This window comes from Pinus tabuliformis, chromosome 4_2, assembly GCF_031772625.1.
Source record: "Pinus tabuliformis cultivar Carrire ecotype Pingquan chromosome 4_2, CPIR1, whole genome shotgun sequence".
In the NCBI taxonomy this organism is placed as follows: Eukaryota; Viridiplantae; Streptophyta; class Pinopsida; order Pinales; family Pinaceae; genus Pinus; species Pinus tabuliformis.
In genome coordinates this window covers 1,141,488,608-1,141,632,786 of record NC_142304.1, presented here as the reverse complement: position 1 = coordinate 1,141,632,786, position 144,179 = coordinate 1,141,488,608, and the positions used below count along the sequence as shown (strand labels likewise).

At 37.1% G+C, this 144,179-nt stretch overlaps 1 protein-coding gene across 1 annotated transcript; it reads right to left on the bottom strand.

Annotated features, from left to right (window-relative positions):
• Positions 1-69,759: 69,759 nt before the first annotated feature.
• On the bottom strand, positions 69,760-111,003 carry LOC149173701 (signal recognition particle receptor alpha subunit family protein). Its single transcript, XM_089424705.1, is given in 11 exon segments — positions 69,760-70,222; positions 70,522-70,605; positions 70,761-70,886; positions 71,082-71,201; positions 71,314-71,421; positions 71,521-71,673; positions 71,815-71,910; positions 72,011-72,095; positions 109,109-109,622; positions 109,625-110,100; positions 110,848-111,003. Coding segments are annotated over 10 exon segments (1,854 nt in total). The 5' UTR covers positions 110,067-110,100; positions 110,848-111,003; the 3' UTR covers positions 69,760-70,096.
• Positions 111,004-144,179: the final 33,176 nt, after the last annotated feature.

Sequence of the window (144,179 nt, the reverse complement as noted above, 5' to 3'; positions counted from 1 at the left end):
TCAAGAGGAGCGTGACAAGGAGATTGCTGAGATAAGAGAATAATTTAATAAATTAAATACGATGATAGAAGAAGACCAAAGACAAGGTTGGGTATTGAGGAAAAAGACAGTGATGTTGGAAATAATACTGAGAGGGGGGGTGAATCAGTATTATCAAACTAATAATTTTTCATTTCCATAATCAGATTCATATACACTACTTTAGTTAAGGGAACTCGTGTGTACACGCAACTGTGTTTAGAGCAACTAGCGTATATCCAACAAACTTATGATTCAGTTAATTAATCATATATTGTTCTTTAATCAGTGCATTAGAACCATATAAATAGCAACCAGGTGCAGTGAAACAAAACAGATCATCACACATAAGAAAAACACATGAACACCAAGATATAAGTTAGAAACCAAATGTGGGTGAAAACCACCTACTGCAATCGTCTCTGTCTTCTTTTAATAATAAGAGAATTCTATTTACAATTTTTGTACTGGTGCAGTCTTATACCAGTACGCAGGCTTCTACTAGCAAAGGCTACAACCTTCTCTCATTCTCCAGCTTCTACTGGAAGGGAGCTACAACCCCCTAGCTCTTGTACTAGTTAATATGTTTACTAGTACGTAGGTGCCAGCCTATAGAAGGCAACAACCTTCTCTTTTCTTCCAGGGACCTCGTTTCATAAATTTTCATATTGGATCCATCAAAAACATTATTCAATCATCAAATATATCTGCATCAACCAATCTCCTATTGAACCAACCACAACCGAATCAATCAATCACTCTGATCATTCAGAATGTTGTCACCAGAGGATAGTAACTAGAACCCAAGCAATAACCTAGAACATTGCAACAGCAAACAACAACAACTTAAACATAGATTATAAGGTATACGCTACTTTCTTGTGCCGAACTTGTGTGTATACGCGCTTTCCTCAAATCCAACCAGCATATACATATGTAAATGTTAATTCATAATTCTGCAACTATACCAGACTTCAATTATACCCAGATCATATCATTTATAGAATATTATATGCATCAGTATTTAGATCTATAATATTCATGAGAAAAAACACATAATGATAGTTCACTTTACGCCTTAAGATCCTGATCCATCATTAGATCTTATTCTCCATCAACTGCTAAGGTTCCTCCTTGGTTCAGATCCAGCAATGCACCATAACCCAATAACCTGCATACTAGATCTCACTTTTCATTATATATTCAATGCTTGAGTATCTTGGCCTAATGATCTTCTCCTCCTTTTATAGTTTTAGGCCTTTCTCAATACCATGGACCAAAACCACTTAGGACCAATACCTTGGATCAAATGCCTAGGGTCAATACCTCGGATCAAATACCATGGACCAATACCATGCACCAAATACTTCAGACCAAAACTTAGTTTTCCAAGGTATACGCGCTTTCATTTCTGTGAAAGTGTGTGTGTATGTTATACGCTCCTTTTGTTCTATTAACCCCCGTGTATACGCAGCTTGGTCAATGGTGAACCTATGTATACCTTTCTTTCTTCAATCTGTGAGTCTGATCTATGACTCTGTGTTGTTAACCTGTAGTACTGTGATCTGTCATCTGAATGAGTTGCTTTCTGAACTGATTCCTTGAAGCTGCCTTGCATTTCATCACATCTGTAAACACTACTATCATGCATTCTGTCACATCTGATATCTCTTCTGTATTTCATCTAGTTACCATATACAAGTGAGTTGTTCTACTATAAGTGGGTTTCCATCAAGTACAACACATACATCATAATGCCAACAATCTTCCCCTTTGGACTTGATGGCAACAATAACCACACCAAGTCACTCTCCCCCTTTGACATCAAGGGCAAAGGGTCATGCTCCCCTTGAGTGCATGCTGAAATTTCTGATATGCTGAAGTGTGATGATTGAGCTCTCATGATCAATTCCATGCTCCCCCTGAGCATAAGGAAAGTCTGTAAAAAGATGTTCTAAAAGAAGAACATGACTCTATACATACATCACAAATGACCTTCCTATCACCAAAGACTCATACATACATCCATCTCATGCATAGTGGGGTTACAAAATTGGTCTTTTCATGACCTTTTCATTAAAAGATGTGTATGACTTATATAACAGAGACCAACTATCTAAAACAAGACCATGATGGTCATCAGCAAGTAGCATCTGTCAATCAGCATCTAGACCAGCAACCTGTATATATCCATCATTAGTTCCCAAACTATCATCAACCATGTTCTCCCCCTGAACCTGTTCCACCTGTTTACTGTCAGATATGATCATTGCATATGTCAGTAAGAGATATAAAAGCATCATCATCAATCAGATATACATCAAGTTATCAACAACTTTATGAGAACCAACATTTTCACATGTCATCTATAACCATCATAGAGCAGATAATTCATTGGACCATATCAAACCCCTTCTCCTGAGTCTGGCCCACTTCTTTTCCTCAAACTAGCCTATACACGACTATACCTGCAGAAACCAATGTATATACGCGACTGCACTTCATGAAACTCGCGTATAACCACCTTTCTCTGAAAACATGGATTTTAACAGCAGGATGATGCAACAACTACTCCCAGCTTCTGTCTGAGATATTCAAATGTCTCTATGGGCATTGATTTAGTGAATATATCAGCAACCTGTTCTTTGGAGGGAACATATTCCAATCACCTTTTGTTCAAGCACTTGTTCATGTAGAAGATGATATTTGATGGGTATGTGCTTGGTCTTGGAGTGCATGACTAGATTCTTTGAAACAGTGATGGCACTTGGATTATCACATAGAATGGAGATGGGTGGAGTACATGTGATCTAAATGTCTTGCAATGTTTGCATCATCCAAAGTAGTTGTGTGCAACAAGATGCAACAACCACATATTCTGCTTCAGCTGTAGATAATGCAATCGAACTTTGTTTCTTGTTGAACCAAGACACTAACCTAGAACCCATATAGAATACACCACCACTAGTGCTTTTTTTGTCATCAACACTTCCTACCCAATCTGCATTTGTATATGCATCAAGTGTAAGATTTGTATCTCTAGGATACCATAACCTAAAGTTTTGTGTTCCTTGGAGATATTTGAAAATCCTTTTGACTGCCTGAAGGTGTGTTTCCTTAGGATTTACTTGGAATCTTCCAACTATTCCCACTGCATGCATGATGTCTGGTTGGGTACCTGTTAGATAAAGCAGACTTCCAATCATGGATCTGTAAGTTGGTTGATGTACTGCTGCTGATTCATCATTTGAGCTAAGACTGCATCCTGTTACCATTGGGGTGCATACTGGTTTAGAATCTTCCATGCCATACTTTTTCAGGATTTGCTTGAGATATTTGGTTTGTGAGAGAAAAATACCATCTTTATTTTGCTGAACTTGTAGACCAAGAAAGTAGGTAAGCTCACCAAGCAAGGATATTTCAAATTCTTGCTGCATTACTAAAGAAAATTTTTGACTCATGGATTCTTCATTGCTGCCAAAAATGATATCATCAACATACACAACAATTATTAGCAATTTATCAGTGTCCATCTTTGTATATAGATTGCTATCTGCTGACCCCTTTGAAAAACCCTGTTGGTGGAGATATTTGTCAAGACGGTAATACCATGCCCTTGGAGCCTGTTTTAGACCATAGAAGGATTTGCTGAAATTTCATACAAGCTTTGCATCATTTCCAAGAATGAATCCTTCTGGTTGTTCAATATAGACTTCTTCTTCTAAATCTCCATTAAGAAAGGCAGATTTCACATCCATTTGGTATACTTTGAATTTCTGAAAACTAGAAAGAGCAAGAAACATTCTGATGGCTTCAAGTCTAGCAACAGGTGCAAAAGTTTCTTCAAAATCTACACCTTTTTGTTGAGCATATCCTTTACAAACAAGTCTGGCCTTGTTTCTAATAACTTCTCCATTTTCATTCAACTTGTTTTTGAATATCCATTTAGTTCCTATGATATTCTTATCATGAGGTCTAGGAACTAATTCCCAAGTATTATTCTTTTCAATTTGCTCAAGTTCTTCATTCATGGCCTTGACCCAACATTCATCTCTGCATGATTCATTTACATTTTTAGGTTCAGTGGAAGATAATAATGCTAGATAGCTTGAAGCTTTGGCAATGGTTCTTCTAGTCTGCACACCTGCCCCTTTTTCTCCTAATATTTGAGTTTCTGGATGATTTTTTTGAACATACCTGGACGGAGTCTTTTCTTCTATCGTTATCTCTTCTTCTGGTGCTTAAATGGTTTCTTCTTTAGAATCAGTGTGATTTGATGTGGGAAAATGATCCTCATCTTGTTCATTGTCATAATCTTTGGTTTTTATCTGTTTTGGATTTTTGCATGTTTCATCAACCACAACATCAATACTTTCAATAATTTTCCCAAGTCTTTTGTTGTAACATTTATATCCTTTACTTCGGGAAGAGTAGCCAAGAATAATACCTTCATCTGCTCTGGGTTCAAACTTACCAAGTTTTTCATCAATCCTTTTGATGTAACATTTGCTTCCAAAAACTTTGAAGTATTTTACAGTAGGAGTCTTACCATACCAAAGTTCATGTGGAGTTTGAGTGTTGTTTACCCGAACATTTGCTTGATTGAGAATAGTGACAGCAGCGAATGTAGCTTCACCCCAGAAGGTTGTAGGAGTTCCAGATTCATCTAGCATAACACGAGCCATTTGTTGAACAGTTTTGTTCATCCTTTCTACCACTCCATTTTGTTGAGGAGTCCTTGCGATGGAGAACTGCCTTTTTATTCCATGTTGTTCACAAAAGTCAAAGAATTCGTCTGAGGTAAATTCCCCTCCTCGATCAGATCTGAGGCATTGATTTTATGATAAGATTCATTTTCAACCAAAGCTTTGAAGGCTTTGAACTTTTCAAATGCTTCATCTTTATGCTTTAGAAGACCTATCCAACACATTCTAGAAAAATCATCAACGAACAATATAAAGTATTCTTCTACACGAGGTGACTTTTTCCTTGATGTACAACATAAATCAGTATGAACAAGTTCAAGAGGCTTACTAGCTGACCCTTCCTTTTCGATGAATTGAGATTTGGTTTGCTTACTGAATTGACATGATTTGCATATAGTATTTTTAGGAATGTTGATATTTGGAAGATCACGAACAGCCTGGAATCTGCATGCTTTTCTTATTTGAGAAAAGCTTAGATGTCCCAATCTTCTGTGCCATAGCCAGTTTTCATCATTTTTGCTTAGATAGCACTGTTGTTGTCCTCCCTTGAGTATGTATAGGTTGTTTGGAGTTCTTGTCCCTTTAATCATGATTTCTCCTATATCAAGCTCACGAACAACACATCCATTTGATCGAAACACTACTTCATTTCCTTGATCACACATTTGACTCACACTCAACAGATTATGCTTTAAGCCATCAACATACATAACATTCCCAGCTTTAACTTTTTCTTTCAAGAAAACAGAGCCTTTACCTTTTATGACAGCAGGAGTGTCATTTCCAAATGAGACACTCTTTTCCTTTTCTAAGGCATTATATGAGTGTAGTTTTTCTTTGTCACTTGTCATGTGCTTTGAGCATCCACTGTCGATGTACCACTGGTTTTCTTGTCCTTCTGCATACAAGGCTATACCACATATTTCTGTTTGCGGTTCTTTCTTTCTCCATATTTTTGGATTTAATGGAGTTTTCTCTTTTTGAGCTATTTTCCGAAATTTACTCCTACATTCAAATTCTTCATGGCCAAAGTTGTTACAGATTGAGCATTCTGTTTCATTTTTCAAGAAGAGAAAAGTTATTGTAGGAACTTTTCTTGATCCCTGTCACATTCCTTTGATTTCGTGCTTCTCTAGTCATGATAGTTTTGTAAGCAAAACATTCAGCAGCTTTGTGTCCAAAATTATGACATGAGAAACATTGACCATTAAAGAAGTTCCTGTGATTATCGAATCTACTGACCTGTTGATTGTAGTTGAAGTTCCTCCTACTGACCTGTTGATTGATATTCTTTGAAGAAAATTGAGTATGATTTACCTAAGGTTGATTGTGGCTTTTGTTTATTCTTGAAGCAAATTGAGCCTGATTCACCTGGTGATCTGCTTCATGCCTTTGCTGACGATTGTTGAATTGTTCAATGCTCTTTGCTGCGTCACGATAGCTTTTAGTGGAGGTTGACGGCTTCTGTGATTGAGATGTTCTTCAGTGTATCCAAGACCTATCTTTATCAGAGGAGAGCGTTATACTTTGACAATTTCATTTAAGGTTTCTGATCCTTTAGCAAATCTAAGATTGAGAGCTTTTGTTTTCTCAAGATCCTTTCTTAGACCCACAATTTCACATTCTAGCTTTTCATTGTGTTTTTCTCTTTCAGCAAGTTGGAATGTCAAGGTATCTATAATCATATTCTTTTCTTCTAAACAGATTTTGAGTTTAGAGATTTCTTCATAAAGGTCATCTTCATCTAAAGCATCCAAAAAATCATCATCTTCATAAGCCATCAGAAGACAATAGTCATTACTATTTTCATCTTCATCACTATTTGATAAACCATTGCTATCTTCATGAGTATAGTAGCTCTTTTTACTTACACTCTATTTTCTATTCCATTTTGTAGTTTCCTTCCCTTTATCATATTTGTCTTTATGAGGACATTTGGCAGCATAATGACCGACTCTACCACAAGCAAAACATTTGAAAGGTAGTTTACCTCTAAATCTACCAAAACCCGGTTGAAGATTCTTGACAAAGTTCGCTTCCTCTTCTTCTTCTGAAAGATGTCCTGATTCATTGAGTTATTCTTTTCCTTTTGTTGAAGCTTTAAATGTGGCTTCTCTCATATCTGATGGACCTCCTTTTCTCATTTCAAAGGCAGTTAAGATTCCGTGAAGCTGTGTCATAGTAATAGTCTGTAGATCCTGCTTTTCTTCTATGGCGGATACTTTTGATTCAAATTTAGCAGATAAGGATCTTAAAACTTTTTCAAATAAGTTAACTTCCTTTATCTCTTCACCCAAATTCTTCATGAAATTAACAATCTCATCTATAAGTAAGAAGTAACTAGCTACACTTTCATCATTGTGCATCTTGAGAGTTTCATATCAAATTCTGAGAGTTTGCAGTTTAGCACGTTTTACCTAAGAGTCTCCTTCGTAGCTTAGAATGATTTTGTCCCATATTTCTTTGGCTGATTTGAGCTGCATAACTTTGACAAACTCTGATTGTGACAGACTTCCCAATAATGTATTGACAGCCTTGGCATTGGTTTCATATTGCTTTTTACCTGCTGCATCTGTAGGAATTGCTGATGGAAATGTATATCCTCCTTCCACGATTTCCCAGACATCTGTTCCAAGAGATTGAAGATAGGTTGTGGTTCTTACCTTCCAATAAACAAAGTTTCTCCCATCAAAGATTGGCGGTCTAATGGATCCCCCGCTTTCTTGATTACTCATGATGATGGATCTTCCTTCAAGCGATCAAGCTTCTTCTGAAGGACCTGCTTTGATACCAATTGTTGGAAATAATACTAAGAGGGGGGTTGAATCAGTATTATCAAACTAATAATTTTTCATTTCCATAATCAGATTCATATACGCTACTTTAGTTAAGGGAACTCGTGTGTACACGCAACTGTGTTTAGAGCAACTAGCATATATCCAGCAAACTTATGATTCAGTTAATTCATCATATATTGTTCTTTAATCAGTGCATCAGAACCATATAAACAGTAACTAGGTGCAGTAAAACAGAACTGATCATCACACATAAGAAACACACATGAACACCAAGATATAAGGTGGAAACCCAATGTGGGTGAAAACCACCTACTGCAATCATCTCTGTCTTCTTTTAATAATAAGAGAATTCTATTTACAATGTTTGTACTGGTGCAGTTTTATACCAGTACACAGGCTTCTACCTACAGAAGGCTACAACCTTCTCTCATTCTCCATGTTCTACTGGAAGGGAGCTACAACCCCGTAGCTCTTGTACTAGCTGATATGTTTACTAGTACGTAGGTGCCGGCCTACAGAAGGCAACAACCTTCTATTTTATTCCAGGGACCTCGTTTCATAAATTTTCAGACTGGATCCATCAACAACATCATTCAATCATCATATATATCTGCATCAATCATTCTCCTATTGAACCAACCATAACCGAATCAATCAATCACTCTGATCATTCAGAATGCTATCACCAGAGGATAGTAACCAGAACCCAAGCAATAACCCAGAACACTGCAACAGTAAACAACAGCAACTAAAACATAGATTATAAGGTATATGCTACTTTCTTGTGCCTAACCTGCGTGTATATGTGCTTTCCTCAAAGACAACCAGCGTATACATCTGTAAATGTTAATTCATAATTCTACAGTTATACCAGACTTCAATTATACCCAGATCATATCATTTACAGAATAATATATGCGTCAGTATTCAGATCTAGAATATTCATGAGCAAAAACACATAATGATAGTTCACTTTACGCCTTAAGATCCTGATCCATCATTAGATCTTATTCTCCATCAACTGCTAAGGTTCCTCCTTGGTTCAGATCCAGCAATGCACCATAACCCAATAACCTGCATACTAGATCTCACTCTTCATTAGATATTCAATGCTTGAGTGTCTTGGCCTAATGATCTTCTCCTCCTTTTATAGTTTTAGGCCTTTCTCAATACCATGGACCAAAACCACATAGGACCAATACCTAAGATCAAATACCTAGGTTCAATACCTCAGATCAAAACCATGGACCAATATTATGGATCAAAATACCATGGACCAAATACTTCGGACCAAAACTTAGTTTTCCAAGGTATACACGCTTTCCTTTCTGTGAAAGTGCATGTGTACGTTATACGCTCCTTTTGTTCTGTTAACCCGCGTGTATACACAGCTTGGTCAATGGTGAACCTACGTATACCTTTCTTTCTTCATTCTGTGAGTTTGATCTGTAACTCTGTGTTGTTAACCTGTAGTACTGTGATCTGTCATTTGAATGAGTTGCTTTCTGAACTGATTCCTTGAAGCTACCCTGCATTTCATCACATCTATAAACACTACTGTCATGCATTCTGTCACATCTGATATCTCTTCTGTAGTTCATCTAGTTACCATATACAAGTGAGTTGTTCTGCTATAAGTGGGTTGCCATCAAGTACAACACATACATAATAACACCAACAAGTGAAGTGGCCTAAATTACAGGAAAAGCTACAGCAGAGGCAAGTGAAGTGGCTGGAGAAAAAACTCAGAGAAGCAAAGTTAGAAATGAGAATTTCTATTTGTAGACTAGAACAGGGTGATCCAAAATGGATCTAGAATAGACTTCTAAGTCTAAAATGTTCCTCACAGAGAAAAATGAAAGTCTAGGGTTGCTCCTAGAAATAGTCCCATTGCATAGATCTTTTCATTCTGAATCTGATGCAATTTGAATGGGCTAAAATGGACTTTGGATGAAGAAGTTATCACAGGAAGAAGATTGCCTTTGTCCTTTGAAAAAGGAGGCATTTCTTCTAAAAATGGCATAAAAGGCTCCTTAAGGAAATCGCATTGCAAATGTGCAAAAGGGTGGACTTAAGGCAAAGGTGGAATGACTCCCCCGCCTGTGAGCTCCGACTTATCGCATCGAAGATAGCCCCGCATGTGATATCGAGACCCCAGGCATTGCAATATGTCGATTGCGACTTGCAATTGGAGCCGATAGCGATGATCGGAGATATCGGCAGATCGGCATCAGCGTGGTCCATGGCATATGGAAAGACCCTCGGGGCCATTGCGATTACGATTTGCGATACAGCAACGGGGCCGATAGCGAAACACCGATATTGGATATCGGTGATCCCCAATATAAAGGGCCATTGGCATCGCGACATGCGATAAGAAATAAGGGCCAGACCCGATGGGATTATGGACACGATTCTATAAATTTTGAGTTCCGATATAAAAGTGTTTCCAGGCTTTTTTTGTGTATTCGCGCATTTCCGTTATAAAACCAGAATACGAAGGAAATTACCCGAAGCGATAAATCCAGACCCGAAAGGTTTATAGATGCAGCTTTATGTTATTTGAGTTCCATGGAAAGTGAGATTTCGGGCGGGCCTCAGGCGGTAAGTGGTATTGGATGGGCTCCGCCCAATCCCATACACTGGCAGACACGTGGCACAGTGTAGGAGAGAGAAAACCGCCTTTTCAAGTGGGTAATATCTGCGCACATAAACCACCCGAAATGGTTGTCAGTCGTTGGATCGGAGATCACGCAAATAAATGATGGGCTTGTGACAACCATAAAAGGGTGGACCTGGTAGGGATTATGAGCGTGATTTCATATAATTTGAAGTAGGGGATTTTGCACCCGATGGTGTATTTCCAGTAAATCTTTGTGTATTGGAATTTTGTTCCATTTTCAGGTTTTCCCCTGAAGGAAGGCCCCGATTCCTTTGTAACTACCCCTGATCATTGTGCCACGCTGCAAGCGGGCGTTTTGTACCAGTGATGCGTTTGTAACACACAGAGCCACAGAGCCAAAAGCCAGAGGGCTAACTGAAGAGATAGAGAAATGATTACACGCGGAGAAATGGATAGGAAGCTGTAGAGCTGGAAGGATGCCTCACAAAATCCAGAGAGCATGATTGAGAGGCAACGCAGAGAGTTTTGGAGTCACTTGGAGGTCAAGTGAACCAAAGAGCTCAATTGACAACAACGGAAAGTTGCTGAAGGTCGCTGGAAGGTTGCTGAGAGTCACTTAGAGGTCAAGAAAACTACAAAGGCACGGAGAGGCCAAAAGAACCTCAGAGCAGAGGAGCCAGAGCCAAAGCCGAAGAGCCAGAGCGAGAGACAAGAACCAGAGCCAAAGCCAAGAGCCAGAACCAAGAGCCAAAGCTAGAGCCAAAGCCGAGAGCCGGAGCCAGAGCTAGAGCCAGAGCCAGAGCCAGAAAGCCTGAGAGCTTCAGAGCTAGGGATAAGATGGTGTTCTAAGCCCATTGTTTCTGTATAATCAAATGGAGTTGAGCGTGGAGATTGTAAAAGAAATTATGCCATAATCCCAGAGAGCCTAGTCGATTTGACTAGAGCTCAAGGAGACGTAGCCCAAGAGTTTTGGGTGAACTCCATATTAATATTTCTGTTATGTGTGTTTGTTTATTTGTTGCATTATTTACTGTCACATGTATTTAAATATCAGCATAAGAAACAAAAATTAAATCACTTAAATGTTAAAGGCAAACATAAGCATACACCCATTTCAAGCATTATTAATACCACAATTGGTTAATCACAAGATCTTGGGAATATATATAAGCTTTGGAATTGGGAGAGATTCTTTTAAGTTAGACGTGCCCCATTTTCAGATTAGGTGGTATCAAAGCTTAAAAGTGATTAACCCCACCTTCAAAGAAGGTTATATCAAAACTATTTATACCATGAAGCAGGTGGTATCATGATGCAAGTGGTATCAGATCAGAATGCTTGATTGACATAGCAAAGATTTCTTGTCTGAAAGGTGTTTGGGCAGTCAAGGATTGATTGTCTGATTGATTGTATGCTTTTTGCAGACTGACTATTGTTTGAGTTTGCAGAGGTGAAGGGGAAGCTATTTATAGCTTAGACCAGGAGAGGACGAGAATGAAGAAGGGCTGAAGGAATTCTTCTTATACCAAAGGACCTCAAAGAAATACTTCAAGCACAAGAGGTTTATTGCAAAAGGTTGCTTGAATAAGCTCTTTGTTAGCCTTCTTTGAAGTTCTTTTGTTCATTTTGATAATGACAACTTCTACAAGTGAGTCCTCAAATTCCTCCTTCATCACAAGATTCTTTGATGGAGACATGAGGCAAGACTTGTTCATCATGATGGACAAGGTGAGATAAATGTATGAGGATGGAAGGAAGAGCAGCATACTTAGAGAGCAGTTGAATTTTGTGGAGGAAGAGAAGCAGTTGCTTTCTGACAAATTGCAAGAAATGGAGAGACAACTTCGTATTGCAAATATGAACCTGAAAAGGATGCATGAGTTGGAGACACAACTCTTTGTTTCCAAAGAAACCTTAGTCAAGTATCAGCTTGAAGAACAGGTAAACAATTCATGTTTGTCTTCAAAATCTTCTAAGAATGCTTATATTGGTTCTTTTGAAAAACATACCAGAGGCATAGGTTCCAAGTTAATGTCCAAGATGGGCTATGAAGGAAAAGGCTTAGGAAAACATGCACAAGGTATTGTTAAGCCAATAATAATTGAGGAAAGGCCTAAGTATTTGGGTCTTGGCTATGGAAAAGCTTATGGAGAAGGTTCCAAGGCTACCATGAAGACCATTGAAACAACTCCAAGAAGGAGTTTCATTTTAGGTCTTCTACCTGAAGATTGTGAATATTGTATTCTTGGGGAATGCAATGGTGTGAAGCATACCTTGCAGAAAGAAGGTGTATATCAGCATACACTTGAACCAGAGAGTTGTGGAAACTCTGGCAGCCTTGAAGAGATTGATGATTTTCCAAAGGGAGTCACTTCTTCATTCAATTCACCTCCTCATGAAGGCAATAAAGGTGAAAGAGAAAGGTATAGATCTGGTTCTAATCATGTTCCTTTTGATTTTTTAAAGCATGATAAATTTCCATATAAGTGTGGGAAAAGAATTGCATGTTCCTTTTGTGGTTTGGATAACCATAATGTTTCTAGATGTTGGAAGAGAATGGCCACATACAGGAAACTTTTGAAGGAAAGGAAGCAAGAAGCCAAAGGCCCACTCGACAAGGCAAATCATGCTGTCAAGATGATGCACATGTGTTGCACTTACTGCCATAAGCAAGGACACATTGCTGAAAATTGTTGGACTCTGAATCCAACAATGCTTCCACAAAATTTGAAGAAGGTGGAAAGAGAAAATGGCAGGAATGGAAAGGACGATTCCATGATTGATGTGTTTCAGGATGATTCACATGTTGATGCTAATGTGCAGACAAAGGTAGCACATCTGAAATGGATTGGTAAGAAATAGTTAGAGTTATTATCATATTAAAGATTGCATGTCTTTTGATTTGATGCATCTATTTGCATTTCTTTGTTAATGGAATGCAAGTTGCGGGTTTTTACCAAGAAGGTGAATGGAAAAGTTGAGTAGGAGACTCACTTTATTACTGCAACATTATGTTCATTTCAGCTTTGAAAGTACAGTGTGTTTAAGTGAAAGTTGAAGGATGAAATGCATGCATGAGAACAATGTGCATGAACACAGGGATGTTGATGATTTCCTTGTATTTGAACATGTATGTGTAATTAACTTGAAGGGTTAATTGCTTTGTTTTTAAACATCCATGTAATGCAATATTGACTTGAGAAAAGTTGATTTGGTCTCCAAGATGGAGATAATGATGAAGTGTTTCATCTTTGTAAAAGCATGTAGAAAATATGTAAAGACATGCTTGACTTGAAGGGTCATTTGTTTTAAAGGCATTTTTTGTGGGCTTGTTATCTAGTCCATCATTTGTATGCAGATGTAAGACATGGAGGTGTTCACAAGATGTGAAAATCTGTTTCTTTTGTTGAAGCAGGAGTTTAGGTCATCCAGTTGTTGTTTGTATGTCTGTTGTTGTTAATAGTTGTTATTGATAGCATGTCAAACAGGTACAAATGAAAGTTTTTATGAAGCAGATGTAACTTCACATTGGTTTGGGCCACCTTGGATCAATGATCAAGGAAGAGAAGTTCAAACTACCTTCTGTAACCTTCTCAGCAGGAGTTCTGCAGGAAGTCAAGGAGGAAGACAGTTCTTCCGAGGAGGACCAGCACATCCTGGAAGGAGAGTGGTCAAAGGCTTTGGTTCAGAGGAACTATGCAAGGCAAGTGTATGGAGGCTGAAAGAAGAGGGTGTTGTTACTCTCATTTACTGTTTAGATCAGTATATCAGTCTTTTGGAGACCAAAAATTCTTTTAGTGGGAAGGTGTGATCCAAAATGGATCTAGAATAGACTTCTAAGTCTAAAATGTTCCTCATAGAGGAAAATGAAAGTCCAGGGCTGCTCCTAGAAATGGTCCCATTGCATAGATCTTTTCATTCTGAATCTAATGCAATTTGAATAGGCTAAAATGGATTTCGGATGAAGAAGTTATCACAGAAAGAAGATTGCCTTTGTCCTTTGAAAAAGGAGGCATTTCTTCTAAAAATGGCATAAAAGGATCCTTAAGGAAATCGAATCGCAAATGTGCAAAGGGGTGGACTTAAGCCAAAGGCGGAAGGACTCCCCCGACTGCGACCTCCGACTTATCGCATCGGAGATAGGCCTGCTTGTGATATCGAGACCCCAAGCACTGCGATATCCTTTTTGAGACTTGTGATTGGAGTCGATAGCAATGATCGAAGATATTGACAATCGGTGGATCGATGGATCGGTGTCGGCGTGGTCCATGGCATATGGAAAGACCCCCAGGGACGTTGCAATTGTGATTTGCGATATAGCAACGGGGCCGATAGCGATACGCCGATATTGGCGATCGGTGATCGGTGATCCCTGATATAAAGGTCCATTGGCAGCGCGACATGCAATAAGTGATAAGGGCCAGATCCGATGGGATTATGGACATGATTCTATAAATTTTGAGTTCCAATATAAAAGTGTTTTCAGGCTTTTTCTTTGTATTAGCACATTTCCGTTATAAAACCGAAATACAAAGGAAATGATCCCAAGCGATAAAGTCAGACCCGAAATGTTTATAGATGCGGCTTTGTATTATTTGAATTCTATGGAAAGAAGGATTTCGGGTGGGCCTCAGGCGGTAAGTGGTTTTGGACGGGCTCTGCCCGCTCCCATACACTGGCCGACACGTGGCACGATGCAAGAGAGAGAAAACCGCCTTTTTGGCCAAGTAATCTCTGTGCACATAAACCACCTGAAATGTCTATCAGTCGTTGGATTGAAGATCACGCAGATCAACGGTGGGCTTGCAACAGCCATAAAAGCGTGGACCTGATAGGGATTATGAGTGTGATTTCATAGAATTTGAAGTTTGACATTTTGTGCCCGACAGTGTTGTTGACATGGTGAATTTTTGCTATGCAAACAAGGGGAACTAACCCGATCGCAAGCCCCAATTATACCTACTTTCGTTTGGGATGGCTAGTTCCGACGGGTTTTAAAGGACCCTGTAAACCGTTAAATGCATTGATAGATTGCTTCTAGGAGGAAGACTTCAATTAAATCCTATCTACACTACTTCTACTTTCCTATACTAAACTTAACTATTCTAGTCTATCCTGCAGGAGCATAATAAAAGAAATTAAACACCATAAATAAATTCCAAGTCCAAAAGAATCAATTACTGAATTCATAGATGAAAAAGGTTGTATTAGAGCTTGATTACAATCAGATTACTCATAAAAGAATACACATTCCTTTTCTGCACAAATAAACCTGCGACTGGTGTTTAATATGGTTTTGAATCAGTGATTGCTCATAAGTTAACCAAGCAATTGAATCATATTCAAATACACAAGACTAATCATGAACAGTATGCCATCAATATGCACAAACACAAATCACATTTATATTTATGCCAACGGTAACACTCTGCTTCAAAACACATAAAATCAAAGGCAAAATACATCTGAAACTACAGGCTCCTTCTTGAACCAAACAATCCTCTTTATTCACAATAAATCAAAATTGTTCTTATCCAAACGAAAAGCCCCTTCTCATCTTCAGGGGTAATACTTATGCAAAATCCCATGACTCTCGGTCTTCCCTGCCTCTTCATCTCCCCCATTGTTTTCGATATACAAATCAAGTATACAGAGATAGGATGGTTAGCGTAATCACTGACACGTAGAAAGAATATCTGCTGGAGTGCTTCATTTCCTGAGGAAGTGAACAGATGTTGATAAAAAGGGTGATTGTGTGTCGCCTCCCCATGATGAAAATCGGGACAACTTTGCTTTCGGAATGCACAGGCAACGCATGGGATTTCGACCTAGAATGCCTAAGGTCGGATCTTTAAACACAACGCTTCTGCATACATGACTCTTCGAATCCACTCCTACGTACTTTACTTCTCGCCTGCAGAGATAGTTATCATTAGCTTCATGATTGTGAACAATATAACAGAAATGTTCAAACAAAACATAAATGTTGCCTTCATTAACTTTTATAAAACTACGGGAAACAAGTGTGAAAGAAAAGGATTTATGCACAAAACACATGTAACACATAATTTTCCCACTTAATCCATAGGCCAGGCACAGTTTTCGAGGGCTTCACTTAATCGCAATTGGGTATCGGCCCCTCTATGGGTCGCAGTACCCGTGCCTTCCACTTCCCCGATGTGCGATTACACTATCGGGACTCCACAAGCGTGCCTTTTACACTAAAAACCCACTCCCTTTGTTATATCGGGAATTTTGGAAAACACGGGAATACAAAGAAAATCCCGCTCCAATCACTTAGGTCGGACCTCAAATTTTATGTATTTGGGCCTATAAATATTGTCGGGTCTGACATATCACATATCGCAATATGCACAATCCTGGGACTCTGTCGATTGCGATATGCGACGGGGCTTCGGACCCGAAAATATATATATCATATTTGATAAGCTCGGCGGGTCCACCATATCGCCACACACATTGTGTATAAGGCCCGGGCTCCGCTGATATGCGATATGTGATTGGGGAACCGGACCCGATAATGTATATGATACGATTAGTGATGTCGTCGGGTCTGAAGGCCAATGGTGCACCATATATATATATATATATATATATATATATATATATATATCTATATATATATATACATATATATATATAGATATATACATATATATATATACATATATATATATATACATATACATATATATATATATACATATATATATATATATATACATATATACATATATATATATGTATATATATATATGTATATATATATATATATATATGTATATATATATATATATATATATATATATATATATGTATATATATATATATATATATATATATAAACCCCAGGACCCCACCGATAGCGACATGCGATATAGCTTCCGGACTCGAAAATATATGAATTTGGGTTGATACTACCATCGGGTCTGGAAGGTAACGGTGAACCTTGAGTCTTAGCGTTAATTGCGATAGGCGGGAAAGGGTTTTACGCATGTTTTTGAGCATTTCCACTATAAGGAGCTATGATGGGAATAATGATGCAATGGGAGGTTTTGTGAGTTAAATAAATCCGATGAACATATGAATGAAGGGCTTAAACAAGGTTATATGCGAGGGATTTATTAAGGGGCTTAAACCATTTGTGAATGGAAGATTTGACTCTCCAGAGAGCTAAATCCCTCAGGTAAAACAGATCATTCGGAGAGATGCAAGATTAACTTCTAGGGGACCCATCCAAAATTGTTGCCAAGGCAAGTTTTGATAGGGTGGTGGTTGTGGCCACAACAAATGGCGAACCGTTGGGCGAACCAGTTATCTTTGTTTCCAAATAAACCTCAGATCGATAAAGCATCAGGGTGTTAAGATAAACTTGAAATGAAAACTATACAAATGAAAGGCATGGGTTCCACTTCACATTAATTGCTTCAGGTGGGATGAAGACAAATAGCTTCTACTTACTGATAGGGTTTTGACAGGCATTCTCCAATGGCAGTATTATGGGGTTTATTGACCTTCCTTTACCTGTTTTCCACTTTCAAAAATCCTTTTGGGGTCATCACTGGTCTGTCCATACCTGTTTAGGTGTGTACCTCAGCTCTTTATTGCTCATCAAACTTGATGTAGGCATGTTTATCTTGCACTTTATATGAGAATTTTAGTGCTATATTTTCATTGATTGAATGGGGCGCAGTCATGGATCATGCCATATTTTTAAACTGCTTAAGAAAGGTTGGGCTTGCTGTGTCAACCGGTACTCTGAGCCCAGCAACAGTCCTTACTCTAACCAGCTTCCCAAACAACCTATCCTTCCAAATTAGCACAAGGACTTGACATTTCATTTTCTTCTAGATAAGTCCTTCTAGTTTCAGGCACAAGGACTAGAGCACAATTGGATTTTCCACAGGGTATATGACAGTGAGCTTAGCCCATGAAAGGAGGTTTACTTGTGGATAACAGGTATTGGACAATTTAGTGTGGTGGATGGAGCCAATGGAGAATGACTGCAAACCCTACAGCTAAGTATAGGCTAGGTCTGAGTGGGATTTATTCAAAATGCAGTGTCCCTCCATGCCAATCCAGCTGTAGTTACACATTTTTGTTTTATAAAGATGCCCCTGCATGCTCCAGATATCCAGGTTATCAACAGATCTTACCTAGTTCTCAACAGATGCCAATGAGCGGCTTTGGTTTGAACTCCACAGCTGATTTTCAAGTTCTCACGAATTGATTGAAAATTTGTTTGATTTGCAAGGTAATGATGGGTTTAGAAACAGCAGAATCATCAGCAGGTTAATGAGGGAGGGAAAGGTTGAATGTGGTGAATGAGGGAAAATCTGAGAGGTAAAACGAGGCTGGAGGACTGAAATCAGTTGGCTGAGAAAGGACTGTGATTCAAAGCAGCAACAAAATAAACTTTGCAGAAAACAAAAGGAAAATACAGAAATACAATTAAACTAACAGCAAAATCACATGAATTCTAACCTACTCAAAAGGTAACCACCATGCAGTGGCTACTACAAGTATCTCTTCAGATGCTGGCCATTAACACGGAGTTTTTCAGTCTCTCCCTGTAACATTTTCAATCTTTAAGTTCCTTGACCAATTTTTTCAACAACTTGGAATGGACCCAGCCATAAGTGTTGGAATTTCGTGTGTTTGCCTTTTGCCTCACTCAGCTTGTCCCATTTCAGGACTAGCTCCCTACTTGGAAATCTTTATCTCTTGCTAGATTATGATCAAACCATTTTTTTACAATCATTTGGTGATTTTTGAGTTTAATTCTGGCTCTATCTCTTAATTCCTCCAGCCTCATCAGTTGGTTGATCCTTTCTTAAAGCAAGGCTGAAGGGGTTCCTCTTGAAGCTTGGGAGAGCTGTAAGGAGGGAAGGGTAACGTTTGGAGGCAAGATGGCTTCCTTTCCATAGACGAGGAAGTATGGGGAGTTTCCTAAGGCCACTTTGGGGGTGACTCTATCGGCCCAGAGGGCATTTTTTAGGGCGTTGTGCCAGTTCCTCTGGTTTTCAGCCACAGACTTGCGGATTATGCGGATAAGGTTTTTATTTGAAGACTCTGAAACTCCGTTTCCCTGGGGGTAATAGTTTGTTGCATACCTTATGTGGATTGATTTATCAATGGAAAACTTAGTCAATTTCAGTGATGAAAAGTAAGAAGCATTATCAATTATGAGAGCATCAGGGATGTCATACCTGTTGATAATGAATTTCTCAATGAATGATATTACCTCATCTTCATTCACCTTCCGAAGCGAGATGGCTTCGGTCCATCTGGTGAAGTAATCAGTCGCTGTGAGTATATACTTATGCTGCTATGAAGAGTTTGGAGTGATCTCGCCTATGACGTCTAGGGCCCACTACTGGAACAGTCGATAAATCATAATAGGCCTGAGGGGAACAACAGGCTTTCTTTCTCGTCCTATGGCGGTTTGACACACCTTGCATTTGCGAGCGCAGGTATGCGAGTCTCTAAACATTGTGGGCCAATAATACCCAGCCCTTAATATTTTGTCAGCAGTGGTCTCTCCACCGTACTGACCACCTGCTGGCCATCATGCATTTCTTTCAATACATGGCCGGCATCATCCTTCTCCAAACACCTCAACCAGATTCCATCATTATTTTTTTTGTATAAGACGTTGTTGGCCAAATAATATTGATTGGATTTCAATCTGAGTGCTCTCCTATGTGATGCATCCATGTGTTCAAGACACGATCCCTGCACTAGATAGAAGTGTATGTTATAGTACCACGACTCAGGGTCCAAAAGGGCTTCCGACGTCTCTCGCTCATACATCAGTGCTTCGTTAATCCATAAGGGCTCTTCCCTGAGTTCCATTTGTGCATATTGCATGCTCAGCGTTCCTAATTCTTCGGACGCCCCTTTTTTGTCTACCAAGGCTTCTGTCGCTAGCCTGCAAAGTCCCTGCCCTTGAACTATCTGTGTCGGCTTTACCTCAAGGTCGAACTCTTGAAGGGCGGTTATCTAGTTCCCTCTTTGTTCACCCATTTCTTTCTGCACGAAGAGGGCTCTTACAACAGGATGGGGAACGATGACTTTGGTCTTGGCCTTTAGTAAATAAGGGTAGAAATGTTTTATGGCCTTGAAAACTGCATAGCCCTGTTTCTCCACGTCTAGGTAGTTGAGTTCTGCCCCTTGGAGATTAGAGCTCATATAAGCAATAGGGACTTCGTTGCCTTTGTTGTTTTTCTAAGTGAGTATTATGACATATGAAACATCAGAAGCAAAATTGTACAAGAAGATCTCCTTGCTGAAATTGGGGCTGACCAATGCTGGAGCTTTAGCGATGGCTTCCTTGATTCAACGAAATGCTTCCTTGTCTTCATCGCTCCATTTATACACAACGTCTTTCTTCATCATCAGCTGCATGGGGTGCACTATTTTTGTGAAGCCTGAGACAAATTTTCTAACGAAATTAATCCTCCCGAAGAAAGATTGCATGGCTTTTTTATTGGCAGGGGGTTGTATTCTCATGATGGTCTCTATTCTTTCAGGATCAATAACAATCCCTTCTTTAGAGAGGATATGACCCAGTAGTTTCCCCTCTATGACTGCAAAGATGCTCTTCTTGGGATTCAATGAAATTCCATACCTTCGGCATCTTTCGAAAATCTGTCTCAGGTGATAAATATGATCCCTTCTGTGATATGAATACACAGTGATGTCATCCATGTAAACCACTATTGATCTGTTCATCAACCCTCGGAAAGCTATGTCCATAGCTCTCTGGAATGTGGCGCCCGCGTTAATGAGCCCAAAAGGCATTTTACGATATGCGTAGGTGCCCTATTTGGTGTTGAAGGTTGTCTTAAGCTGATCCCCATGAGATACCAATACTTGATTATATCCTGAAAACCCATCTAATAGGGACAACATTTTAGACTGAGAAACACACTGAAGGATGTGTTCCATAAAAGGGATAGGATAGTTATACTTTTCACATTCTTTGTTTAGGTTTCTGAAATCAATACACAGCATGATGTCTCCACTTTTCTTTCTCACTGTCATGAGATTGGCTACCCAGCGGGTGTGTCTGACCGGGAAGATGATTTTAGCATCCAGCATCTTGTTTAGTTCTTTCTTCACCAATGGTTCTAGGCTTGGATGCATCTTACACAACTTTTGTTGGTAGGTCCTGGCCTCCTTTTCCAAAGGGATTACATGCTGCATAACACTAGTATCGAAGGTCTTTAGGTCTTCATATGTCCACGCAAAGACGTCCTTGTAGTCTTTAAATATCTTGACAAATGCAGCCTTTTGTTGTGGAGAGCACCCAAGGCCCAGATTGACATTTTTTGGGTCTTCTTTGGTCCCAAGGTTGACTGATTCATACTTCATGGGTGAGCTATGCATTTTGTAGTTAGTCGGCTTCTTGAATTTATCATGCAATTCATACAAGTGCTCCATCTTAACAACTGACTTGGGAATCACATTGGGCTAACCTTTTTCCTCACCTTCCCTCTCATTCATAAGCTTGTCATGCTCCTTTTTGTCAATGACTGCATTCTTGAATGTCTTCTCGTAGTGCAAGAACTCAAGGATTTTCTCGTCATCTTCGAACACCTGCAAATTCGAGATGTTATCAGGCACGAATGGTCTGAAAATCAATTCAACAGAACATTTATTTTTCTTCAATCTAAAATCAGGAAAAAGCTTAGCAGCCATATTAGCCATCAGATCAGCATCTTGGTTTTTCCCTTGAGGTATGTATGTGATATTAAAAGAGTCAAAAATGTCAATTAATTCCCATACCTCATGCTGGTACCTTACTAGGTGTGGTGAATTGCAATGTATCATTTTCCTTACCTGATCCGCGATTATCTGTGAGTCACCAAAAACTTTAATATTTTTTACATTCATATCAATGGCTTTCTTCAGGCCTTCATATTCTGTTGTATTGTTGGTGCATGCAAACTCCAACTGGCTGGCCATCAAATGTTGGTTCCCTTGTGGGTCAATGAGAATACTCCCAGCACTGCACCTTCAAGGCAGTTAGAGCCATCAAAATAGAGTGTCCAGAATATAGAATCTAATGTTACATAAATTGAACTGCTATCTAAGAAATTAGTCCTATCATCTACTATAATACAGGACAGTTCATCATTTGGATTATGGGATGGAATTTCCAACTGTGTGTATGTCAAAGTTTCTTCAACTGTTTCTACATGGAATTCTCCAAAACAGGTTTTTGTGGCACAAACATTGAAACTATAATTCCCAAGGATGGAGTTGGTAAACATTACAAGCTCATTGGGACCAATTAGTTCCGTTACCACATACTTCATGTATCTTTCTTGATCAACTCTCAGCATATCACCTTTTCCCTTCTGAGGCAAAAAGAGATGGGACCAATCAATTGAGCAATACCCATTGAGTTTTGTTGACCAATCCCTACTAAGCAACATTCCATAGGCCTCAGGTATATCGACTACCACTATATTAATGACTTGTGTGTACTGTGGTTTAGCAGCCATCCGAATCAACACATCTTTCAATTCTCCAAGTACTTTCACATTCGTCTTGTGTAATTGAATAATCCAAGTCCCAGTTTTCTCAGGTATTGCATGTAGTGTTTTAGCAACACCATAAGGCATCACAGTGGACGAGGCACCGGAATCTACTAGGCAATTGTGTACGTTCATGTTGAGGATTTCAAATGTGATAAGGAAAGGTGGGGTCATGGATTTTGATTTTCTCCCTATCACGGTTGCACTGACATCTTGGGGTTTTCTGTTATGAACTTAAAATCATAACAAATTAAATAAAATATTAAAATATTAGAAGTATTATTTAAATAAATAAATTATTAATTATAATCAGTTAATTAGAAAATAATTCGTTAAATAAAGATACATTAGTCCCAAGGGACATGTACTCTCTGATTAGGTGTGGCCAGTCAACTCCTATTTAGGGAGCATCGCCACAACCCTATATTCATCAATTCAATTTTTATCATATATATATATATATATATATATATATATTACATTCAGAATCTTATCTGAATCTTATTATCAGTTACAGCAAATTAAATATTGCTAATAGTGGTATCAAAGCCAGCATCAGACTGGTGACACCCACAGGTTCTGCTGGCCATCAGGCCCTACGGGTTTTCCATAAACAACAGCTATGTGTGGCTATGCGTGTGTCTGCTTAGTGTCATGGCTGGAGTGTGTGGTCACGGGCCTTGCGGCTAAACAGCAGCCAGTCGCAGGTTTTTCAATACATAGCTACGTCGAGCCGTAGCACAAACCCACGGACAACTTAACACCACAACTAACCACGCTACAGTGTCGGAGGTTGGTACGATGAACCATCGGCGAAAGTCTGCGTCGTGGTGATCTTGCGGTGACCTGCGGCTGCCGTCGTGGTGATCTCTGTGGAGATATCCGCACTAAGGCTCAACCATCAGACCAAGTATGTGATCGTTCAGTCAACAAGTGATCGTTCAGTCAGTAACGTGACTGTTTGGCAAGGGGACGTGACTGTCCAACGGAATAATCCATCCAGTTAATTAAATAAATTCTAATATACGCATATGTATATAAAATATACATATATTTAATTAAATTATATATAATTAAAACTATATATAATTTGTAAAATATACATATATTTAATTAGATTATATATATTTAAAACTATATATAATTAAAAATTACATATATGTAAGTAACATTAATTAATTAAACATATATATTTTAACTAATTAATTAAAAAAAAAATTGGGTCTTCAAAAAAAAAATCGGAACAAAATGACGAACGACAACAATGACATTATGAATAAGATCCAAGAGGACATCAGTAAGCTATGCAAATCACATAAAACAATTCATTAAATTCAAATGGGATGGACGGAAATATCAGTTGTTCAGTTTTCAGGCACCACCAACACAAGTCATCTCTGCTCAACAAATGAAGAAGCTTATTCGCAATGAGGCACCAGCATTTGTTGCGCAATTTCAGCACTTGGAATTATTATCAACAGAAGAGACTCATCAAACATCAGAGATTTCACCCTTGATCCAGAGATACGAGAAGGTTTTCCAAGATCTACCAATGAAGTTACCCCTAGAAAGGCAAATTGAACACATTATCGAAGTCAAAGCCGACTCAACTCTAGTTAATGTCAAGTCATACCGTTATCCCCATCACCACAAGACAGAAATAGAGCGCTTAATTCAAGACCTACTGAAGCATGGAATCATTACGAAGAGTAGAAGTCCATACGCTACACCCATAGTATTGGTCAGGAAGAAGGACAGATCTTTCTGATTAGTATAGATTACAGAGGCTTAAATAAAATCACTATTAAGCATAAGTTTCTGATTCATTTCATTGATGAAATGTTAGATGAATTACATGATTCAGAATATTTTTCTAAGTTAGATCTAAGATCAAGATACTACCAAATACGAGTAAGGTTAGAAGACATCGAAAAGACAACATTCAGGACTCATGAAGGGCATTATGAGTTCAAGGTCATGCCATCTGGATTAACAAATGCACCAACCACCTTCCAAGCCACCATGAATGAGTTCTTTCATCCTTACCTTAGGAAGTTCGTATTAGTTTTCTTCGATGATATTTTAGTGTATAGTAAGATGTGGAAAGAACATATCAAACATCTAGAATAAGTGTTGTCTATTTTGGAAAAGAACTAGTTTTATGCCAAGCTATCAAAATGTACGTTTGGGCAGAAGGAAGTTGAATACCTAGGTCATATTATATCAAGGGAAGGAGTCCAAGTGGATCCCAACAAAATCAAGGCAATCAGAGAGTGGCCGAAACCCAAGAACATATCTAAGCTAAGGGGATTTTTGGGTTTAACAAGGTATTATAGAAGATTTATAAAAAACTACGCACACCTGACAGCACCCCTGACGAATTTGTTAAAGAAAATTGCTTTTAAATGGGATGACCAAATAGAAAAGTGTTTTGAGAAATTAAAGGAAGTGATGTCAACCACATCAGTACTAGAATCTCCTGATTTCTCCAAACCGTTCGTGGTCGAATGTGATGCTTCTGGGTTCGGAATTGGAGCTGTACTGATGTAGGACAACCACCTTATAGCATTTGAGAGCAAGAAACTTAACAAACAAGAAGGCTTAAAATCAACATACCAAAAGGAGATTCTCACCATCATACACGCTTTGACGAAATGGCGCCAATATTTGCTTGGAAGTAAATTCTCAATCCGAACCGACCACAATAGTCTTCAATACTTACTTCAACAAAAGACATTATCAAAAAAACAACAGAAGTAGATGGAGAAGTTGTTAGCTTTCGATTTAGAAATATTACACAAGAAGGGAAAGGAGAATGTCGTAATTGATGCACTCTCACGTAAGGATGATGATCACGCAACATGTGCCACCATAATAGTCGTTCTGGAATGGTTGGATGAAATACGAGCCGAATATGCCAAGGATAAGGATTGTGACTCCATGATCAACAATATCAGTCAATATACCAACTTCGAGTGGAAAAATGACATCTTATGGTACAAGGGGAGAATTTATCTAACACATGCATCCATTTAAGGTAAAAGTACTAAAGGAGTCTCACAATTCACCGGCAGCTGGACATGTCAGATTCTACAAGACTTACTACAACGTTCGACAGTCATTCTATTGGAAGGGTATGAGCAAGGAAATTTAGAAATATGTTTCGGAATGTGATATTTGTCAAAGAAACAAGAGCAAAAATGTTCCAACTCCAGGGTTGCTACATCCACTACACCTTCCAAATAAAAAGTGGTAGGAGATTTCGATGGATTTTATTGAAGGACTACCTGCATCTGACAGAAAGGATAAAATATTTGTGGTAGTCAACAGGCTCACTAATTATGCCCACATTAATGGCTATTAAAAAGACTGACACAACCAAACAAATTGTTGATGTGTTTTTTAAAAACATTTACAAACTACACGGGTTTCCTAAGGTCATAGTCAGCAACAGAGATGTAAGGTTTAAAGGGAAATTTTGGAAGGATTTCTATCATCAAGAAGAAATATCACTTAATATGAGTTCATCCTATCACCCCCAAACTGATGGGCAAACCGAAATCGTTAATAAATGCTTGGAAACATATCTTCGTTGTTTCGTTACAGATAAACAAAACCGGTGGACACAATGGCTACACCTGGCCGAATGGTGGTATAATACTGCATACCACACGTCAGCTAAGATGACACCCTTCCAAGCCATATATGGTTACGAACCACCCCAAGTGGAAAGACTTTGCATTCCTTGATTCTAGGGTACCAGCTGTTAAAGACCACTTAGGAGAAAGTCAAAGAATCATCAACTTACTAAAAGAAAATCTAACCATGGCCCGTAATAGAATAAAACAACAAGCCGACCAACACCGTTCTGAAAGAGAGTTCGAGGAGGGATACTGGGTATTTGTTATACTGCAACCTTATAAGCAACTATCACTAAAACAACAAGGGAAGAATAAATTGTCACCTAAATATTATGGACCATACCAAATAATTAAAAAGATAAGTAGTGTAGCTTATGGGTTAAAGTTACCAGAAAAATTCCGAATCCATAATACCTTTCACGTATCAAGTCTCAGAAAAGTATTAGGGAAAAATCAAACAGCATAGATAGAAATACCGGAGACCAATGAAGAAGGAAGAATAATCCTTGAACCTGAGGGTATACTTGCTACCCGAGAAAAAGTTTTACGATCTAAGACAATAAAGGAATACCTCATCAAGTGGAAGAGGTTACCAGAGGAAGATTTGTCTTGGGAATCAGAACGTTTCATGCATCAACACCCAGGCCTACCTTTGCTTTGAGGACAAAACATCCTAAGGGGAAGGAAATGTTATGAACTTAAAATCATAACAAATTAAGTAAAATATTAAAATATTAAAAGTATTATTTAAATAAATAAATTATTAATTATAATCAGTTAATTAGCAAATAATTAGTTAAATAAAGAGACATTAGTCCCAAGGGACATGTCTCTCTGATTAGGTGTGGCCATCCAACTCCTATTTAAGGAGCACCGCCATAGACTTGTATTCATCAATTCAATTTTTATCAAATATATATATATAAATATTACATTCTCAATCTTATCTGAATCTTATTATCAATTACAGCAAATTAAATATTGCTAACATTTTTGATTCATTTTGGACAGAGTGGTTTCCATATCTGATGGAATTTGGGCTGCAATGGAGGTGTTGACAGGTTTGGACACTGACTTCTTGGTTTGGCTGCTTGGGACGGTGGGAGTTTTTGCATTTCTCTCATTCATAGCTTTCAAGAGAAATATCTTTGCTGCGTTAATTTCATCAAATCAATGTATGTGATATTAGCCCTAGATTTCGTAAGATCATCCACAATGTTGTAGTCAATGTTATAAACAGGATAGGGAAGAGTAAACATACCGGTTTTTCCATTCGTAGGTGGGGGTTTACTATCTTGAGTAGCCTTTGTTGCAGTGCGAGATGCATTTTCTTTCTCTGGATGGTTTGCAATAGGGGTATTCTTGGATTGACCGGTGGGTCTACTCTTCTCAACAGGAACTTTGGGAGTAGATGTCTTCACGGGGTGGACATATTTGTTGGTCTAATCTATAGGCTTCATCACACCTGCAAGTGGCCCTTTGCTTCGTGTGTGGATTTCATTAGTATGGATTTCTGCCATATTGTCTCCTTGGTCATCATCGTTCTCATTTGTATAAAAATGCCACAGTACGTTGATTTGGGATTCTGCTTCCAAGGGCTCTTCTATTGGTATTCTTCCTCATCTTCTTGTTTTGGCTCTATCTCCACTATATGTTCTTCTCAATTGAGGAGCGATCTGATAAGAGCCAGCTCTTCTGTGTTTAAATTCCCTTCATTGGGTGGAGCAGGCAGTGCAAGTGGACCATGACTGCCTTCTGTCTTCTTACGATAGAAAGGTTTGAAGGGTTTTTTGTAGTTATACTCTCCTCCACTCCTACTCGTATTCTCTCCAGAATTCCTTTTCATATCGATGACTGTGTTTGTCAGCTTCTTAATGATCCGATGCAAACCTTCTACATCTGTGGTATCCTTTTCCTTGGTTTCAGCCCCTTTGTTATCACTCCCATTATTCTTCTTGGATGCTTGAGAGGCTTTCTTTTCTCCGGTTGTAGGGTGGCATGCTGTGAGACTAAGCATTTCATTCTCGACCTTTACTGCTTCATCGATAGCACCTTGTAAGTTTTGTACGTTACTCCTTTTGACCCATATTGCAGTAGGGACATGGAGGGCAGTGATGTAGAATTCCATAAGCACCTCTTCTGTAGGTCTGGCAATGGCTAGGATTCTATTGAATAAGGTGTTGAACCGGATATTAAAATCCTTAACCTTTTCTTTGGTTTCCATTTTCAAACGGGATAGCTCCAGGACTAAGGTAGCAGGGATTTTTTCATCGCCATACTTGTCTAAAAATAACTGTTGAAAGGCAGCCCATGAGGTGATCAATCCGGTTCTCAAGCTAAAGTACCATGTGGAAGCTGCACCAGTCAGGGTAAAAGGGAATAGGCGACAGACTATATCCTCATCAGCTACCCCCAGCATGCGCACGACCAGGAAGAACGAATTGATATGGTTTTCAGCGGTGTCTCCTCGCTCAGGGTCGAATTTTGGCAGTACATTTTCTGCATTCTTGGGTAAGGGATGCTACTGCCCAGGTATTGCCATGGCATCCTGAGTGAGCCAAGGAGGCAGTGCTCTTGGAGGAGGTGGGAGTTGGTTTCTACTCAGTGGAGGAATATTAGCCATATCAAGGATAGGGATGTTCTAGTTGAGGGCTTCTCCATTAGGATTTTCTAAATCAGGCTAGGGATTGCCTTCAGACAGGGAATCCTCAGGGATTTCTTCCCAAGGAGAGTTGATACTCTGCAAAGAATCAAGCACAATATCTTCAAGAGAAGGGGCTGCAGACGTTTCTTCGTTTATGTGATAGACCCTTGGCTTTCTTTTTGCTATTGGAGATAATGACTAAAAGATAGGGAGCTGTGATAGGGAACGAGCGTAAGCCCGAGTAAGTCTTCTGACTAATTGTTCCTAAGTGACAGGATACTCCCACAGTGTCTCTTCTTCGAAATGAGGCTTTTACGAATGAGAGGAGGGGTCTTTTTGACCTTCACAATCCATGTATTAATCTTCTTGGATCCATGCATGGCACTTACAGATGAAATCTTGAAAAGGTGTGGATTGCGGTTCAAGCCCTCCTTCTAGTGCCAATTTGTTGACATGGCGAATTTTCGCTATGCCAATAAGGGGAACTAACCCGATCGCAAGCCCCAATTAGACCTACTTTCATTTGGGATGGCTAGTTCCGACTGGTTTTAAAGGACCCCGTAAACCATTAAATGCGTTGATAGATTTCTTCTGAGAGGAAGACTTTAATTAAATCAACAAAATAAAACAGCTAACCTCTATGTATTAAATCCTATCTACACTACTTCTACTTTCCTATGCTAAAATTAACTATTCTAGTCTATCCTGCAGGAGCATAATAAAAGAAATTAAACACCATAAATAAATTCCAAGTCCAAAAGAATCAATTACTGAGTTCATAGATGAACAAGGTTGTATTAGAGCTTGATTGCAATCAGATTACTCATACAGGAATACACATTCCTTTTCTGCACAAATAAACCTGCAACTGGTGTTTAATATGGTTTTGAATCAGTGATCGCTCATAAGTTAACCAAGCAATTGAATCATATTCAAATAAACAAGACTAATCATGAACAGTATGCCATCAATATGCACAAACACAAATCACATTTATATTTATGCCAGCGGCAACACTCTGCTTCAAAACACATAAAAGCAAAGGCAAAATAAATCAGAAACTACAGGCTCCTTCTTGAACCAAACAGTCCTCTTTATTCACAATAAATCAAAATTGTTCTTATCCAAATGAAAATCCCCTTCTCATCTTTGGGGGTAATACTTATGCAAAATCCCATGACTCTCGGTCTTCCCTGCCTCTTCATCTCCCCCACTGTTTTCGATATACAAATCGAGTATACAGAGATAGGATCGTCAGCGTAATTGCTGACATGTAGAAAGCATATTTTGGAGCGCTTCATTTCCTGAGGAAGTGAACAGATGTTGATAAAATGGGCGACTATGTGTCGCCTCCCCATGATGAAAACCGGACAACTTTGCTTTCGGAATGCACAGGAACGCATTGGATTCTGACCTGGAATGCCTAAAGTCAGATCTTTAAACACAATGCTTCTGCATACATGACTCTTCGAATCCACTCCTACGTACTTTACTTCTCACCTACAGAGATAGTTATCATTAGCTTCATGATTGTGAACAATATAACAGAAATGTTCAAACAAAACATAAACATTGCCTTCATTAACTTTTATAAAACTACGGGAAACAAGTGTGAAAGAAAAGGATTTACGCACAAAACACACGTAACACACAATTTTCCCGCTTAATCCATAGGCTTGGCACGGTTTTTGAGGGCTTCACTTAATCACAATCGAGTATCGGCCCCTCTGCGGGTCACAGTACCCATGCCTTCCACTTCCCCGATGTGCGATTACACTATCGGGACTCCACAAGCGCGCCTTTTACACTAAAAACCCGCTCCCTTTGTTATATCGGGAATTTTGGAAAACACGGGAATACAAAGAAAATCCCGCTCCAATCACTTAGGCCGGACCTCAAATTTTATGTATTGAGGCCTATAAATATCGTCGGGTCCGGCATATCGCATATCGCAATATGCACAAGCCTGGGACTCTGCCAATTGAGATATGCGACAAGGCTTCGGACCCGAAAATATATATATCATATTTGATAAGCTCAGCGGATCCGCCATATCACCGCACAGATTGTGTATAAGGCCTGGGCTCTGCCGATATGCGATATGCAATTGGGGAACTGGACCTGATAATGTATATAATGTGGTTAGTGATGTCGTTAGGTTCGAAGGCCAGTGGCGCACCATATATATATATATATATATATATATATATATATATATATATATATATATATATATATATATATATATATATATATATAAACCCCGGGACCCCGCCGATAGCGACATGCGATAAAGCTTCCAGACCCGGAAATATATGAATTTGGGTTGACACTACCATTGGGTCCGAAGGTAACGGTGAACCTTGAGTCTTAGCGTTAATTTCGACAAGCAGAAAATGGTTTTACGCATGTTTTGAGCATTTCCGCTATAAGGAGCTATGACGGGAATAATGATGCGATGGGAGGTTTTGTGAGTTAAATAAATGCCAATGAACATATGAATGAAGGGCTTAAACAACGTTATATGTGAGGGATTTATTAAGGGGCTTAAACCATTTGTGAATGGAAGATTTGACTCTCCAGAGAGCTAAATCCCTCAGGTAAAACAGATCATTTGGAGAGATGCAAGATTAACTTCTAGGGGACCCATCCAAAATTGTTGCCAAGGCAAGTTTTGAGAGGGTGGTTGTTGTGGCCACAACAAGTGTATTTCGGTAAATATCTGTGTATTGGAATTTTGTTCCATTTTCGGGTTTTCGCCTAAAGGAAGGCCCTGATTCCTTTGTAACCGTCCCTGATCATTGTGCCACGCTGCAAGCGGGCGTTTTGTACAAATGATGTGTTTGTAACGCGCAGAGCCATAGAGCTAGAAGCCAGAGGGCCAGCTGAAGAGACAGAGGAATTATTACACACGGACAAACGGACAGGAATCCGTAGAGTCGAAAGGATGCCTCACAAAAGCCAGAGAGCACAATTGAGAGGCAGTGCAGAGAGTTTTGGAGTCACTTGGAGGTCGAGTTAATCAGAGAACTCAATTGAAAACATTGGAAAGTTGTTGAAGGTCGTTGGAAGGTTGTTGAGAGTCACTTGGATGTCAAGCGAACTACAGAGGCACGTAGAGGTCGAGAGAAGCTCAGAGCCGAAGAGCCAGAGCCAAAGCCAAAGAGTCAGAGCCAGAGCCAAGAGCCAGAGCCAGAGCCAAGAGCTAGAGCCAAGAGCCAGAGCCAGAGCCAGAACCGAGAGCCAGAGCCAGAGCCAGAGTGAGAGCTAGAAAGCCTGAGAGCTTCAGAGCGAGGGATAAGATGGTTCTAAGCCCATTGTTTTTGTGTAATCCAATGGAGTTGAACGTGGAGCTTGTAAAAGAACTTATGCCATAATCCCAGAGAGCCTAGTCGAGCTTACTAGAGCTCAAGGAGACATAGCCCAAGAGTTTTGGGTGAACTCCATATTAATATTGTTGTTATGTGTGTTTGTTTATTTGCTGCATTATTTACTGTCACATGTATTTAAATATCAACATAAGAAACAAAACTTAAAGCACTTAACAGTTAAAGGCAAACATAAGCATACACTCATTTCAAGCATTATTAATTCTGCAATTGGTTAATCATGAGATCTTGGGAATATATATAAGCTTTGGAAGTGGGAGAGGTTCTTATAAGTTAGACAAGAAGCCTTTAGTGCCCCATTTTCAGATCACAGGTTGAATTCCTGAGTGAAAATAAATATTGGAGATCTGTGAAAAAACTTATAAATTAAAGTGAGAATTCAAGACAACAAGAAGTTTACTTTGCTAAGCAAGGAAATATTAACAATTTTCTGAACTGTTGGACAAGTTCGGATCATCAAGAGGATATCAAGCCTTATATGTTTAAGTCTAATAGTTTTGGTGTGTTTGCAGGATTTGCAAAAGGTAATGGACAGTCTTGTGAAACTGTCACAAGGATGGATAAAGTTCTTGAGGAGAAGTATGATGAATAATGCCTCTTAGAGGAGGAAGTTACTAATTTGTTACAGTAGAAAAAACTCATAGATTTTGGTGAAAGAAAATTATTTGAAGATGTTGTAAAACAAAGACAATTTCTTGTGGAGAAAGAAGATGAGGTTCAGCTTGAAGAGCTGATATGGGAAAAATAAGTTGAGGTTGTTAAGCCTCACATTTTTTAAAAAACTAACAATTGGTTGATGAATGCAAGGATTGTAAATTTCAAAGGAGTACAGTTTTCGAATACTGTTACACAGCATGGAACTAATACATCATTGTTTTCTGAAAGCATAAGGAAAGAACAGAAATTTACTTCTGTTATGGAGATGACTGAAACAAAATTGTCTATGGACAAAAATCAAATTGAGCAACAGCCCCTGAACAATAGTAATCATGTAAAAGATGAAGCTAGAAATGAAGAGCGTTATGAGGAAATGCATATTAAATCTGAAGAAGAGATTAAAATTCTATAAGAACCTAATAGCAGAAAACTAGAGGCTGCAATTATAGTTCCTGAGGATGAAAACATGTCTCTAGTAGTCATGAAGACAGAAGAATGTTTTGAAAGCAATAGCTTGTTTACAGATTCACTGAATAGCATGAATGAGTATGATTCTATGATCAAAGAGATTGGGCAGAAATTGTTTGGAGATGAGGTAGAAATTCAAAAGCGTCAAGAGGGTAAGGATGTAAGGGTTGCAGCAAGAATCAAACAAATCCAAGGTAAAGGTAACCTACAACAAGTAAAAGGTAAATTTTAAAGAGAGATCATGATAGCTGAAACATTAATAGGAGATCATCATTTCGATGTAATGATAGACAATGAATGGGAGAACAAGGTAAAACTACTGGAGAATTTCCTAAAAGCACCAAAAGAAAGGAAAGAGTCTGGCGAAGATTGCAAAGAACATATAACAGAGGAAAGAGTTCAATACTATGAACTAGAGCAGGGAGACATTCTTGGAACAAATGATGTGGAGGAAAGACTAGCTGACAGTCTCGAAAATTCTTTGGAGGATCTGAATCGGCATACTAATGTGCTGACAGAGGTGAAAAAATCAGCATACTGAAATGTTTCCAGAGGAAGAAGAGGCACAAAGGCCTTATATTTTTAATTTTGAAAATTGTTTTATGATTACAGGTTTTAGTGTAGATATTGGAGAAAATTTGTTGCAGGAAAATAGCCAAATGGACAAGGGAGAGGAAGATTCTATGGAATTATTTAATCCATGGAATAAAGATATTAAATTTTTGGAAAGAATGTTGGAGAGACAAGATTTGATTTAGGAAGAGGAAGCCATGGAAGAAGAAGAAAAATCGCAATTTCAACATTGGGAAGCAAGAGAGAATGAAGATGAAATACAATTCTTTGAGCAATGGATTAAAGAGGGGAGTTATGTTGGCATTGATAAGTAGCATAGTGATGAGATAGCCGAAAGGAATTGTATAGAAGAAAAAAAGTTAAAGAACAATTTACTTTTTCAAAGTAAATTGGCAGACAAGGAGCAGCGATTAGATATTGCAGAGGGAGATATCTTCAAAGATATGCAGGAAGTTTGGGAGGCAGCAATATATAGAGTAGTAACTACAACAATATCTACAGCAGTGATCGGAGTAATTTCAAGAGAAATAACAGGAGTTGAAATGGGAAAAGTTGGAGGAGGTAATCAGCAATTTGAATATATGCAGAATGTGGAGATGCAGCAGCTAGTGGATAGTAGCAGAAAGCTTCAGCAAGAAGAAAGAAGAAATAAATGGCAGAGTATGTACCATCCCAATGATATGCTGGGCATAGAGATTGAAGAACTGAGGAAATTAATGATGAAACAGTCCAAAAGAAGAAGACTGATAGTAGAAGGGATGATCAATCAGAATTTGAAGCTGATTGAAGAGAAGAAGATGAAACAGAGGATAGTAGACATACAAAAACAACGAGGGAGCAAAGCTTATGGAAATTTACAAACTAAAGTTTGGGATCCTGGTGGAGTGATACATAAAAGCTTATGAACAGGAGGTCATAAAAAAATTTCACCTTGGGAGTCTGATGCAGGAGCATCCAGCTTAGGGAAAAATCATTGTATTTAATAAAATAGGGGGTCTTGTGTTTAAAGGGAGTTGGTTCCCAAAATGATTAAATTAATGTAATTTTTTTGTTTTTGAATCATTGATAGGATTTCTAAATGTTCTCGAATATAGGAGAATATGAGGAATTAGTGAGGATTGAGAGATTTTGGAATATTATAAATAATTAGATTAGGAAATGGTTTCATGATTTTTAGGATTAGAGAGAATCCTTAGGAAATTAATTGAGTCAAAAATAGATTTAGGAGATATTTAGGATTTTGTTGAGAAAACTATGGATCCAAACCAGAAATTGTTCCAAAAACTTTTTGTAAGCCTAAAAGGAATGAGGGACAGAGAATTAGAAAAAGGGAGGACTAAATTGGGTCTAAAGAAGAGTAGACAGAACACGAGATGTTCTGAACTTCTGTAAATATTGTTTATGAATGAAAGGAGGGTTTGATTGTGTTCAGAATTGTTCCTGTGTGTTACCATAATTGAATGAGACCGGCCTCTGTTTAAATGAATTTTTGTACATGATTTCTAATTGAATGAAGAATTTTTTTCTGAAGGATAAAAGCCTTAGTTTCGGGATTAACTGGTGTGATAAATGATTTGTTTTATGAAAAAAATATGCATGATAAAATCCTGTAGTGGAGTTAGCATATGACGGATTCCTCGGTAGAGATTTGATTGTCAAAACTCTGATTAAAGGTGGATCAGAGTTGATTTATGATACAATTCATCATTGATCACAGATAGGATCAATGATGATCTAGTTGAAATGAGGTTGAAAGGGAATTCAACATAGTCTTTTTGTATTTGTCTGAATACATTGAGATCATTTGTTCGAGTTGTTGGCATTATGACACAGGTTTGGCACTATGACACAGGTGTTATCCTTGATGGAAACTCACTCAAATGATATATCACAGTTCAGGGTCTTAGAATGAAGGAAAACGAGATATATGCAGGTTCCTCTTAACCAAGTCACGTATACACGCGGGATCGCCGATCAAAAGGCGTGTATGTGTATGCATGCACTTTCATACAAGGAAAAGCGCGTACATGTTGGAAAACTTGTTTTTAGTCCATGGTATTTGGTCCTTGGTATTTGGACCTATGGTTTTGGACCATGGTTTCTCGTCCGAAGTGTTGAACCCAAGGTATTGGGTCCCAAGTATTGGTTCTAAGTGGTTTTGGACCATGGTATTAAGTAAGGCCTAAGACTATAAAAGGGAAAGGAGATCATTAGGCAAAGGCACTTAAGGATTGAATATCTTATGAAGAGCAAGATCTAGAATACTGGTCATTGGGTTATGGTGCATAGCTGGATCTAAATCAAGGAGGAACCTAAGCGCAAGGAGAAGGATAAGTTCTATTGATGGGTCAAGATCTTAAGGCTTGAAGAGAAGTATCTTTGTGTGATTTTGATCTGTTATATTTGGTGCATGACTTGATCTATAAATCTGATGATCTGGGTATAACTGATGTCTGAATATTTGAAAAAGGTCAATTATCTTTTATAGATTTGTACGCAGGTTCAGCATAGCAAAGGCGTGTATACACACTAGTTCGGTAATTCAAAATAGCATATACACAGGTTTGTCTTAATACAGCAGCGTATGCACGCAAGTTCCACATATTGAAGTAGCGTATGTCTCATAAAATATGTTTTAGCTACTTCCTTTTATTGCTGCAATGTTCTGGGTTCAGGATTGGTTTCTGGTTACTGTTACTATATTCTGGTTACAACATTCAGAGAAGTGATTGTTTGATTCAGTTTTGTTTGGTGAAAAGGAGACTGGGTTGATGCAGATACATTTGATGTTTGATTGATGATGGATCTAGTATGAAAATTTATGAAACGTGGTCCTTGGAAGAAAAGAAAAGGTTGTAGCCTATTGTAGGTCAGCACCTACGTATTAGTACATCAGCTAGTACAAGAGCTAAGGGGGTTGTAGCTCCCTTCCAGGAGAAGCTGGAGAAAGAGAGAAGGTTGTAGCCTTCTGCAGGTAGAAGCCTGCGTACTGGTATAAGACTGCGCCAATACAGAAATATTGTAAAAAGAAGTTTCTTATTAAAATAAGATAGAGACGAATTGCAGCAGGTGGTTTTCACCCACATTGGGTTTCCACCTTATATCATGGTGTTCATGTGTGCTTTTCATGTGTGATGATCTGTTATGTTTTACTGCACTTGTTTACTGTTCATATGGTTAATGAAGTTCTGATGCATTGATTAAAGATCAACATATAATGGATTAACTTAATCATAAGTTTACTGGATATACGCTAGTTGCATTAAACACAGTTGCATGTACATGCGGGTTCCCTTAACTGAAGTAGCATATATGAATCTAAGTATGGAAATGAAAAATTTAGTGATTTGCTAATACTGATTCACCCCCATTTCATGTTTTCAATCATATTAGTATCATTAGTATCAGAGCAGGTCCTTCGGAAGAAGCTTGACTGCTTGAAGGAAGATCTATCATCGTGAGCAACTACGAAAAGGAGGCATCCATCAAGCCACCAATATTTGATGGGAGCAACTTTGTCCATTGGAAGGTAAGAACCACAACCTATCTTCAATCTCTTGGTACAGAAGTTTGGGATATCGTGGAAGCAGGATACACATTTCCATCAACAACTCCTACAGATACGGCTGGTAAAAAGCAGTATGAAACAAATGCAAAGGCCGTCAATACTCTATTGGGGAGTCTATCTCAATTGAAATTCATCGAGGTTATGCAGCTCAAAACTGCCAAAGAAATATGGGACAAGATCATTCTAAGCTATGAAGGTGACGATCAGGTAAAATGTGCAAAACTACAAGCTCTCAAAATTCAATATGAAACTCTCAGAATGCATAATGATGAAAGTGTGGCTAATTATTTCTTATGTATAGATGAGATTGTTAATCGCATGAAAAATTTGGGTGAAGAGATAAAATAAGTTACTTTAGTTGAAAAGGTTCTAAGATCCTTGTCTTCTAAGTTTGAATCAAAAGTTTCTAACATAGAATAAATCAGAATCTTCAAAGTATTACTATGTCACAACTGCACAGAATCCTAGCTGCTTTCGAAATGAAAAAAGGGGGACCATAAGATAGGAGAGAAGCCACATTCAAAGCTTCAGGAAAAGGAGAATACAATGAGTCAGGGCATACGTCAGAAGGAGAGCAAGAATCAAACTTTGTCAAGAACCTTCAAAGGGGTTCTGGAAGATTCAGAGGTAAGCTACCGTTCAAATGCTTTGCTTGTGGAAGAGTCGGTCACTATGCAGCCAAATGTCCTCATAAAGATAAGCTTGATAAAGGTAAGGAACCAATTAAATGGAACAGAAAACAGAGCGTAAGTAAGAATAGTTATTATACACATGAAGACAGTGATGGACTTTCAAATAGTGATGAAGATGAACATGGTAATGATTATAGACTCTTGATGGCATTTGAAGATGATGATTTCTTGGATGTTATAGATGAAGATTATCTCTATGAAGAAATTTCTAAACTTAAAATCTGTTTAGAAGAAAATAGTATGATCATAGATACTCTGACATTCCAACTTGCTGAAAGGGAAAAACACAATGAAAAGTTAGAATGTGAAATTGTGGGACTTAGAAAAGATATTGAGAAAACAAAAGCTCTTAATCTTAGATTTTCTAAAGGATCTTAAACTTTAGATGATATTATCAAAGTGCAGTGTTCTCCTCTAATCAAGACAGGTCTTGGATATACTGAAGAAGCATCTCAAGCACAGAAGCCATCCACCTCCAAAAGTTATCTTGATGTAGCAAGGAGAAGTGAACAGGTTGACGATCATCAGCAAAGGCATAAAACAGATCACCAGGTAAATCAGGGTCAAGGATGAACAAAAGCTACAACCAACCGCAGCATTCTCAATTTGCCTCAAGAATAAATCACCTGGTCAGTAGATTTGATAATCATAGGAATTTCTTTAATGGCCATTGTTTTTCATGTCATAACTTTGGACACAAAGCTGCTCAATGTGTTGCCTACAAGACCATCGTGACTTGAGAAGCACGAAATCAAAGGAGAGTGACTGGGATCATGAAGAGGACCTACAATAACTTTTATGCTCTTGAAAATGAAATAGAATGCTCTATTTGTAACAACTTCGGTCATGAAGATTCTGAATGTAGGAGTAAGTTTTGGCAAACATCTTAGAAGGAGCAAGCTCCATTGGGTCCCAAAACATGGAGAAAGAAATAATTGCAACCAGAAAGATGTGGTATAGCCTTATATGTGGGAGGACAGGAAAATCAGTGGTACATCGACAGTGGATGCTCGAAACATATGACGGGTGATAAAGAAAAACTTTAGTCATATAGTGCCTTAGAAAAGGAAAGGAAGGTCTCATTTGGAAATGACACCCCTGCACTCATAAAAGGTAAAGGTTCTGTTATTTTGAAAGAAAAAGTCAAAGCTAGAAATGTTATGTATGTTGATGGCTTAAAGCATAATCTATTGAGTGTTAGCCAAATGTGTGATCAAGGAAATGAGGTAATATTTCGATCAAATGGATGTATTGTTTGTGAGCTTGATACAGGAGAAACAGTGATCAAAGGCATAAGAACTCCAAATAATTTATACATACTCAAGGGAGGACAACAACAATGCTATCTAAGCAAGAATGATGAACATTGGCTATGGCACAGAAGATTGGGGCATCTAAGCTTCCCTCAGATAAGGAAAGCATGCAAATATCAGGTTGTTCGCGATCTTCTTGACATCAAAATTCCAGACAATACAATATGCAAATCATGTCAATTTGGTATGTAAACCAGAACACATTTCCCTGAGAAGGAAGGATCAGCTAGTAAGCCACTTGAACTTGTCCATACGGATTTATGTGGTCCATCAAGGAAAAAGTCACCTCGTGGAGAAGAATACTTTATATTGTTTATTGACGACTTTTCCAGGATGTGTTGGATAGGACTTCTGAAGCATAAAGACGAAGCTTTCGAAAAGTTCAAAGCTTTCAAAGCCTTGGTTGAAAATGAATCAGATCGCAGAATCAAATGCCTCAAGTCTGATTGAGGAGGGGAATTTACCTCGAATGAATTTTTCGACTTTTGTGAAGAACATGGAATAAGAAGGGAATTCTCTACTGCAAGGACTCCTCAACAAAATGGAGTACTGGAAAGGATGAACAGAACGGTTCAACAAATGGCTCATGCTATGCTTGATGAATCTGGAACTCCTGCAACCTTCTGGGGTGAAGCTGCATTTGTTGTCATTACTATTCTCAACAAAACAAACGTCCAGGTAAATAGCACTCAAACTTCTCATGAACTTTGGTATGGTAAGACTCCTATGTTAAAATACTTCAAAGTTTTTGGAAGCAAATGTTACATCAAAAGGACCGATGAAAACCTTGGCAAAGTTTGAACCTAGAAAGATGAAGGCATTCTCCTGGGTTACTCTTCCCGAAGTAAAAGATATAAGTGTTACAATAAAAGACTTGGAAAAATTGTTGAAAGTATTGATGTGGTGATTGATGAAGCAGGCGACAATTTAAAACAGATAAAAATCGAAGATTTTGAAGATGAAGAGGACTATCCTTCAACTTCAAATCAAATGAATGGTGAAGAAGAAATCGATGAGGCACCAAAAGAACAGATAAGGGTAGAAGAAAAGACTCCATCCAGGTACATACAGAAGAATCATCCAGAGACTCAAATTTTGGGGCAGAAAGAGGAAGGTGTTCAAACAAAAAGAACTATTACAGAAGCTTCAAGCTATCTAGCATTTCTCTCCTTCGTCGAACCACAAAATGTAAGTGAAGCATGCAAAGATGAATGATGGGTCAAGGCCATGAATGAAGAACTTGAGCAGATTGAAAAGAATAACACTTGGGAATTGGTTCCTAGACCTAATGATAAGAATGTCATAGGGACCAAATGGATATTCAAAAACAAGCTGAATGAAAATGGAGATGTTATTAGAAACCAGGCCAGACTTGTTTATAAAGGGTATGCTCAACAAGAAGGTGTAGACTTTGAAGAGACTTTTGCACCGGTTGCTAAACTTGAAGCCATAAGAATATTCCTTGCTCTTTCTAGCTTTCAGAAGTTCAAAGTACATCAAATGGATGTGAAATCTGCCTTTCTAAATGGAGACTTAGAAGAAGAAGTTTACATTGAGCAACCAGATGGATTCATCCTTGGGAATGATCGAAAACTTGTATGCAGACTCAAAAAGGCTCTATATGGCCTTAAACAGGCTCCAAGGGCTTGGTATTATCGTTTGGACAAATACCTCCATCAACAAGGTTTTTCAAAAGGATCAACAGACAGCAATCTATATATAAAAATTGACAATGATAAATTGCTAATACTTGTTGTGTATGTTGATGATATCATCTTTGGTAGCAATGAAGAAACCATGAGTCAAAACTTTGCTTTGGTGATGCAGAAAGAATTTGAAATGTCCTTGCTTGGTGAGCTCACATAGTTTCTTGTTTTACAAGTCCAACAAAACAGAGACGGTATCTTTCTATCACAAACCAAGTACCTCAAGCAGATCTTGAAGAAATATAGGATGGAGGAATCAAAACCAGTATGTACCCCTATGGTAACAGGATGCAGCCTCGGCGCAAATGATGAATCTGCAGCAGTACATCAACCAACCTATAGATCCATGATTGGCATTCTGCTCTATTTGAAAGGTACCCAACCAAACATCATGCATGCAGTGGGAATAGTTGGAAGATTCCGGGCTAATCCAAAAGAAGCACACCTTCAATCAGTTAAAAGGATTTTTAAATATCTTCAAGGAACACAAAAGTATGGCTTATGGTATCCTAGAGATATAGATCTCACACTTCATGCATATACAGATGCAGATTGGGCAGGAAGCATGGATGTCTTTATGGGTTCCAAATTAGTATCTTGGTTCAGCAAGAAACAAAGCTCAATTACATTATCTACAGCTGAAGCAGAATATGTGGTTGTTGCATCTTGCTGCACACAACTCCTTTGGATGATGCAAACTTTGCAAGACATTCAAATCACTTGTACTCCACCTATCTCCATTTTATGTGATAATACAAGTGCAATCAGTGTTTCAAAGAATCCAGTCATGCATTCAAAGACCAAGCACATACCTATCAAATATCATTTTCTCCGGGAACAAGTGCTTGAACAAAAGGTCAAATTGGAGTATGTTCCCTCCAAGGAACAAGTTGCTGATATATTCACCAAAACACTGCCCAGGAGACGTTTGAATACCTGAGATAGAAGTTGGGAGTAGTTGATGCATCATCTTGCTACTGAAACTTATCTGTTTCAGAGAAAAGTGGTTGTACGTTAGTTTCATGAAGAGCATCCGTGTACATATGCATGTTTCTGTGGATACATTCGTGTATATGTTGATTTGAAGAAAAACAGTGGGCCAGACTCAGGATGAAAAAAGTCTGATATGGGTCTGACAGAGACCATCTGGCACAAGTTCAGGGGGAGAATTTACTTCTAATAATGCATTTTTGGCATTATCTTAGAAGATCTTGGTCTACTTCACAATTGTTTTTTATTAAGGTGGAACAAGTGCAGAGGGAGATCATGGTTGCTAGTCTGAATGATGATTGACAGATGTTGCTGATGATAGTTGCTGATGACTATAATAGTCTTGTATGAGATATTTAGCGTCTATGTCATGTATTTATTTTATTATCAAGGTCATGTAACAGCCTATTTTGGTTTCCCCACTATGCATGGGATGGATTATGTAATGTTCTTGTTTTCTTTTATTATCAAGGTCATGTAACGGCCTATTTTGGTTTCCCCACTATGCCTGGGATGGATGATGTAATGTTCTTGTTTATCATGTGTAAACTTTTGGTGTATCCCCACTTGGTTGGGTGGATGAGTCAATATTGGTATATCCCCACTTGGTAGGGAGATGGATGTATGTATGATTATTTGGTGATAGGAAGGTCATTTATGATGTATAGAGTCATGTTCCTTCTTATAGAACATCTTTTTGCAGACCTTGCCTACAGTTAGGGGGAGCATGGACAGCATAGCAGAGCAGAGATTTCAGCATGAACTCAGGGAAAGCATAACCCTTTGCCCTTGATGACAAAGGGGGAGAATGACTTTGAGTGACTTGGGGTTGCCATCAAGTCCAAAGGGGGAGATTGTTTTCATTATGACACAAGTTTGGCACTATGACACAGGTGGTGTCCTTGATGGCAACTCACTCAAATGACAGATCACAGTTCAGGCTCTCAAAATGAAGGAAAAAGAGATATACGCAGGTTCCTCTTAACCAAGTCGTGTATACATGTGGATCGTCGATCAAAAGGCGCGTATGTGTATGCACACACTTTCATACAAGGAAAAGCGCGTACATGTGGGAAAACTTGTTTTTAGTCCATGGTATTTAGTCCTTGGTATTTGGACCTATGGTTTTGGACCATGGTATCTCATCCGAAGTGTTGAACCCAGGTATTGGGTCCCAAGTATTGGTTCTAAGTGGTTTTGGACCATGGTATTAAGTAAGGCCTAAGACTATAAAAGGGAAAGGAGATCATTAGGCAAAGGCATTCAAGGATTGAATATCCTATGAAGAGCAAGATCTAGAATACTGGTCATTGGGTTATGGTGCATAGCTAGATTTGAATCAAGGAGGAACCTGAGCACAAGGAGAAAGATAAGTTCTATTGATGGGTCAAGATCTTAAGGCTTGAAGAGAAGTATCTTTGTGTGATTTTGATCTATTATATTTGGCGCATGACTTGATCTATAAATCTGATGATCTGGGTATAACTGATGTCTGAATATTTGAAAAAGGTCAATTATCTTTTATAGATCTGTATGTAGGTTCAGCATAGCAAAGGCGTGTATACACATTGGTTCAATAGTTCAAAATAGCGTATACGCAGGTTGTCTTAATACAGCAGTGTATGCACGCAGGTTCCACATATTGAAGTAGTGTACGTCTCATAAAATATGTTTTAGCTACTTCCTTTTATTGCTGCAGTGTTCTAGGTTCAGGATTGGTTTCTGGTTACTGTTACTATATTCTGGTTACAACATTCAGATAAGTGATTGCTTGATTCAATTTTTTTTGGTAAAAGGAGATTGGGTTGATGCAGATACATTTGATGTTTGATTGATGATGGATCCAGTATGAAAATTTATGAAATGTGGTCCCTGGAAGAAAAGAGAAGGTTGTAGCCTTTGTAGGTCAGCACCTACATACTAGTACATCAGCTAGTACAAGAGCTAAGGGGGTTGTAGCTCCCTTCCAGGAGAAGCTGGAGAACGAGAGAAGGTTGTAGACTTCTACAGGTAGAAGCCTGCGTACTGGTATAAGACTGCACCAGTACAAAAATATTGTAAAAAGAAGTTTCTTATTAAAAGAAGATAGAGATGAATTACAGCAGGTGGTTTTCACCCACATTGGGTTTCCATCTTATATCATGGTGTTCATGTGTGCTTTTCATGTGTGATGATCTGTTCTGTTTTACTGCACCTGTTTACTGTTCATATGGTTAATGAAGTTCTGATGCACTGATTAAAGATCAACATATAATGGATTAACTGAATCATAAGTTTACTGGATATACACTAGTTGCATTAAACACAGTTGTGTGTACATGCGGGTTCCCTTAACTGAAGTAGCATATATGAATCTAAGTATGGAAATGAAAAATTTAGTGATTTGCTAATATTGATTCACCCCCCCCCTCTCAGTATTATTTCCAACACGAGTAGATCCCAAAAAAGAAATTATTTGGAAAACAGTGTAATGACAGAGTACCACAGCAGATGAAGTGCTAACTTGGCAGAACGCAGAAAAAGAAAACCAACAAAAGTCGCGTGAAAGTCATGAGACTATTGTGACCGTTCATCAAGGGAAGATCCAACGGTGATTAGGTGATCGCATGCAAAGATGTACTCGCTATAAAGCGGCAACCAGACCTGATAACCCTATAAAATCGAGTTGATTGATGGGTAAATCGTGATCGTCCAATCTATTGGAAAGCTGACAGATATCGCATGGGAATATGTGCACTAGTTAACTTGGAAATCGGGTCCAATGAGTTATCCACACAGGTTTAATTCTATTTGAGATCCGGTCTTATGCGTCGAAGTGGGACCGGTGTTCATTTACAGGTTGTGTTGTATTTTTAATGGTTTGTTTGTTTGCGGATGTTATGTGAAGTCCGCCTATAAATCGCTTCCGATGTAAATGTGGTCCTAATTCACAGGCCACACGTGGAAAATTGAAAAGACGCTGTTTAGCTGCATCAAAATTCGTCTTCTTTTATAATCAAATCAAAGTAAAATATCCAAGAATCTAAGACCAAGACTACAAGAATCCAAGTCAGCCCTCCCTTCAAATTTTAAACTATTCGGATCAATATTCTTCTTCAATTGTTCAAAACAATATCTAGACATCCCATAGTAGCATACTTCGGCTAACATCATATCTCGATCTTCTACTTTATACCTCGCCCTTCCATATCGTATCTCGTCCTTCCATATCAGCAGAAGCTTATCTATAGTAGCTTGATCAAAGGACCCCTTCACATAATTTTGCTTGGAATAGAAATTTAGAACAAGACTTTGTATGCTTGGAACAGAACTTCAAAACATAACTCCATATTCTTGGAACAAAACTTTAGAATATCTTTCACAAGAAAGCTTGCATTATCTCATATATATAATCCAGGAAAATTGCATTCTTTTGCAGACACATAACCTCAAGAATCTAACATTTCTTCACAAGAATATATCCTTTGAACTTCACATTTCTCTTGCCTCAAAATGCATCACAAAAATCTCCAAATTTCTTTCCAAATTGGAGGAGGATGAATGCCAATACATAGTTGTTCTCATATGTGAAAAGATACATCCTTTCAATGAGTCGACTTGACATCTGGGATGGCTGACTTGGTTTCTCGAGATGAATTGACTAGAATTACATTTTTTTTAAATTCTTTTTTTTATTCTTAAGAAGTTCAAATAGGACTTGACTCAATGAAACCTAGAAGCATGAAAAACATGTTTATCTAATGGAATAAATATTTATTTTTCTTCTTTTTGCTTTTGATATCAAATACATAATTATATAAGTACAAGAGTAATTATGAAGACCGAACATAGTTACATTTTCCAACAACCCTTTGGTGTCATCATCCCTACAAAACCAATGGCTCCTCTAAATCTTATGTCTAAGTAGGTCCATATTGATCTCTCCAATTCTATATAGGACAAAAGCACCTGCAAGTGGAGTTTAAAGGGATGGAGCATAGTTGACCATAATAGGCCGAGGATACCATAATACATAGCACCACATGGCCTACAAGGAAGGCTTTGACTTGCACTCTTTGGACTTACAATGGTGTTGCCAAAAGAAAATATGAAAATAGGCAACCTTGCTAAAATGAGGGGTAACAATACCTATGTAGGTTCCTTTTTAATCACATATCTTCCCATCATACCTGGGAATATATGCTAAGTGTCATTCCTAATCTAATCATAGGAGAGAATAACATTATCTTAATGAAAGAAATCATAGAAGTTGAATTGAAGGTTTTCCTCTGTTCAATGGTTTCTAAGAAGGCCCTTGGGATGGAACACTTTTCAACCCATCTTATAGGGACACTACTATATATTAAAAGGAGACTAGAGGAACATGTTTGAAGGTTGAGGTGACAATTAAAATTGGGAAGCGGAATTATCTCCTCTTGCCCATAGCAAAATAATGAACTATGACTTTATTTGAATTCTTATGTCTAATCTCCTTGTGTAATGTCTCTTGTAGGATCTTGACAAAGGTCATTGCCTCTAAGATCAACTAAGGAGGTTTTTGTGAAAGGAGGACATATAACTAAGAACTGAGTTCATGAAGTGACATACTCTAGTAGACAAGAAAGAGAATGTGGTCTGCTAATCAAACTAGATATGGAAAATTCCTTTGATGGATTTCATTATTAATTCCACCTTGTTGTGGCTTGTGAATTCAGGTATATATTCAATCGAAATTATATAGGTTACACCACTTTCCTTAAACACCCAAGATGATATTGACATGGGACTATTATATTTGATAAAAATTTTGAATGTTAGGAAGAACATAGGTAGCATCTTAGGCCTTTGTCATATGTATTTGATTCTCCCTCCTACAATGACATTCAAACACAACTTCACAATAATAAGCTTAACCTAAATTATATATGAGAGAGAACCCCAAAATGTAGCACTAAGATGAAATTACAAAACACAATCCAATAAATAATAGCAATTGTTGCAATAACCCTAGACTTTGAAGCCTAAATATGACTTAATGATCATTTTTTATCTCTATCCACATTAAATCCTCTCATAGCACATGGGAGAGGTTTTACCTTAAATAGGGTTTAAGTTTTCCTTGTTATCTTTTGGGATTATTCAAACAATAAATGTGATAGTAAGACTATTGTTTAGAAAAAGTATTAAAACATGTGATAAAAAAGACACATAGACCCAAGGATCATATTTAAAACTCTCTATCCATAAAACCTGACAAGCATCCCTTTCTTCCACTCATAAAGAAGGTGTATGGGAGGGAAATACCCTCTAAATCTTTTAAATAGACTTACTCTCTTTTCCCTCATCTCTACTACTTTCTTATAGTGAAATATTTTATCTTTATCTACTTTCTTAGGGGAACCTTATGTTTCCTTTTTTGTATTATTCATTTTTTATGTATCTAAAAGTTAGTTATAGGTCAAATATGTGAAATTTTCTATAATTAGATTTGGTTAATGAAGAGCTCTTATACCACTATTGACATACATGCTTAACTAATGGGTAGGATAGCTCCCATTACAAGCCAAAGCAAAGACTCTTAATCATTATGCCATAATATATTCCAATGGGAGGCCCTAAGGAGCAACTCAATTGGTGATGGTCATGATATAGTCATATGGAAAGTAAGAGGTTCAAATCCCTCTGATTAATTGTGTGAGCCATGTGTGGGGGTGCATATGGGTTCACCTAGACTTTATAGTGGTAGCAGTCAGAATTGATCCCATGTCACATGAGTACAAACTCGACCTAGTTGTCAATTCCTATGTGTGTGTTGTGCATTCCAATGGGATATCTTACAATTTTACCCTTTAGTACAAGTGGCCCCAAAATTGAGAAATTTGAATTATGGGTCATTAATGACATACTAAAAAGCACCCTTAGTGGGTGTATCAAACACCATAATCTTAGCACTTTAGCCTTCTATTGGAAAAATGAAATTAAATCTTCAAGCCATCAAACAAGGCCCCAAGAAATTCTTTTAAGGTCCCTGCACTTGTGAACCCTCTTTCTAGCACCAATGTTAATGAGTTGGGTGGCACATAAGCTAATCAAGATAAACTCAATCCCTATAGATTTGAACCAAGTCATCTGAGCCCCAAGTATAATAGTAGATTTGGGGGTAATGCAATTGAAGCTTTCATCAAACAACTCCAAGTCTCTTTTATAGGCTTCCTAAACAAACTCATGCACAACCTTGATTGGCATGGAACTCTACCTAAAGTTGTAAAGTTGTGAATATCTTCTCTCAAATTTACATATGTTGTGCCACTTTCCTCAAATGTATATGATCATATTGACACAAGTCCACTTTAACTTCTATTGTTCACCAAGATAGAATGTTTTCAATAAAAATGAATTTTAAGAAGAACCATAGTAGCATCTTGGAAGAGCGAATTTTATCAACTATGGCTTATTCTCAATCATTCAACAAAAATATCTTCAAATGACCTTGAAAAATATGTAAGATAGAACTATTTTATATACATAAAATAACCCTAAGAAATAGAAATAAGATGAGATCACAAAACACAATAAGCAGATGAACAAAAAGTGATTGTTATAATAAATCTAATCTTTGAGGCCTAAAAATGACATGATGATAATTATTTATATCACTATACATCAAATCTTCTGAAGATACATGAGAGACATTTAACCTTAAACATGTTTTGGGTTTTCCTTGTCATGTTTTCAAATGATGCAAATATTAATGGGGTAACTACCAACATATATCCATCTTAACTTTGAATCTACCAGGCACCAAGAGATCAAATCTCTCAAGATGAAAACCTCTTTTTGAATGCAAACGTTAAGGATAGGTTTGCAACTTGAGAAATTTGATTCCTCTCAATGCTTGGTAGATCCAGAATTTAGATGGATCTATTATGGTTCTTAATAACATTATTTATATTTATATAGATTTCACATCTCTATATATTGTAAGAATTTATAGGGTAAGTTCCTTAGATAGAACACCAAAGGACACCACTCACAAACAGATCACAGATCAGTACACCATTATTGTTGAGGTGGTTAAAACCCTCAAAGAGGGAAACAGTCTACGGCCTAAGCCAACGCGGCCACTTCAGGCAATTTATTAATGTAAAAGAAATAAAATTTGCATAAGCTTCTCTCATGAACGGTCACCTAACAAATGACCCTCCATGCTCTTTAAATAGAGATCATGGACCAATCAGGTGTTAATCCATGGATCACGTGTCGATAATACCGAGGAGAGAATGAACTGTCGGATCACTTCATGTCTAGAACATACCATGATCGTTGGATTGTAAGTTACAAAAAGTATATACTAAAGAAACAGACTTTACCTAACTATACACTAGACCAATTTATACTTAATTATTTCCTATGTGTCAGAATATCCCAACATCCCCCCTTAAGAACAACTTGGGATAGGATGTACAAAGATGAGACAATAGGATAAGGAAGGAGGCATTAGAGCCTATCTCCCCTTAGTGACAAGTTCCTGAACTCCAACCATAAAACGAAGTTTAGTAAACTTCGCCTCTGTGAGAGCCTTTGTAAAGATGTATGCAACTTGATCATCAGTTGAAAAATATTTCACTTCAAGAACATGGTCATGAATGATCTTTCTAATGAAGTGCATGTGTAGTTCAATGTGTTTGTTGCATTGATGTTGGACTGGATCTTTGCATAGTTGAATGGCACTTTGATTATCACACCAAAGGGTAGTCAAATGCTCCTGCTGAAAACCAAACTTTGACAGGATCTGATGAAGCCACAGGGCTTCCTTACTAGCTTCAATGGCGTCACGATACCCTGCTTTTACTTAAGAAAGAGAAATGACACTTTGTTTCTTGCAAGCCCATGTAATAGGTCCAGAACCAAGAGTGAAGACATAACCTGCACTAGACTTCCGATCGTCAGGGTCACCAGCCCAATTAGAATCAGTGAAACCAACCAATAGAGGAGATGCTTCTGCACTGTAATAAATCCCAAACTGAATTGTACCTCAAACATAACGAAGTATTCTTTTAGCTGATTTCCAATGAATTTCATGTGGGTTTTGTATAAACCGAGCAACAAATCCAACAGCAAAGGAAAGGTCAGGATGGGTATGGGTCAAATACAAAAGTTTTCCAACAAGTAACGGTATAAGGTAGCATCAACTTCAAGGGAAGTACAAGTGACTTAAAGTTTGGCTCCAGAATGAAAGGGAAAAGGGGCTGACTTACATTCTTCCCTGTGAAAGTGGCGTAGAAGATCACAGACATACTTGGACTGGGAAGGGGAAATACCTCCTTTGGATTGCAAGACTTGAATACCAAGAAAATAATGCAAGTGCCCTAAGTCTGTCATTTCAAACTATTTTTTAAGGCTAGAATTCACATGGTTTATAAGGTTGGGATCACTACCAGTAAGGATAAGATCATCAACATAAAGAACAAGAATGATAAGAGACTTACCCACTTTCTTGGTGTAGACAGTATTTTCAAAATGACACCTAAAAAAGCTAGTATCTAAAATAAAGTTATCCATTTGGCATATCAAGCCCGAGGGGCTTACTTGACACCATAAAGGGATTTTTTAAGTCGACATACAAGGTTGGAGTCAGTTTGTATAAATCCAGGAGGTTTTTCCATATAGATTTCTTCATGCAAGTCCCATGCAAGAAGACGATTTAACATCTATCTGATGGACTCCCCATTTGAAAGAGGCAACAAGGGAAAGAACAAGGCAGATAGAGTTCATTTTGGAAACAGGGGAGAAGGTTTCAGTATAGTCAATGCCTCCAACTTGTAAAACCCCTTAGCACGAGCTTTATGTTTATCAACTTTTCCATCTAGTCCAAACTTGGTTCTGTAAACCCATTTTCATCTAACAGTTTTCATCCCTTTGGAAGAGGAATAAGGTCCCATGTATCATTTGCTAATAGTGAATGATATTCTTCATTCATAGTTGTGTCCCAATTTGGATTGGACTGAAGCTTCTGCAAAGGTGTCAGGATCATAATTCGTTGAAGCTTGAGCTAGTAAAGAAGAGGCTCTATCGAACTGAGAATGTGTACGATGCTGATCCGTAGGATCACCTGTAAGAGAACTTACTGCATCCCGAGTAGCGCAGACCCATTTTGGAAGTTGAGGAGCTGAAGGAGGATCCCAAGAAGGTGGGGAGGATTTTCATCCTTATTGTCATCATCGGAAGAAGGAATGTTTTTAGAAGTATAAGGGATAGAGAGAGGTGGCACATCCGCCGAACTAGGCTCGTATGCCAATAAATTTTCCACAAACTTTACATCTCTTATAATGATAACATTTTTGGATTTAGGTTGAAGAAGTCTATATCATTTGACACCTTCAGAATATCCAACAAAAATACATTTTTCACTCTTAAGTTCTAAGGATTTATGTTTCTCATCTGGAATATGGGCCCATGTTTCACTTCCAAAAACACGAAAGTGGCTTACATCTAGTTTAATTGAGCTCCATGCTTCTTCTGGAGTGATATTCTTTAAACCCTTAGTAGGAGTGTAATTTTCTATGTAATTTGCACAGTTAATTCCTTCTGCCCAAAAAATGAGACTAATTCATTTAGATTAAAGCATACAATTAGCCATTTCCTTTAAGGGGTGATTCTTCCTTTCAGCTACACCATTTTACTGTGGAGTATATAGAATAGTATGTTGCAATTGAATTCCATGCTCAGTGCAAAAGTTGATGAATTTGTTGTTAACATATTCTCCACCATGATCAGATCTTAGCTTAAGAATTTGATGTCCAAATTGTTTTTCAACAAATGCCTTAAAAGCCAAGAACATGTTAAAGACTTCACTTTTGAGTTTTAAGAAGTATACTAAGTGTGTTTGGAGAAATCATCAATGAAAGTTAAGAAATACTTGTATCCAGAGAATGAAACAACTGGAAGTGGACCACATAAATCACTATGCACAAGTTTGAGGTACGTTTTTCAAAACTATCCCGATGATGTTTTCCGAGCACACATCCGGAACAAACTCCACCTCTGCAAGATACCATAGGAAGACCTGTCACCATATTTTCTTTACATAGATTTTGAAGGGAGCAATAGTTTAAGTGACCAAATCGCTCATGCCAAAGTTTGCTCACTTCATCATTTTGAGCAACAAATACCGAGGGAAGAGTTGATGACCAAATTTGTTAAACTTATACAACCTTGTAGAATCATCAACAATGCCAGTAGCTAAAGTTTGTATAGGATCTCTTAGGTCCTTAATTAACAACATCATGAGGTGAAAAAACAACGGTTTTACCTTCACCTAAATGAGTTATCTGATATATAGATATAAGGTTGCAGGATAAGGTAGGAACACATAATACATCATTAAATTAACCATTATCTAGATGAATAGTTCCAGTCCCTACAACACTAAGTGATCTATCATCACCAACATATATATTTTTGGTGTTACAATCATTTAAAGAAGAAAACATGGCTTTGTTTTTAGTCATGTGATATGAAGTTCCAGAATCAATGAGCCACTCATGAGAATGAGAAGAAGGAGATACATTTAATGCATAACTAGATCGAGATGCTTGACAACCACATGCAGAAAGTGTTATTCCTAATGATCAGGAGCTCAAGACCAAGTGTCGAAAAATGCTCAAAAATAAAAGTTCTCAGAACTGGTTTGAACCTAAACGAGTGGATAAAGCTCGTCCTCCTGATTCCGGCGCTGTGAACGGTTCGAAAAAAGGACTCCGTATGTAGAAGTTATGCCAAAAGGAAAATCGCCCAATAACCCTTAATTTTTGAATTTTTTTCAAAATATATATATATATATTCTCTGAATATTCTAAAAATATTCCAAGAATATTCCATTTATGTAGCCAGTAGAATGCTGCCACGTGGCACAAGTGATGTCAGCAAAGGGGCGCATATGTTAAAATTTGTTTTGGCATTGGTGTGGTTTGAACATGCGGCCTCCCACTAAGAGCAAACAACCTTCACCACTAGACCACGCAGTTCAGACGTGTTATGTAAACAGAAAAAACTTTTATTAAATTCTAAATTTGATTAACCACCTGGCACGAAATCCGAGGATAACCTCCAGCTCGCAAATTTTGGTCACATGCGCCGATTTTCTGGCAGTTAACTAACAGTCCAGTTAACGGAAGTTTTGGCAAAGGTGCCATTTTTGGTGGACCCGCCATATGTGGCGGACTTAATTGCAATTATCTAAAGTTAGCTAGAGTGATTTTAGGAGCCAACTGGCAATTGGAGTAAATAAGCCATAACTTTGGCTAGGAAAGTCCTTTTTGGACGAATTTTTTTTTTATTTTGACTAATCATATGATTTTGAAGCCATTGGCACAGGTTAGAGAGCAATCAGAGGTCATTTATAGGTGTTTTTGCTCTATGGAAGTTCTAGGAGCCACTAGGGCCCAGCATTGTGAGAGTTGTGTAGGGTTGCAGATACCCATTGGATGAGAACCAGTAGTCATTCATGACTGATTTGAGCGCTCTGAATCCATTTTTATAGTCAATTTCACCTGTCTAGGCTTTCTTCTCACTATTTAGCTTCAGGGAAGCTTTCAGGGCCACTAGGGCCATTTCATTGATTGAGTTGTGTTGTCCTAGGTTCATCTGTTTGCGGTGAAACAAAAGTGTATTTCTACTGTATTCGACATTTTGAATCCATTGGTAGAGGTTACAGAACCATTGGAGTATTTCTATAGCTCGAGAAGTTGATGTGAAGTCATGGGCAACCCTGGGCAAACTGTGGAGGAGAGCCATTTTTGGGGATGTTGTGCTTGATGTAAGCAATTAATTAGTTGGTATTTGGTGTCTGATCATCATTGGATACAGAATTAGTGGTCTCAGCGATAGAAATAGAAATCTGAGGGATTTTGTGCCATTTAGAAGCTCAGAGAAGCTTAGTGCACCGACAGAAGGATTTGTATCCATGAAGCCTTAAGCTGCTTGCAGGAATTGGACAACCATTAAAGGGATTTAAAATGGTATTCTCAGCCCTTTGAATCAATTCTTGTATTCATTGTGGTTAAGTGTGGAGCTTGTAAAAGAATTTAATTACCTTAATCCTAAAGATTTTAGTCATGTTGATGAAGCTCAAAGGAGATGTAGCCCAAGAGTTGGGTTGAACTCCTATATTATATTACTGTTGTGTTTTGATATTCTATGGCTGAATTATGTTGCTGATATATATGTTAAATTTCAACAAAAACAAATAAACTTAAAACACATAAACAGAAGAAAAGACATACACCTCTTTGAAGCTAAAATTCTGCATAACGTCAAGTTCAAGCAAGGTTTTTTTAATTAAATCTAAGTGTTTACTTCTATTATTTCTTTAGGCAGAGTTTGTAGAGGGCCAGGTAGCTTCTGGATCTCATCCTCTCTTTAGAGGTGACATATCCAGTAAATGCCCCTACAGTCTATCTTTGTATTAGAAATAAGAAGTTCTCACATTTTCAGATTTAAACTTGGAGTACTTCTGCACTCATTTACATAAATGAAATGGATATCTTGCACCCTTTTTCAAGTACCTTCCATTTTTATATTAGGTTGGTATCAGAGCACTTGGTTTTCTTGATTGAGATCACAATAGCTTGATTGTATAGCTTGAAAGGTGTTTAAAGCAGTGTAGAAGATTAGTTGCTTTACTATTATGCAAACCGTGTGTTGTCTGAGTTTTCTAAAGTTTGGGGATAGCTACTGATTAGCTAAGTCTTGGAGAAGACAAACGGAATAGAATATATTTTCCTTACCCGAAAGGACCTCAAAACCACTCCAATGTTTTCACTTGAGTTGGTTTGTTGTTGGCTGCTTGAACAAGATTTTCACTTGATTTGTGTGTTGTTGGTTGTTTGAATATGTGATGGTTGTAAAGACATTTGGGTGAAAAAGATTTGTCATTTGTTTTGAAAAGCTTTAAGAACATTGTTGAATTTAATTTGTTCATTAACATCATAATGACAACTTCTACAAGTGAAGTTTCCTCCTTCACAAGGTTCTTCGATGAGGATATGAAGCGTGAATTCCTTATATTGAAGGATATGGTGCAGATCATGTTTGAGGATAGAAGAGAAAGCACGGAGCTTCATGAGAAATTGTTGGCCATGAAGTAGGAGAAAGAAGAAATTCTTCAAAGATTGCATGATATGGAGTTGCAGCTTCATCAAGCCCAAGAGGCTTTGATTAAGAACATGCGTGAGAAAGAGGTAATCCATTCTGATTTGTCTTCAGTTTCCTCTTTAGAAAGATGTGTTGGATCTTTTGAAAAGCAGACAAGGGGAGTAGGATCCAAGTTAATGATTAAGATGGGTTATGAAGGCAAAGGATTAGGAAAGCATGCACAGGGCATGATTGAACCCCTTTCTCTTGAGGAACGACCCAAGAATCTTGTACTTGGTTATGTGCAATCCAATAGCGAAGACTCAAAAGCCATGAAGGCATGTGAGGCTAATTCAAAGAGAACTTTTGTTCCAAGTTCCATGAGGCAAATATGTCAAATTTGCTTCAAAGATGATTTCCATTGCTTTAAGCCTTTGTTGCAACAAGAAGATAGTAGACATGCAGCTTATGGCAACCATGCAATTTTATGCAGTTTTCAAGACAAAAATGATGATGTTAGTTTGCAATTGAAAACTGAAGCCTCTCTAGTTCATCTCCTCATGGAGGAAAAAAAGATAAACATGCAAAGCAGCACAAGAGGTATAAATCTTCTCATGATCAATTCCATTGTGTTTCTACAAGGCATGAAAATTTTACATGCTTTAATGGAAGCAAGATTTCTTGTACATATTGAGGTTGATTTAACCATCATGTTTCGAGATGTTGGATGAGAAAGCACACAGGAAGCAATGAAGCAAAGACTACCTTCTAAAAATGTGAATAAGGTTTGCACTTTTTGCCAAAAGAGGGGACATGTTGTCTCTCATTGTTGGACTTTACATCCAACTCGTCATCCCACACACATGCAGCAAGAGGACGAGAAGATTGGCAAAGGTGGAACCACAGATTCCATTATTGATGTGGAAAGGGAAGTTTCACAAGAGGCAGAATTGCAGCAGAAAAAATTGCCATAGAGTTTGATTTTCATACTCATTTTGCACATGCTTAACAATCATGCATTTCAGTTGAAAGGTTGATGCAAGATTGCATGTGAAGCAATTTCAGTTTGCAGGAATTTTTATGTTGTTGCAAAATTTCACCATGGAGGTAAAAGATGAGTATGGTACTCACTATTATTGCAGCAATGTCTTTCATTTCAGCTCTTGTCACCCACATGTTGTTTTTGGGTTGATGTACTTGTTGGTCTTTGAAAAAAAAAAAGAGTTGAAGTTGCACCTGTACATAGAGGTTGTAGGTGTATTTGTCGACCTGTATATAGTTCATTGTTCATTATACATGCATATGTATTTGTAAATGTATCTTGTTGTTAGTCGACTAGTGTCACTTGTGAGCACACTTTTTACATTGTCGATTGTGTCACACATTGCTTATCGACTTGTGTCGATTGTGTCGCACCTTGTTCATCGACTTGTGTCGATTGTGCCACTTATGTTGTCGACTTGTGTCAATTGTGTTGCATATGTTTTGTCGACTTGTGTCGGTTGTATACACACTTGCTACATTTATGGTTGAGTCCATTGTTCAGCACATTTCAGGTCAACTTGTTGTTAATGATTGTCTTGTTGCACAAGATGCTTTTGGTGTCATTTGGTGCAGGGAACGAAATTGGTGCAAAGCAGTGCTCAATTCCATGAGTTGGAAAAGCATGCAAGCAAAGAGGGCTCAAATGTCAGCATGGGTCTCTACTTGGTTCATTATGGTTTGCTTACTTTTATTATTCGTGAACAGAACCATTGTACTTCTTTTTGGAGAAGTTTTTGCAGCAAGTATCCCAAGATTTTGGGATGAGCATTTGCATTATTTTCAGCGTGCTACAGCCGATACAAGCATTCTTCTACATCTACTTCCTTTTTGGAAGTTTGTTGTGGGTATTGGTCTAAGTCACCTTCAGTTTTCCTTCTGGAGAAGGAGGTGCCATTGATGGGCATAGTGACAATTGGCAAGCCGCATGTTCAGTGGAAGAATTCAGCTCATACATCAGCAAGTGTCATTGCTGGTTTATGCAAATTTCATATTTGTCTGGCGAGAAAGCTTGGTCAGGATTCAACAAGTACTTGGCTTATTCAACAAAAATTCGCCATGACGACAATTGGCAAGGCAAGAGATTTTGGTTATATTTCTGCTCATTTGGCTGAACGGAAGAGGATATTTTTGTTCTCTCATTTGTTGTACAATTCAATTTAGAGATTTCAGTAAGCTTTTGGGGAACAAAATCCTCTCATTTAGGAGGTGTGATCAAGAGCTCAAGACCAAGTGTCGAAAAATGCTCAAAAATGAAAGTGCTCAGAACTAGGTCAAACCTAAACGACCAGATAGAGCTCATCCTCCTGATTCTGTCACCGTAAACGGTTCGAAAAACGGACTCCGTATGCAGAAGTTATGCCAAAAGGAAAATCACCCAATAACCCTTAATTTTTGAATTTTTTCAAATAAATATATATATATATATATATATATATATATATATATATAGTCCAAAATATTCCTAGGAAAATTCCCAGAATATTTTGGGAATATTCCATTTTTGGCAGCCAGTAGAATGCTGCCACGTGGCAGGCCCGGAGGCTGCCACGTGGCGCAGGTGGCATCAGCAAAGGGGCACATATGTTAAAATTTGTTTTGGCATTGGTGTGGTTTGAACATGCGACCTCCCACCTAACAGCACATAGCCTTCACCACTAGACCACGCAGTTCAGACGTGCTATGTAAACAACAAAAACTTTTATTAAAGTTTAAATTTGATTAACCACCTGGCACGAAATCCAAGGATAACCTCCAGCCCACAAATTGTGGTCACATGCGCCGATTTTCTGGCAGTTAACTGACAGTCCAGTTAGCAGTGGTTTTGGAGGAGGCACCATTTTGGCAAACCCACCATATGTGGCAGACTTAACTACAGTTATCTAAAGTTAGCTGGAGTGATTTTAGGGGCCAACTGGCAGTTAGAGTAAATGAGCCATAACTTTGGCTAGGAAAGTTCGTTTTGGACGATTTTTTTTTTTTAACTAATCAAATGATGTTGAAGCCATTGGCATAGGTTAGAGAGCAATCATAGGTCGTTTGCAAGTGTTTTTCTCCGTGGAAGTTCTAAGAGCCACCAGGGCCCAGCATTGTGAAAGTTGTATAGGGTTGCAGATACCCATTGGATGAGAACCAGTAGTCATTCCTAACTTATTTGAGCGTTCTGAATCCATTTTTACAGTCCATTTCACCTGTCTAGGCTTTCTTCTCACTGTTTAGCTTCAGGGAAGCTTTCAGGGCCACTAGGGCCATTTCAGTGATTGAGTTGTGCTAGGCTAGTTTCATCTGTTTGAGGTGAAACAAAAGCTTATTTTTGCTGCATTCAACATTTTGAATTCATTGGCAGAGGTTTCAAAACCATTGGAGTACTTCTACAGCGCGAGAAGTTGATGTGAAGTCATGGGCAGCCCTGGGCAAACCGTGGAGGAGAGCCATTTTTGGGGATGTTGTGCTTGATGTAAGCAATTAATCAGTTGGTATTTGGTGTCTGATCATTATTGGATACAGAAGTAGTGGTTTCAGTGACAGAAACAGAAATATGAGGGAGTTTGTGCCATTTAGAAGCTCAGAGAAGCTTAGTGCACCGACAAAAGGATGTGTATCCATGAAGCCTTAAGCTGTTTATAGGAATTGGAAAACCATTAAAGGGATTTAAAATGGTATTCTCAGCCCTTTGAATCATTCCTGTATTCATTTGGTTAAGTGTGGAGCTTGTAAAAGAATTTAATTACCTTAATCGCAAAGAGTCTAGACATGTTGACGAAGCTCAAAGGAGATGTAGCCCAAGAGTTGGGGTGAACTCTTCTATTATATTGCTGTTGTGTTTAGATATTCTATGGCTAAATTATGTTGTTGATATATATGTTAAGTTTCAGCAAAAACAAATAAACTTAAAACACATAAACAGAAAAAGACATACACCTCTTTCAAGCTAAAATTCCGCATAACGTCAAGTTCAAGCAAGGTTTTTTTAATTAAATTTGAGTATTTACTTCTATTATTTCTTTAGGCAGAGTCTGTAGAGGACCAGGTAGCTTTTGGATCTCATCCTCTCTTTAGAGGTGACATATCCAGTAAATGCCCCTACAGTCTATCTCTATATTAGAAATAAGAATTTCTCACATTTTCATATTTAAACTTGGAATATTTATGCACTCATTTACACAAACGAAAATGGATACCTTGCACCCTTTTTCAAGTACCTTCCATTTTCAGATCACCTAAAGATGAAGTTGAAGTTGAAGAGTGCTCCAAATGGATATTATGCTTTTTCATTGTTGCTTCCAAGGCTTCCATCTTCTTAAAGCATTTGGATTCTAAGTGGCTATCACAATTACAAAAGTTGCAATGTCTATCAGTCTTTTTCCCTTTGTTTTTAGTTGCCTTATCATTTTATTGTGTTGATTTTTCATTGTGAGACTGAAATTGCTTAGGACCCTTGTTTGGTTTAGGACCATTATTTTTAGGATGTTGCTTCTTAGGATTCTTTGAACTTTGTTGTTGTTGAGCTGATAAGGCTTTCTTAGAAGAGTTTCCAGTATTAAGAAGACCAAGATGTAAGAGTTTTTCTTGTTCTCTTAGTAAAGAATCACAAAAATCATCAAAAGAGGGGGACTTGTAGTCTTATCCTTGAGAATTAAAGGCTTCTCTAGTAGAATGGAAGGTGGAAACAAACACAAAGTAAGTTGGTCGTAACTTAGTAAGAATGGAATAGATAAGGCTACCATCTTCTTTCTTAACCTTAACACCTTCCAAGAGAAGTCTAAGGGTCTTGAACTTGGACAAAAAATCTTCAATGGAAGAAAAATTATTGGGGTCCAACATAAGCAACTCATTTTCAAGTTGATGGGTTCTAATTTCATTTTTAATTCCAAAAACTTTATTGAGTTTTTTCATAGCTTCATCGGGGGTATCAATTTCTGCGATATGGAATCTAAGGTCTGGAGAAATAGACATCTCTATCAACCCACATGCTTGATCTTTCTTATTTTTCCATTTGGATTGCTTATTTTCATCTTGAGGTTTAGACTCTTGGCTTGAGTCTATTCTATAAAAACATTTACCTCTAAGTAAATCCACCATGTAGGATAACCATTGGAAGTAGTTGGTGTTGTCAAGAATAACTAGGCATGGACTTTCCATTTTAAAATAAATTGAAGGTGTATGTGCTGAAACTAAGTGTTCCAATGGAAAGATCTCGAAAAAATAAGCTGATTAAAAAAACGGCTCTGAAAATGGCTTCCGCATGAAGAAGTTATGGTTTTTTTAAGAAAAATTGTTGAAGATGCCAACGAACCACGTGAATGTTGGGAAGTTGATGATAATGTTATATTAAAAAAAATCTCCCTCTTTTTCAAACTTAATTTAATTAGCTCACTTTAAGAAAAAAAAAAAGATTATTTTATGTGACCCACTTTTATAAATAAGTGAAAGTCGCTTTTACAATGGTATTTTATGAACTATCCACTAAATTGTGACTTAACTAAAAGATAAAGTGACTTTAGAATTATAAGTGACTCAATTTTTAGAATGAGTGAGAAACTTTTACATAAATTAACTTTAAAACATAAGTTACATGTGTTTTTTGAAAAAGTAACTCAACAAAAAGAAAGACTTGAACCCAAGACCTACCTCTATTCTCATAAAGTAACTTTAGACCAAGTGCGCTGGTTTAAAAAATTGGTAATTTTTGAAAAGGAGAAAGTTTTTTTTTAAAGCTTTGGGGTGTGAGCTTACTTAAAAAACCATTTTTTGCCTGCAAAACAAAAAAACAACCACACAAACCAAATGAACAAGAAAAAGTATCTATCCCTTACGGCTTAAGTTAGATTTGGAAATAAACTAAATATTTTCCTCAATGTTTTTTATTTTCCAAAATCACACTAAGATGCGACGGAAAAGAGCATATGCATGAGAAAAATCATTTCTTTTTGTTTCTGGTTTGTCCAGATTGCACAGAGTCACGGAGCAAAGAGTATACACAGAAATGAAAGGTATAGATCCAATAATAAAAAAAATATAGAGGACTATAAACTGAAATAAATACAAAGATAAATAATTATAACTGCAAATAAAGACTACATACATCCATATCTTAAAAATGATGTAGCTAGGGCTACTGGAAACCTTTTCACGTGAAACGAAAGGGGTTCATCACTGGAACAGATGCTCCTAACACAATAAAGCAATCCTCTCAGCTCGAAAGTGATCAGAAACAGTAGATCTAGAAAACGATAGTCGGATGTAGTTGTGTCGGCTTCGAATTTAGATCACCAACAGATGTGGCCATCGAATAGCTCTGATACCATGTAGGAATTTATAGGGTAAGTTCCTTAGATAGAACACCAAAGGACACTGCTCACAAACAGATCACAAATTAGTACACCAATATTCTTGACGTGGTTAAAACCCTCAAAGGGGAAACAGTCCACAGCTTGAGCCAACGCGATCACTTCAGTCAATTTATTAATGTAAAAGAAAAAAATTACATAAGCTTCTCTCATGAATGGTCACCTAACAAATGACCCTCCATGCTCTTTAAATATAGATCATGTACCAATCGGGTGTTAAGCCACGAATCAAATATCATTAATACCGAGAAGAGAATGAATCGTCAGATCACTTCATGTCTAGAACATATCATGACCATCGGATTGTAAGTTACAAAAAGTACATACTAAAGAAACACACTTTACCTAACTATACACTAGACCAAGTTATACTTAATTATTTCTTGTGTCAAAATATCCTAACATATATAAAAATATACTTATTTTTAATTTTATTAAAATCATGATAATACATATAATTACATATATATGCAACGTTTTTCTTGATATGTTTTATAACTTTATTACTTTGTTTTTTTAATGTGACGTGCATAGCATTGATAATATAGACAAATGGATATGTATCTTAGAAAAAAATGGTTTATTATAAATATTATTTTTTTATGCTTATTAATTAAATTTATATATATAATTTTAAAATATAATTGATGCAGGAGCATTTTTCAAGGTTTATAAGACCTAAGAGTCTTATCACACATTTACTAAAGGCAATGGGTTTCCTTAATTATTTATTTACTTACCCAGGTTTATTTTGAGTTTTAAAGAGATTTGAATGTAATTTGATTAATGGAGAATATGTCGTGAATGTAGAGATCTTAGAGACAGTTGAGTAATCCTAGGAAGAGTGAGGATTTGAGGGGTGTAAATGATTAATTTGGGTTTCTGTTTGAGAAAAGAGTGGAGCAGGAGAGATACTTTGGGGGAGAGAGAGAGATTGTTGGATCTGAACTAAATTGGTTCATGAATCCGTTTTTGTATAAATTGTGATCTTTTGAATAATTCGAGAAGTTAGAGTTAGAGGTTAGCTAGAGGCTAGCTAAGGGTTAGAGAGCTAGAGGGTAGTAAAATCAAGAGTGAGGAGTTAGGAAGAGTAGTAGTTGGATTTTACGAAAAGGCGCTGAAACAGTCGAATGTGACTGGTTTCCTTGTAAATATTTTATAAAATACCAAAACAGTGTGGATTTGTATATATATCATGTGTGGGAATTTGTGTCTGTATGTGTCTTAGTAGCCTTATGGTGCGTTGACTGTGAGTCTGAGAAATACTGTGAAATTTTTGTGTTGAATAACATGAATGACTGTCGGAATTTCCTTTACGGGATTAGCATTTAATTGTCTAATAAAACCTGTGTATAGGCATGTAGAGATTGGATTTTCCTTTTGAATGGACGGAGAGATCAGCAGAAGCAAGCGTAATTGGTTTTCACAATAGACAGAGGAAGATTGAGAACTATCTTCTATAGTGGAGGACGCATGCTTTTTATCAATTTCCTAAAGGATTGTAAAGAGACAGTGAAGGGCGAAAGAACGGTGGAGATTAAGTCGCATCGTTGAAAATGGAAGATCGATGGCGTAGAAAGAATTAAAACGACAAAGAACGGGAACCGTTGGATCGGACAGATCCAACAGATCTACAGTCATCGCATGGTAACAAGCGTCGAAGTTTAATTCTAAAAGTGGACCCGAGAAATCATTAAAACAAGTTTAAAGTCGGGGGGTGCTCGACCGTCCATTGAAAGGTGATCGAACGCATATCGCGTGCAAACAAGTGCGGCCATTAATTCCAAAAACAGATGCGATAAGGTTTTATTCAATGGGCTTAAACCCCCGTTGAGTTCTGATCATCAGGGTCGTTCGTTGGTTCACTGATCGGACGATAATCGCACTCGAATTTGCACATGGGCTAACATGCTGGGCAAACCTGATGAATTATTCAAAGAAGTTTAACTTCTTTGAGTTCCAGCAGGAAATGGGTTAAGGTTGGAGATCGCGCGATAGTCGTTGATCTGATGGAGTGGAATTGACAGCGTGGATTGAAGCCTGACAAAAGTAAAGTTCAAAGTGGGACCGATGTTTGTTGGTCGGGTTATGTTATATTCCGTTGTTTGTTGTGATTACATTATTAGCACTTAATTTATGCTAATAACAGAAGGAAAATAATCTTGAAATTAATCTATGATAATATACTAATTTTAATCCTTAAAATAAACTATTAATTAATTTTAAATATTAAAATATTCTTTCTTACCCTTAAATTACTCTAATATTTATATATTTAATAACTTTTATAAATAACTATTAATTTAAAAATTAATTTATTTTATAATTAATTTATTTTAATTTACAAATATAAGTGTATGAAACAGACCCTTTAACCTATATTTTACTAAAAATATAACTAACTATTCATATATTACTCTAATATGTATATATTTAATAACTTTTATAACTAACTATTAATTACTCTATATTTATATATAATAACTTTGATAACTAACTATTAATTTAAATAATTTTATTTTATAATTTATTTATTTTAATATATATTTATAATTATAAGTTTATAAAATTGGTCCATTCACTTTGATTTTAATAAGAATATAACTAACATAATTAATTCATTTAATTAAATAAAGGTTTTACCCCTAATCCTGTCTAAACTAACCGTTTACCGGTCAATTCTAGCCGTTGTCAATTTAGCCGTTACCTGATCATGAAATATAGTCGTTGGATGTTTTGTCTATCTATTTAATATGCAAAGCGAGATCTGTTCATTCAACTTGTCCTGACGATGAACCACACTGGTTGGTTCGAAAGGCATCGACAAATGAAATACCATGTGATTTACGCCAAAAAATCTATCATAAAATTAAAAAGCTTCCGATATATATGTGGGTCCATAACCCACAGGTCCACCCGCAAAAATTATGTAAAGATACAGCTTTGCTGCGCAAAAGCGGTAACTATCATCAATAATGGTCATTTATATATATATATATATATATATATATATATATATAATTCATTAAGTTTTTATATATTTATTAATTATATGTTTTGAAATACCAGGATGCGGGTGACACGATGCAGCATTAATGGTTTGTATGCAGAATGGCGGTGAGGGGACGGACCACTTGTCCGATGGCGCCCCTCCCCATATCACTCTGAAGCGCCTTCATTACCATCTACAGGCAACATTCAATACAGGTTTAGTTCAGCTAAAGGCTTGTCAATGTTGGGTTATGGAGATACCTCATTTCAGTTCTTCACCGTCTCCCCTGCTCTGCAGCATCTGCCCACCTCATGCCTTTGAGCCCTGCCTCCGCACTGTAACTGGTTGACGCTGCTGGATAGTTTGTTGTGCGGATTTTGACAATGGCTTCCATCATTCGCATTCGCATCTCTGCTTTGTAATTTCTGCCCGGTTCAGTACTGTGACGCCTCTTATCCCCACTGCCACTGCCCCCTTTTCCTTAGTCCCTCTGGTTCCTGCTCCTTTCGAGCGCCCTGCCAGCGATTTCAATATGTTTAGGCACCGAATGCGCAGTCGCAGGGGAGGAACCAAGGGAGGAAGCCCTCGCCCTCTGGTGGAGCGCTCCAACTCCTCTCCTTCCCCTGAACTGCATCACCCTCTTTCTTCTGGAGATGGTAGACAACCTAGGACCAGGCGAGGAAGAGGTCGGGCTCGTTCTTCCGGTGTTATTCTTGATGATTTTGATGTCCATTCTGACAATTCTCCTCCGCCCCTTCATACCGCTCCTCACTCTGCTCATTTCAGATTCAGTAGCTCTCTGATTCGGCTAGTCATTATTGCTTCTATTTCCATTTCCTTCTCTGAAGAAGTGGCTCACTCAGCCTCTCAGGTTGATATCTCTAACTCGCAGCAGGAAGGCGCTCTCAGGCGCAACAATTGTAGTGATTCTGGTAACATTGTGATGGTTGACAGTCTCCTTACCTCCCCTGGTCCGAACTTGGGTGGTATGTTGCATGGTGAAGGGAGTCACTCTGCTGCCACGCGCCCCTTTGCTGACTCATGCCATGACGGACCCTCTTTGCAGGATGCTTCTGGCGTTGGAGGAGAGCCTCACGGTGGTGGGGGAATGCTTCTTGGCAGCGCTTCAACAGACGTGGATGATGACTGGGCTTGCCCAATCATCGAGGAACCCCCCCAGATGACCTGTGCTAAGATGTTGTGGCATCCAGGTAGCAGTAAGCGGCAGACTGAGTTTCGGCAGAGGCTCACGGAGGTTAGAACGTGGTAGGCTAAGGCCATCTTGATATCTTCTATCTGGTTCTTTTTGGTTTTTGACAATCTTAGTGTGAATGTTAGTTTCCTTTCGGGACTAAATGTCAGAGTTTTGTCTCACTGCCTCATAGTGAAGTCTGGTCTCAATTCTGTTACCATTTTTGAAGGTTATGTCCTTGATGGACTGGTTTCCCCAATGTTGGGGCAATCAGGTTTTTGATATCTCTTTGAAAAACTTGTTCGAGGCTTTGTCCTCTTTGTATATTTTCTGTACATATCAATAGACTACTTTTACTTATAAAATATATATATATATATATATATATATTGAAATATTATGGTTGAATCATTATTATTTAAATATATTTTATTACAATATGCATATTATAATTTTTCCCATGAAAAAAATGTTTGTAATTTTACTAATGAAAACAAAATTACAATATAACAAATTGAATTGAATCTACTTATTACTTTTTATTATTTTTTTAATTGAATCAATATTATTATTTTTTATTATTATTGTTATTAGAATTAATGATTCGTTTTACGGACACTACAACATCTTTCCTATATTGAGCCAATATTTAAATGTTTAAACTCATTTACAACTACTACAACATCTCCCCCATACTAGGTTGTAAAACATCTCTTGACGCAAAGAAGACAAAATAAAGCTATATTTCACATGTATATTCACCATTATTTATAGTTATTAAAACCTATAATTAAAAGACAACCAAGACCAAGGATCTTATAGGAAACATTATCCACAAAACTAGACAAACACTCTTTTACCCCACCAACAAAGTATTTATATGTACAATACTTTCTCTCCTCTCTAGTTTCCTCTGAAGGAAGATTTTATTTTTCTCTACGTTTTTGGAGGGAAACCCCAATGTTCTTCCTTCTTTATGCACGTAAAAGATTCATATCTAAGAAGAGAAAGGAGATTCTCTTTCAAGACTAGAGACCAAGATCTCTCAGAATACCCTAGATAAGAGGGATCCGTCCTTCTATATTCTTTCTCTGTTCATCTTTTTCTTTCACTCCCAAGTCCGATTTCTCTTCCAAGCAAGAATTTGCTCTACCGGCAAAAAACTCTCGATTGACGATAGAATACAGGAGGACGTATAGAAGGGGAAGGGAAGAGCTGCTCTAGCTCTAAGAAGACTTCTAGAAAGACAAAGCCAGGAACTAGCCTCTTCTTTCTATAGTAAAAGCTATATTTCATACTTTACTTACAAAAAACAAGTATCCAGTTCTTGTTTGTTTAATCCGATAGACCTCCCAGTAAATTACATGGTATTCTCCATAGTTAGAAAATTACATGGTATTCTCCATATTTAGATTCAATTAACAGTGAGCTATTCTACCACTAACATATTACTTCAATTACAAGCCAAAACAAAGACTTAATTAATATGTCATAAAATATTTTTCTGAATCTCTTAAGATTTATCATATGGTACAAGACACCCCAAAATTGATAATTTTGGTCAATGGAACATGTTGATGCATCAAAATAAAATGATTGCATAATCTTTATAATCTTCCATCTTCTCTTTCCCTCATCCTCTTTTGGCGTCTTTTTCTTCATTGTTTTTTGTGTAACCCATTACTTCTTTGTATCCATCCATGACTTTCATGTTTTTGGTCCAACCAATTACTGCTTTACATCAAGTTGTTACACCTGTACTTCAATGATCATACCCTTATAGATTCATTTCCCTACGACTTTTTACATTCTGCCCTCACACCATCAACCTCCTTCATGAATTGTCCTATTGCACATTTATCTACTCTTCCTCCAATGCTGACATGCTAATTTTTAACATAAAGATATATGCCAACTGTAAAGATCACTTTCATCTTTACTTTTAATGCCTTATAATTTGAATCTTGAGAGTATATCTTGTCAATTTCATTATAACTCTTCGAACTCTACATCAATTTCAATATCTTAAAGCACCAAACCCATTTATCCCTATATCTTCAATCCATGGTCAACCTAACGAAATCTAAAAAGCATTTGAGAATACTCCAAATCCATAACTTCAAAGTCCTCTATCTGTAATAGTAAGCTAATATCTGATTTACCAATTCTTAAAAGATCAAATGAAAATAAGTTTTCCCTAACACTGGTAATTGGCACTCCATCAAACCTCAACAGATTAACATGTTACTCTGTTGTGAGGGATCATCAAACAAAAGCATCCTTTTGCAAGGTTTCTTATCCATAAAACATTTTCAATGTCTCAGCCAATGAATATAGTATTTAAGTTTGTTTTCTCATATTTTCATGTTCTTGATCATCTCGTCCATTTTGTCCTTTCGCTTTTATTAGTCCATTGTTTTCTCTACCTCTGTTCAGTATGCCCATTGTTTTCTTCCACTGCTTTGTTAATATATCTGAGTATGTGTTCCAGTTTCTTCTTTTACTCGTCATTTTTGACACACTAGTACTAATAATGTTTAAACCTTGATTACAATATGCACATTTTTTTAGTTCTCATACTTTTCTAGAAGTTGTAAACTTGTATTTGAACAGCCAGCAGCTCTCACAAAGCTCACATGGTGACACATTTAACATACAATATGAATGTGCGTTAACAATATGCCTAAATTTTGCATTTATGATATTTGAGAGGCTTTTATATTTATAAGTTACAGGTTGTTTTCCTCTTGCTCAACAAGATGTTTAATCCAACTACATCTCTATATCTAGACCCTCCTGCATCAAACTCATCATAAAATGGATCTCATGTGTTTAAACCATCCCAATTTAAAACAAAATACAATTGTTTTTTATAATAGTGCCTATTTTTCTTACTATATCCACATTTTTAAAAAATCCAATATCCATGTACCTACTAAACTTCCTAATTCAAATACTATTAAAATTTACATAAATTCCTTCAGTTTATCTCAAATACCATACAGTTAGCATTTCATTATGTAACATAACATTTCATATACTATACAAATAGCATTTCATTATGTAACATAACATTTCATAGCATAACACAACTAATAATTTACAAACATCAAATCAACCAAATCCTTGCATCACGAAAAGTATGCCATGGAAAGGTTCACTAGCAAAATAATTACAAAATTTCAACTTTCACAGGTGCAATTTATAAGTCTTTGAATACTCCCTTGGATATTAGAATTTCGAATGAGGTATCCTTGTAAGATGCATCCTTCACACTTCCAAAGCTCGAAAAGAAATTTTATAGCACAGCTATTGAAATCAGAAATATGATTTTTTTCTTCATTGATCAATAGAAAATTCTCAGAATTTGTATCCTCTCCGTATTCAAACAAAATCATTCTGGTCCTGTGAAAACAGAGTGAATCTACTACCACAAGAAAACAATCTCCGCAAATTTCCAATGGCATACATCCAAAATGTCAGTTTCATTTATATATGTTTTCTTTTCAAACGAGTTTGTTCTATTCCAGCCTTACTAATCACTAACGCAACATATTTTCCACAATTTGCCCTAACAAGCTATTTAGCATACATGCCTCTAAGTAGTTTCAACTATGCTTAAATATGTAGTTTCCATAAAAGTTCTAAATGAAAAAGAATTTTGAACAGCAGGTAAATGGCAAAAGTCAAAGACAAGTCACAAATGTCACTCTGCTGATTAACAATTTTAAAGAGCATCTTCCATTTCACCCAATAAAATAATATTTCTATTACAAACGCAAAGAATCTATCAATAACTATTTACCTCCATTCACAAGCAGGGCTGCATAAAGATTTCCATCAAATGGCCACTGCCTAAATAACCCTGTTACGAGTAGCTCCATCTTGATAATAACAAACCTCAACAATGAAATATAAAGAGATCACTGGGGAATAGCATGGCAGCTAATGCAGTCATATTCAAAAGCCTTTACCTAAACTAGTAGTACAGAGAAAATCCTTAAAAGTATGACACAGTGCAGTTAACTCTCCAGCAGCTCCAAGAGCACCAATTTCTACTTCAAGAGAGTTTTAACAATTGATTTGACATTAAGCTTTTTCAGATCTGTGTATGATTGTCCACAACCCACAAACATCACAGGTGCTCCTGAAATGTAGACCATAGAAAGTGCAGCTCCAACCTGTAACAAAGATGGGATTTCAGAAACTCAATTGATAATAGATGGTATCCAAGGAATTCAGTACGAAAACTAATTCATTCTTGCAGCTTGAATCAATAATGTCAAGCTTCAAAACTACTTTTGCAATATGAAGCACACACAGGTCACTCATCTTAAGAGGAGCCATTAGTACCACAATATAACACAAGAGAGACCCAGAAAAGCTTCAGGAAGTTTCTCAACAGATTTAACCTCAGTAAGAATGGGCATAAGAAAACTACAGTACAAATAATCTCTCATAAGGCTGATGACTCCGGTACCTTGTCATCGATTGTATCAAACTTGGTCAACAGAATCCCATCAATCAACCTGGCATTAGCAGAAGTAGAAAGGTCTGCCAGTTTCTGTAATCAAAACATCCATGTTTAAGAGTTAATCATTGTTTGAACCTACCCACCTCAGTTCTCAATACAAGTATAATCACAGAAATAACTGTAGAGCACTTGCATTTTAACTAAACTACAACAACAGACACTTGAATTTTTACGCATGTGCTTACCTGATTGAACTTTGTGAGCTGGTCCACAGCATCATTGCCAACCAATGCTTCACCAACAAAGAGTATCAAATCTGGACTGTTGATGTTGATAAGTTTGGAGAGAGCTCTCATCAAAGGCTCATTATCCTACAAAATTTAAGGCACATACACTCTTATATAATATCCTGCTTACATGCCTCTTTTCAAAAGCATGAATCATCAAATTTGGCAATATCATATGACAATTGAATTTCAGCTGCAACAGAAGTACATAAATGTTGCAGAATCCTATGATCAAACCCTTGATACCCAGAAGGAAGCACTGTTATATACTATGCATACCTGCATTCGTCCAGCTGTATCAACAAGGACAACATCTGACTTATTTCGACAGGCCTCCTGAATGGCTTCCTTTGCAACAATTGCTGGATCCTTCTCATAACCCTTCTCAAAGATAGGAACCTAGAAAAGATAAAATTTCACATCATGAGAACGGAATTCTTCATATCATACAGTCTGTAGGATTTCACTTCTCTGGTATAAATGACCAATAGCCGTAATACATTCATCATACCTGAAGCCTACGTGCATGTGTGCGGAGCTGTTCAACAGCCCCAGACCGAAATGTATCACAGGCAGCCATCATAACACTAAGCTCATGTTGCAGCAACCAATATGCAACCTAAACATTGCAGAAGAAAAGTTCATCAATTGTAGCAACTTTCAAATGTTGTGATAAATAATCACAAACAGTATCTCATTATAAATTGTGACATCAAACCTTTGCAAGGTTTGTTGATTTCCCCACTCCATTTACGCCAACAAACACAACAACATACGGTTTCCCTTGCTCCTTGGCAGCATGCACATCCCTCAAGATATCAATAGATCGTTTGGGTGTCAAAATTCGAAGAAGAGCTTCTTCCATTGCTGCCTGCACCGAATGTGAATTAAATCAGCTATACTTAAAACAAAAAAGGACATCAATAGCATGCTCAAATTTAACTTCCTCATGGTATGCCTACCAATTCCAAATCAACATTTTTCCCACTAAAATGAAAATCCACAACCCCACCTGTACAGTAGTAGAAACTCTTGTGAAAGAACCCAACTTTTTGCCTTCAAGACTGGCTGCTACTGATTCACAAAGCTTTTCGGCAATCTCCTCTGCCTGTGAAATGGAGAAACATCATTACTCCAAACCTTCCACTTAAAGTTAAGATTAATCAAACTAAGCATTTGTTATAAATACCAGGAGGAATACAGCATACCACATTCTTCGTCATAAATCGATCCTTGAGTGCTTTCAGAGCTGGCTCCAAGTCTGCTTTTTCAAGAACTGATTTTCCTGCAACACTGCAAAGAACAACAAAGATATGATCAGAACTCTAAGAAGATAATACATGAATGTTTGTTTACAAGCTAGGAAAAGTTAACCAAATGAATAGAGAAAAATAGAGCATATGAATGTTCTAGTTACCAGCATAAAAGCTAAAAAATAAAGCTCCATAGGAAGACGGAGAGATTGTTGAAATATATACACAAATGACTTGGTAGCCAGATGAAACATTCAAACACAGTACACCATGGTTATGAAAGTTCTCAGGCCCACCAAAGGCTTTTGCCCATAACTATGTATAGGATTTTGTTGTTCTGTGTTTATCAATGGTATATACTAAATAGTAAATACTATACTACTTCATCAAACATCTCTACTTGATAATCATGATTGAGCCATTTAAAAGCTAACAAGAATTACTGTTAATTAACAAGCATGTCTCATAATTAAATACTTCTAGAAAGATGTGAACAAAACTCAACAGTTACTATTCTAGTTTATATCTATCAAAAGTTCAAATCAAACATCTAAAATTTTGATTTTGAGTTGGCAAAGCTTGGGCTGAAAAACAACCCTACTCTTATTAGGCACTCACGTTCTCACTGCATATAGGAAGTCCACAATAGCCGCTTACAAATTTTTGATCAAAACATTTACCTTGCTCATCATTGCACATAATAATCCATATGATCAAAGGCACTCTCCAAATCACATCCCCCATTAGGGAAATGATAGGTAAAATCCCACTAGTTCACCTCTATGTGCCCTTAAGGAAAAACAGGACCTAAATGCCACCTTTTTAACCTTTGATGGTTTCAAACCGAACTCAATATATAACAGGGTGTCCAAGATAATCCAAAGAATGATAGCTAATTAATTAAAACCCCTTCTGCAAAAAATTATTTCATTGCAACATAGAGGTTTCGTCCTGATATTGGATCTGACACTCTTGGAGATTGGATATTCAGACCCATGGATTAGATCTGGATCCACCTGGCTATACCAAGGATTAGTTCTGAAACAGACTATGCAACCAGAAACATTTCCTATGCCTCTGAAACAGATCCTGCAAATGTGAAAAGGATTCCGGACAAGTCTGGCTACAGATCCAGCCAAAAGATAGCTTTAACAGAAAAAGAACCCACTTGTTGAAACAATTAAAGCTTAAAATGCTAAACCTCAATCCTAGTCTATAAGAAGACACATCCCTCCCATTCCAAAACACAAACAATAACTCCATCTACCTCCAATTGTTTGGAACTTGGATAAAATAAGATAATCTTATTAATGGCCAATGCATAATCACCTGCTTCGTGTTCATGTTCGAATTCGACTCCAATGAAATTCAACAAAAGTTCATGAAGACATAATCAAGTTTGATGATGTTCAACATAAAATATACTCTATATAAATTATTAAAAATATCTTTTATATTTTAATTTTATAACATATATAAATTTTAATGCATATATAAACTATATATTGATGTAAAAATTATATGTGTGTGTGTGTTTAAAAAAACATGGTTAGGAAACATGTATATAAATTTCTATATAGAAGTTGTATATAATTTAATACAAATATTTTTTGAACATATTAATCCCTTAAAAATTTAAAAGACGAAAGAGCTAGAACATTGGAACATCAACTGTAAGGCCAAGTATTAGAAGGATAAGGCCCAAGACACACTGTCTGAATGCTTTGTAAACTATTTCTAAAGGGTTTCGATGGTGTTTACAAATGGTTTATGCTTCCACTTACAATTCCATTTCCTAGTCGATCTTGAAAGTACTTCTAACGCATCCTTTTCAAGTTGTTTCGTGAGTTTTGATTTTGATTTGAAAGTAACCCTTGGCATCTCGAAAGTAGGTCGATTTCAATACAACAAAGTCAGCTTATGAAAGGGAGGTTTGCTTTACGCCAATGGTTTACAAATCATTTTAATTGTCGATCGATTACAACCAAATATATTATTTCCTTAACCATGTAAAACCCTTATTGACCTGCTATCTTATTCAATGCTTAATTCATGTCATCTCTCATCGTAATTCATCCTTGGCCTGTATGTTAATTCATGTCGACTCTCTTCTCAATTCACCCTAGACTTGTATGCTTTAGCTCATATGTCCTCTCAAATACTTCACGAGTCAACTTCCCCCTTTGAAAACATGTTGAAGACAATACCAAATTGGTTTAAATGTTCGGCGACTTTTCGAGACAACTTTCAAATTCGCCATAATTCGAACTTCAAGCTCTGACTCAAGCAAACGCTAGGACTTTAAAAGTACATTCAATATAAATACATAGTGGTAGTGCATGTAGGAATTTACAGGGTAAGTTCCTCAGACAGAACACCAAAGGACACCGCTCACAACCAGATCTCAGATCACCACTCACAACCAGATCTCAGATCAATACACCAGTATTTTTGACGTGGTTAAAACCCTCAAAGAGGGAAACAGTCCACGGCCTGAGCCAACGCGGCCACTTCAGGCAATTTATTAATAAAAGAATGAAAATTTACATATGCTTCTCTCATGCACGGATTACCCTACAAATGACCCTCCATGCGCTTTAAATAGAAATCATGGACCAATCGGGTGTCAAGCCACGGATCAAGTGTCGGTAATACCAAGGAGAGACTGAACCGTCGGATCACTACATATCGTGACCGTCGGATTGTAAGTTACAAAATGTACAAGGTAAAGAAACACACTTTACCTAACTCTATACTAGACCAAGTTGTACTTAACTATTTCCTATGTGTCGGAATATCCTAACAGTGCAAAAGTAGTGCCTATTGCTATGCTATCAAAAGAACATGAAAATCTAACTATCTAGCTAAAAGGAGTACAATAGTATATACTATATAGTGTCATAAACAAAGCTATGACATGTACAAATAGAGGATGCCAAGGTGTGTTGGAGCTAGTGGCACAGTCCAAGTGAGTGGGGGTAGAAGTGGAAGGCTTCTCAACTAAGTCATCAATCATTACGAAGGGTTCAATGCACCCTTTAAAAATGTTGTAAAGTACCCAAGGTTAAAAGAACCTAGCTATGAGATCCTAGGAGGAAGACTAAAGCAAGGACGTCCACCACTCCAAACATCGAAGGTTGAGGGAAAGAAGCTTTTGAGGGACAACTAGCTATTTGACCGATATTGAATAGCAATATTCTATGCAAGGAGAGTCTCACTTAAGGTCCTCCTAGAACTAATATGTCCATTAGTCTAGAAGCTCCTCAAAATTCTCAAGGACGTTGGACAACTCTAGGGTGCGTTGAAATGAGCCCAATGTCTAACAAAGCAAGATTTGTAGTGAGAATCTTTACCTATCATTTGCTACCCCAAACAAACAAGACATCAATGAAGAAAGGGTTGATCCTCCTTGTTAGAAAATCAAAAAGGCAGAAAGATTTTCTTATTCTTGGTAATTACTTTTGATGTTCTTGATTTGTTATTACGATTCTTTATATCTTCCTTTTTTTAGTTCATAAAGCAATTACCAAAGCAATAGCACATAAAACAATGGACACCGGATGTAGGCACTATGCCAGGGAAAAACCCCCCTCGAGGGGAAAACCCAATCAAGAAAAATTCTTCCTTTCAATAGTATTCTTTGAGACTCTTCACCCTAGACAAAGACTAGACCTTCCCTCCACACCACGTCAGCCTCCCAGATTTTCGACCTCCTTTCCAGCAACTTCAACTAGGCAGCAGCTTCTAGCATCAGTGAAACTTGGAAGACTTCGATCTCCCAATCTAGGGCACGAAACAGAGAGAGAGGCACCAAAATTTTGTTTTTCTTCTTCTCCTTAGACTCCACCCACCTCGCACTTCTTTTGACTTTCCAACTTCAAACTTCGCACTTCCCAGCGTCCTTACAGATATCGAACTTGCTTGAGATGAGTTGCTCCAAATGAATTCGACTTTCTTGTATTTATAGGCTCCATGTGAAGTCGAATTAGTGTCCTTAGGCCGACTTGGTGTGGAGGATACATAAACTATATTTGACTTAATACTTAACCTTTTTACATGATTCAAAAGCCCAAGAAGAGTCTCTTTAAAAGTACAATGACTCTATTGACTCTGAATAAATCATAGAAGTCCTCAATGGGGACTTTGACATAAAACATGGTGACCCAATCATGAAACCCATGTTTTAACAAGTCACGATAACAATAATAATTCGTTTCTTTATTCTTTTGACAAGTACATTACAAGATGACTCAAATACATTAAATGAAGACCGAACCTAGTTACATTTTCCAACAGTCCATCTTAACTAGGGAGGTATTCATGAGATACAAATATAATGGAAGATCTCAACTATATGGACCATGAAGAACTTTTAGGCACCGCAATGCCATGGACTAGATTCCTGATCAAATACATTAAATGAAGACTGAAACTAGTTACATTTTCCAACACTCCCTCTTAACTAGGGAGGTATTCATGATATACAAATATAATGGAAGATCTCAACTATATGAACCATGAAGAACTTTTAGGCACCGCAATGCCATGGACTAGATTCCTGACTAGGGCAATCTATTCATTGGTGTCTCAACAATTTAGGCACCGAAATGACATGGACTAGATTCCTGGCTAGGGAAATCTATCCAAGTGGGAATAAGGTGGACTCAAGCTTTCAGCCTCTAGTACCATCAGGCTTACTTGCTAACCACCAAACCAGGGACCTAGGTGTGTATCCATCTAAGTAACCTGACAGGTGGATTCGGGATTCGTAGGATACAGGGATTCGAGTGTCAGATTCAGACACGTTGACCCCTCAGAACAGGACACATTCGAATACGTTATATATTATTTTATTATATATATATATATATTAAAAATTAGATGAAGATCTAGATGTAAGTTTTACTACTTACAAAGTAAGTTAGTAACATTATAGCATGCATAGTACATACAAAATTTAAATACATGTCACATAAATGATAAATCAATGAATCATAAATTCTAAATTCATAAATGATAAATCATAATACATATTCAATTCATCAATGATCCAATAGGAGAAAGACAAGATAGTAAGATAAAGACACTGGCAGTTGTAGTTTTCTCATTAAGTCATCAAAATCAAAATGTGTTACATAGGTAGTGCAATGCCAATGGAAATAGAAATACAAAATACAAAACAACTACAAGCCTCAAGGCAGTAGGTAGCCCATGACTCATGAGTCATCAATCCTCATAGTCATCATCAAAATCAGCATCACTGTCCTCATCATCATGGTCACCACTGCTCTCCTCTGCATCCTCCTCCTCCCCTGTATCCAAAGTCATCTCTGCATCTGTTGGTGTGGAGGATGACCCCTCTACAGTATCACCATCATCAAATCTAACAGGCTCTAGGACTGGATCATTGAGATCCATGTTGGCCAAAGCCAACTCAACACTGTTGTCCAGACTCATATCATGAGGAAAGACATCCCCCATCTTTGTCTTTCCCTTCAACCACTCTTCCCTCTGCTTGTAAATAAGACGAAGATTGGTGTGCACATACACCATTGTCTCTACCCTGGATTGCTCAAACCTGCTCTTCTTAACACTATACAAATTCCCATATGTGCTCCAATTCCTCTCGCAACAAGAGGATGAAGTCACCTGAGAGAGGAGCCTCATGGCTAACTGTTGTAGAGGAGGGCTTGTTGCCCCATGATTTGCCCACCAAGAATAGGGCTTCTTAGCCCCCCTGTCTCTAATCACATCATATCCTGCAAATCGACTAGTGCCAGTGGAAAACTCTGCAAAGGCATCCTCCACCTCATCAAGCAATGCTCTATCCTGAAAAACCCGCCTGAATGCATCTTTCCTCCCCTGTGAGATTTCACCATCCATGTGAGGAGGGAATCTGCGGGAAGGTCCACCATTCAGCCACTCATGGCTGTAGTATTTTGGGTTCAATGAGTGAGCCAAACAATGTAAAGGTGTGCAATTCTTTTCCCATCTACTGACAAGAATATCTTGTATAGTACCACAGAAGGCCTCTGGTGATGTCTCATACTCGGGGCACTCACTCTATAGAATAATGCTTCTCACAGACTCAATCATGAAATCCCATCCCTCATAAACCTCTCCTAGGATGGGTTTGTTTGTATCTGCAAATTGAAGCAAAGAAATGATAGGGTCCGTGATCTGAATAATTAGATCTACCCTCTCCCACCAGGCATCATCGCCTATTGCAAAAAAAACGACACAAAATGATACAAAATAGAGGCATTTCCGCCCTTTTATGGCCGTGCGGGCCTCGGTTTGTCGGATTCGTGTTCGTATTTCGTGACACGATGTGTCTGAACGGGACACGATCCAGATTCGATCGTGTTCCATTCGGACACAACGTGTCACGAAATTCGGACACGAATTAGGTCGAATCGAATCTGATTCGCCGGATTCGAACACGTGGCCCTCAAACAACGAATTTGGTTTCAAAGGTATCCATGGTCAGAGCTTTATGACCCACGGCACCCTCCCTACTTAGGGACCTACACATCAACACAAAGTGTCGGCCAGATGTCTTCCCAAGCAATGCTTCAATCACAAAGCCTCAACACTCCTTGAACCAGCAGTTCAAGGATAACCAATCTCTCCCAATCAAACTAATTGGTAACCAGCATGCTATCAAAAACCTTCAAGAGATTCACCTGTACAAACACAACCCCAATCAATAATATACTTTCATATGTACATAATCAAATACAAACCTTTGGGGTCTTCTAGACAACTTGATGTTGCTTCTCAACTTTTCATAGTAGGACCGAATCTCTGACAAAAGATTCCTCAATCATACACTTTCATTTCCTACTTCTCATGCAGAAACATATCCTTCGAAATTCATTCTTCAATCAAAACCAAGATATGCCCTCCCTCTCAACCAAGGAGATTTTCTTTATCCAAGCGCCCTCTTAACTCAGAGGGATTTCTTCTATCTAGACTCCCTCTTAACTCTAGGACATCAACATTTTTTCGTCATCAGAGAATCTTTCATGGCTTCCAACCATTTTATCAGAGTTATCATCATCCTTATCATGCTTATCACATCAACGAACATCTTCACCGTATTAAAGATTGTGTACCTACACAACTTAGATAGCAAGTACAACCAAATCTATAGAAGCATGAAGTTAGCCATATCAAAATCACAAAAGCATTTCAACTTTATACACCCAAACTTAATTACAAACAAGAGACATATACTCTTCAACATCTTGCTAGGGACTTTGTCATGAACCTAGACTACTTCATAACAACTTTCATTCTCTATCTAAGGTTTCAATGTTTCTTTCAAAGGTGTAACATACCCTACTACAACATATAGCAAACCCTAGAAATAATTTAGATAAATATAGATCTACAAGGTATCTAACAACTTTCAAAATTCATATGTTAGATTTTCCACTAGGATTACATACACATCCTAGATTTCATACAAGAGAATCCATCAAAACCAATCACATCTTAGTCATTAACATGACCAGCTTCCACTAAGGTTAGTTGCAAACCCTAGATTTTCAATCAAATATCAATCCCAACCAAAACTTAGATTTCAACACCTTACACAAATCTCAAATCAGCATATTGTCATTATACATCAAATATTTTCACTTCTACTAAGGTTTAACTCCAAAACCCTAGAATTTCATTTTCACAATCTCAACAATCATTATATGAGATCTCAGATTGTTATATCACATATACTAGAGATTTTAACTACTACTAGGGTTTAGCTACAAAACCCTAGATTTCCAAATATCATCGTCCTAGAATCTTAGACAAGGACTTATATTAAATCCTAAGAATTATGACCATCAATAACTAGGTCAGCACACATATCTAGGAAATCATAATCATGCATAAGCATAACATATGTCCAACAACATTAATACATTAGAAATATATTGACCTAGACCAAGTTAGGGTTTCGACCAAAAGTACACATGCCTAGGGCTTCATTCCTAGGATCTTACTTTAAACATTTAATAAAGGTTTTTCCAAACCCTAAAGATCTAGGGTTTCATAACTTAGCAAACCCTAATATTCCAAAATTTCAAAGGTTAGAGATCTCAGACAAACATCATTCAACCCTAACAAGTTAAGGTTTCATGATCATACTGAAATCCCAAACATGACATCATCAACAAGAACTTCAAATAGCATTTCCTAATTATCCTAAGCAGGCTTGGGTTTCACACAACTAGGGTTTTCCAGAGAACCTATCTAGGGTTCTATAAAATCAGTCAAGAATAGAGTGGGGTAGATTTATCAAGTGATGAATCTCCCAAAACAAGAATCAATATGATTCAATATAGCTAGACACAACAATGTTAGTAACAGATTGTCAAATGAATAAACATTTACTAAAGAAGTCAATGTTTTTGTAGTTTAAGGCATACCTTTGTTTCTTGACAAACCTTATCTTGGGTGGCTTTCTTCCATACTCCTTGAGGATATAGCAGATGTCTTCCTAATCAAGACAATAGAGGGAGAATGGTGATTAGTATTTAATATAATCAAAACTAAATGAGTACATGAAACAAAAAACTGAAAGGAAATGAGATACTTATCTTTGGGAGTTGTTGGGGGCTCCCTCCAAAGCTTGAGGGATACCTATAAACTTATAAAACAAAAGAAAATGTCTTTTCCAAAAACATGTTAAAACCTACAAATTCTAAATATCAAAAATATAAAATAGAATAACTAAGACTAAAAGCAAAGGACTTAGTAGTGTAAGTCCCTTATGTTAGATTCTTCAGGTTTGACTTTCTTTGGGTCTCCTTCTTCAACAATGTTGGCTTGATCTCTTTCTCTCTTCTTGTTTCTTGGATTGTCGGGACAGTCACTCCTGCAGTGACCCTTCTTATGACATTGATAGCATTCTACCTTGCACCTTTCAATTTCTTTCCTTTATGTTGAGCAATGTAGGCATTTGACACTCCTTCAAGATTGGCAACTAGAGAGATCCTCAATTCTTTTTTACTGCAAGCAGTCCATAGTTATTCAAAAGTGGGAGCTTCCTTCCAGCTGTTAAGTCCTACAGCAAATGCACCCCAAGTAGGTGGCAATCCTAATAGAGCAGTGATCACGAGTTCTTTGTCTGGAACAATTTCATCAATGGCCAAAAGATCATCCCTGATTCTTGCTATCTTCACAAAGGAGGCTACTGTATCTTCTTAGTCATCTTTGTGGTCCTTAGCTCATTCTTCAAGCTTGCCACTTGACCAATGTTCTTAATAGTAAATAACTTTGACAAGGCTTCATACATTTCCTGAGCATGATTGATGTTGGCTATGAATGGGACAAGGTTGTCCTTTACTCCTTCTACCATTAGAGTCATGGCCACCAATTCTAGTTCCCTGGATTTTAATTTGTCAGCATCACTGGAGTCATTTGTAGGCTTCTTAACTTTTCCTTTGACTAGGTCTAGAACCATATTCTTTTCAAGGATGAGGTAAATCTTCTTCTTCCAGGACCTAGAGTTTTAGGCTCCTTCAAGATTGTTCTCTCCCTTGATAGTCCTTTTGAATGGTTCCTTGATCAAGTGCTTGAGACTGCCTTTTTCTTCTTTCTTCACCAAAGCTCTGATACCATGTTAGAAAATAAGAAAGGCAAAAAAAAAATTCTTATTCTTGATAATTACTTGTGATGTTCTTGATTTGTTATTACGATTCTTTATATCTTCCTTTTTTTTAGTTCATCAAGCAATTACGAAAGCAATAGCACATAAAACAATGGACACCAGATGTAGGCATTATGCCAAGGAAAAACCCCCCTCGAGGGGAAAACCCAATCAAAAAAAATTCTTCCTTTCAATAGTATTCTTTGAGACTCTTCACACTAGACAAAGACCAGATCTTCCCTCCACACCAAGTCATCCTCCCAGATTTTCGACTTCCTTTCCAACAACTTCGACTAGGCAACAACATCCTCTCTAGACCAACCAATAACCATGAATGAAAGATTGTAGCATAAGGCTTGGAAAAGATGGATCCAATCATGATGGTTTGATAGTTGTTTGGATTTGAAAATTAAGTGGATGATATGGTCGAACCATGATGGAGAGAAACTTGAACAAACAACATGATTAAACAAATCAACAATGCGGGAGTCTAGAGTGCGAATACCATATTTGAGGAACTCTGGGAAAGTAGTTTATCAAGAGAAAAGGGTGTGCTAGAAGTCCTTAGGTGAATGGAGGAAGGCTTCACAAAGGTTGCATTTTATTATGAAGAGGAATTCTCATTTTTTACAAGGGAGAAGACAATGAGAAGTTATCTAAAGAAGGTAAGGAACAAAATATATGTCCAGGAACCAAGAACAGAGAACAAATAATAGAATCTAATCAAAGAACATAAGAAAAAAATAATGCTCCAAGATGATGGGTGGTGTCCAGAGACATCATTATATCATTAAAGGACAATTAGAACATCATAATGCATAATGAACAATATTATATCATTGCAACACAATATGATCCATATTCAAGTAATTCAACCCATAGGGTTCTTTATTTATAGGTACCAAATCTAACCAGTTTCCTTGAATTACTAAGGATTTGGTCCAATGACGAGGCTTGACCATTACAATTGTTTCTAGTAAATCCCCACTATCTGGTCAGCTATCTTCATGTCGATTAGTTGACTATCCAAGTTGATCCATCATTCCACTGATTGTCTAGTGTTAGTTGACCCTTCAACCGACTACCTCCAAAAGCTCCAGATGTATGGTGAACCAACATAACCTTAGGTTCCAACACCCCCCATCAACACAACATTCTGAAGGGTTCAAGAGGTGAATTTACGTCTATAGGACACACCTCCCCACCATAATTGCAACGTCCTGAAGACCAAGCAAACCACGTAGCTTGAAAAACTTGGCTTCAACTAAAGGCTTTGTAAAAATACTACCAATTTGAACATCAATGCTACAATAGACAAGAGTGACAACCTTATCTTGAACCAATTATTGTAGATAGTGAGCATGAAGCTCGGCATGCTTCATCTTATTGTGTGCAATACGATATCATCAACCTGAATTGCACTTTTTCACAATAGATAGTAGTGGAAGTCTGAACAAGAAAGCCAAGCTTGCCCAAGAGTTGACGAATCCATATTGCATCCATTCCTGCATTAACAACTCCATAATATTATGCTTTCTTAGTTGATAGAGAGACTACACGTTTCTTGCACAGCCAGATTAGGAGTTCAGCATTGAAATGAAACTGTGAAACACATAGCTAGAAGTGGATTTCCTATCTTCACTGTAACCTAACCAGTCGAAGTCATTGAAGCTGACCAATGAATCTGAACTTCAACAATATTTCATACCAAATGAGAGATACCTTTAAGGTAACAGACAATTCTCTTTGCAACTTTCCAAAGAATTTCTTGTGGATCTTTGCATAAACCGAGAAACCACACTAACAACAAAGGAAATGTCATGTCGACTATGAGCCAAACATATGAGGCTACCAACTAGTCGTTCATAAAGGGTAGCATCAACTTTTGAAGAGGGACACTCTTTCGTCTACTTAACACCTGATTGAAAACGAGTAGCACACAACTTATAGTCGTTCATGTTGAATCTTTTCAACAAGTCCAATACATATTTAGATTGAGAGATAGGGAGGCCATCAGATAAACGCAAGATTTGAAGACCAAAAAATAAATGTAAAAGACCAAAGTCAATCCTTTCAAAGGTATAACAAGTCAATTCTTCAATCTAAGAATTGCATCAGTATTAGTACTAGTGATAAGTAAATCATTCACATAGATAGCAACAAACAAAGTTTCATCATTGAGATGTAATACATAAATATTGTGGTCAAATTCACAGCATTTGAACCCAAGATTGAGAAAGAAAAAATCAATGAAGAAAGGCACTTTTAAATTCCATTTGATAAAGTGGCCATCAAAAACAAGAAGCAAGTGAAAGAATAAGTCAAACAAAGTTCATCTTTCAAAAGTAAATTTGGTGTTATATAGCCATCGACAGTTGACAATGTTCTTTCCTTATATCAAGAAACTAAATCCCATGTGTGATTCTTCAGAAGAGAATCAACCTCAACCTGTATAGCATGTTCCCATTCAAGTTGTTCTTGTGCATCTGCAAAGGAGTCTATATCACTAGTTTCATGAGCATAAGCCATCAACACAAGACTAGCATGTTGCTTGTGACTATAAGTCATCTCGCTGGTAGAGACATCGTCAACATTTGATCCGGGGGTTTCAATAATTTTAGTCAGTGTTGATAATATCAGCATCAACAAAATATCAGCGAGGGTCCTCAAAACATCTTATTGGCAACATCGGCAAAAATATCGAAAAATATCAGCAAACATTTAAAAATGCATAATGTATTCATTTTTTTTCAGATTAAAAACGTCGGCAAGAGGTTGCTCGCCAGGCAATATTTTGGGTCTTCGTGCAAGATTTTGGAAAAATGTTGGCAATATTTTGGGTCGTCACGTAAGATTTGGGCGAAATGTCGGTGATATTTTAAAATATCGTGATATTTTCCAGGCAAAATATCATTTGCTGGAAAATATCACAATACTCGCGATATTTTGCAAAATATCGCCAATATTATCAACATTAATTTTAGTATCCCACCAAGGTAAACACGGTGTCGGGGAACAAGCATGAGCTTAAGAAAGTTGAGAGGTAGAGAGTATTGATTCAGTGGGAGATGACTGACTAGTAGTCGACTCAAGAATTATAGTCGACAAAGCAGTCAAGATATGAAAGAAAGGTATAGTCTTCAACAATGACAAAAGGATCATTGTTCAACATCCCGGAAGAAGATTTCAACAACTTAATGCCAAAAGCCTTCTCATGAAAGATGACATTTCTCCTTATAATGATTTGCAACTTGAAAAGGTCAAACAATCGAGATTCGATATGCTTTTGACTCATTATAATAATCCATCATGATGCAAGCATAGCTCTTTGCATCTAATTTCTTTCTGAAATCATTAGGAATATGTGCCCAAGTGATGCATCCAAAAATTCTAAGGTGACTAACAGAGGGTTTCCTACCATAACAATGTTCCACTAGAGTCATAGAACGAACAACTCTAGTCAGAACAAGATTCAAAAGATAGTTGGCACTAGTAAATTGCTTCAGCCCAAATCTTCATCGATAATTCCTTTGCTTACAAAAGACATCAAGCTATTTCAACTAGGGTGTTATAATTTTATTCCACCGCGACATTTTGTTGGACCGACCTCTGCTAGGAGATCTGAGATACCCCATTGAGTAAGGTAATCTTTAAATGGTCGATTCACGTATACTCCAACATTATCTGAACTCAAGCATTTAATAGAGTGACCTGATTGCCTTTCAACCAAAGCCCAAAATTCCTTGAATCTTTCGAAGACATGGCCCTTATTTCTCAAGAAATATACCAAAGTAAATCTTGAAAAATCATCAATAAATATCAAAATATACCCGGCACCGATTGATGAAAGCACCTTATTTATGCACCAAAGATCACTATGAACAACCTCCAATGGTTTTTGTGTATGCCATGTTTTTCAAAGTCAAAGGGTACCTCATGATGCTTTCCCAACACACCTCACTTATAGACTCCATCAAGTGGAAGAATCTTTCGTAACCCAACAACCATATTCTACATTGACATATTATTGATGCTTCAAGGTTTAAATGTTTGAGTTATTCATGCCAGAGTTAACTTCATTCAGTTGTCTATGCCATAAGAGTGGTCAATTCAAGGTCAAGCTGAGATAGGTTGCGGAACTTATATAGTCCATTAGTAGAGTCGACATAATAGTAGATTTTGCACTCAAACTAAGCACATGGTAGACATTTAGGATTCTGCAATGTTAACAAGGTACATCACCAAAACCAACAATGTCTAGAGCAAAGTCATCTGCCAAGTAAATTTTTTGCTTCGCAATACTATCTACAGAGGAAAACAAAGAAGTACCTTTCACCATATGGTGAGTACAACCAGAATTGACAACCCATTCAGTTTGTGAGAGATGAGCATGCAGTGCTTGAGTTCCAACTGAGAAAGTAAAGTTGTCAATAAATCAATGAGTAAATCGTTCAATTTCAAGCAATTTGACTTTCTGCTCCAAGTCATCTCTCTTCTTGAATCAAGTTTTCTCCATGTCCAACCTTCCCATAGTAGGTACATGTCTTCTTCTTACGATTTTCTTGGTTGATTCAATCTTGTCACATTTATGGGGTTTCTAATCACGATACTCTGGTCAAATTCGACTTTCCTTCTATGCCAACTTGCTCATTCCTCAAAGTATATGAGCTTGGTGCTTATTACCACACTTCCCTTCATCAAGCAACCTACATTGGTCCTTGATCAACAAATCACAGAAGGTATCAAAGGTATAACCCTTACCATCTTCCTTGCATGATCTCCAACTAGCGTGAAACGAAGAATAGAACAAATCATAAGGTGTCCGCAAATTCATTAGTACTTGTTCTAAGTTGTCCATCTTTCTTCAGATAGTTCTTCTCGCAATCACCCAATTTCAATTGTAGTTCTCTTATACGAGTTAGATAGTTCTCAATTCTTTCAAAGGAATGAGGATCAAGAGAGATCATCTCTTTTTCTAACTACATGACCTAACTTTCGTCGATGTTTGTCAAACAACAACCTTAACTTCTTCTAGACTTCATTAAGGCAGACAATCTCGCTCATATGAAAACAAATTTTTCAAGCAATATAGGTCATGATGACCCCAATGACCTCATCCTTCTTTTCGTTGATGTTAAACTTCATCTAATTATCCTTTGAATGTGGAACAACAATCTTCATATATTGCCAAAGCCCTTTGCTCTTCAAAAGAGCTTCCATATTTGGTGCCCAAACAACATAATTTTTCCATTAAAAAAAAAACAAGATCAATCTTGGAAGCCATCTTCAAAAAATTCTGATAGCTCTAATCTTTCTCAAAACAGGTTCCATGCAACAAATCGATCGACCCATAGTCAATCACGGAAAGATCTAATTCAACACAAGTTGCAAAAAACAAGGCTAGGTCTTAAACCATCAGCTTTGATACCATGTTGGGGCATGCTCTAATGTCCAGGAACCAAGAATGGAGAACACATAACAAACTTTATCAGAGATTAAACAAAAGAGAAAAATAACACTCCAAGATGATGGTTGGTGTTTAGAGACATTGTTATATCATTCAAGCACGGCACATTATGATCAAAACATCACAATGCACAATGAACAATATTACATCATCACAATAGAATGTGATCCCCATAGGGTCCTTTATTTATAGGTACTAAATCTAACCAATCTCCTTGAATTATAGAGGATTTGGTCCAATGACAAGGCTTAGATGTTACAATTGTTTCTGGTAAATCCGCGTTATCTCGTTAGCTATCTTCATGTCGGTAGGTTGACTGTAATTGATTCCTTTAACCATTCAATCGGTGGTCCCACTATTCAACCACTATCTTCTAGTCGATTAGTCGTACATGTGGGGATAAGAATCAGGAGAAGCCTCCTAGACAACTTTGGTGAAAATCTCATACATGGTTGTCATTGTCACCAACGATGAGAAGTGGGGAAGGCAGAAAACCAACTAGCGAAGGTGAAAATTATAAGAGTTAGCATAAGCCTTATCAAAATGGAAAGTAGTGTGCAAGGTGCCAAAATGAGGAGAGTTGGGAAGAGAAGGGGGGTTTGTGGCTTAGAGAAAGAAGGTAAGGTATTGAGTGCATGGTTAATAAGGAGGAGGGGGAAGGAGATGAAAAGGTGTCAAATGCAAGGGAGAAAATCCAAGACCTAAAGGACCACCCAAGCTCCACCATTATGAAAAAAGCATGTAAAACTGCTAGAATTGAGGTAGCACGAGAGACCTTTCAAGTGCATCAGGACATGAAGTTCCCCAAGTTGTAAAAGGTGCCTCCTATAAGCTACAAGGGGCCTTAAACCATCATTTAAAACCCTATGCAAAACCATAGTGTTTGAGCCAATCTCCTAAAGACAAAGAGCATCCTCATTTGTCATAAATTAGTAGCTGTAAAAACAATGTGTTGCGTTGAAGTCCCTCATGAGGATAACATCGCCTAAAGTAGATTAATGATAAATATCTAGGTACAGTTCAAAAAAGGGATCTCCATTGAATTTTTTGTAGAATGCAAAACTTGAGGAATTTGAAGGGAAGTAGCAAACTATAATGAAAATGTCCCAAGATAAATAGATAATATAAGATAATTGTATTAGTATCCAACATATGACCACTAAAGTAGGTCATTAGGACTATTGGGTGCAATGATGTCAATACATGGCAAGAGCAATAAAGCAACTCCTATATAAAAAGCAAGATGCAAAAAGTAAAGTAAGAGTATAATTTAGATCCTAAAAAGCCAAGTACACAGGGGATACTAGTGGGGAGACAGATGCACAAGGTGAGTGGATTTGGGATTTATGATACATATCCTAGTCCATTAGAACCATCTCTCCTAACACCTTAAGCCTAATGGAGAAAGCTCAAAATAGATGCCTCTTTGAAGGAAGAATTGAAAGAGGCGTTGGACTAAGCACTATGTTGCCACCTAGAATAAAGAGGTCGTGGTTATGGTTTAGAAGATATCCTCTAATTAGTGGTCTGTCTATTGATATGAATAAGGGTTGACATTGCTGCTAGAGTTTCATGAAAGTAGAAAAAATAATGTTCCAAGTCCACACTAATCAAGGGTCAAGGACAAGATCATTATCCATCTATCAATTGGTGCCCATGGCAACACTTTAAAAAAGGAAGTGATCTATTGGGTGGAAGTTGATCTAGGATGTGGGTGTGGTTGGAGGATGAGAGAATGAAGACAAAAGGACTCCTGCATGCATAAGGCTAGGCATCTCTAATCGAGTTACTTGAAGAAATCAACAAGACTTTGGAGCTTCCTGAAAAGATAGTGGAATCATCCTTGAATCTGGTAATAAACTAGGCAATGAAAGATGAAATGCTCCTCCGTATCAACCTCTTGAAGATGGCGCAATTGGTAGATCCTATCTAATTGATCAACCTGGGGGTGGTCCATCTCAACACATAATCTATGTGATCCAACTTTGAATTGGACCAAGGGAATGTAAAGAACATATACCAATAGCAAAGTGTGTAAAATGGGGTCGAGCAATGAATCTATCCCTCAAATCCATGAAGTGCTCAACATAGAAGGCCATCTTTGTTAATTTTTGGTATGTTCTATGCTAGAGCAATTTATTTAAATTTTCACAGTTAGCAATCACATCAGCATTACGATAAACTGCAGATAGAACATAAATATAAAACGCAGAAGACAAGCCAAGACAAGAGGACACAAGATGTGGCGCGAGCCAGGGACAAACCCCACAATGTGTGGGGAAACCCTTTGATCAAATCTTCTTTTATCTTCAAAGTTCAGCAGAGAGAGAGAGAGAGAGATAGTACATTTACAATAGAAGTCAACACTTTGACTTTTGATATCCGCATGAGATCAGTTGAAGACATATGGCTTCAACTAATTCTCTAAGGTGACTCGCTCAACTGTCATTGGGTTGCTCCTATCATTGAGCTACTCTTTGTCCCAGATTTGCACCTAATATTGCTGATCTGCATTTAATGTATGTTATGCTGTCCTCATCCTACAACATCCATCATCACTGTCTTACTGCTGCATCACTGATGTTTTCAGTACAGCTACCATCATTGATAACATCATTATTGTACCATGACTGTCCCTTGAAATTACCACAGAGGTGATCTCTGCATCTTCAAGGAGATCATGATCTTACAAGAACTAGATCATGACTTTGTCACTGATCATTCTTGGCATAGCTTCTTCCATTATGCTATAACTATCACTGTCATTACTATAGCAGCTCTTGACATTGCTTGAAACCTTCGTAACTGCTTCTCATGGTGCCCAGACTTCCAGTAATTTCCAACAATCCTTTTCAACATGATTGTGTAAGATATTTATGCTGAGACTGAGGTTGTACCTTAAGGATCATAGTGATCTCCATTAATCCGAGACAGGGAGAACATCAAGGGTTCTAAGTTCTTTACATCACATAGATTGCTTATGAAGTAGATCTAATGAGATTGTGATCTTACCTTCCATCTAGGCCGAGACTGTGATGGTTACTGCCTTTGTCATGAATATGAGACTCATTATCACTGTCACCATTGATGCTGCGTCTCACCAATATGCCAAGTTTGTCTTACTGTTTTATGCCACTTCAAGTATGAGAGCTTCCTGAGATGCGAAGTCACTTTCTAGCTCTTTCAAGCCATCTGAGCTTTCTGTCCTTAAACCATCTGATGTGCAGACAGACCTTTGATGCATGACTGCGGCTACCTTACGTGACTGCAGCTCACTGTGGTTACCTTACGTGACTGCGGCTACTGTGGCTCACTGCGGTTATGTTACGTGACTGCAGCTACTGCGGCTCACTGCAGTTACCTTACATGACTGCGGCTCACTGCAGTTACCTTGGATCCACTGATCTATGACTTCTTAACTCCTGTTGACTGCGGTTTACAGCCACTGTTCTTTGTACCTTTGAGACTGCGGCTAGGTGACAGATAGATCCTCTGACCTGCGTATTAATATTTATGCATCTGAGAACATTACAACCTTTATTGACTGCGGCTCTTTCTACTGCAGCTAGGGCATCCAACGTATTCTCTTTTGTGTCTTCTCCTTCTCCAAAAACCCAAGACGTGGAGAGGAGGAGTTCACATGGAGAATGTGCTACAAATGACATCAAATCCTCTCTTATTTATACTAAAAATGTAGAGGTTGAATAGTCACGTCGGTTGGGCTTCTAGAGCCTACATAAAGAGCTGGTCGGCTTGACTATAATTACATAAACAAAATAAATTCATATCTCCATAAATACTTATCGAAATCGGATGATCTTTGGATCAATCCTACACCTCTCGACGAGAGGGATCCAATAAAAATATCAGCTGCCATAAATAAGCTGACCCACATGGAGTTTGGCCCTAGTTGCCAATTTAACAATCTTCAAATGTAACCCAATTTTAGATTTATCCAAATGACTTGCACAAACTGCCTATAGATATCATCTATGATGATCTTGTTCATCTCCTACCTAGTAGGTAAGAGGTGGCCAAACGCATCAAGGAAGTATCTAACTGTAGGAAGCCAGTCCATTGTAATATTGATACATGTCGAAGATTTGAGACCCTTACATACTAGCAAAAAGTGTGACCTCGGTGACTAGTTGAGGGAATGGACTTCGATGAACAATAGGCCAAGTATTAATATTGGTCCCATCACTTGGCTAAGTCAAAGAAACTTTGAATGTGGTGTAGAAGTGAGCTAAAATTGAACATTGTCTCAAGCTGAAAGGGCCTAGCACCAAACTCTACAAGGATGATGTGTGAGGGATTTCCTAATTGCATTTGATGATGCGATGAAAGAAGATGATTTGGACTCTGGGAAGTTCATATGTTTCAGCAGGAGGTCTGCTTCCTCTCCTGCTGCAGATGAAGGGTCCTACCTGTGTTTTGATCTGGAACTGAGATTTCTTCTTCGTTGCCACAAATGGATGTTATCAGAATGAATTATTTGTCTGATGTATTCCAAGGCAAATATTTAGGCAGTTTGTATGGTGGCAGCTCTGAACCATACACTCTAATCTCTGTGAATGACTAGTGTTGACCACTACTTGTCAACGACCCATAACAGTACACCCCCTTTTTTCGCAAAAGGGATAGTGCCTGATCGATGTATTTGTGCCATCCAACTATCATCATCAGCGTGATTATCATGTTATAATGTAAACCCATTCTGCATGTATATGATGTAAATAATCTCAGCAGATCTGTGTCTTGTATGTAATTACCTAGGTAAACCTACTTTTCTGGTGATGATCTACATTCCAAGAAGTTTTTTGTCTCACCGATCCATTCTTGGATGGTCGGCAAAGTTTTCCTTTAGCCTTATCCCAAAAGCCGAAATGGATTTTGTCACTCGGATCTTAGGCGAGTCCTAGTGTTCTAGATCGAGTCTATGTAAAAGTGATTTGGGAATAATCCTAACTATTTGGTTAGGTTATTTTATTACAAATTGCTTGGTCTATTGGATTATATTTGTGTCGCAGAAATGGGTAGTCTGTGAGGATCTATTACAAATGGGTTTTCCCCCTTGAGATGTAGAAAATATGAAAATCATGATGTAAAGTGTCTTGAGGGTTGGAAAAATAATTTATCCCCTCATAGGTTAATTAATTAAATTTTCTAGCCAAAAATTAATTAAAATCCTAAGCCAGAAATTTAATTAATTCTAGGTCCTATGTAAATTTAAATTCTTTGAAGGCAAAATTTGTCAGTCCTTAAAATTAAATTTTAAGAGGTCTAGAGACCAAGGTAAATTAATTATTTTGATCAATTTTAAGCCTTTCATCCCTCGGGTTAAGTCAAAGTCAAAATTTTGAGGAAATTAATTCAAAAAATTAATTTTTGAATTAATTAAAATGCATTAAATTGAAAATTTCGAATTTTCTCGAGAATTTAAATTTTGACGGATGAGATTAAAAGAAATTTTGATCCTCATCAACGGTCGAGATTGCTTTGACGAGGATCACTCGAACTAGCCGTTGGAGGATTTATCTTTAAATAGGAAGTCATTTGTCAATCAATCTATCCGACCTTGGAGTCGTGTGTAAGCTAAAAGCTCTCGTGTAATTTTTATTCGGATAATAAAGAAAGACTTTGGAGTTAATCAAAACAAAAACAAAAACAAAAAATAAAGAAAAAAATTCTGGTGACTAAAGAATTAAACTAAAAAAGGGATTTGCGCTTTCACATTTAATATTTTAATGTGGCCTATGGCCCATTAAAATCTTCAAATTTTAACCCTTTGATTTAGTTCGACTTATTTATTTATCACATTGAAGTTATTGCCTAAGGAATAATTAAAATTTAAATTTGAAGTTCCTTAGTGTTATTTGGTGATTAAATGCATTTTTGATATTTCTCTATTGTCAAGTGCGATAAACGTTTTAAATCATATTGACTGTTGGAGAAAATTAATTAATTCTAGATCTGGGTCATTAATGAAAATTATTTTAAATTTGGAATCTCTTGCATGATAGAGTTTTGGGCGTTTACATTTAATCATTCTTGATTGTCACTATTCGTCACATTTGTAAATTGCTCGGGATAACTTGTCATTTATTTAGTCTTTGCTTATTGCAAATATTAAAGGCATTGGTCTGTAGTCATTTATATCTTGTAATTGTGTCTCATTTCAATCCATCTATCTTAATTGACCGAGACATGCTTTAAATTCATCAAGTTGTTCATCATTAAAATCTCCTAGAGCCCATGTTCCACAGGCTACCCTCATTCATTCACCTTAGGGACTACCCCCCCTAACTTGCCTAGGAGAGAGTCTAAATGGAGTGAGTAAGGATTAGAGTGACAGCCCTTACTCTGAGCATTGTCGTAGTGCCTAGACACTATGTGCGACAACCATTGGTAAAGATACTAGTCCCTTGTTTTGACATGTTCACTGAACTGCAGAACCTTCTGAATGTCTTCACAAATCCTCGAAACCTGATGGCCACTCAACAAACAAGTTGTTGGATACACAAAGTGGTCTATGAACTCTGAGAAGTTGAATTCGTGTGATTGTCTTCTGACTAAAGAAGTCCATAAAACAACAGACTGAGGCTCTCCTTGTTGATCAAGCTTATACACTAAAAATGGAAACTTATCTGTTTGAAAAAACATAAACATATACATGAGAATTGATGAATATCTAACATTCCTTCAGTTAAAAACTGAAGGAATTGTTCATGAATTACATTTGATAAAAGAGGACCATAGTCAAAGCTAACTGATGGTCCTTCTTCTGAAGATTGGGTGGATAGAAAGCCTAGAATAGGCTCATCTACCCACTCATCTGAATAGTCACCAAGAAGGGATGACAAGCCAAAGATAATCTGTCTTGTCCTTTGATGGAACATAGAAGAGGGATATGGGGAATTTTTCTTAGGGAGTTGAGAGTCTTCAGGGAGGAAGATTTCAAAAATGGCAGCTCTCTGGGGGAAGGTTAATTTCTGGAAATTTCTTTGAGAGCTTCAAGGGAGAAAAGGGAGAGGGAATCACAGTCAAGGACTTGCAGCATTTGATTTATGTTGTCAGCTATGATGGTGAAGAGAATTTCACCATTTGGGGAGATAATTGCCCTCTTGCTTGCAAGGTAAGAGGCCTGGCATGTTAGAAAGAATTCTAGAAAATGATAGGACTGAGGGACAACAAATAGAGGATGTATGGATTGCCAGAGGTGTATCTCATCGGATTGACCAAGGAAATTATCCCCGAAACTAGCAACGTAATTCGAGGAGGTCAAATTCACACTGAGTTTCAGCAATTTTGTAGTCTCTATCTGCGAGTGGGGTAGGGTCTAAGTCGATAGGCGGATTAAGCATAGGATTGACTACAGGGACAGTTTTAGGTGCCATGGTTGTTGCAGAATAGATAGGTAAGGATGAATCGAGAGGAGTTGGCAGTAAGTTCAATAATTGGCGGGAATTTAGAGTGGCAATGCTCAGTAAATTTATCAATTATAGGCAACTGAAATGCTGGTTGAAGATCAGAGCACAAAGGAGCGGGAGCAAGATGCAATGAGCGAGGAAGAAAAAGTGTAATCGCAGAGGCAAATTCCATATTTATCAGTCGCAAATTAGCCTTAACCGTTGGATTAACTGTCTTTTTAGGGCATTAACTCCTGTAATGGTGGGAGCAAATGGATAGGGAATTTATGGAGGTTGCAACGATCTCAGAGGTGGCAGCTGGGGATTGGTGGGCAAGTGGCGCGGAACCATTGGCGAGAGTGACAAGAGTAGGGACAGGGGGTGCGACGGGAGTGGGAGCTGCAACGGGACGTAGAGGCGACACATGGCGGGAAGTCGAGTTAAGGCAAGATGGAAATACAACTTTCAGAGGGGGGTGGGGTGGTATCCGATAAGTGGAGAGGGGGGTCCGAAATCACACTGCATTGAAACGTAAGGGGGCAGTAAACAGCTTTTCGGACCCCTCCCCCCTTGTCATTAAACGTTATCGCTTCAGGGGGTCTGAAACCTATTGTGGGCCATCACATCAATGCTATGGGAGATCGGGAGTTGTGAAATGGGGGGAGGTTAACACCGGAGGGCTCCACAACATTATTTCGAGCTCATGGATAATAACCCAAAGTCCAAACTTTGGATAACGAAGCACTTCAGACTTATTACATAAAAAACCTTTATTTTCAATACCTAATGCTATTCTTAAAGCAAATGAGGGTGCATTTGAGCATGCAAACCCTTTCCATTTTTTCATTCTAAGAGAGAAAGAAAAATTATTTCTAACATTAAACTAATCTAATCAACTAAATTAATCCAGATTAAACAGTTGGACTAACTTTATTCACCGATTCTACCTATCTAATTTTAGCCAAGATTAAATTGTTTGGCTAAGTTATTCACTCTAACCTAATTAACATAAATTGAAAACAGCTTGAACATGATTAAACTGTATGTCTCAAGCAGAAAGGGATTGTGGCATTTTAAACAAGTTGCACACAATTTCACAAATTTATTCTTTACAAAGCCAGAAGGCTAGTAGTGGCACTTAAGCTAGCATCACTTTCATATTTATTCATTTTTTTGTGGGGTTCATTTATCATTTCTTTTATTTTTCTCTTTTTTTCTATTTTTATACCCTCCTTTCATTTTTTATTTTCATTTTTCTATCTTTTTTTGGAAATCATTTGCAGAAAGCTATATTATTTACAATCTGAGATACTGAAAGCAATTACTCAATGATCAATTGATCCTATAAATTATAAGACCCTAACATACCAGAAACCTGCACTACACTGAGACCCGACTCTGCACTGCTCTCCAAAACTGCGCAGAATTCCCAGCGGGTCTCCTGATTGGCCTGCCTTGTCTTACCCTTGAAAACTGCACAGCAATGCCAAGCAGCCTTGCTCTGTCTTCCCTCTGGAAACTCCGCAGAACTGACTAGCATTCCCTCTACAGCCTTGCTCTGTCCTCCCTCTGGAAACTGCGCAAAAATGCCAAGCAACCCTGCTCCGTCTTCCCTCTGGAAACTGCACAAAAATGCCAAGCAGCCCTACTCTGTCTTCCCTTTGGAAACTGCGCAGAACTGCCCAGCAATCCCTCTGCAACCCCGCTTTGTCCTCCTTCAGGAAACTGCGCAAAAGTTGTCCCCCTCAAGATCCCATCTTGCAGTTGACACTAGTGACTATTTGCATAATTTTGCCTCCCAGTGATCACTGCACAGTTTTTCCCAACAGTGCAAACTAAGCTCTAGAATTCCTCATCCCGGCCTGCATTGTGCTCTACACAGTTTCAGTGTCTTGTCCTCCTTCCCGGTCACCTGGACCCGAACACGGAAAACAATGCATCATGCTAGACTAGGAGGTTTTGGATTTGATGTCGTCCTGTCATGAGTGAATTATCGGAACAGGTACACTAATGAATCATGGTGAGACGATGTACGAGATGAAGAAGGAGCGCATGCTAGAAGACTTGCTTGCAGCTGGATGGACGTACAAACCACATCAAGCAACAAGCAAAAGGAGTACATGCATGAAACCATCTTGCAAAAACCAAGACCATTGGAGACCCCACAACACCAAGCTATGCAGAGGTAAAGACAAAGCACGTTCAAGAACACATCTATCACTCAACAGTGTAGCAGCTTAACATGGACACCATAGTCAACCTGTATATGTCAACAGTGTCATGTCGAGTTGTGTCATGAGTTGTCTCAGCCACCTCACTACTATGAGTTGTATCTGTTGTAATCAAATGTAATGCAAAGTGAAATTCCAATTGTCATTAGTGGAATACAAACAGTCATATGTAATGTAAAGAGATATACGTAATGAAGTTGAAGAGTCATGAGGGCAGTCCAAGAGTCAAAGGCGAATGTCAAAGGTCACCCCACCCTTTGCTATATATAGAACCTCATAACTCATAGAACAGGCTTTTGGGAGCCAAGTTGTTGCTAGGCATTGCTTAGAAAAGGCTTGGAGAGTATTGTGACGAGCCATGGTTTCTCCATAGTGCAAAGAGAGTACATCTCTTTGGAGGAGCAAGCGGTGTTGACTGTAATGCTCCACTATTGGGGCGAGTGGTTGCCATGGTGTATGTATGGATGAAACTTTCACTTTATATATATATAATAGAGCCAGCACGTCTTCATGCATATGTTATTATTGTAATTCGACTATTCTGGTTACTTTAGCAATGTATGTTGTTTAACTTACACAGTTGTGTATGAACTATTTTGTATACAATTGTATGAATCTTGTTGAAGTCGTGTTGTTGGTTTAACCTGTCACTTTGGATTGTGGACTATTCTGCATTCTAGTTTGTGATGTCATTTAGCTCGTGTGTTCCTTTCAGGTTGCGTACTATTACAGGTTTCTAAGGGACACACTTCCTTTTCCCCTCCGTGTGTTAGAACCCCCATGCATCTCACTTGACTTGCTGCAAGGTCACACACTTGCTTCCGACAAAGATATCTTGCTTACCTTTGCGCGTTATCGTAGTCAAGGCATAGCTTTACTACCCACTGCTAGGACTCCTACTCCAAACGGTTTGAGGTCTAGTTGGGACTTCTTACCAGGGAGATCCCCTGACATGTTGGCGGGTCCAGCACCATCAACATTTATGGCGCTAGAAGGAGGGCCAAATGACAAGTTGAGTCCTCAAAGTCTGTTTTGAATCTCTACACATCTTTCATGACTTATGCTACAATTTATCCTCTGACATGTCTTTCTTATGGAAATGATTTTGAAGTATCGAAGGATCTCTGGAATGACTTGTCACGTAACACATACGATGGTGAAGGCGGAGAAACCTGGCTTAGACACAGAGCTGCCTTCGTAGCCTTCTGTGTAAGGCATGAAATCCATGAAGATTACATTGCCTGCTCGTTGTTCGCATTCACGCTTCGAGGGCATCCACTGCAATGGTGTGTCACATTGCCCGCAACATCCATTCACTCTCTTAATCAGTTGGTTGGAGAGTTGGATCGTGCTTTCCATCATTATGATCGTAAATCACTCAATAAAAAAATTCTAGAATTACATAAAGCACATGATGAATCCGTTGAGCAATTTCACAAACGCTTTTGTAATCTTGCATTTCGAATTCCTGAAGATGAAATTGATTGGAAATTTCTCAATGAAAGATTTCAGTATCTTCTTCACATATCTAAGAATCCACATATCTTAGAATCATTCGAACCCCTCCTAGCATACCTCGGTGTTAGAGCTTCCAAATCTAAGACAGACAAGGTTACTACCACAAGTGACCGTTCATCCTCTTCTCATCAAACAGCTCTAGCTCCATAGTGCAAGGTGGGAGAAGGTGCGCACCCATCTATTGAACTGTCACATCCTCCCACCCCACCTGCTTTGGATATCTGTGCAGATTTGGCTTGCAAGCCTGTTGGTTGTCATGTTGTCTTGTCTTCTCAACCTCTATCTTCTGGTTCCATTGATCCTCCAGATTGTACTGTGTTGTGTTCTCCCGTTCCGGACTCCACATCTTGTGTTCACGAGGATCAAGTTGTCAACGGAGTTGATGTTGTGCAGCCAACCTGCGTTGTCATTCATGATGAGTGTGTGTGGGAATCTGAAGAAGAACTTGCGGTGAAGGATGACTTCCTTCCATCCGCGCCTCATCCGCTCTATCCTAACATCTCTTGTGATTCTGCCACTTTTGATTTTCCTTGGGAAAAATCATCATCGGATGTTTCTACTTCCGATCATTCACAAGACACACCGGATGTCAGTCTGTCATTGCATTGCAAAGAGGACACATCTTTCTCTGAAAATCCATTCAATCTTTCATCTGCCATTTCCGAAAACGCAGAGGGTGAACATTCTTGTTTCTCATTAAAACCTCTACATGATTCATCAGATCATGAGGATGTCGATGAACTTCTCGAATCTTATGGTCGTAGTTGTCGTGATGTCTTTATTCATTCAATCGATCACGATGCTGACTCATCCGCTGATGATCTTTCTAAGCCACTGGTCTTTGATGATCCACCTACTGATGAAGTGGGAACCCCTCAAGCTGTCGAGGCACTTCAGCCTGCACTTATGGTTATGTTAGGCCCTCGTTGTCTTGAGGTTAGTTCCACTTCTGATCATAAATTTGTTGAAACACCCTAGGCTCCTCATCACTCTCATGTTTGCATTGAAGATCAATCTAGTTCACAGATTTCACTCCCTCCACCGGAATCACGTGATCCCATCACTCATGCATTGGAGGAGTCATACACAACGAGCACTCTTGTGAAACGTAAGTTGTCTTCCTTTTTCATGTTTGCTCATTTGTCACGATCAAAAGAGTGTACGTGCTTATCATCTGCGCACAGTGTGTTGCAACACCATGGTACATCTGCAGAATGTTTGTCTTGTGCATTTACTCTTTTCTTTTTTGTGGACGCTTTTAAACTTCGAGTGTGTTGATCTGCACTATCTTATCTTTTTTGTTCGTTGGTTTACATGCTTATCTTTCTTGTTTACCATGCCTTCACCAACAGGGGTCAACCAATGTGTCGGTGGCTGCATTGGAAATATCACTTTACGTGAGCAGGCCCAGTGACTGTTTAGCGTAGTAGGAGTACTGTTTGCTGTTTGTTTGCTTTGCTTTCTTGCTTTGTTTTGCTTTGCAAGCTTGTTTTGCTTTCGCTTTACTTCAGCCCTTTGCTTTCTTTGTTTGTTTGCTTGATTGCACCCGTAGGTTAGCTTCACATGACGCTGTGTTTGGCTCTAGAGACAAGCCAAGCAAATATAAGAGGGCTTGTACAGCTATCAACACTTGTTTATTTGTTGTTCTGTCTCTATATGAAGAGCTTGTTGTCTTCAGTCGATGATACTCTAATGGAAAATACATTTTGTTCAGAGTGAGTCTTGGTGAAAACACAACGCTTGCACTTTTAACTAGTACCGCCTACTCTAACCAGTTTTTTTGGGTTAACCCTTGTCCGCTCAATCAAGTAGAGTAAGGTGAGGGGGAAAACCTTAACAAGTATGTTAGAGGTATATATAACATACTTCTCTAAAGGAACAACCTCTTCTACTCTCAATAAGTCTGGATCCCTCTCCCGCCTCTAAAATAAATAAGTGCCTATGCATAGTTCTTTGAAAAATAAAAATAAAAATGAAAATGAAAAATAAATAAGGCGAAAGAAGAGAAAGGCTTCTGACGCAGAGAAGTGATGCAAGTAACTCAGTCAGGGTACTGACCAGGCTCGCTGGTAGCGAAGCGATGCTTGTGTTCCTGCATGACTCCGTCGGGGTACTGTCCAAGCCTCCTGGCAGCCGAGCAACACCAAAGATGAAACTAAAACTCTGACAGTTATATTACTCGTGCATCAATATACCCCTCATCCCCAATCGAAACAACTCAGTTGACTCGACTTGGTATGTGTGTTGACCGATCGAGAAAATCGTAGGGACTACATCTTTCACTCAAGCTAGTGAGGAAGCCATGACGATCAAAGAATCAAACAATACTTCCGAAAAGCTTAGACTCGCTTTCACGAAACAAGGTCCATACAGAGAGCTGCAGTTCTACCAGTGTGTCGCCAATGTTGTAGAAGCTACAACCACCCTCCAAAATTTTGGCTCGCATGCAAATTTTGGAGCCTGTCATGGATCCTACGATCAATCGTTCCTTGGTCACTTATTGGTAAGTTGATGATCTCATGCCCCCCTCCTTGATCTTAAGAGTTGTTCACGTTCTCATCCTTATGCAGCTTGTGTCATCCTTGGGCATGGGGATTACCGTTTGTCATGCAAAGGGAAGCTTGTTCTGCTTCAAGGTGAAATCTTTGTGCGTATGAGTTGTTCTCATCACATAGAGACATGTTTCACACTCACTTCACGCACTCTTGTCACGAAAGTTGTTGCATCAAACACAATATGTTTTATATGTTGTATCACTAAGTGTTTGAGTGTGTAATCATAGTCAAGTTCTATCACTTTTTACATCAGTTTCACTAAACCCACACTTAGCCAGTTTCTCGAGCAACTTAGCCTCATCCAGCATTCCGGAACTGCACACGTTGCTTCTGCAACCCCCAAGCTTTTTTTGTTCCCTGTTGGAACTGCGCAATGCGCAGAGAGTCGAGACCCCAGCCTCCCTTGGCATCCAAAATTGCGCAATGGTTTCCTCTAGTGTCCTTCCCTCAGCCGAAACCCATTGTCTCCAGAAACTGCGCAGTATTGTCCCTCAGCTGCCCAGTCTACCTTGCATCCAGAAACTGCATAGAGGTGTGTCCTATCAAGACCCCATCCCGCAGCAGTGTCTTGCATTCAAAAACTGCGCAATGTTGTCCTCAGTTGTCGAGTCTGCCTTGCATCTAGAAACTATGCAGAGGTGTCCTCCCATGACATCATCCCAGTAGCAGTCACTGCCCGCAAAACTGTGCATATGTATCTCTCAGTGGTCACAAGGAAGGATGACATGCTAGATGACTCTCAAGGAGTTGAGGAGAAAGACCAACGAACCGAGTTATAATAGAAGATCGAGACCGCATGCGAACTCCGTCGGATGCATAACCATCTGGAGGGTAAGTATGGTAAGTAAAGTACATCTTTTTAAAGTACATCTCTTAATGCAGCTTTATCGTCATATCATTCTGTCTTCAATGACATGCATGTTTGCAAATGTTGAAAGTCATTTCGTGTGTTTCCTTTACATGTCTTGCTCCCTTTCGCTTGTTGGGCCAACTATCGTCTTTTGCGAATTGATTGTTGTGCCATGATTGCGATCTTGTTCTGGTGATTTTGAAGGTTTGTCTTTGTGTGCATGAGTCGTCTTCGCTCTATGAACATCGGTCGCACTCACACACAAAGTTGTAAGCACAGTTTGGCAAGTGTCGTCACAGTCGTCCAAAGGCCTATCTCAAGTGTCCCACTTGTCACTCTTAGCTTTAAGACAATCTCAGTGTGTTGACCTCTACTGGTCAACTACCCATGCAGTGCACCCCGTTTTTCTTGACAGAAAGAAGCAGCACCTGATCAGCATGTCCGTGCCATCCTGCCATCATCAGCAGCTTGATCATTTTTTGTTGTAAGCCCAGTCTGCATGTATAAGTTGTAAATAATATAAGCAGATCAGAGTCATGTATGTAAAGTTGCCTAGGTGGACCTAACTTTCTAATGATGATCTGCGTCCCGGGAGGTTTTTCGTCTCACCGATCTACGATCGGCAGAGTTTTCCTTCAAACCTGACCCCAAAGCCGGGATGGATTTCATCATCAGAACTTTAGGAGAATCTTATATGTTAATCTGCTAGATTATAGTTGTGTCGCAGAACTGGGTGTTCTATGAGGTCTGTATTAAGTGGGTTCATCCCTTTGAGATGTAAATTGTAAAAATCATGATGAAATGTGTCTTGAGGGTTGAAAATGTTGTAAATCCCCTCATGAGTCTTAGGTCCTAGGTCCTAGGTGATGTTTCCAACGGCTTAGTTTGATGATCCATCTTAAAATGAATTAAAAATTTAAAAAATGAATAAAAATTAAAAAATTAAAAAAAAAAAAAAACCCCAAGCAATAAAATAATAATATTTTTGTGAATGCATGCAAAAATAGCTTTTTTAAATAAAATCGACAGATGAGATTAAGGGATGTCTTAACTCTCATCGACGGTCGAGATCGCTTCAACATGGATCACCCAAAACTAGCCATTGGGATCATTTCCTTTATATAGGGTCTTAGGGGGTCATTTCAAATGATTCGATCTGTGAGTCTTGTACTGAAGAAGCTCTCTTGTAAATCTGTTTCTGGTTAATAAAAGAAGACTTTGGGGTCCATATCTTGCTGGTGTTACTCTCTTGAAATGCTGTGAGATTGTTTTAATTTTCTGCATATGTTATTTTCAGCTGTTAATAATAGCTTTTGTAGAGTATTGTGGGTACAGGTATCTTGCTCACTTGCTAGGGTTTGGGTGCTGTTAGGGTTTCTAAAGTAATGGCAGGTATCTCCATTACTTCCTGAGATCTAGCAGCATTCTTGCCCTCTTTACTGATGGTTGTTTCTGAGCTATGCAGAAAAACCCTTGTTGAAGAAGATTTGGTGGGCATTAGGGGAAGTTCTCGGCTGAACCAGCCAACTCCCACAAGCATTTTCTGCTGAGCCCAGTGGATTTGATCCTGGGTCTATCATTCGGTTTTATTTTTCTGATTTGCATGAGAGAATTTCTGAAGTTTCTTTTTACAGTGACAATCTGAAATTTCTTTTCTTTAAAATTTTCCTGTTCTTATTGTTAAATCTGGCTGTTAAGGGGCTAAATCTGTAAATTATTAGCTGATCTAGGGTTTCAAATTTCAAAAGTTTTGCTTTCTTCAGTCTTCATTAGGGTTTTGTATTTTTGTGTTTTCAGCTACAGGGTTTTTATCAAGAGCAATTTTTTGAGTCAGCTGTCGAAGAGCATTCCTGGAACCTGATCGTCAATATTACTTGCATTACATGAAATCAAAAACAGTGGAAAGCCCTCAGCTATCGAAGCCGTAGCATGCATCATTCCGAAACCGAAAGCATACGCTGTGGTTTTCCTGGGCAAATCGCTTCATCAGCTGAGGTTTATCGTTCCAGTTACTGCGTGAACAGATCCTTTGAAAACGACTGTGCAAGAAAAAACGTCGATGTATTTGGCATGAAATAGTATTGAAGAATCCAGTTGTGAATTTGGAGGCATCGGTTCAATCAGAAGCACGTGCTGGGGTTGTCTGAGCCGCGATCCGTGCATATTTAAAACCTGTTCCCTTTCTCAAATCCGCATCCAAGGAGATCCACGTCATATACATTGCAGAAATCGCATTTTTTTTGGTGTGAAAAGGGCATTCGCGTGGGCATCAAACCCTACTCACGCCGGCAGCTAATTTCGATTTGATCTGCGGCTCAGTTTATCTGCCATTTCCAAACGTCGATAGTCTCCAGGTCACGTATTTCCTCCGGTGGCTGAGTATCAGCGTTTTCCAGGTAAGTCGATGTTGGCTCTAGTCATTCTGCGCAGTCACGGGTTTCTCTGTGGCGTCGGTTCTCATTTCCGATTTTACGGCTAGGGTTCATCTCGCATTTTGTTCTGATGCGTTTCACGTATTTAACGTAGGTTAATTCAGGCTAGGGTATTTACGTTTTTTTTTTGAAACTTAGTTTGTATTTTAATATTTGATTAACGTAGATTTTAGTTCAATGTTTTGTACAGTCACGTATTTTAACTTCAATTTATTTTTCTTTAGTTTAGTTTAGACTTTTGTATAGTATATAGATTTTAGATTTTTAGGATTTAACTTTAATTAGATTTAAATTTTTGTTTTATTTTTTGATTTTAGAATAAAAATAATAAAAAAATGAAAAAATATATTTTTAGTTTTATTTTTAATGGTTAGAATTTAGTTTTAGATTTTTTTCTTTTTTTTGATTTTTTATAAAAATAAAGAGGTTTAGGTTTTGCTTTATATTTTTTATATAGTCTAGTTTTAAAATTAATTTAGTTTTAAAATTTAAAATTTTTTAGATTTCTAATATCGAAAAATAAAAAATTGAAAAAAAAAAAAAAAAAAAAAAAAAAAAGATTTAAAAAAAAATTTGAAAAATAAAAATTTTGTGGGAAATTATTTTTGCAAGTCTCATGAGCTTTCGCGTTATGTGTTTTATGCTGAGATGCTAAATTTTCAAGTTTGAGATGCGAAATTGATATCTGGTTGATGGTTTATGATTCTCGTGGTGATTTAAAGCATTCATCTTTTCAAATTTTTAGCTGCTGGATATCGTTTTTGTCATTCTAAGAGCATTGTGTTTTTAGCGGATGATAGATGATTGTTGTTCATGGTCCATCCTTTCATATCATTTAACAAGTAATCATTTTAATAACAATCTCTTAAGGCACTGGTCTGCTAAATTAACCAAATCCATCGAGCCCTTTTTATATCGTATCTCGTGTTTCCCAACCAACTGGTCGACAGTTGGCCTCATCATCCCACAGGGACTACCCCCCTTAGCCGCGGGAAACAGGCTTAAACGGAGGGATCGGGGATCAGAGTGACAGCCCCCGGTCTGAGCGTTGTCGTGTCAATCTGCGCGACAACACAGTGAACACATGTTTTGTCTTATTGGTTTGTATTGTATTGTATTGTCTTATCGTCAAAATATGCTAAGTTTATGATCACATTGTCAATCTGCACAAATTCACTTGCTTTCAACACATCCATTTTCCTGAAAATCTGCTCAACCGGACAACCTCCTTCAACCGAACCCCGACTAAGCTGCACTACGCAATCTCATCCCTCAGTGACCCTGCATTGTTGCCCTGAACTGTGCATGTGCTTGAGGTTGTCCTCCAGGACAGCTGGACTGCGCAATCCCGGAAGTGAGCAACCTGTCTACCTCCCAGAACTGTGCAAAAGTTGCCTCCAAGCCTGATCCAAATTGCGCTTCCTACAAGATCAATTGTCAAGCCTCCCTCTGGTCTGCTGGAAACCTGCACTGCACTGAGACCCGGAGCTGCACTGCTCTCCAAAATTGCGCAGAATTCCCAGTTGGTCTCCTGAGTGGCCTGCCTTGTCTTCCCCTTGAAAATTGCGCAGCAATGCCCAATAGCCCTGCTCTGTCTTCCCTTTGGAAATTATGCAGAACTTACTAGCAGTCCCTCTACAGCCTTGCTCTGTCCTCCCTCTGGAAACTACGCAGAAATGCCAAGCAGCCCTGCTCTGTCTTCCCTCTGAAAATTGCGCAGAAATGCCAAGCAGCCCTGCTCTATCTTCCTTCTGGAAACTGCGCAGAACTGCCCAATAGTCCCCTCTGCAGCCCCACTTTGTCCTCCCTCGGGAAACTGCGCAGAACTACCCAGCAGTCCCTCTGCAGCCCCACTTTGTCCTCCCTCGAGAAACTGCGCAGAAACTGTCCCCCTCAGGATCCCATCTTGCAGTTGACACTGGTGACTGTCACTGCCCGATTCTGCCTCCCAGTGATCACTGTGCAGTTTTTCCCGACAGTGCAGACCGAGCTCCAGAATTCCTCATCCCAGCCTGAGTTGTGCTCTGCGCAGTTTCAGTGTCCTGTCCTCCCTCCCGGTCACCTAGACCCGAACACAGAAAACAATGCATCATGCTAGCCTAGGAGGTTTTGGATTTAATGTCGTCCCGTCATGAGTGAATTGCAGGAACAGGTATACTGATGAATCATAGCGAGACGACAAACAGGATGAAGAAGGAGTGCATGCTAGAAGACTTGCTTGCAACTTGACGGACGTACAAAGCACATCAAGCAGCAAGCGAAAGGAGTACATGCACGAAACCATCTTGCAGAAACCAAGACCATTGGAGACCCGCAACACCAAGCTATGCGGAGGTGAAGACAAAGCACGTCCAAGAACACATCTATCACTTAGCAGCGCAACAGCTTGACATGGACACCACAGTCAGCCAGTACATGTCAGCAGTGTCATGTCGAGTTGTGTCATGAGTTGTCTCGGCCACCTCACTACTATGAGTCGTATCTGTTGTAATCAAATGTAATGTAAAGTGAAATTCCAAGTGTCATTAGTGGAATACAAACAATCATATGTAATGTAAAGAGTTATATGTAATGAAGTTGAAGAGTCATGAGGGTAGTCCAAGAGTCAAAGGGGAATGTCAAGGGTCACCCCACCCTTTGCTATATATAGAACCTCATAACTCATAGAACAGGCTTTTGGGAGCCAAGATTTTGCTAGGCATTGCTTAGAGAAGGCTTGGAGAGTATTGTGACAAGCCTTAGCTTCTCCATAGTGCAGAGTGAGTACATCTCTTTGGAGGAGTAGGCGGTGTTGGCTATAATGTTCCACTATTAGGGCTATTGGTTGTCATGGTGTATGCATGGATGGAACTTTCACTTTATATATATATAACACAGTCAGCACATCTTCATGCGTATGTTGTTATTGTAGTTCGACTATTCTGGTTACTTTAGCAATGTATGTTGTTTAACTTACGCATTTGTGTATGAACTATTTTGTATACGATTGTATGAATCTTGTTGACGTTGTGTTGTTGGTTTAACCCGTCACTTTGGATTGTGTACTATTATGCTTTCCAGCTTGTGATGTCATTCAACTCGTGTGTTCCTTTCAGGCTGCATACTATTACAGGCTTCTAAGGGACACACTTCCTTTTCCCCCTCCGTGTGTTAGAACCCCCATGCATCTCATTTGACTCGTTGCAAGGTCACACACTTGCTTCCGACAAAGATATCAGATATCTTGCTTACCTCTGCGCACTATCGCAATCAAGGCATAGCTTTACTACCCAGTGCTAGGACTCCTACTCGAAACGATTTGAGGTCTTGTTGGGACTTCTTACCGGGTAGATCACCTGACATATTGGCGGGTCCAGCACCGTCAACAGGTCCCTACCTGCTGTCAGCAACTTCAAAAAATCAGTCCTTTGATTTTCCTGCTTGTCAAGTTTTCCTCTCTAGCTGCCCCTTTGCACTCTTCCTCTAGGATCTGCACACTTCGATGAAATTCCTCCTTCACCCAATCATTGATATCCTCACTATCTCATTGTGTCTTGTGCTCACTCTTGTGTCTTCCTCCTTCACCTACCCTTGTTTTTATAAGCTTGAGTTGTTGACCAAATCCATATCCCTAATCTCCAAAGTGATTAACAGTTGAAATTAGATCTCACCTCACTTGAGATCAATGGATATGATTCATCTAATTCACTAATGCAAATAACCTTTGCATCTCATTAGATTAAACTCACTTTTCTAAAAAACACAATCTTTAATTAAACTAAATAAGCTAAGGTTGAACGTCTTGGACAACGTCCACACATCGAAACACTTAGACCTATGCGAAAGTACTTGTCTTATACTACAATCATCAACACTTCCCTAACCCAATATGCTCGAAAACTCGATTTTATGTCTCAACCCATGTTGAACAATCATCTTCCCAGCAGCTCAAACAAGAGCTCTAGAAGAGAGGCCGATTTGAACAAATTCCTTTTCAATCCATTAATTAGATTGCAATGTCTTCCACTGGAATTTTAAAAACATAGAGAGAACCTATTCATAGTTAGTGGAGGAAATCCTTTTTATGTTTTGAAATATCTATAAATTTTCAGCTGCCAGTCATTGTTGGCAAAACTAGGGCATGGAACAATTCACTGTCATAAGAGAAAATAACTAGTTTATTCAAAAAATAAGGCAAAACAACTTGTCTAACACTTTGGTTCAGTGAAACTGCTTCAAGCTAAATCACAAGTGAACGTTGTGACAAGCACAACTACTAAACTCTCTGACATCACCCAAAATAACTAGCGATTTGATTAGGAAGACAAATTAACCAATGGACTCTGATACGGAATATAACAAGTGAAGTCTTTGGCATGGTGTGAGCAATGCTGCATCAAATCAGACATTACACGATTTTGGGGGAATATGGAGGGCATGAACAGACATTCAGTGGCTGAACAGTATGTTTGCTCTTCTATATTTTAAATTTACATTGGTGAATTAAATAGATAGCAAAAGGTCAATTTAAATAGTTTAGGCTAGAGTATTAACAATAGTTTAATAATAAAAATTCAGCCACTTTATATTTTTGCTTAAGTAATTCACCCATTGGCTAAATTTCACCCCTAAAGCTTTCATTGTAGGGAAATGTCTCCATACCAACCCATCTCCTTGTACTCTGATTGTCAATTTTTCTACAGAAAGAAAATGACTCTGTTTTGTCCTATATTTTCCTCGGCATTGGGACTATATTAGAAAACTAGGTGCTAGGGAAATGCCTCTATGCTAGCCGTCCATCTTGTATTCTGATTTTCAATTTTTCTACTGATTGCAATCATGCTTTTGCACACACACAAAAAGAGATAAATTGCCAAATCCAATTTTTCCATAAACATTGCAATACAAAGCTGAAACAAAAAACTGAGAAACCAGAACTGGTGATCGGATTTACCTTTGGAAGATTGAAGAAAACCATCCTTTCTTCTTTGGAGCAGAATTGGTTTTCCCCTGGGCCACATCTTCATCCTCAATCTCACTTTCACTGCTTTCATTCTCATCTCTATCCATCATACTTTTACCCGCATTCTTCAAAGCCGCCACTTTTTCCTCCCCTTTCTCTTCAACAGGATCTGTAAAATCCAGCTTTATATCCTGAGGCTTATCATCCCATACTCTATTCTTCTTTGGTTTCTTCTTCCCCGGCTCTTCTTTGGGGACTTTTGCTGATTCGGTTTTCCTACTTGTTTTTGAGCGAAATTTCTGTAACTTATTTACATCAAACGCTACATCAGTGGTTTTCTGAACATTACCGTCTTCACTCTTTTTGTTCTCTGAATGGTCATTCTGAAGGCCATTTGTTTTTCCATTAGAGAGTGAATTTATTCCCGATTTCTTGGTGGATATATGAGCATCGTCATCATCTGCACCACTTTTCCTCCCTTCACCTGAGATCGATCTTTTTGATTTGTAGTTTGTCCCTGTCTATTTGTTGAAACCTCAGGGAGTTTATTCTGCTGCTTCATTTTCTTCAGTTCTTCGGCTCGAGCCTCAGACTCCTTTAACAGCTGCCTAAAGGTATCATCAAAATCCGTGTAAACCGTCCGCTTTGGATTATAAATTTCTGCAAATTCATGTTTTACCTTGTCTAATAGCTCATCCACATACAACAGATGCAACATCCGCTGATAAACAGCCACAAAAACAAGACCTAACTCATTGTGAAATGTCCACTTCAGAGTATATGAACCCCCGGGGCCATCATATTGATAAGCTGCATCACCAGATCTTTCCTCCAAAAGACAGGATCGAATAAGAGCATCAATAGGCGAACCTTTAAGAGCATTTCCAAGCTCTCGACATGTCCAGAGAATTAATCCGCCTCTGGTGAAGATGAGCAATTGCTCGAGCATTTTCACACTCTAACGTTGTTCGAATTTTTTTTATCTGCAGAAATTAAGAAGAAATCAGAATAACAATTCTTGATGTGTTATACCTTTAAAACTTGCTCTTGATTTACTGATGTCAGCATACAACTAATAATTGATCTTTTAAGTTAGATCTTCGGAAAAATGTTCAGATACAATAACCTCGTACTGAAGTTGTAATAGATTATTTCAATTTTGCAGGAAATTCATCAAATTTGCTTTGGATCGTTTATATTTTTCCTTAGTTTTACTTGTAGCTCATGAAATGTCTACTAAATCTACAAAGTCAGCTCTAATTTTAAATTTTGTATAATATCCTTCAAAGTTTCCTTGGACAGCCCCAAAACTTGCATATTTTGCTATTTGTGTGAAATTATATCATTCAAGTCCTTGATGGGACAGATTTATGCTCTGGCCAGTGAAAATGAAAACATAAAAATCTATACAACTTTGATAATGCCTCAAATACCTCAAATTAAAACTAAAACAAAAAATCTGTAAAATTCAGGCCCGATCGGCCAGATTTGTTCGTTCAACGCACAAAATAAACTAAAAAATAGGGCTTGAACCAACAAGTTTTTACCATTCAAATCTTCCACACAAATTCACTATATTTACAGCCAAATAATATAATCTGTATGAATCCATTCCCCACGAGAACACACAGATATTCAAGCGTTGATAAAAGGTTGGATATCATAGTTTTAACTGTTCAAATTATCAATAAAATCTAACTCAATTGAAGTACAAACATCGTAAAACTTACATTGATCGATTGTTCACAAGACAGCGGTGATGTCCGCAGCTTCTGATTGAATGGCCAGGCCTGTGATTTGGCAGAAGTAGGAAAAAGAAATAGATTTAAAAGAAAAAACAAAACAGAAAACCTAAGCGACCGCCCTCTCCGGTCCTTTTCTCGGTACTTTCCTTTTATATGTAAATTTGTCATAGATGCTCTCTCCGGCTGATTAAATTAAATAGTTGAAAAGAAAAAAAGCCTGGCGTGCAGCACTTTCTTATTCGTTGACCATTTATTATGTTTGATGAAGTCATAATTTAAAACACAAATAAATATTTTAAAAAAGAATAAAAAGGAAAATTACCATGGGTAGGTGTAGTTGGTTGCTAGTGATGTGCACATTAAACTTGTGCCATTTTTTTAATTTCAAAATGATTTTGATAGCGACACATTTTTTGGAAAGTGTGATGGGCAAATAGCGACATATTTGATGGGATTGTTATAACTAGCAAAATTTGGGTGAATTCCTCTATATTTGTCTCATTTCAGCGTCATAGTCGAAACTCTTGTCATTTTTTATGTTAAAGTTTGAGGGAATAGAAAATTTGAGAGAGTTGGTGAAGGCAAAGGACACTTTCCATACTCACTATGGCATTTCATGGTGGTTGATTGTCATAATCTGCGACTCCAGGTGACCTAAATATCACTCTTAATATGGACGAAATCTAGGGCATCAATAAGAAACAGGATCTTATTGCGGACAAGATTAAAAATGAGCTTCTAAGTAGAAATTTTGTTGACATTCTCCCTCCCAAAATTCTACCAACTTGGGAAAATGGAAGGGTCGAGAAGGCATATATTGCTAAGAGAATCGACAGATTTATCCTTCATGTCAGTCTAATTGACATCCTGGGCATGCCTTTTTCAACAATCGAGAATGTCTTCATTTCTGATCATAGACCGATTATACTAGGATGGAGGGATAAGGGCTTCAGAAAAGGCTACTCTTTTAAATTCAACAGGCAATGTTTAGAAGATCCAGAGTTTAATAACATTATTTCAAAAGCTTGGAACGAGATGTCGTCTTCAAAATCTTTTCCTACTTTAATGACTTTCAGAGATAAGATGGAATCAATCCGAAAGGTTGTAAAAGAGTGGCAGTTTCAAAAAAGGCAAGCGAATAAAAAAGACCTCCGGGAAATTCAAAAGGAGCTAGACAGTGCTGCGGATTACATGGCTTATAATTCCTTATCTTTTGAAATGAGATGTCGAATAAAGGGTCTTCAAAAGAAAAAATTGATGATTTTGAAACAAGAAGAAGCATTCTGGAGGTTAAAAAGCAGAGCGATATGGATGAAAGAAGGAGACAGGAATTCAAAATTTTTCCATAATTTCGCCAACTCCAGAAGAGAAAAGAATTCTATATGGAAAATCAGTGACGGAAAAGGGGGCTTCCTTTATTCCCAACAGGATATAACAAATGAGGCGGTGGCATATTTCAAAAATCAATATAAAAGATCGAATAAATGCAAAATCCAAGATATTCTATGGGGAATTGATCTGTTCCCACAGATGTTTGATGGTGATTTAAATGATCAAATCTTCTAGCCAATTTCAGAGGAGGAGCTGCTTGCTACTATGAAATCCTTTAAAAGGGACAAGGGTCCTGGTCCAGATGGCTGGACGATAGAGTTCTTCATTCATTTCTTCGATATCATCAAAGCTGATCTATTGAGGATGGTAGAGGGTACCAGAATGTCGGGTAGTATCAATCAAAAAATCTCCTCCACTAACATAGCGCTCATTCCCAAAAAGGGGGATGCTCAATCTTTCAAGGATTTTAGGCCGATTTCGCTATGTAACATCTCCTTCAAGATTGTTTCGAAGATCATAGCTGAGAGAATCAAAGGAGTTTTTTCAGAGTTCCTAACAAAGGAGCAACACGGTTTTCTAAAAGGTAGAAACATTCATGATGCAGTTGCAAGTACTCAAGAGGGTCTGTATGCTATTCATTCAAAAAAATGTGATGCGATTATTCTCAAGATCGATCTCTGGAAGGCATACGACTACCTGGATTGGGGCTTCATCAGGTGTTTGCTCGCAAAGATTGGGTTGAGAACCAACATGATCAACTGGATCATGGCTTGCGTTGAAATAGTGGACTATGCGATCATCATCAATGGGATACCATCTCCTTTCTTCCGTGCGGAAAGGGGTCTTCGTCAAGGATGCTCCCTCTCCCCGCTTTTATTTATTCTGGCAATGAACTCTCTTAGCCTGTATATCAATAAGGCTGTCAAGGAAAACATGTGCCGCCCCCTAAAAATCTGCAGAAATATCTCAATCTCTCACAATTTATTTGTAGATGATATCATCTTATTCAACTTGTTTTGCAGGTTCACTTGGATATGCTTCTATGAAATCATAAAAAATTTCCAAAAGGCTACGGGTTTGCAAGTTAACAATGAGAAGTCAACAATCTATCACAATGATATAAATCAAGAAGATGTTGCATGGTTATCTGATCTTTTTGGAATTAATGTGCAATCTATCAGTTGTGGTATTAAGTACTTGGGTTTTCAGATAAAAGCTAATGGTTACTCAAAAACTGATTGGAAATGGATCCTGGATAGATTCTACAGGAGGATTTCAGCTTGGGAATTCAGATGCCTCTCTTTGGCGGGAAGAGTGATTCTGGTGCAATCAGTATTAAATCAACTCACGGTTTACTGGGCGCATTTATTTTTTCTTCCTGCGAGTATTATTAATAGCATGAATAGATTAACAGCTAACTTCATTTGGGGTGGTCAAGTGGATAGGAGGAAATACCATCTCACAAAACTATCCAGTATCTCTTTACCAAAGAGCATGGGAGTACAATCCTACCAGTACAATCCTGTTTTCCCTCGAATTTTCTGGAAGGATGGTTGCCCTTCAAAAATTATTCTTTTTGCTTGGCTAACCTTCCACAACAAGAATTTAACCTGGGAAAATTTAATGAAAAGAGGATGGCACGGGCCAGGTCTATGTTCATTATGTAGGTCAGAGGGGGAAAGTAATTTTCACTTGTTTTTAAAATGCAAAAAATCGCAACAAATATGGCAGGCTTTGGAGATCAGTTATGGAATTCAGCATATGACGCATGCTTCAATTTCTGAAATGTTTCTATGGTGCAGCGAGCAGAAGGAATCATGGAGAAGGATCTTCATCTTTTCTCTGTGGAGCATTTGGAAGTGGCGTAACAGCAATATATTCAATGGCATTAAATCTACTTGCTCGGAAATCTACTTTAAAATTGTCGCTTCCTTTGAAGCCTATCAATCAAAAAAAGGTCGCCTGTACTGATCAATCAAAGGAGCTCTCATCTTTCCCTAAGGCGTTCTTCGACGGAGCTGAGCAGAAAGGCACTTGTGGCTGTGGTATACTCATTATGATTAATGAAAACACTCATTTTTCCATTCACTGGAATGGGGGGAAAGGCTCCAACAGTAAAGCGGAGGCTATGGCTCTCGCTGGACTATTAAAATTTTGCCTCTTTCTTGATATTCAGCATGTCTCGGTATTTGGAGATTCGAAAGTAATGGTAGATTTCGTCTCAAGAAAAAATCATATATTAATGCCTCACCTGATTGGCTGGATGGATAGGATCAATTTCTTCTGGGGTTGTTTGGTTGGAGGCACAATTCACCATATCAGTAGGGACAAAAATTTGCAGGCCGACTCTCTGTCAAAAATGGGTCTTCAATCAGCTCCAGGATTATGGTTTTTGCAGGTTTTTTCTGAAGGGGAAATCTTTTATATCCAAGAGTTTTCTCTCCCGGACTTCTAGGTTGTGTAACTTTGTTTCACAGGTTCTCCTTGGATCATTTTGGTTTTATGATGCTGCTTCATGATCTCTTTCTCGGCAGAATCCTCTTCCTTTGTCTTTGCTCATGTATATATTTTGCTTCAGATAGTCGATTCTGCTTTTGATTTGCGCCCTCTATGATCTTTGGATCTTTATACAATGGGGATCTCCCAGATCTGTCTCTCCTGGCAGGAACCATTTTGTTATCTAGATATGCTTCCATGTTGTTCCCTTTTTATTTGATCCAATGTTATGGGTCATCTACAGATGTAAACATATTGCCTCTTATATCTCTCATATAATATAATATTTAGCTTTTTTTGTCCTGAAAAAAATCTTTCTCAAATTTTTTTTTTATTATATATGTTTTTCTTAATATTATTTATATATAAATTGTAATTAGAAAATTTATATCAAAAAAAATTATGTGGTTGTATTATAGAATTGAATTATGTTGAAAATAATTTGCTTCTCTAAACTTTGAAAATAAATTAATTTTTTCAAGATGGTCTTTTCAAATCTTCTATTCCTTCGCCCATGGGGCTTTGGATTGACGGTGAATGGGTGCGCTGTTAAGGCACTCCTTGTGATAGGTCACCGTTTCAAATCTCCCGTGGGTACTTAGGTTAGTCTTAACTAGAAAAAAAAAATCTTCTATTCCTTCAATATATCTTTGTACCTTTAGGGACAATTGCTAGTTAAAATAAAAATGATAATTATGTATCAAACTAGTATAGATCGTATACTGGAGATGGTCTATAGTATTTTTTTTACCCAAATTTAATCTAATAAAACTTATCTTAATTGATTCCTCAAAAACTAGCACACTAAACCACATACAAAAATATATATATAATTATTTATCATTACATTTTATTTAATTAAAACGAATGATAATGATATAAAAAATACAACCTAACAACAAAGTATTAAAAGGACTTAACATAGCTAGTGAAATCAAACTATAAATACTTTGGTAGAGGCTTGTTAAACCGGTTTGTGAAAGTTCAACATTGTCCGGTTAATGCCACAAGGAAAATATAAAATTTAAATGTAAAGAGAAGGGTTTGTCATCGAATGGAATTGTACTATCGTTGACGACTTAACAAGAACGAGAGAACGAGATATTACAGGTTCAGGAATCCAAACTAGTAGCCGCAGAACGGAATCTCAAAATTACCATCCACTTGTTGGCAATCGCCAAAATATCTGTTGAATATCCAAAAAGTATAATCTCTGTAAGCGCTGCACCTGTTGTCTTACATCTGTTCATTTTTTGTTTTCAATCATTCGAACAATGTTCCGCATGGCTCGACAGGAGGGTTTGATCTTGCATTTGGAATAAAGATGGGAAATTTTGCCATAAATAACTAAGCTTTGACGTGAAGATTGGAAAAATTGACATATATTCTCAGAATCTCCGAGTGAAGGTTTGGATGCCTTTACTTAAATTTTACACGTTTCCGAAGTTTTTCTCAAGGTTGAAAGTTATGGCATGAGCTTTTGAAGTCTTATGGACATTTGCTTTGAGGATTGAAAATAGTTTGATAGATCTTGAAATTATTCAAGCCTTTCTAGTTACAGATAGGCGTTTTTGCCTAAATTTTAATGTCAAATGCATTTCGGAGATTTTCACCATAGACTTTTCATAAAAGGGCTAAAAGATCGGATCGGGTCATCTGTCTGTTGCTCCCGTTCTTGCTTTTTGTGGATTTTAGCAATTTCTCATAAGGTTTAGAGTTTTTGTTCAGATTTTGGAGGTGGGCGTTGTTTCAAGGTTGAAAAGAAAATGAATTTCATTTGGCAACAGCGAGCGGAGTTTGTTAATTCTACTTAGTGTAATCTGATCTGAGCCAAGGCTCAGGTTCGACCAAGAAGAGATTTCGTAAGGACGAGTCAAGAAAAACGTGAATGCTTCAGAGTTTGTCTTCCATTTTTAGTTGGAAACTCTTGGGGTCATTGTTTATGTGGACGGAACACACCAAGGCATGTGATTGAGATGCGTTAGAATATCTCAAAAATGCAGATTGAGATGTGCTGAATACCTAAAATTGCAGGGTGAACTGAGAATTTTGGTCAGAAAGAATGAATAACACCTTTAACCATGCTTCTGTGAGAGAATTAGTTTGGAACGAAGACAAGTAGTAGTAGGTGGGTTTCTTAGATCGTTAACTACTTCAGCACCACATCTTTACTGTTCCTTTTCTTACGCACAACTTTATTATTGATTCTTCGCCTCTATCACCTCCACCATTCGTGTTGTGGCTAATACCTGTCGGGATGCTTTTGATGGCAAGGGCTAACGAGCCTGCCATAGGGCATTAAATGCCCATTCAGCTGCAAGTTCGTTAGCAATATAACACGAGGTGGGGACGGAGTGTTCAGAAAGTCACCGCGCGCGCGTGTTAGATATGGCTAACGAGCTTGCAGCTGAGCGGGCATTTAATGCCCTATGGCAGGCTCGTTAGCCTTTGCCTGCTTTTGATTACTCCCCTTGGTACAGTGGCGGCAAATGGTAGAATTTATTAATGGATGTGGTTGTGCTCTTGCAGCTGAGCGGGCATTTAATGCCCTATGGCAGGCTCGTTATCCCTTGCCTACTTTTGGTTACTCCCCTTGGTACAGTGGCGGCAAATGGTAGAATTTATTAATGGATGTGATTGTGCTCGAATCGATGGTGGAGAACAGTGACAGTTGTTGGTTTGAATCAACGGTGCAAAACAAAATGGTAGATGAAAGTCGGCGCTAAAGGGTTTCAAAATGTAACACCTTCCGTGTAAATATTTGATTTAATAATTTATAAATTTTAAATTTAGAATTTAATAAATTTACTATTATATATTCTAAAGAAATTTGTTTTTGTTTGGTTAAATGTTTATCTTTTTTGATGTAAGGAAACAAGTTAATGACTCAAGATTAGAGACTTATTGTAGAAGTAAAAGCCTACCCTCTTATGGATCACCAACGTATTATTTTGTAGTTAGTAATGACTAGACTTAGAAAGAAGAAAGAAATTGTTTTAACGTCCATGAGGCTAAAGATAGCCTATGGGACAGATTCCTTCTTCATCTCCTTGATGTATTCAACCATTTTTCTATGAAGTTTCAAAATAAATGTTTCTATCTTCTCGACAAACCCCTCACTAAATAGATTATCCCAAGAGCTAGCTGCTAGCATATCTGCATAATTTTCCTTGTTGTCTTTGAAGGCCTCACATTCTAAAATGAAATGTTTTTCTGTTTCCACTTTTCCAGAAGAACAAAAAATGCATACTCTTTCCTTCCACACTTCTTTTGGCCTTTTCCAGCGCCCTGTTTCACAGCGGAGTTTATGAGAATTAGTCCTTAACTGAGCAATATAAATTTTGGCTCTCCAAGAGATATTGGCCTCTATGTATGCTTTTGGTTGATGACTATGAGTGGGATTAAACACTTCAATATAGTATTTTTTCTTTTTTCCTAGCTCCTTATCCCAAGTACGCTTGTGGAACTTTTCCGTAACAAAAGCTTTTATGTCTTTGTTGTTTATGGGACACACGTTCAAGACAACTTTAGGCCATCTACCCTCTTCCATTTGCTCAATTTTTTTTAAATACCATATGACTCGCACCATAGCAATTGCTTCAATAGGAGCAGTCATGTTTCACTTAACAAGATAGCATAAGGAACTGCACTTTTAATCTTGTATTTGCTTGTAATCAAACGCTTATGAATTTTCTCAATTTGTCTCCACTACATGTCGGATGTACTGCTGGCCCATAGTTCACAACCATAGAGAATCATAGTTTAGGTCCCTTCCTGTTGTACCCTCATCGGCCCTTGGCCTGGACATAGACCCCCCCCCCTACCATTACTCCCAAACCCCCTCGCGGTCGCCAATCAAAAATTTCTAAGGCAATAAAAAGGGCTAGTGCTGAAGTAGCCTCCGGGGTTCAATCCCCAATTGACTGAGTTCTTAGAGAAAAGAGAAACCCTCTCACCACCCCCCCATGATTTGTCTTTCTTTCAATTGTAGGGGTCTAGTCAACCTAGACAAAAAGCTGGCTCTTAAGAGGCTATGTCTATCTAAAAAACTGGATGTTATTTTCCTTCAAGAAACTCTAGGGGAAGGTCATCAGATCAACAAGATCCTTTTAAGTTTTCTCCCAGATTGGGAATTTCACTTTTTTGATGTGAAGGGCCACTATGGTGGTTGTGCATTGGGGTTTAATAAACGTTCTACAAAAATCCTCAATGTTTGGGGAGGAGAAGGTCTTCTTGGGGTTGATATCTTATCTATGGAGCTCAATAGACCTTTTAGGATTATCAACATCTATGGCCCTTGTCAGAATAGAGAAGTCTTCTGGAATAGGTTAATGAAGGTTGATTTTATGAATCAAGATAATATAATCATTGGTGTAGATTTAAATTTCTCTCTCGTATCAACGAAATCTTGGGGATTCAGGGGTCAAAGTGATCATCTCATGGCTTTTTTTGAAAAATAGTTGGATGCCCATGACTTTCTAAATATTGAACCTATTAAGCTCAAGCTAACTTGGAGGAATCACAGATTGGGGGCCCTTGCTAGAATATTGGACCGATTTTTGATCAAAGCCCCTCCCATAGCAAGTTTAAATATGTTTCATCAAGGGGTGGAGAGCGATGGGATCTCTGATCACTCTCCAATTTTTTTGGAGCTCAAGGGTAATTTTTCTAAACCCCCTTCACCTTTCAAATTCAACTCCTCTTGGCTGCTGGAGCCGATTTCCTGGAATTTGGTCACAGATACTTGGATACATTGCTCTCAGGATGAAACCTCCTCTTCTGGGGAGGTATTTGCAAAGAATCTAGCAGCATTAAAAGGCAAAACAATAACCTGGGCCAGATTAAAACAAAGAAAAGAAGATGAAGATCTACAAAGGATTGAAAAGGCTCTTTCAAATTTCGAAGAATCAGTCCCCAATGGAGCGAACTCGGCTAAAAAAAAGCTGCAGTTGGTTCAGCTGGAAACATAAAGAATTAAACTTCTTTGCTCAAAAGAAGAAACCTGGAGGCTCAAGAGTAGAGCAATCTGGCTCAAAGCAAGTGATGAAAAATCAAAAAAATTTCAACAATATGCAAGGGGTCCGAAAGCCATTAACACAATCTGGGAATTACAAGATACTGAAGGAAGGAAAGCGGGTAATTTTGAGCAATTGGCTGACATGGGGATTAGACATTTCTCTGATATTTACAAAGTCCCCATTGGAATAACCCTTCCAAGCATCATTCGCACTGTCGAAGCTCTGCCCAGATTTATCGAGCTAGATGAAATTGAAGATCTAAACTCCCAGGTTACCAGAGAAGAGCTTGAAGCAATGCTGAAGTGCTTTAATAAGGATACGAGCTTGGTTCCTGATGGGTGGCTAGTTGAATTCTTCAGTTCCTTTTTTGAATTAATAGGAGATGATCTCATCCAGACCATTGAAGAAAGTCAGAAAACTAAGAAATTTTGGAGGCCTTCAATTCGACATTCCTGGCCCTTGTCCCTAAAACTGATAACCCTTCCACTTTTGACGACTACAGGCCCATATCCCTCTGCAATAGCATTTACAAAATCATTTCCAAAACAATAGCACTTCGCATCAAGCCCTTTCTCTCCCGAATGATATCCAAGGAACAATTTGCCTTTCTCAGTCATTGCCAGATCCATGAAGCAATTGGTAATGCTCAGGAATCTCTTCACTCGATTAAGAAGCTCAAAAAAAAATCAGTCATTCTAAAAATTGATCTCTCCAAAGCCTTTGATCGAGCCTGTTGGTCCTATCTTCGGATTATGCTCACTCACATTGGCTTTCCCTTTGCTTTCATCAACTGGATCATGGGTTGTATTACATCAGTCTCCTACAGTATACTCATCAATGGAGTGACCTCGGGGTTCTTTCATGCGGAACGAGGTCTTAGGCAGGGATGCCCTCTCTCCCCGCTGTTGTTTCTCCTCATTATGGAAGGCTTTAGCAGACAGAGAGGAAGGCTCCTTGGTTGGTGTTAGGATCTCGGATATGTCCTCTATAACCCATCTCTTATTTGTAGATGATGTTCTGTTTTTTTTAAATGGATCTTTTCAAGACTCTTATGCTTTCAAGGCCATTCTATCCCTTTTTTGTAAAGCTATAGATATGTAGCCAAATTTTGTGAAATCAACTATTATCATAGTTTCCTGCTAGCTGAAAGAAGCAAGATTAACTTGCCAACTTTTTGAATACGAGCGACAAGACTTAGATGATGGACTAAAATATTTGGGTTTCAGATTGAAACCAAATCGTTATCGCATAGCAGATTGGGCTTGGCTTATAGCTAAGATTGAAATCAGAATCAACATTTGGCAACAACGACGGCTTTCTAGAGCAGGTAGGCTCACTCTCCTCAAGTTTGTCCTACAAGTTATTCCGGTTTACTGGATGTCGTTGGCCTGGATTCCCAAAGGCATATTAAAAAGAATTCAACAACTATGCTGTCGTTTCCTTTGGCGAGGACAAAATCCAGGGAGAACCTGTGCATGGGTTCGTTGGGACAACATTAATAAGCCCAAAAACCTGGGAGGATGGGGCATAAAAAACATGCAGTTATTCGCTGAGGCTTTGGCTGCAAAAATGGGCTGAGAGATTATAAACTCCAGAAGTATTTGGCAGGAAATTACTTTTTATAAATACATATATCTGCTCTCAATACTGGAATGGATTCGTAGATCTTCAGTTCCTACGACTGGCTCCTCCATAATTTGGAAAGCAATATCACAGTTTCTTTCTCTTATCAAGCGAGGTCTAGCTTGGAAAGTTGGCAATGGAGTTCAAGTGAGGATCGGTTTGGAAACTTGGAGTGGTTGCGGGAATGGCCACATACTTCCCCGACCTCTTCGCAATTTCCTTCAGGCCTCTCGCATCACCCACTTATCGCATATAGCAATTGCAAATCAGGATAGTTGGCAAAACTAGACCTAGAAGGATCATAGAACGCTCAATATTCTGGATGTTTGGGTCGAAAACTGGCAGAGATTCATTGGCTCACTAGAGGAGGCCAATGTGCGGATTAGTGACAACCATGATGACCTTATCTGGGCATTGGATTCCCATGGCAGATACTCCCCCAAAACAGGTTATGCTTACGCAACGATAGCTAAACACACTGGTGATTTTTCTTGGTGGTGGGGTCACATCTGGAAATTAAAAGCCCCTCCTAACTCTAGGCTTTTCATGTGGTGCATTTTAAAAGACAAGGTACCCACTGAACTAATGTTGATGCATCGTGCAATCTGCAATCCATCTAGATGTTGTCTGTGTAAGCAGCATGAGGAAGATTCTACTCATCTCTTCCTTACTTGTCCTGCCCCGAAATCATTTTGGTTAAGGATCCTCACTTCATTGAATCTACATATCGATTGGTCAGGACAATATGTCGAAGAGGCTTGGCAAAGATGGTGGATAAAAGCCAACTAACAGAAAATTAGATGCCTACCACTATTTATTTGTTGGGGAATCTGGCTCAACAAGAACAAATCCACATTCATGAATGCCAAAATAGATTGGGATTCCTTCAGTGTTGCGTTGTTGGCCATTTACAATTTACTCCCGAAGGACCTGGACAATCGGCCTTCTCAGATCATTACCTCGGAAATTATAGACATAAACTCCCCCTGGGGTTATTTTGATGGTTCGGCACAAGTTGAAGGCTGTGGAGGTGGGGCGATGTTGCATATTGATAATATAGTGTCTTTTAGAATCAAGGTCGGCTTAGGCAGAGGCACCAACAACTATTCTGAATTGAGCAGTCTAAAATACCTTCTCCTTTTTGCAAAAGAACAAAGTTGCCAACAACTTCAGATATTTGGAGACTCACAGCTCACTATTAACTGGGAAAATGAAGTTAATCATTGTCACTTGCACACACTTAGAGATATTCTGATTGATATCTTTTCTCTAAAGTCTCAATTTGATTCATTTGCATGCTCACATATATACAGGGAAAGGAATGAGATCGTTGACCGTCTATCCAAAGAGGCAGCACAGCTAAACAGAGGTCAATGGCAGATATAGGAATTCAGGGAAGGCATTTTCTACAGTTACTATCATCGTCCATTCATGGATATGAATGGTTCTTCACTGAATGATCGCTAGATCATCCAACAGTTTTTCTATACTATCTCCTTTCTATGTACATAATTTTGTCTTCTACAGTTTTTTGGATAGAACTCTTTAACATTTTTTCTGAAACTTACTGGACTTCTCTGAAGTTTATTATCAATATACATCATAATGGGTTTTGTAAAAGCTTATAATAGTTCTGAACTATTTCCTTTTCTATGACAACATTTCATATATGCAATATCATACAACATGTAATTTTCTTATCTTTTTAATGAAAATTACGCTAATTCTAAGGAAAATATATATATATATATGACTATTACTATTTTGTAGTTATGTGTATTAATATTTTTTAAAGACAACAAATATTTGATTTAATAACTTATAAATTGTAGATTTGGAATTTAATAAGTTCTATAATTGTGTATTGGGCTTACAGTATGTTCCAAAATTGTTTTTGTTGGGCTAGGAGCTCGTCTTCCTTGGATGCAAGGAAATAGGTTATTGACTCAAGACCCAAAGACATCTAGCATAGTGAAAGTCTGCCCCCTTACGGGTTACCAACATATTTTCCAGCTGGCGTGGTTTTCCTTGAAGAACGCTAATGAGTCAATATGCATTCACAAAAGTTATGATAGATTTTCCCATTATTAAAAGAAAAATACAAAAGAAAGAAGTTTTACTATTTTGTAGTTATGTTTATTAATATTTTTTAAAGTGGGTAATTTAATTATTAAATGTTTTGATTATCTTTGTTGGAATTTAATAATATAACAATATTACGATTTTTTATTATTTAAAATGTGTCTTAGAATTCAAAAATGAAATTTTACTCTACAGAAAACTCCCTAGATACACTCAAATGATACATCTTATAAAGATTAAACTTATGATTTTAACAAATCTATGTCAAATCTTGGGTAAAATTTACTAGAAAACATACCTAAAAAAAGAGTTAAATGTCTAATAGTTAAATTACACTCTTTTTAAATCACCCAACTCCATCCATCTCTATGAATCCTCAAGAAATTTCTTATTCCTCCAATTGTTGGGAAAGATCCTATCCCTTATTTTTATGTGAATAGGAAAATGACAATGTAGTTTTTATGCTAAAACTTGTTTGGTTTAATGTGGAGAAAGATATTATTTAGCACAAAACACACTCTACATGATCAATGTTATTTAATCCTCTTTAATGTAGCACCAAACTTGATGTTAATAATATGCACTCGACCACCTCGATGGGGGTGGGTGATCAACAAAATGGTGGGATTGGGGGAGGAGGGGCACTAGCCACCCCACTGACTCCCAAGGCTCTTAAGGCGGGGTAAGTGTGGCATGCCCTCCATGCACCATACATGTATCATTAAGGTTTAAACAATCTTGGGTCTCGATTACAGTTTTGTGATCCTTCCTCACGTTGTTTGTCGATGAAGGTGGTCACGTGCTTCAAAGGGTGGCAGGGTAAGCTTAACAAAGGTTCAGTAACCTCGGTTCTCAACTGCAATGAAGGACATTTTATGTTATAGTGGTTGTATTCTATGAGGCTCTGTGATTGGCAAAAACATGAACACGACACTTGGGACCCTGCTGTTGTGAAAACTATACAATCCTAGAAGGTGTTGATCGTAAACAAGGCTTGGAAAAAAGTTCATAATTGTGTTGCGAAATTGCAACTGAGCTTCACTCTTTGCACTTGGTTGTTTCATGAGGTAACTCAGAGTCCTTGGTTGGCCTAGTATATAATTTTTGTTGTAGTGATTTGTGGGTTGAATTTTAGGTTCTTGCTCCTCCCATGTTTAATTTTGGGAGTTGGATAGTATGGTCTGTCTGGTTTACTATATTTGGCCTCGAGTTCTCTATATCGGTTCAAGTCTTGTGTGTTCAGCCGAGAAGACAAGCCGCGAGCCATTGGCTTTTCTTCTATCTCAAATCTTCAAATTAGAGGAAATTTTAGCTTAAAAGTGGCCTACTAATGAAAAATAATAAAATAAGAGTTATGAATTTTGGAGGGAAAAGAACAAAACTACTTTCTTTTAACTGTTTTTTTGGCTTATCTCCTTATAGGTTTTCAAATTTCAAGTGTAAACACTCGTTCAATGCGGAATTAAATTCTACATCCAACGCATACCCGTTATGCATACTTTCGAGAAGACTCACAATGATAAAATATAAAGATATATTAAAAAAGTGTGTTCAACACGTTTTTTTAATGTGTCTTTCATTTTTATCAATTCAGGTCTTCTGAAATGTATGCATAATGGGTACTTGTTGGATTTGAAATTTGATTTTGCATCCAACAAGTGTCCACACTTGAAATTTGAGTAAACCTATAAGAAATAACCTAAAAATACAACTTAAAAAAAAAAAGTTTTTCTTCTTTTCCCTCCAAAATATTTACATATACCTCTTTTTAAATTTAAAGGATTTTGATTGGTTTACATATTATGACATGGGAATTAGTTGAAAATTTCATGGACACTTTTAGGCTGAAATTTCCTCTAATGCTCTAGTGGCTTTGCATTATTCTAGTCAAAGCGACACTACTTGTTTTGTGTTGGCTTTATTTGAGGTCACGGGGCTTTCACCTTTCTCTGTTTCCTTAGGACCATGGAAAGTCGCGACATGTAGGTTTTGCAGGTGTCAAATTTTTCCTGCAGTATTGCTCTTCCCTGGTGGTGTGAGAGGCCCTTCTCCTTGGGCTTATTTGTGAATTCTCTAAGATTTGTTTCCCTTGGTACCTGGCTAGCCTTACCATGCCATGTTAGCACGACTGAGTCCATCAGGGTGTTGGAGAGAGGGGGCAGTCAAGCAGGCCTTAGTTGGAGGCACAAGCCTAGACGAAAGTAAGGAATTTTCAAGCTACACATTCACCTAGCATGCATAATGACACTCGTTGCTTTGAGGGCTTTACTTGAAGAGAACAACGATCGTTCTCTAATTTTGAGCTTATTAACAAATTTTCTTGTAGGCTCCCTAATATTGGAATTACTATGGAGCACAAGGTTCAATGCCTCCCTTCACTCACCCTAAAGGAAAGGCATGATGACTGCATTGTAATTATCCCTTTCATGAATGACCTTCAAAGCAACCAATGACATATGTAGGGCAACTTGGATCGTCTTTAATGAAACCAATGACACATGCTAGAAAGTTTGGAATGCCACATCAAAAGAGATTAACACATGTGTAAAATCATGTACATTGTGAATTTCAGCCTCTAACTCCCCTTGGCTCAAAATCGGAGAATCCTGTTGTGGCAACTTCATTAGAACCCTAATGGCAATTTGTTGTGTCTTGATCTTATTGGTATTTTGGTTTTGTGTTTCCCTTTGGTTTTGGACTCCACACTCTTTTTGGAATGGTGTAATCATTTTTAAAAATTATATACTACCAAAAAAATCTAGTAAGAGTGAGGCTAATAAAATTTTACAAAAAATGAAAGCGACGTAATATTTCCATATAAATAAAAAAATTTGACTATACACTCCACAATAAATCAAATAATATTATATAAATTAAGATATATATGATTTGAAATTTAAAATCAAAACCATATATATCTTAATCTATATAATATTAATCATTTTGTTTTTAATATTTTGAAATATATTTATAGAAAATATTATGATAAATTTTCTAATAATAAAAAAATATTTATGGTAAATTTCATCAAATAAAAGTAACAAAACCACAAATGACACTAACAAAACACAAGAACAAGCCATAAATATAAAGCCAGGTGTAACTAGGTTCACTCGATTTAAGCAATGGAACCTTTATTCAACTCAAATAAAAATTCAAAGCTCTTCACATTACAGGAGGTGGAGAATGGAATTAAGAAGCTGAAAACATGAAATGCAAAGGACTTGGTTGAAATTCAAGCATAGTATCTAAAATGGAAAATGAACGCTCTTGCACCGCACTTCATGAAAATATTCAACAACATCATTCAGCAAGGATTCCAAAGAGACCGGACAACTAGCCTAGCAATACCCCTTTTTAAAAGTGGAGACATTAATAATCCATCCAACTATAGAACAATTATGATCAATCCTTGTTTGCAAAGCTTTTCGGCAGCATGGTAGAAGACATAATTAGCAAGTGGGTAGAAGTAAAGGAAAAGAGGGCAAGAGGACAAGCGGGTTTTAGGCCAAAACATTCTACATTGGATCATGGCATCACGTTGAGACACATTGTTGAAAAGGTTTGGGAGGACAAAGAAGAAGTATTTTGCTGCTTTGTTGACTTCAAAAAAAAGGGATAAGTTGTGGCGTAGAATGGAAGAACTTGAAATTCCTGTGCATTATAGAGTTGTTGTCCAGAGACTTTATGAAGAAGTGAAAGTCAAAATTAGAACCTCAGCAGGTATTTCAGAAAGCTTTAGAAGTGACATTGGAGTCAAGCAAGATTGCCCTTTATCCCTCACTCTTTTTGGTCTATATATTGATAAATTGGAAGAGTGGCTAAATATGCAAGGTGGAGATGGTGTTCGGTTGGGGGAGTTTGTGATAAAGATTCTTTTATATGCTGACGATATTGTATTGGTTTCTAAATCGGCCCATGGATTGCAAATGCACTTATATGCCCTTGAGCATTTTTGTAGAGCAGTGGGGATGCAAGTCAATACTAGCAAGACCAAAATAATGATTTTTTCTAATAAAAGGAAGCATAACCAGCATACTTTCTTCTTTGAAGACAACATTCTTGACGAAGTAAAGGAGTACAAGTACCTTGGGATTGATTTCAACAACAAACTCAATTGGGAGGACTGCAGAAAGAAGAGAATTTTAGGAGGGTGGAAAGCATTATATTCTCTTCAAAACAGATGTAGAGAGGCAGAATTATGGGATCGGAAAATGATTAAAGTTCTTTTTGGACTCCTAGTTTGTCCAATGATGCTATATGGGTGTGAATTGTGGGCTAGCAGCACTCCCGTCTCAAAATGGAAACAAATTGAGAAAATCCAAAAACGTTTGATCATAAGCAAGTTCAAAATAAAAAGTTCGGTACCTTATGAGATAATGTTGAGTGAAACCTGAGCAACTTCCATTGAAGCAATTGCCATGGTGTGGCTCATAAGATACCTAAAAAGAATTGAACAAATGAGAGTAGGTAGATGGCCTAATGTTATCTTCAATGAAGGCATCAGTGAAAGAAAGAAAACATGGATGAAACAAAACTACACATGGATGCAAAAATGGGATATCTACCTCAATGCCTGTCCCACAAATAGCAAGGAGCTAAAGGATTTTGTTATGGAGAAGTTTCGTAAAAAGATATGGGGAAAAGAGTTGGGTAGAAAGAAGAAATATTACATTGAGGAATTCAACCCTACGTGTGATTTACAACAAAAAGAGTTCATTGGAGCTAGCATTTCGTGGAGGGCAAAGGTTCTTATTGCTCAATTAAGGACCAACTCACATCAACTTCGGTGTGAAACAGGACGGTGGAAAAGGCCTAAAGAAGCTTGAGAAGAAAGGGTGTGCACATTTTGCATGTCTGGGGCTGTGGAATTGGAAAAACATTTTATTTTGGAATGTGATGCATTCAAAGACATCAAAGAAAGTTATGAGAACATGTTAGCATCAGCTTCTTGGCATTGTCTTTTTAGCGAGGAGATTGTTGGAAGGTTGGGTCAGCTCATCATCAATTTGAATCGGAAAAGGACTGAATTGCAAAGAGCGAAAAACATGGAACTAATGGTCTCATAGACTATTTTAGTCTCACGGACCTTAAAATATCATTTCATTTCATTTCAAAATCTTGAATCTTTATCAAATGTCTTAATTTAGATCAAATCACCTAACCTCCAATGGGACATTTGTGCTATAATACTCTACACATCATCAATCATACTTTCTAGGATGTTATTGACCTAATTATATATACACGTGATATTGTTTACAATATTTTTATTGCTTGTGTATTAATTTGAACAAAGGTAATTCCAAACTAAATTGTATTAGAGAATGGAGACCAAAGTTAGACCAAACGCATAGATTATAAAAATGTTGTTTTTAGCTGCAAGTTCGTAATGAGCATGGATATATGACCACTTCATGTCCCAACGCAAATAATTTCTAGAAATATTTAAGGAAGATGAAAAAGCTTTTGTGATGGAAAATTTAGAGACGGGTAATATATATATATATATATATACATAATTTTAAAATAAAACTATTAAATTTATATAGTTTTTTCGTAAGTTTGATAGAATTGCATTTTCAGTATGTGTAATATATCATCTTGATTGGGGTGGGGATTTGAATCGATTACTTCCCATCAAAGAGTACCTTAACAGAGCACTCGATCATCATCTATCTAAAATCTCGTAGACTTTAATTTATAATTTTAATGGAAATAACTCTTTAAAAAAGGAAAAAGCACACCACACTTCCAAACAAAAATGGAAAAATTATTAAATTCATACCACTCCCCTTTCAATTTTCAATTTTCTTAATACAAGGAAGCTGCTTTTAAGAAGAAAATAAAAATAGACAAACAAAACAAACAAACACAAAAAAAACACATCAAACAAACTCAACAAACAAACACCAAAAAAACACATCAAACAAACTCTTTGGATTAAGAAAGAGACTCGATAATCAAAGTTCTAAATGATAAATCAAGGGAACTCCTTTGGAGGGAAAAAAAAGCACAGCAAACAAACTTTTTGGATCAAGAAAGAGACTTGATAATAAAAAAGATAAAATATTGATGAAGGAAACATATTTCAAATAATAGTTTATATTTTAATTTTATAATTAAGTAAAGTGGAATGTAATTTATAATAAAGCAAATGATAATATTTTTTCATAAAAATGATAAATAATAATTTTAAAAATAAGAAAAATAAATAAATATATATATATAAAGTGGAATGTAATTTATAATAAAGCAAATGATAATATTTTTTCATAAAAATGATAAATAATAATTTTAAAAATAAGAAAAATAAATATATATATATATATATAATTTAAAAAATCGATTAATTGTATTAAGAGTTGTTTTAAATTTTAAAATGGTAGATGCTATCTTTTATATATATTGTTATTTTTTTTTGTGAATTTTTATGTTAGCATTATTTTAAAATATTAAAATATTAAGATATACTTGCTAAATATTCATGATTTTATTGAATTTATTGGATAGTCTCAATCTACCACAAGGGAAACCAGATATATTGACTGTCTATGAAAGAAAAACTCTGAGCAAGATAAAAGAAACTATTGGAAATAAACAAATCTATCAACTATTAAACTACAAATAGAAGTGCTACAGTAATACATGATAGAAATTTATTAAATTAAAATAATAATAATAAATAAAATATAAATTAACTTAATTACACTTTAAACAATTACGTGTAAATCAACTCCATTATACATTACACACATGCCATTACCAACATGAGGCTGGACTAGCAGGAAAAACGTTCGTGTTTTCATCACAGATTTATCCATTAAGCTGCTTCTTTCTTTGTTTAAATTGCCCTACACCTAGAATTGAAGTCCATCAATTAAATATCCAACTAATCCATTGATTTACAGATTTATCCATTAAGCTGCTTCTTTCTTTGTTTAAATTGCCCTACACCTAGAATTGAAGCCCATCAATTAAATATCCAGCTAATCCATTGATTTACGTGTACAAGGTTGATTAAAGAAGACTTTAAGATTGAATTGGTAGACAAAAATAGTATGAGATTAAGTACAGAAAGGCATATAGAAGATGATTAATATAGCAACCAATGGAATATTATAGTGGAAAATTAATTAGGTGATTTCAACTACTAACACGGTTAGCAACTTAATGAGAACTTGATTGAGTTTTCGTTTTTTTGGAGGTCATATTAAATCATGAATTTCATGTTGATTTTGAAAAGTGGTGATGCAACATTACCCTTTTTCATTTTAGGGTCGAAATTCCAACAATTTTCAACTATAGCAATAAAAATCAAACATCATAATTACAAAAGACATGAAAAACCACATTTTTTTAGTTAAAATTTAAACACTTTTCAATCATGGAATTAAAGGCCAAATATCACGATTATAAAAGATACGAAAAACACACCTAAACACAAAAGTGGTGCACAACATCATAATTTAATAGGGATAATATTCAAACATTTTTCAACCATGACATTAAAAACTAGATATCATGAATATGAAAAAAACTAAAAATCGGCACCTAAAGTTTCTCTCTTTCTTTTTTTTTCTTTTTCAAGGCTCGTTTTTAAAGTGTTTTTCAAATTTGTCTAACTTTTATTTTATTTTTAAGAGTAAAATTACCACACTAAGGCCTTGCCTTGTTGAAAATAAAACAACATATATTCATTTATAAATTTTAAAAGTGACACTAAATAATATTTAATTATTAATTAACTATTTTTCAGATAATAAAAATATATATTATGAAAATTGTTGTAATTAATTTTTCGAGGGGATTAAATTAAAAATAAAATAAAAACAAAAACAAATAAAAGTCACATTACATAAATTTGTTTCATTCTCATAATTTCAAAAAATTAAGAAAGAAGTTTTTAGTTGAATTGAGGCTTCTGTGATCCATAATAATTATTAAGAAGAATTTCGGCATAAATCACATATAGAGAACCTTTGTCGACGTGTTTCGAACCAACTAGTGTGGTTCATCGTCAGGACAAGTTGAGGAGTCAGATCATAGCTGCCAATTATATAGGAAGAGCAGATCATCCAAACGGCTAGGTTGACTGGGTTGACCAACAACGACTATCCAAAACGGCTAGATTGATGAAAATAAATAAAAATAATAGAATAAATAACTACTTGTGATTTATCATATTAATATCTTTCTCCAAGTTAACAAATTATTAATATAACTCATTCATAAATGAAAAAAGGGTTTTTTTATATCATAGGATGTTAAATTATTTTATTTTAATTATTATAGTAAGTTACCTAATTCCAATTTATTTAGTCAATGGAATTGTTTTATATATTAGAAATATTTATTTATTCGATTATTTACTAAATTTTTAATTCATTTACTTATTTTAATGGAATAAATTATGAAAATAGGTTAAAATTAATATATATTTCTATTTTCATTTTAAATTTATTTATATGGTAAAGGTAGAACTAGGAATATTAATATTCATAAAAAATTTGATAAGGAAAAAGTAAAAATTAAAACGGGCATCAAATTTTATTTTAATTAATACTAAGTTTTAGCCAAAGGAATTGCTTTATATAATAAAAATATTTATTTATTCAATTATTTACTAATTTATTAATTCATTTACTTATTTTAATGGAATAAAATTATGAGAATAGGTTAAAATTAATATATATTTCTATTTTCATTTTAAATTTATTTATATGGTAAAGGTAGGACTTAGTAAATAGGAATATTAATATTCATAAAATTTTTGATAAGGAATAGTAAAAATTAACATGGGCGTCAACTTTTATTTTATTATTATTATTATTATATTTTATATTTATTATTATTATTATTTTTATTTTTATTTTTTTTATCAAGGAGGACAAGAACAAGACAAGAGTAAGAGAACATGACAAAGAAGTTTTTGTTTTAAAAGCAAAGTCAGTTAAAAAAAAAAATCAACTTCAAAAAAAAAAAAAACCTAGAAAATGCTAATTTATTATTTTAATTAAAAGAAAAAACAATTAAAAAAAAAGAAAGAAAGAAAAAGAAAATAACATTAAAAATATATAATAAAAAAATAAAAACTAGAAACTAAAAACCAATAAAACACTTCAAAAAATAAAATAAAATATATAATATAAAATTATTATTATTATTATTATTATTATTATTAATATTATTAACATATTAAAAATATTTTACCTTGATGGGGTGTACCAACACTTGGTCAGACCACCTCAAAGTTTCGCCTCACGAGGCATGCGGTAGGTGAAGGCTTTATGAACTATAAGGTGATGAGATGGGGTAGTGGTCGATCGAACTCTCCAAACCCGCCTCTGGTTGTTATATTTTGTAGAGATGACAGTGTAATGATTGTTGTATTTTGGGCGATGAACTCTATGTGTAGGGTGGCAGGCGAGAGTGTTAAAGGTCGAGAGAGCTTACCAGGGCCATGGGGTAGTTGGACCTCGGTGGAATGCTTGACTCTGGTACTATGGCTTCTCTAATGGGTTTTTGCGCATTCATATGGGATCCTGGTTTGTTTGAAGGTTCCTTTCTTCTCTGGTGCATTCAGTTTAGTTATGCAAGGTGGAACCTCGAGTGTCGTCGAAGGCGAGTTGCTCTAGGCTGGCGGGTACTCGACGGTTTCTAGGTTATTGTTTATATCTGGTTAAGGTCTTTCCTTGAGCTATGGTGGTCGGTGGTCATTAGTAAGTCGAAGCTACCCATTGCCCAGTGGTGGGCGTGGTCTTGTATGCGGCTACATTTTCTTTATGAAGTCAATTTTCTCACAAACAATCAAGGTCTTTGGTGGCACCTGCTTTTGTCGAGGCCCTTTGGTAAATTTTACAAAGGAGGGGTGTTTCTGGTAGTGGGGAAGTTTATAATTCCCTTGTTTTTTTGTCTCCTAGTTGCTTATATTGAGGAATTGAGTGAATCGTTGGGAGTGTGGTCGTGTGCTTTTGGGTAGAGCCTTACAACTAGCCTTCCCCTGTTAAGGATGTGGACTGAAAGAGGAAGGGGGCCACCCAAGGGCTTTAGCATCGTGCTACTTGTGCAGATTCGTTGGGTGGCCTAGCTTGGCTAGAGATGTAAGGCCAAAGTGGGGAGTGTGTGACACTATTCATGGTTGCTCGGGCGTGTGCAGATGGTTGGTTCCTCTTGGGAGGTTGTAGCCTCCCTGCTCATTCCGGTTGGCGGTATTCAAAAGTGGTCAATCATGCCTTGACAGCATGGGCGTCCCCACCATGGAGAAGGGCATCAGGGCCATGGTAGATGATAAATTAGGGCGTTGAGCTCGAATTCGGAGGATGCGGTCAATGGAGAATGAACAGATGATGTTGCTCAAGCTCATGAGTGCTCGTCAGGTAGAGTGGAGGGTCTAGCTTCGCTAGAAACCATTGCAGATCATGTGAGAGCATCCAGGCCAACCTAGACATTATGAGAGAGCATCGTTATGAAGATCGAAATGAATTAGTGCCCTACTTTAATGACATCCAATTCTACCTCAATGAGACTCTAGAGTTGGTCGAGTATCAACCACAACTAGAGACGCCTCAATGACCGCTTGCGTGATTTGGAGGCCCGAGTGACACACGTTGATTTCCATATGCATGAGCGGGTTGGCTTCCTTGCAAGTCGCCCTGGACTTCCACCCCACCACCCTCCATGATATGATTATCTCAAGTTCTTGGTCTTATCTATCATCCTTTTGTTATGTAAGGCTAGTAAGCCTATATGAAATAATGGGTATCTGGTTGAATCTTTTGTTATCTTTGGCACCCCTTGCTCTCCCCTTTGTCTATCGTGAAGCTAAGGGGTGCATGCAACCCATTTTTGTACTCTGGATTTAACTGATGATAATATAATGCAGTTCTTTCGACAAAAAAACCATATTAAAAAAAATTAAAAATAAAATCAAAATTTGAATTTCAAAACACATAAAATAAATAAATAGAATAAATAAAATTCGATCTAAATAAACAAATAAAACATTAAAAAAAATGAAATAGCATGGTCTATGCAACATGGGTTGTATAGCAACTATAGATTAGTGGTGATGCTCAACATCATTCCCACAATATTTAGTTTTGTTTTTTTTAATACATGTTTTTTATAAAAGAAAATCTGAAATTTTTAATGTATTTGTTTAATATTTATTTATTTTGTTTTTTATCAGAGACCTTGGTTTCAGGGTCATTATGGTCTTTTGTTTCAACCATAGTTTCCAAATTTTGATCCTCTCTCTATGATGGCTCTAGCAACTCCAATTTGGGTTCGGCTCCATAACGTGCTTATCTATTTTACACAACCTGACATCTTAAGATGTGGGAAATCTTCTAATATGATTCATTAAAATAGACACTGAAAGTATTTCGAAAGGAATTATCATGTTTATTTGCATATATGTCGAAGTGGATCTTAGTAAAGGGTTGCTAGATAAAATCATTCTCAAATGGAGGGGGAGGGTTTATTCAAAACTGGTGGATTACAAGAACATTGCTTTCTGATGCATGACATGTCAACAACCTGGTCATCTTCAAAATGCCTACCCCTTTTTGCAAGGGTCCTTTTCCTATCTGGATACTAAGAAAAATAGTTATGGTTGTCAAGATCCAAAGGAAACAAAAGAATCCAAGAATACTTTGGCTCATAAGCAAGACAACTCATAGCAATAGAAGACATCTACCACAAATCAACTCCTTCAGACTCATCTCAACCACATGTAGCGCCATTTTATCCCTTAGCAGAGGAGGCACATCATTTGAGTAGAAACAAAATAGACTATAATTTTGGCTCTGTTAATGAGTGGACACAAACATATCCATGAATCAGATCACTCAGATAGCAACAAGGAAACAACAAATATGATAAAAACACTGGAAATGGAAATGTTTGAAAGGAGTGTTGTCAATGCCTCATCTACATCTTTTCCTAGCAATGCCTCATAATGGATTGACGTCCGCAAGATAAAAGGAAAAAAGGAAAAACCCATGAACAATCCTGGGATTTAAAACCAAGAATGTAGTAAATGCACTATCATGTACAATGTTTATTACTAATGGATGGATTGATGTAATTGGTTATTTTGAGGTAATACAAATTATTCTCCCTCTCCCTCTCTCTATATATAGAGAGAGAGACAGGTGATGCTCTTTTGTTTTTTACTCTTCCTAATTTATTTAATTTTTTTTTTTTATAGCAAGCCTATCTGAAATAATGGGTACCTGGTTGAATCTTTTGTTATCTTTGGCACACCTTGCTCTCCCCTTTGTCTATCGTGAAGCTAAGGGGGGCATGCAACCCATTTTTGTACTCTGGATTTAAATGATGATAATATAATGCAGATCGACAAAAAAAACATATTAAAAAAATTAAAAATAAAATCAGAATTTGAATTTCAAAACACATAAAATAAATAAAGAGAATAAATAAAATTTGATCTAAATAAATAAATAAAACATAAAAAACAAGAAAAAAATGAAATAGCATGGTCTATGCAACATGGATTGTATAGCGACTATAGATTAGTGGTGATGCTCGACATCATTCCCACAATATTTATTTTTGTTTTTTTTTTTAATACATGTCTTTTTATAAAAGAAAATCTGAAATTTTTAATGTATTTGTTTAATATTTATTTATTTTGTTTTTTATCATAGACCTTGGTTTCAAGGTCATTATGGTCTTTCGTTTCAACCATAGTTTCCCGATTTTAATCCTCTCACTATGATGGCTCTAGCAACTCCAATTTGGGTTCGGCTCCATAATGTGCTCATCTATTTTACACAACCTGACATCTTAGAAGATGTGGGAAATCTTCTAGGATGTTTCATCAAAATAGACACTAAAAGGATTTCGAAAGGAATTATCACATTTATTTGCATATATGTCGAAGTGGATCTTAGTAAAGGGTTGCTAGATAAAATCATTCTCAAATGGAGGGGGAGGGTTTATTCGAAACTGGTGGATTACGAGAACATTGCTTTTCGATGCATGACATGTCAACAACCTGGTCATCTTCAAAATGCCTACCCCTTTCTGCAAGGGTCCTTTTCCTATCTGGATACTAAGAAAATTAGTTGTGGTTGGTAAGATCCAAAGGAAACCAAAGAATCCAAGAATACTTTGGCTCATAAGCAGGACAACTCATAGCAACAGAAGACATCTACCGCAAATCAACTCCTTCAGACTCATCTCAACCACATGCGGCACCATTTTATCCCCTAGCAGAGGAGGCACATCATTTGAGAAGAAACATAATAGACTATAATTTTGGCTTTGTTAATGAGCGGACACAAACATATCCACAAATCATATCACTTGGATATCAACAAGGAAACAACAAATATGATAAAAACTCTGGCAATGGAAATGTTTGAAAGGAGTGTTGTCAATGTCTCATCTACATCTTTTCCTAACAATGCCTCAAAATGGATTGACGTCCGCAAGAAAAAAGGAAAAAAGGAAAAACCCATGAACAATCCTCGGATTTAAAACCAAGAATGTGGTAAATGCATTATCATGTATAATGTTTATTGCTAATTGATGGATTGATGTAATTGGTTATTTTGAGGTAATACAAATTATCTCTCTCCCTCAGGTGATGCTCTTTAGTTTTTTACTCTTCCTAAAAATTGTTGTTTTTTATTTATTTATTTTAGTTTATATATATTACTTGATTTATTTAATTTTTGATATGATTTTTTAATTATCATTTTGTTTTTTTTATCATTTTTTAATTTTACTATGCTTTTTTGTTGTTGTTTATATTTGGTTTTTTTAAATGATTCAAAAAGGTGTATATATATATATATATATATATATAATGTGGTGCATTGTCTTTTTAGGTATTTTTCATGGTTTTGTGTACGTTAATGATGATTTTGTAGGCTGTAGTTAAGAAAATATTGCAATTTTAGTGTCCCACTGAAAATGGGTTAAGTTTTTTTTCACTAATATTTCAAATGAGTTATAATTTGAAACTTAAAGGATCTTGGTAGAACCACTCTTTGATTTAAGTATTGATTTTTAGGGTTTTCCATAATCATGATATTTGCTATTTAATACTATGGTTGAAAAGTATTGAAATTTTAAGGTTTGTTTGTTTTTGTTTGTTTGTTTTGTTTTGTTTTGTTTTTGTTTTGTTTTGTTTTGTTTTTGTTTTTTTGTTTTGTTTTTTTTGTTTTTGTTTTGTTTGTTTTGTTTTGTTTTGTTTTTGTTTTTGTTTGTTTGTTTGTTTGTTTTTGTTTTTTTGTTTTTTTTTTGTTTTTTTTTTTTTTTTTTAACTTATGATATTTGCATTGAGAGACATTCTTCAACCCAATAAGGTAGAGATGTTGTAATGTAATTTCCTGTAAATATTTTGACTTGAAAAAAAAAAGGTGTTGTCTAAACATGCTACGTTTTGGAGTTTTTGGTAAGAATACAACGAAATTATTTTTGGCCAAATCTTATTTTTTGTTGTTTAAAATCAGCTTTTAACTGAATATATTGATTCAACATCCTGAAAACCCCCTAAGGCACTCCGATTGTGGAGAGTTTACATTTCAAAATTGTGATTCCAAGAATTTTCTATCGGATTTTGGGAAAATTAAACTGGAATATATGTTGGAAAACCCTCCAAAATGCAAAACAAATAAACTATTATTATTTATTTTTTTAATTTTATTTTGTTAGATAGTTAATGTAAACTTGACGTGGTCAAGTTACCAATGGTTTTTGAACCCTAGGTTTATGATAACCCACGTTATTGATCCATGGTATTCATGTGGAATATAGCCTATTTAATGGGGAAATTAAACTAGCCTAGATCCATCTTAGCTCTAGATCTACCAAGCGCTTAGAGGGATCAAATCTCGAAATACAAACCTATTTTAGAGTGAAAAGAAATTTGATCTCTCTCGATGCTTGGTAAATTCGGAGTTAAGATGGATCTAGACTCGTTAGCTTTAATTCCAAAGTTGAAAAATGTTAAAATTTTAAGGTTTTTTGTACTCATAATATTTGCTCTTTAACAACATGGTTGAAAATTATTTAAATTTTATGGAATCCTATAATCATGATTTTGATTTTTAATGCTATGGCTGAAAAATGTTGGAATTTTAACCCTAAAAAGGGACAATGTAGCGTCACCACCTTCTTTTTTTTTTGAGGTGTTTTTCTTGTTTTTTGCGCAAAATAAAGGTTTTTTTGTTTTTGTTTTTGTTAAAGGTTCATTTTAAATTTATAGTTCTCATTAAAATGGTAACTCTTTTTACTAGAAAATGTAAATTCCAACGATTTTTCTATTAAATAGATAGTTGTGTTCTGATTATAAATGCTTCCAGGAGTAAATGGGAAGTTGTCTCAAATGGTGATGTCAAAAATATTGAGATTTTTACAAATCACAAGTAAAACTGAGCAGTTATGGGGCCAAGTAAAGAGGAGCAATTCATAGTTTAGGAGTTTTGGAAGCATAGTTGTTGATAAAATAATCTTAGTAATAGAGTATTTTTATTGAGGGTATTTTAGGAACAATTTTGACATTGTTCTTCATCTCCCATAATTTTTTATAAATATGTTTGAAAATTTTTAATGTTATTTTTCCTCTCATTCTTTAATATTTTAAACCAACTTAAATCCATGTTAACTCTAAATCTATCAAACACAAAGAAGGATTAAATCGCTAGAGGTAGAAACATTGAGTTTCGTATTATAAAAAAAGTTTCCATTTAAAAAAATTGGCCCCTCTTGATATTTGATATATCTAAGGTTAAAATGGATCTTTAAATTATTGTGCCAAGAGACGTTCTACAACCCAGTATGGGGCAGATATGTAGGTGTAATGTAAGAAAGTTTGTCAACATTTTTACATGTCGACTTAATATGTTGAATTTATAAGATGTAAAGGATTTGTAAACATTTAATAAAAGGTTAAAAGTAATATAGAACCCACTACGAGGGAGATGTTGTAGTATCCTTAAAAAAAATAAAAGTAAGAAAAATAATAAAATTCAATTTGTTATATTGTAATTTTGTTCTAATAACTTTTTAGATAAAAATAAAGTAATAATATACATATCACATTAAAATATATAACATATTTACCTTATAAATTAAAATAATGATTTTGTAACCATATTTAAATTTAATTAATAAGCACATAAAAACTTTAATAGTTAAAATAAGCTTATCATATAGCAATATTTTTAACCATGGATATTCAGGCCAACTTTACCATAAATATTATTAGTTATAAATAGGTTTTGTTAATTAATTAATAGGCATTTCACGATCAAAATATTTTATTTGAATTTTATTTATAATATTTTTTTTTTTTAATCAATGTAAAAGCAAAAAAATTATAATTACTTTTGAGATGTATCTAAACTCTCTATCACATTAAGATATATAAGATATTCCCGGATGCAGGTGATCGGGACAGATAACAGGATGATGGTAGCGGGAGCAGTCGGCGCATGGAGTACTTCCTGTGCCATCTGGCTTCACCTGCGGTTGGCATTCAATACTCTGGAGAGCTCATTCAAAGCCGAGTTAATGAGGCCTGACGTTTTACACAGGTTCCCCTGCTCAAATCAGATGGTGCATTCCCATTTCAGCTCTGTTCCTTTCTCTCGCATTCTAGGCCTCCTCGCAGGTGCTATGCTCTGTTTGGTGGAGGTTTCAGGTTTCCTTGGTATTCAATCTTATGGAGCAACTACGGTGATGGTTTTCCTAGTTCGCCATAGCCCCTACAACATTCTCCTCAGTTGTATGCCTTCCCGCTCTCTTAATTCTCCGACCATCTTGTTAAATCGCCCCCTTCCTGTCTCCCTTGTTCACCTTAGCATTGTTGTTCCTGCACTTTATTCTCTGGGCAACATGACTATCCTGCGACAAAGAATGGGTTGTTGCAGGGGTGGATTTTGTGGTCGTCCATTGCGCCATGCCTCGTCCTCTTCAGCGGATACATTCCCTGGCTCTTCCTCTGAGAGTCATCCTGCTCCCAGACGTGGGCGTGGTCGCGGCAGGGGACAACGGGTGGCAACTTCGAGCTCCCATCACACTCATGAGCACTCGGCCCGCTTTCAAATTCCCTGCACGCTAAGCAATCATTCTTTCATAGCCACAGTCACGATTCAGTTAAGTGAGGGCGCAACAGGTATGGTTTCAGCTTCTCCACATGCTACACCGAAGTCGGGGGTGGAAGATTTTCCAAGCACCTCTCAGAATCAGTGCCAGCAGTGTGAAATCCCAAAGAATTCTGCATTCCAGGTCAAGCCTGCTGTGGCGCGTTCAAATCCTCCAGGTGATGGGAGTCCACCAAAAGAAAAGGGTCTTCCCTCTGATGAGGACGACCTCTCAAGTTTCGGCTGTCCAATTGTGGAAGAATCGCCCTCCACTGCTCATGATGCCTGATCAGGTTGTCGTTCTTTTTGAAATTATTGTGTCTGTTCAAAGGAAATGCTCTGTTGTTTTCTGTCTTAGTTCGGTTGGTCTCTGTCTATGTCAACAGTTCGAGTCAATAGTATCACCTCTGTTAAGCAGTTTTGGAAATCCATACAGTCTTCATTTTGTCAAAGCGGTTCCGGTTTAAAGGCTCCGGCAATAGTCCTAGATCTAGGCGGTCTGATGCTTGTTTCAATGGAGTATATTCCAAATTTGTCATGCGAGAAAGCCATTTTCTAGGCTAGAACTCTTGAGGCTGCTACCTCGTTGTAAAATTTTTGTATCAATAATAGGAGTAGACTTATTCAAAAAAAGAAAAAAAAAAAAAAAAAAGAAAAAAAGAGGAAAAAAAACAGAAAAAAAGAAAAAAAAAAAAAAGAAAAAAAAAAAGAAAAGAAAAAAGAAAAGAAGAAAAGAAAAAGAAAAGAAAAAGAAAAGAAAAGAAAAAAAGAAAAGAAGAAAAGAAAACGAAAAAGAAAAAGAAAAGAAAAGAAGAGAAGAAGAAAAAAAAAAAAAAAAAGAAGAAGAAGAAGAAGAAGAAGATATATAAGATATAAATAGTGGCTATAAATTAGAATCCATTTTTACAATACAAATTAAAATAATAATTTTGCAACTAAATTTAAATTTCATTAATAAACACATAAAACTTAATACTTACAATATAAAAAAGATATTTAACCTCGAGAGATCTGATCCCTCTTGGCACTTGATAGATCAAGAGTTAAAATGAATATAGGTTGGTTCTAATACAATATATGTATGAAGAAGTATCAATACAATATGAAAATAAAAGATTAAAAATATTTTAAGATAAAAATAAAAATAAAAATGGGAAAGAAAAATAAATAAATAAGGAAAAATTACAGATAATAAATAATAAATTGAAATATAAATAAATAAAATGGATTTATAGTTTCATGGGTTAGTTGAATTAGTGATTGAAGATTGAAATAATGTGAGTTTGTGGTAACTAAGAGATCCAAGATTCAAATCCTGCGGTTGCGACCTGGTTTATGGAGAGGAGGATAGGTCATAACCTTCTAGAGGTTTATTGATAGCCCTTGTTACGCGAGATGCCAAGTTCCTCCAATTAAAAAAAACTATGAAAGAATATAAATAAGTATAAAATAAATTATTATATAGAATTTTTTTATTAGAAAAGAGAGAAAAACACAATGGTTTGAAAAAAAAAAATTGAATAAAGAAAGAAGAATAAAAAGTTAATGTGGAAAATAAGAAAAAAAAATTAAAAGATATACCATTAAAAAAATTAATTATTGAAAAATATACTAATCAAAATGGGAAAAAAAGAATGTTAGATGAAGTTGATTAAGTAAACTAGGAAAAACAGACGTGTTACACCAGGATGAAAGCATGAAGAATAATTATAATTATCTAAAAAGAGAAATTGGAAAAAATGAATTTAAAAGAAGATGATTAATCGTTTTAAATTTATTTTTTTGAAAAAAATAAATGTATATATAAAAAAATTAAAAATAATAAATAGAAAAAGAAGAAAGTTAATAAAGAGCGGAAAAGGAACCTGTATTGTAGTAGTGTTAAGGAAAGAATAAAGAAAAGAAGGAATCAAGGAAAAGAAAAGAGTGTTCAATCACTTTAGAATGAAATAAATTAATAAAGGATTTCAAAAGAAGACGAGAAGATTGAAAAAATCTAGAAATTGAAATGAAACTCGATGTTAGGATTGGAAATAGTCAAAACTCGAAATGTATTTGAAAAATTGGGGAGGGAAAAAGAGAGGAAAGAGACCAATGATTTATAGTTTAACAAGGAAAAATAGAGAAAGAGACATAAAAGGAAAATGAGGTAATATGTAGTGTTTCTGTTTAGTACCTATCTCTTATGCAAAAAGTAATTGATAACTAAATTTTAAAGTAAAAACAATAAGATGGAAATATTTTCTTTATTAAAATCATTATTCAAATATCATAATTCCAAAACTTGAAACTAAGTGAAAGAACTAAAGTCGGATTTGAATCATGATAAGTTTTAAGCTCTCCATTTGGATGAAGTAATATAGTCATTAATTTATATCCATTTTTTTTGTTTTCAACATTTGTTATTTGAATTATTGATTTCAATTTTATTATATTTGTATTAAGATAGAATGAAATAGTTTTATTTATGATTTCAAAACTTTAATAAACTTCATAGAATCTGGTTAAAAATTTCAAAACTAATCCAAAGTCAAAACTTTTTGACCAAAATAAAAAATAATATAACTTGCCCTAGGGCAGGTACAAAATTGAAAACCCTTATGGGTGATTGTGATCATATAACTTAGTTAGATTAAGCGCATGATTTAAGCACCACAACCTTGGTGGAGGGGGAAACAAATTGCTAATAATATATTGGTACATGATAACATAGTTTTATGAAAAAGGTTGGCGACAATTAAATAATTAAACTACATGTTATCACAATTTTAGTTATTAGTTTTTAAAAGCGCTGACAGTTTCAGTGTAAGCACTGATTTGTAAATAAAACAGTGTTAAAGCGCTGACAACGGGAGTGTCAGCGCCGATTTGTAATAAATAGGAGAATGTCGATAATGGGGTTATCAACGTTTATCAGTGGAAGAAAAATGATTAACAAGAATACGCTGACAACGAGAGTGTCTGTGTTATCAGGTATTGGCTCATAGCGAGAATATCAACGCCAAAAATAAAATAAAATTTCAAATTTTTAAATGCGCCAACACATTCCACATCAGCAACAAAATAATCATTATTAAAAAAAAGGAAAATGTGCTGACAACAGGAGTAGCAGCGCATTTCTGTAAAAATGGTCAGTTAAAACTTTGTTTTTCGTGTACAAAAAGTAATTTCGGGGAATCTTTCTAGATAAATGAAAATGAATTTTTCAAAACCGAAAGAGGTTTTTTTCCACAACGGACACATTTAGAAAAACCTCTCTTGGTTTTATAATATCTATCATGGTTTTGGATTTTCAAAGGGATCACTTGACACTATTTTTCAAGATTTTGCGAGGAAAAAGCTCACAGATATTTGTTGACTTGGATGACACCTCACCAAATTCGACTTGTTGATCCTTATCTCCAGCCATGACTCCAACAACAACATGATCTTTAGATGCAGATAGGATTGGAAAGTTTTATATTCGTGCGTTTGAGATGTACATTGTGATTTTTAGACTTCGTAATTAAAGCTTTGTTAGAAACTAGTTGTTGTTGTTTTTTTTTTTTTTTCCTATAAAGACAGGGGTTGTGTAATGAAAAAGAGGTTGGCTTTACTTGAAAATATAGCATTCTGGTGTATTATTTGAGCAGATCTTAAATAT